Source organism: Cervus canadensis, chromosome 6 (genome assembly GCF_019320065.1).
Source record: "Cervus canadensis isolate Bull #8, Minnesota chromosome 6, ASM1932006v1, whole genome shotgun sequence".
Lineage (NCBI taxonomy): Eukaryota > Metazoa > Chordata > Mammalia > Artiodactyla > Cervidae > Cervus > Cervus canadensis.
Window position 1 is genome coordinate 94,242,318 of NC_057391.1, and position 144,179 is coordinate 94,386,496.

A 144,179-nucleotide genomic window follows, 5' to 3' on the forward strand; every position below is an offset into this window, starting at 1 on the left:
CAAAGTTGTATTAGAAAAAAAGCTCCATTTTCTTAAAGGTAAGTGAACATTTTGATAGTTCGTACAATTAAGTTACCTTTGAAATGCATAAAGATCTTTAAACTGTGTTTGTTTTGGCTGTGCTGGGTCTGCCTTGCTGCGTGGGGACTACTCTCTGCTGCTGTGTGTGGGCTCCCCGTTGTGGTGGCTTTTCTTGCTGCGAAGCACAGGCTCTGGGGCACGTGGGCTTCGGCACTTGGCAGCATGCGGGCCCCGTACCTGTTCCATGCAGACCTAGGGCGTGCGGCTTCGGCACTTGGCAGCATGCGGGCCCAGTACCTGTCCTATGCAGACCTAGGGCGTGCGGCTTCGGCACTTGCAGCATGCGGGCCCAGTGCCTGTCCTATGCAGACCCTAGGGCACGTGGGCTTCGGCACTTGCAGCATGCGGGCCCAGTGCCTGTCCTATGCAGACCCTAGGGCACGTGGGCTTCGGCACTTGGCAGCATGTGGGCCCCGTACCTGTCCTATGCAGACCCTAGGGCACGTGGGCTTCGGCACTTGGCAGCATGCGGGCCCCGTACCTGTCCTATGCAGACCTAGGGCGTGCGGCTTCGGCACTTGCAGCATGCGGGCCCAGTGCCTGTCCTATGCAGACCTAGGGTGTGCGGCTTCGGCACTTGCAGCATTCAGGCCCAGCACTGGTTCTGTGCTGGCTCTGGGGTGTGCGGGCTTCAGTAGCTGTGGTGTTCCGGCTGAGTTGCTCCGTAGCATGTGGTATCTCTCCGAACCAGCCATCGAACCCGCGTCTCCTGAATTGGCAAGCGGATTCCCATCCACTGTATCCCTTGAGAAGTCCTAAACTGATCATTTTCAAAAATAAAGACCAAAAACCAACTTGTCTTATTTTTATCCCCTTCAAGAGAAAAATAACATTCAAATTGCTTTAGAAAAACTATACTTATGTAGACTAATCTTCAAAGACTTTGGTATTTTAATGAAAAAAGTTATATAGCACTAAGTTTTGAAATGGTTAAAATGAGCTCCCTAAACATTTAAATAGATGCCAAAGTGCATATTGAAGCATTAAATTATTTATTTCAAAATGTAACTGTTAGATTTGCATTGAGTGAGAAAAGCATAGCATCTATTGAACTTAGCTAGTCATTCAACAAACATCTTTGAGGTGCCCATTACTATGTACCATGTCCTGGCATTTTGTAAGGTTGAATAATGTGTAAGTCTATTAGGGACACAGAAACATCACAGTGTAGCACAATAGGTTTTATAGGAAGAGTCCTTAGAATATTTGCAGACAGGTCTTCAGAGAATTGGAGTTCAAATAAAGTTTACATTTGGCTTGGATCTATACCAGCCAGACAGCAGGCATGGGGGAAGGATGTAAAGACATCACAGGTACAGACCAGCAAGTGCATAGGCACCAAATCCTGGAAGTACAGAGTGAGTACAGACAGTGCTGTGTGCTGGAGTATCTTCTGCTTTCAAAGGTACAAGTTGCACATTTGGTTGAGGTTGTAGGATCTGGGGGCCTTCCTGGTGGCTCAGCTGGTAAAGAATCTGCCTGCAATGCAGGAGACCCGGGTTCAATGACTCGAGTTCACATTTGATTCTGCCACGTACGAGCTGAGCAAACCACAAAGTCTAATTCTCAGTTCTTTCCCCTGTAAGATGGAGATAATAATAATACCAAGCTTGCAGGGTTAGTTAGAAGATTTAAGAGCAGATATAGAACCTAATTCACCTAGAGTAAGACTCAGTAAATGTTAGTCATCATTATATTGGTATATAGATAAATGTCAGTGACTTCTTATTAAAGTAATACCAAGTGATGATTTGCTTAAAGATTGCTGAGAATTATTTATATCGTGGCTTTTGTTTTAGCTTAAAAAGCAGAGTAAGTTCTATGCTAGTGCTAATAATGAGCCACCTTTTCCATATAGAGTCCAAGGGTATCACAGTATCACTTCTTCCTGAACAACAAGAAAAAAAACTGTAAACATGTTACCTCAGATAATATCCATGTTACAAAAAGATTTCTACCCCAGAATCAGTGGTTTATGCAACTGCAAGTAATAGAACTCTATAGCTTTAAAATTCTAAAAGAACATCTTTTGTTGTTCGGTTGCTAAATCACATCTGACTTCCTGTGACTCCATGGACTGCAGCACACTAGGCTTCCCTGTCCTTCAGTCTCCTGGAGCTTGTTCAAACTCATGTCCATCGAGTCAGTGATGCCATCCAACCATCTCATCCTCTGCCGTCCCCTTCTCCTCCTGCCCTCACTCTTTCCCAGCATCAGGGTCTTTTCCAATGAGTCAGCTCTTTGCATCAGGTGGCCAAAACATTGGAGTTTCAGCTTCAGCATCAGTCCTTCCAATGAATATTCAGGACTGATTTCCTTTAGGATGGACTGGTTGGATCTCCTTGCAGTCCAAGGGGCTCTCAAGAATCTTCTCCATACCACAGTTCGAAGGCATCAATTCTTTGGCGCTCAGCCTTCTTTATGGCCCGACTCTCACATCTGTACATGACCACTGGAAAACCATAGCATTAACTAAATGGACCTTTGTTGGCAAAGTGGTGTCTCTGCTTTACTATATGCTATGTAGGTTTGTCATAGCTTTTCTTTCAGGGAGCAAGCATCTTTTAATTTCATGGCTATCTATGATATGGTGAATAGCCATAAAGTATAACACGTCTATGAATTCATGCATGTGCGTGTGGATTTACAAGTATTTTAAAATGATGTGCACGACTGTCCCTTGAAAGTGTAAATTGTATTTATGTGTCTATTTCTTTAGGTCTGTGTTTTGCTTGACTTTCTGGGACAGCCAGGTAGAGATGTTCTGCTGATAACCGGAGACAGCTACATGTCAGAAACCATAGAAAGAGATCAAGGAAAGATAAAATTTGAGACTCATCTCATCATATATCTGCTCATTGAAGGCAGTGGATGAGATATCCCATGGACAGTTTGTGGAATGAGAGGAGGAGAGCCAAAGAAAGACCCCTGCAGGCCCCCAATATCCAGGGGCAAGGAATTAAAAGATGAAAGAGGAAACACATCACGGAGAAACAGAGATGCAAGAAAGCAGATGTTGATTAAAACAATATCTCACTTTACACTTTGCTTTTGTTTGGGGTTACGTTTAAATGGCCTGAGTGATTTCAATTTAACATTTAAGAACATTTAATCTTTCACATTTAAAGTTACACTGACTTCGGTATCTGATTAAACTGAATTAACCTAAAGAGATATCCAGTTGCTAGAGAGCAAAAAATAAGGATCCCTGAACTGAGATCTAGCTCTTATTGTGAAATTGACCTTTCAAAAGAGATTAAGTTTTTTCTCCAGATTTATGTCCAGGAATGGGGTCGCAGGATCATATGGGAGCTCTATTTTTAGTTTTTAAAGGAACCTCCACCTGGGTTCTATCCCCGGGTTGGGAAGATCCCCTGGAGAAGGGAAAGGATGCCCACTCCAGTATTCTGGTCTGGAGAACTCCATGGACTATACAGTCCATGGGGTTGCAAAGAGTCGGACACGACTGAGTGACTTTCACTTTTACACTGTTCTCCATAATGACTGTGCCAATTTACATTCCTGCCAACAGAATAGGAGGGGGGTCCCTTCTTCCACACCCTTTCCAGCATTTGTTGTGGATTTTTGATGTCTAAAATAGTCAGTCAAAATGACTGGTGTGAGGTGATATCTCATTGTGGTTTTGACTTGCAGTTGTCTAATAATTAGCAATGTTGAACATCTTTTCATGTGCCTCTTGGCCATCGGTATGGTTTTCTTGGAGAAATGTCTATTTAGGTCCTCTGGCCATTTTTTGATTGGGTTGTTTTGTTTTGATGATACTAAGCTGCACGAGCTATTTGTTAATTTTGGAGACTAATCCCTTGTCAGTGAAATTATTTGCAAATATTTTCTCCCATTCTGTGGGTTGTCTTTTCATTTTGTTTACGGTTTCTTTGCTGTGCAAAAGCTTTTGAGTTTAATTAGGTTCCATTTGTTTTTATTTCCCCTTCTCTGGGAGCCTGATGGAGAAAGATATTGCTGTGATTTATGTCAGAGAGAGTTCTGCCAAAGTTCCCCTCTGAGAATTTTATAGTGTCCAGCCTCACATTTAGGTCTCTTTAACCTGTTTGAGTTTATTTTTGTGTGGTCCAAAAGGATACATGTACCTCAATGTTCAGTGCAGCACTTATTACAATAGCCAAGACATGGAAGCAACCCAAACGTCCATAGACAGAGGAATGGATAAAGGAGATGTGGTACATACATACAATGGAATATTACCCAGCCATTAAAAAGAATGAAATAATGCCATTTACATCAATATGGATGGACCTAAAATGAGAGTAAGAGGATGAGATGGTTGGATGGCATCATTGACTCAACAGACATGAGTTTGAGCAAACTCCAGCAGATAGTGAAGGACAAGGAAGTCTGGTGTGCTGCAGTCCATGGGGTTGCAAAGAGTCTGATGTGACTGAGTAATTGAACAACAACTGAAATCTGAATAAATTGTGGAATTAATAGTAATATTACAATGTAGGTTCCTTCTTTGTGTCACATGAGCCATCGATTCAGTTTAGTTGCTCAATTGTGACTGACTCTTTGTGACCCCATGGACTGCAGCACGCCAGGCTTCCCTGTCCTTCAGTCTCCTGGAGCTTTCTCAAACTCATGTCCACTGAGTCAGTGATGCCATCCAACCATCTCATCCTCTGTCGTCCCCTTTTCCTCCTGCCTTCAATCTTTCCCAGCATCAGGGTCTTTTCCAATGAGTCAGTTCTTCAAATCAGGTGGCCAAAGTATTGGAGTTTCAGCTTCAGCGTCAGTCCTTCCAGTGAATATTCAGGACTGATTTCTTTTAGGATTGACTGGTTTGATCTTGCAATCCAAGGGATCTAGTTTCCCCACCAGCTATTGAACCAGGGTGCCCTGCATTAGGAGTACAGAGTCTTAGCCACTGGACTGCCAAGGAAGTTCCCATATGAGGCGTAGTAACGTCGTTAACAGCAGGGGAAACTGAGTGAAGAGGATACAGGAACTCTCTGTATTACCTTTGTAACTTTTCCCTGAATCTGAATATATCCTAAGGAAAGACTGAAGGCGGGAAGAGAAGGAGATGACACCATGAGATGGTTGGATGGCATCATTGACTCAAAGGACATGAGTTTGAGTAAACTCCGGGAGTTGGTGATGGACAGGAAGGCCTGGTGTGCAGCAGTCCATGGGGTTGCAAAGAATCAGACACGACTGAGTGACTGAACTGAACTGAGTGTTTAGAAAATCTGTCTAATATGGAACAGGGGTTGAGAATCAGTTATATAGATAACACTTACATTGCACCAGAAAAAAAAAAAAAGTGCCCCGTGAAATATTGAGTCCAACTGCCAATTCCAGCATGCACAGTCCTAAAAACCTGAACCCTAGAAGCAACGGGCTGCTGCTTTGGAACAGGTTACATTTCTAGAGGCACTTCCAGGGGAACAAAAATGGACTAATTGCAATAAACATAACTGGAATAATCACAGTTCTGATAATTGCCTCTAGGATACAGAAATTCAAGAAAGACTGTTTAGTAAAGGAGAAAAAACTACTCACAACCCATTTCTGAGTTTAGAAAGGTATCATTTTGATATATATGAAAGGTATATATATCTGGATTCAGTTTAATGTCATTGTGGTACCCTCGTGATATGAGAAAACTATGATTTATCTTTGCTAAAAGCTGCTGTCAGTTTGCTTTTGATCTCTAAAGGAGATTTAGACCTGATCAGAAAGTTCTTCAATATTGAGTTACCATTTCTTCTTCTGCCTCACCCACTGTGGCAGGAAGAAGGCAAGGAAAAAACATCCCCTGGCCCTCCATAATGAAGTTAACCTGAGTTTAGCTTGGTCCCACGTCTTTTGCTAATCATTAAACATATTTATCATCTGTGTAAATCTCTAGAGGCAAGTTAGAAGTGTATAATGAAATCACTGTGCACAAGTAAACATTTGACAAAAAAGTGCTTGGAGATGGCGTTTCTAAAACCTCCTTTAAAAATTTTTTTTGCATAATTATTTTGTTTAGTAAAAATATCCCTGATTTATAAATCCAGAACCCGAAGGCATTGTCAAATTAACAAATGGTATTAGCAGTTTGTGATGATCCAGATAACAATCCAGCTCCTTAACTCCATGTGACACCACGTTAATAATTCCTCTGAGCCCATTTCAGTTTCTCATCTGTAAAATGAACGATTTGAGAATACACTGAGAATAATTTGATAATACATTGAGAAAACGCAATTCTCAATGTACGTTTTCATTGGGACACAGAGACTCGGCGAGAAGGACTTAGAGAAACAGACTGGAGTGTTTGCGGATTTAGGGCTTGGAGTTCTGGTGGGCGGGATGGTGCTGAAGAAAGGTCCCCTGTGTTTCTGAAGTCGGAGGGGTAAGGGACAGGGGTATAGGAATGTCTGAAGTGGAAGAGCAGGACGGCTACAGCTGGAGGATCAAGCTCCCGGGACTTTTCTGGCCTGGGCGGAGGACGCGCGTTCAGTTGCTAGGCAGCAGGGGGTCCTCAGGGAGGGTGGAGGACCCCAGTAGAGGTGTCTCAGTCAGTGCCTGCCCGTTTGGGCGCGGTACCGGCCTCGAAACTAACGAAGTAGCTCGCCTTTTCAAAGGTGCAAAGTTTCTGGAGCCAAGGCTCGGCGAGACCCAGAGCCGAGCTCCGCCCGCGGCGCGTATCCCTTTCCCCGTCCTCGGGCGCGAGGCGGGGCGCCGCTCGGGCGAGGCCCCCGCCGCCGAGCGTTGCTGGGCGGGACCGGACGCCGCCGCCCGCGCCCCCAGCCCCCCTGTCCCGCCCCCGCGCCCGCCGGCCCGAGCCCTGCGCCCCCCGGCTGCTAACCCCGTGCCCCGCACCCGCCCTGGCCCCTGGCTCCGGCCCCGCGCCCCAGCCCGCGGGCGCGCCGGGCTCGGACATGGAGCCGCTGTTCCTGGCCTGGAGCTACTTCAGGCGCAGGAGGTTCCAGCTCTGCGCCGATCTGTGCACGCAGATACTGGAGAAGTCCCCTTGTGACCAGGTACCGGCCGGACCCCGCCGGGCCTGCGGGTCTTGGCAAGAGGGCCCCGCGCCCCCCCCCCCCCCCGGAGGGGGCTGCAGGGAGGAGGGCGCAGGGCGAGGGTGACCCTGCGGTCAGCACGGACGCGTGGAGCCCAGACCCTCTGGCACCGCGGCCGCTGGGTCCTGACTGTGTGGTCACCGCCCCCTCCGCTAACTTCAGCCGCTGGAAGATGCTGAAAGACAGCAGCTAGGAGACCACCCTCAGGTGTCGCGGAAAAGATGATGAACTCTGTTAGGTCCTGTATTCTTGCGTATCAGTTCAGTCCAGTCGCTCAGTCGTGTCCGACTCTTTGCGACCCCATGGACTGCAGCACGGCAGGCCTCCCTGTCCATCACTAACTCCGGGAGTTTACCCAAACTCATGTCCATCGAGTCGGTGATGCGTATATTCTTGCGTAGAGGTGGGCTCTTAAGCTCGCTGCCTGTTACCTTATTAATTTCCAAAACATTTGTGTATAAACTTAAAGACCTGTAACTTCCCATCCCCCCACCCCCCATTGAAATAGCTGCCGCCCCCTTTTTTTTTTCTTTTCTTTTGGATCAAACGTATAATCCTTCCAGTTCATTTTAAGACGGTTGTCCAAAAGTGGGGAGCTTTGGATTCTGGGCCTTGAGTGGAGCTTGAGGCAAACAATTCAAGTTAGAGGAATGAGAACCTAGGAAGGGAAAGATACATTTATTATTAGGAGGGAGGGGTGAGAAAAATAATCCCCCTAAAAGAAGGAAATGATGGCATTGATTGTAGTAGTTTACTAAAGCTCTCTTAAATAGCGTACAGTGTTAAATAAGTGAGTGAAAACGGTTATGCGCTTCTTGTGAGAGGGGCACCACCGCGGTGCCTAGGTAGTTCTGGAGGAGACAAAAAACGGAGAAAGGTGCCTCTAGTAAATGCAAAATGTACTCCTGGAGTTCGAGTTCCCCAGCTTTTCCTCTGGTGGTGTTGCCTTGGGGATGTTAGAGAAAAAGGAAAACTGATGAGAGTTACATTCAGGGAGGTGTGGCAGTTGTTCCTCCGCTCTGCCTTAGCTCCCAGGAAGTGGATAGAGGATAGAGAGCCTGTCAGGGAGAATAGTGTGGCCTTCAGATAGATCGCACATCTCCCTTAGAACAGTCTGCGTTAGTGGGAATGCTGAACTAGGTTCTGTTTGGGTTAGTTCCTATTGGTTAATTAGACTCTTATTTCCATAGGCAAGCATTTTTCCAAGTGTGTTTCTTAGTACAGTCGTCCCACAAATGCTGCTTAAAAAAAAAAGAGAAAGATTTCACCCTCAGATTTGTTTGGGAACCATGACAAAATATGGACCCCTTTATGTTTGTACAACCAGAGTTTGTTACACACTAGTGATGTACCAGACATTGTTTTTCCGTTGAGTCAGGGTAGTTTCCATTCCACAGAACAACAGTCCCCGGAGGAAGAAAATTTCCTCATTAAATGTGTTTGGGAAATGTATTCCCTACTTAGACATTCATACTAAAGGCTCTGAGAATTTCTGCAGAAAAAAACTTAACTTTGCCTGATTTTGATGAATACAATAGTTACGAAACTTTAATTGACCACCGATTCCTTTTGTGGCTTTGGGGAGGGTCAGATCACCCTAGAGAGATGTCACATTGGGAAATGTATTGTAGGCAAAGCAGCAGTGTTTTCTATTAATAGTTAAGACATTGTAATCTTTATAAAAACCATTTTTGTGTTAGTTTCAGGTGTTACAGCGAAGTGATTCAGTTATACACATATATATATTTTTCAGCTTCTTTCCTATTATATAGGTTGTTACAAGATATTGAATATAGTTCCCTGTGCTATATAGAAGGTCTCTGTTGGTTATTTATATATAGCAGTGGTATATGTTACTCCCCAAGTCCTAGCTTATCCATCCCCCAGCACACTTTCCCCTTTGGTAAACCACAGTTTGTTTTCTGTGTCTGTCGTCTTAATGACACAGTCTCGGTGACATTCGTTATTGCAGTGCACGTTTAGTTTGTGCTGGGCCCTGTGATTAGGTCTTCACAGTGTTCAGTGACCTTTTTATAGAGTGCTTACTACTTGCCGGGGATAAATTCTATAAATTATGTGTATTTCTTTGCTGAGAATAGCCTTGCAAAGTAGGTAACAAATCGCTAACATTTATTGAGTGTTTACTCTGTCAGGCTTGATTCAGAGGGTTTTCTGTTATCTCATTTAATCCTCAGCTAGTTTAGGAAATTGGCGCTGTTTCCACCACTTTGCAGGTTGAGCCCAGTGAAGCACCAGGTGAAACAATTGTCCAAGGTTACAGAGCCGGTAAGCCCGCTCCCTTTGTCTATACGATGTGGCTTCTTGGGCGCCTGTGGAGCCTCATTTTTCAAAAATCTGTCTCCAAACTTTTCCTAGTACATTTTCTCATCTACTGTTCCTTTTTCAAGATTTCGGCTAGATGGTAAGGAAATGACATACCTGTGTGCTTGGGTTAAAGGCTCTGAGAAGTCTGGAAGGAAGGTAAGCTGCCCAGTTTTGAGTAAGGCAGCATTTGAAAACTTACTTGACTGTCACCTGGTTTATAGTTTGGGGGATAGGGACAAATTCTTCCCAGGGAGGAGGTGTCACTTCGGGAATGCATAGGCAAAATATTGGCGTGGCTGCTACTGGTTAAGACTGGGCTGTAGAGGAGACTGCGCCTCCTTTCCTTGTACCTGGGGAGAACAGGATGAGCAAATTAAGAACTTCATTTAAAATCTCCTGAATTAAGAGCTAAACCAGGTAATAACTTGAATCTCTTTACTTGGTCTCTTACGTGGGTCCCTTTAGGCCTTGCTGGCCCTCTTGGAAAATATAAGACTCGTTACGAGGAATGTTTCCTGGTTCTAATTTTGATAATGGCAATGAAGAACAGAAGACACAGCCTCATCCTGGGACATATGGTGGTGTCGTCGGTTAACCATCTGACGTGGTTTACATCATTATGGCAGGAGGTCTTGTTACTTCTTGCCACTGTTCTGTTTGTTGTAGATTTGAAATAATGCTTTGAAATGTGATGTAAGTGGAAGCGTTAGTCACTCAGTCGTGTCCGACTCTTTGGGACCCATGGCCTGTAGCCCCCCAGTCTCCTCTCCCATGGGATTTCCCAGGCAAGAATACTGGAGTGGGTTGCCATGCCCTTCTCCAGGGGATCATCCCAACAAACCAGATCTCCTGCATTGCTGGCAGATTGTTTACCATCTGAGCCACCGAGAGAGCTTGGTGATACTTAATTTTAATATCCTAGAAATGTTTTTTTTTTTTTTAATGTGATTCTTTGCTCCTGTTTTTTTTTTTTTTTTTTTTTGTTATGAGCAGGGGTTGATATGTTCAGCTCCTATGAGTGTCAGAGGTGGCCTGGGAGAATCAGTACCAGATTTAGAAGAAATTGAGGACAAGCTTTTCCTCTCGAATCCTTTGGTTATTGCCGAGGTGGTTTATTTATTTATTTATATTTATTTATGTGGTCAGAACGGTGAGCAGCTCTTTGCCGGGCACAGAAGCTTTAAGATGGTGTTACCTTCCCAAGCCGGCCTTCGGGTGCCCGGCTTGGGCTCCCTCCTGCTGGTTACCCTCTGACCCAGCCTTTCAATGCTGCGCTTTTTCTCTGCGTGCTTTCCTTAGCCCCAATTTGCGCATGTTGTATCCAGTTGTCATTTCTTTTTGGAAATATCTTCCAGTATGATTTTCCCCACGCTTAAAGAAATCGTGCTTTTTCCCCTTAATTAATTAAAAAGAATTTAAATGTTTATGTCAGAGTGCTGATGGAATTAATGAAGAGCTACTGGAAGCTTAAGGAGGTTTGCCTAGGATTAAAAGCCCCCAAATTCTTTCTTCCTCTTTGCATATGAGTCCAGGATGGCAGGTCTGTGTGGAATGGCAAGGAATCTGGCACCCGGGTGCCCTCATTACGTATTAACACTTGCTGAATGAGTGCAGCGGTCATGTTCATACGTGCACTTGGAGGGTGTTATTGATGTGTGCCAGCTTCCGCTGTTTACCAAGATCAGCCTCGTTGCCTGATGGCCTCTGCCTCTCCCTGCCCCCCATCTTAATTCTCAGCACCATAGGTTCTTTATTATTTTTTTTCTTAATACTTATTTTTACTTATTTAATTATTTGGCTGCACCGAGTCTCAGTTGCGGCATGTGGGATCCAGTTCCCCGACCAGGGATCGAACTGAGGCCCCCTCCATCGGGAGCTTGGAGCCTTAGCCACTGGACCACCAGGGAAGTCCCACTGTAGTTTCTTAAATGGATTCACCTTTTCAAATAAATGTGATCGCATTAGGGACATCATTACTTCATTTCTTGTTTCAAGGATGAATTGTTTTTTTTAAACCAGTTGAGCAGTTTCTTCCTGGATCCTTCCAGGAGAGTATTTCTGATAGTACTTATCATCACGGGTATTTCTTAGGACGCTCTTGTTGTTCCACTGGAGGAAGTTCAGAGACTGGCAGTCAGAGAGAGCCAACAGAAATATATGATCGGAACAGAAGCATGTGTCCTCAGCCCGCAGTTAGCTGGTTTATCTTCACATGTCCCTCTAGCCTCACAAGTTTTTTTTTGTTTGTTTGTTTTTTGAGGCTTCTATCTTTTAGAGTATTTTTCCTCTGCAGCTCCTTGAAGTACTATTTCTATGCCACCCATCTGATTTTAGTACAAACGAGTGACTCTGAAGCAGTGCCTGGACCCATGGAAGAGAAAGGAAATTACAATATTTCTCCTGAGTGCCAAATGGATTCATTTTTGCTCTTGCTTTTTTTTCTTCTCCCAGAACAAAAATAGCTTTTGTTTTTTATGTTAATTTTCACTTTTTAGCTTTACTTACTTTTCTCCCAGATGAGGAAAACCTCTCTAAAGTGATTTGCTCTTTGTTAATCTTTTTATAAGCTGGTCCAGGGAGCTTCACGAAGATAACATTTCAGTTGTGATACATTATTAAGCTTTGGAGATGAAGCCCACCTTTAAGACTATTTCTTCTACTTTTCGTTCTCCTTTAAGAGATAACATTTTGGTGTCATATCAAAAATAATGAGTACTTTATACTTTTTATTAGGGCTTTCCACTTTATACTTTTTATTAGGGCTTTCCAGGGACTCATTGGTAAAGATTCCACCTGCCGATGCAGGAGACGTGGGTTCCATCCCTGCTTCAGGAAGGTCCCCTGGAGGAGGAAATGGCAACACACTCCAGTATCCTTGCCTGGGAAATCCCATGGACAGAGGAGCCTGGAGGGCTACAGTCCATGGGGTCACAATGAGTTGGACATAGCTGAGCGGCTGAGTACGCACACTTGGATGTGTGGATTTTATTTAGTTTTGATTCTTGCTAATGTCAGAGTAGTCAGGTTGGCTGAAGAGGTATGACCAGTTAAGAATAAAGAAAGATAACCGATGAATTCATCAGAGTTTTCCCATTTGACAAAAGACAGTAAGAACAATCAGTTCATAGAGAAGTGTTGTCTTTTTTCAGAGTTTTCTCTGTTTTCTGTAGGATATTTTAGTATCCTAGCTGGGAAGGTGGTTAAAAGTTATAAGATATAGAAAAGAGAAATGCAAAACGGCCTTCCATGCAGCAATATGACCTAGAGGGAATGCTTGCTTTTACAGTTCATGTCGGTCATCCTGATTAGTTGCTTAATCTGATTACTGTTCTTTGTGTTCCATATGTCAGATTCATGGCTTTAAAAAAAAGCAGCCCTGATTTTAGCTCCAGTGTGATTCAACAGTTCATGAAACATAGAGGTTTTTCAGGTAGTGTTTTTTTTTTTTTTTTAAAAGATAATATACTTTTCTTAATGAGGTAGATTTCCCATAAATTTTTAAAGCATTAGAATCAGTGATTCTGGGAGTGGGAGGGTTAGCTGTGTATCAGAATGGGGGTAATTCACATTTTCTTCCCCCACCACCAATCTCTACTCATAACGAGAGATGTTGCAGCAGAGAGTTATGACTGTAAATGGTCTGAACGTGGAGAAAAGGCCGAAAGCCGCTGGCTTAGATGAACGGTAGGGAAGCAGGGGTCCCCAGTGAGACGTATGTTAGTAGTTGGTTGAGACAAGGATCTGGTGCTCCAAGCCAAGTAAACATCTTTCTCTGTGATTACCTAATTTATTTCCTCACTGGGGCCATGGAGACTTACAGCCAGACAGTCTTTTGATTCTAGACACTGCAAGGCAGTTCACTTTGGTGAATTTTACAGATTACATTCCCACTTGGCTCCTTGGTCACTAAATCTCGCTAAACCTTCTGAAATCCGTTCATTTCTCTCTTACATTCTTTCCCTTCCTTTTATTGCTACATTCTGAATGGTGACCCCGTAGTTCCTGAGCAGAGCTGGTTAGACTCATTAGCCAGAGTAAGTATTGATGGCAATTAGGAAGCCACATTCAGAATTAGCTGGAGATTTTAATTCCCTAAAGTAATAGCAACAGCCTAGGGAAAGCTGTGCCCTTGGGAGGAAGGCAGGAAGCCTGCTGCTGTGAACTGAGGTTTATGCCCAGGAGTTTGTGCTGGTTCTAGGCAGGGCCCCTCTGTTCTCTGTCTTCTTACTCACTCACTTTGAAGGAGATTCAAGGGGAGGTTTAATTTGATGTGCCATGAACTGGGAGTCGGTTCTGAGTTCTGAAGAAGGAAGTAATAGAGAGCTGGGTGCATTCCTGCTCATTAGATACATGTTTTTATAAAGAAATTCTGTGTGGCTGAAACTTGTTGAAAGTGCTACCACCTTATACCTCATGAACTAAGATAGTACATGTAAAAGAACTCTGAAAACTATGAAATGGTCTTTAAGATGCCAGGTTTTATTTTTAAAGCTCTCCTATAAAGTGGGCACTAGGGCTCTTGAGTTGAGAGGGGGACAGGGTCATGGAGGTTGCCTGGCTTGTTCAAGGTCACGCAGCTGAGCGGCTCCCTGGGGATCAAGCCCGGGTCTTCTGACGCTGCTGCTGCAGCTTTCTACTCATCTGCACTGATGCTCCTGGAAATCATCTGTTAGACCAAGTGAGCCTAACGTGTGGTTCCTTATGTGGGTGGGTTAATTTAAATCATAAAACTATAATTGAGAGAGACCCAAAGGTCAAGGTCTCAGTGATTTAAAAAGAGTTTTGCCCTATCTCTAAATTAAAGTATCCTGACTCTTTTCCTGCATTGTTCTGCCATTCCTGATGGATCTCCAGACCAGCCTTGGTCTTCCACACCCTACAGTAGTCTGCTTTCCAGCCTTGCTATGATCTCAATACAAAGCTAAGTGCATGCTCTTGACTGAGAGTGTCTAGGCTCAAATATTGCCTGTACACTTTGACCTCTGAGTTTTCTCATTCATCAAATGGCCATGTTAATATGCCTGTCTCAAAGGACTGTTGGGTGGGCTAAGTTCATCAACGCGTGTGAGTGAGCTCTTATTGTCTCCATATAGCTGGAGATAGGGAGAAGGAAATGGCAACCCACTCCAGTATTCTTGCCTAGAGACTTCCGTGGACAGAGGAGCCTGGTGGGCTGCAGTCCATGGGGTCGCAAAGAGTTGGACGCGACTGAGCGACTTCACTTTCACTGTTCACTTTCATGCATTGGAGAAGGAAATGGCAACCCACTCCAGTGTTCTTGCCTGGAGAATCCCAGGGATGGGGGAGCCTGGTGGGCTGCTGCCTGTGGGGTCTCACGGAGTCGGACACGACTGAAGCGACTTAGCAGCAGCAGCAGCAGCAGCAGCTAGAGATATTTGCAGGGAGGATTCTGCCATTTGTATTTTTCTTAAAGGATTGTTGGTAATCTGGAAAACATCTGTAAGGAAAGTGTTGAGTGAAATGGTGATAAAATGATGAATATAGTTCATAGATCATTGGCGCTCAGTAAACTTGCAGAATCATCTCTCTCTCCTCTGATCTCCTTGTCTGCTTTTCTCTCATCCCTCTAAGTCATCAATAATTGGTTCAGGCTTTAGTATAGCATTTAACACATTTGTACTGTAATCTATTTAATTATGTGCCTTCCCCCATAGGAAGTTTTCTGTGCCTGTCCAGGGAAGCCAGGAGAATGTGGTGGAGTTAACGCTTTCTCTGCCTCCCTTGTGGTTAAACCTCGCCTCCATCTTCAGCCACATCACCTGGATCAGCTCTGCGCCTTTCCAACTTCTAGGCCTCTGAGTTTCTTCTCCTTTTGTGTTGTTTCCCTAGTGCCCCTTACTCGCATAGGAAATCGTCCTTGTGATCCCCAGAGACAGAGAGAGCGTGGAGGCCTTCATCAGCGAGCAGAGCGCTCAGGCTGGGCTGCTGGCGTCTGTTTGGGCCACTGGAGGAGTCTTCGTGCCCTTGGCCGAATAGCAGGCATCCCGCATCAACTTACTCTCCGTGGCCCTTTTTCCTTTGACTTTTCTTTTCCTGGTCAGACGTTGTCTGCAATCACCTCTAGTGAACATTTTTACCCCCTTCTATATGGAACTTATCTCGTGCGTCTCCTTCACTTTACCTTTCAATCCTGCCTTGTTATATCCAGCTCATTTTTTATCTCCAAGGCGGACTGGCAAGAATGAGCTCTGGCTTCTTTGTGAGACCTTGAGCAAATTACACGACATCTCTGAATTTGTTTCCTTATCTGTAAAATGGATAATGACGCTTACCTGCCTCTCTGAGATGGTTGTTGTGGGACTCAAATGAGATAATGGGTCATTTAGACATGTACACCAATAAATAAAAGGAAGAATAGAGGGGTTATTTCTTCTGTCATCTCATTGCCTGTATTGGTATCTTTCTCTAAATATGACTGTGAGATCTAGGAAATTTGTTCTTTCTCCAGCTCTTTCTTATGCACACTGGCCTTCAGTTCATCGCTCAGTCGTGTCTGACTCTTTGCGACCCCGTGGATGCAGCACGCCAGGCTTCCCTGTCCTTCACTGTCTCCCGGTGTCTGCTCAAACTCATGTCCATCGAGTCGGTGATGCCATCCAACCACCTCATCCTCTGTCGTCCCCTCGCCTCCTGCCTTCAGTCTTCCGCAGTGTCAGGGTCTTTTCCAGTGAGTCAGTTCTTCGCATCAGGTGGCCAAAGTGTTGGAGTGTGAAACAGCATGAAAGGCACTGGCACTGAAAAACTGCAGTTGCTGTGTCTTAGTTGCTGTTTTGTGTTTGGCTCAGCTCATTGCCAGTGTCAGTCGCTCAGTCGTGCCCGACTCTGCGACCCCATGGACTGTAGCCCACCAGGCTCCTTTGTCCTTGGAATTCTCCAGGCAAGAATACTGGAGTCGGTTGTCATTTCCTTCTCCAGGGGATCTTCCCTACCCAGGGATCGAACCCAGGTCTCCTTCGTTGCAAGTAAACTCTTTACCGTCTGAACCACCAGGGCCGCACTGGACTCTCCATTTCTGGCCTAGCTTAGCCTTGTCCTCTCACGTTGCTATGGCGTGTCATGCTAAAGAAATTGCTTATCCTTGCCTGGTGACCAGATGGTTTACACACTGCTTCCACACATATTCTTAAACAAATATTTTAGGGTATTCTTTTTGGATTTTAGAACTGTAGAAAGCAAGGATCTTTTTTTTTTTTTCTTTCTTTCCTTTTTCTGTTTCTTAGTAACTTTCCTAGTAAAGCATGCTGCAGATTGAGTGTTCAGAGGTTGCTGACTATAAACATGTGAGTGTAGATCTTTTATAAATAAATTGGTTATGAATCTTTTTTTTTTTTAAACCAGTGGACTTCTATTTAATTTGGGATAGAAAAAAACCCGTTTTTCAGCACCCGGCACCAATATGTATTACATAGTCTATTTACAAACATTTCTCAGAGGACATTACAGTCAGAATTAATTTCTTACCTTCAGCCACTAATCCCATTATGTTTATGCAGAGCAGAAGGGTTTATAGTGTGTGGATTTTCCTCCTCCCCAGGTGATTAAAGTCTGAATGTTTTAACCACCATGAACTTATTTTTGAATATAAAATATTTCCTTGGTTTAGTTGTAAAATTATTTTGAATTCCTGAGATACTGTGACTTCATTAAATACATTGATATCTTCTCTGTGCTCTAAGTGAGGTTAGAGTAATTAGAATTTTCTAATAATAGAAAATTTAGCACCCTTCCCTGGATATTAGTTTTACAGAACTCCTGAGTGCACTTTGGGGGCAAGATTAGAGTTAATGTTTGGGTTTTTATTGAATGATTTTTAGTCTACCTACAAATACTCGGTTAATCATTAAAGCTTTTTATTTTAGAAACTGTATTATCCTAAAGATGTTTACTACCTTCTTAATGCTTTCCAGGAACCAGATCCTGCATTGCCAGTGTCTCAGGTAAAGGTTTAGCTGCAATCTTTAGTTTAGAGACTAGTTTAGTTACTACTACTTAGTTGTTGCTATAGATTAGTATGTTTGCTGTGTATCTACTGTGCTGTTATAAAATTAGCTGAATCTACCAGGCATTCTGTACCTATGTACGTAAATATAAACTATTATATTTCCAATACTTTGAGTCTACAGGTGTAACACTAGGGCACTCTACTCATGAAGACTTGGAGCTTAAATAGAAATGACCAGTACTGACCCAGAGGATGAGATACAAAAGAGGAGGCAAGGGGATCCGGGGGCTTAGAAAGGGAGCCAGAACATCCGCAGAGCCAGGAGTGTCCGGAAAGACTGTGATGGATGGGATGGTCGGTCCTGAGCAAGGAGAAAGGTCTTGTCTTTAGAGAGAGGTGCCTGCCACCATGAGGAGGAAAGGAAGATGTGGCCAGACAGCCACATCTCCCGAATCAGCTTTGTTAGAAATGGAGAGGCAGCCAGAAAGAGCTGCCGACTGGGTGAGACGGTGGATGAATCAGAAGGGAACCCAGGAGGAGGAGGTCTGGGTCGGGGGGCTCCTGACCAGTGAAGTTTTTAGCCCAGGAGGGTTTCTAGTAAGTCTGGGAAGAAGGAGAGGGGATGAGAGAGCTGTAAATCAGAGAACTTAAATCTTACCAGGTGTTTGCCCTGCCAAGCGAGAGAAAACTGTCTTTTAGGTAAATAAACAGTTTGAATCTCATGGGGTTCAAATGTGTAGTCATCAGACCTTTTAGAAGAAAGCGGTATACAAAATACTCTGAAGGAGGCCTGTGTGGTATCAAACAAAGATGCTGAATAGGTTAAAATGTACTACTCTCTTCTTTAAAAGGGTGACATTTGTCGTTAGAATATTCATTGTAGTTCCTGTATTGATAGATGTGCAGAACTATTTTTTTTTGCATGATATATGTACAAGTCATAAGGAGGACCTGAAGTATAAGCAGAGTAAGTAACATGCCTTTTGTTTTCAGTAATTTTGCAAGATTTTGATTAAAATTAAGATTGAATTAAAACATCAACCACTTGCATTGTTGTTCTGGTTTTAAAACTACATGGGATTTGAAAGTTTCAAAACCAGCGCAAGGACTTCGTGAAGGACCTGCATTTGGTATCTGCTGTCCTGCTACTGCTGACTTAACTGGACTGTGATCTAGAAGAATCGGAAGGGAGCAGGGCTGACTGGATCCTTCTGAGCTCACTGTTTCCATCTTGTGCCTTTGTGCTGTCTCGGGTTTTTAACCACTTCAAAGTCAATGAGGCTTTACAATAACAACTCAACATCTTGTGCCTGAGTTTTCATTCTCATGGAGTAGGCAGAGTGTCAGATGTTACTGATTCTCATGATGTCTAAGTGAGGTTAGACAGACCATTCTTTTGGTGGCTTTATTCTAAGAATAACTTAGGAGAATTGTTTCTTGCCAGCCTTAGGCCTTACATGGCTTTGCGTTCTGTGTTAAGAGGAACAGAACAATTTAAACATGTTTTACTCAGTAGAGTTTTAACCTTTTCATTTGTCTATTTTTATCACTAAAATTGGGTTAACCTCCCAGAAGGTAGTACAAGTAAGTCAATATTTCCCTGATGTTAGCAGGCAGATATATGCCTCTAATGTCCTATAGAGTAACGCAGTAGGTGAATGAGTTGGAATTATGTTTCACAGATAAAAAAGGAAATAATTGATGTGATAATGACTCATTTATCAAGGAGAATCTCTGTTTTTCTATGAAAAAACTCCTAAGCATCTATTATTTTTTATCAATTTCACAGTACTTCCAGTTCATTGGTATTCAAATTTATTTGGATAAACCACACGACCCTGTCATTTATTAACAAGTTAAGTGTATCTGATAGAAACAATTTGCAATTTTATTTAGATTCTAGCGGCAGTGTAGAATTACCAGTTTGCTTTGTTATGCATTTTATTTCACCAGTTAGTTTTGAAGTTAAAAATTTAAATAGGCAGAAGAATTTAGGGTTGTAAAACGTACGTGGCTTTCCTCCAAAATAAGATGTTTTCATTAAAATTCCAAGAATTGTTCCTGTTGCCCAGAGCAGTTCCTTGAATACAATCTGATGTTTAATCAAGCAGTGATATATATCATTTTCAAGGGCATTTTTTGTTGGGATAGAAGGAAAGTTAGGAATATTAATATTGTCAAATACTGATAAAATTTAAAATTAAATAATGGTGTAGATTTTATCGCAGATATTTAAATATCAGGAATTCACATGATTATCTCTACTTCTTAAGAGTGAGATTTTAGAAATTGGAACAAATATACTTTTTTGACAAAAGGAATTCTTATGGAATAAAATTTTAAGAAATAAATCTTCCTATTTGGCTTCTGAAGCATATATTCATTTGGTGAGGGAACAGTGGATTTACTTTCCTATCCTGATATAAAAAAAGCTGCCCTTCGTTAACATTTGAGACTTTACTAGGAGGCTGGAAGTCAAGAAGCCTGATGGATTGGACTCTGAGGTGACAGTATGGGTATGAAAATGGTCTGACAAAGTATGTGCACTGATAATGAATTAATATCCAAGTGTCTAAATGAAACCATACTAATAAAAACGTGACTTCTAGAGAGCTCATTTAACGAGGGCTCCCAATCATATGCAAGTCCCCTACACGCGAGCCTCCAGCTTCTGCACCCGCAGAGATGCCGTCGGGCGTGCGCGTGTCGGGTGGCGTCCGCGTGAGGGACGCCGCGCCGCCCCGGCTCCCGCCGCCGACGGCCTTCAGCCCCGCCGTCTCCCACCTGTCTGCCTCCTCCGGGCGGTGACTCTGCTGGCGTGTCCACTGGATGCCGGCCCCTGAGTGCCAGCTGCTGTCCTACCGCCCTTTTCAAGGTCCTGAGAAGGCGATGGCACCCACTCCAGTGCTCTTGCCTGGAGAATCCCATGGACGGAGGAGCCTGGTGGGCTGCGGTCCATGGGGTCGCGAAGAGTCAGACACGACTGAGTGACTTCACTCTCACTTTCCACTTTCATGCACTGGAGAAGGAAATGGCAACCCACTCCAGTGTTCTTGCCTGGAGAACCCCAGGGACGGGGGAGCCTGGTGGGCTGCCGTCTCTGGGGTCGCACAGAGTCGGAGACGGCTGAAGCGACTTAGCAGCAGCAGCACTGTAAGATTAAAACCGTTTTGTTGTGTGTGTGTGTGTGTGTGTGTTTACGTGTTTGTGTGAAAAGCATCACAAACCGACGTCACAGTACAGTACTCTGTAGCCGGTTGTGTCACCTGGGTCCCTAGGCTAACTTTGTTGGACGTAGGAACAAGTTGGACCTCTGTGCTCTTGAGACTGAACTCGTTCGTGTGCAGGGGACTTCTTGTCCTGAAAGTTTACTAGCTACTCCTCCTCAGGGGGGGAGGCCACATCCCTCTCTGGGGCAGACAGGGTCCCGCGTTTGCCCCCGACTTCTCCTCCAGCTTCTTCCCAAGCCCCTTCTCCTCAGCCAAGCCCCGCCCTTTAGTTTCTCCAAATCGGCTCAGAAGCGGGGCTGCCTCCTCCTACTCGCGTCATCTGGCAATCGCTCTCCCGTCTTGGCCGCAGGCGGAACTCTTCTTCTTCACCTTTCCCTCCACCCCAAGGTCCCATCACTTCATGGCAAATAGATGGGGAAACAGTGGAAACAGTGACAGACTATTTTTTAGGCTCCAAAATCTCTGCAGATGGTGATTGCAGCCATGAAATTAAAAGACACTTGCTCCTTGGAAGAAAAGCCATGACCAACCTAGACAGCTTATTAAAAAGCAGAGACATTACTTTGGCAACAAAGGTCCATCTAGTCAAAGCTATGGTTTTTCCAGTAGTCATGTATGGATGTGAGAGTTAGACTATAAAGAAAGCTGAGCACTAAAGAATTAATGCTTTTGAACTGTGGTGTTGGAGAAGACTCTTGAGAGTCCCTTGGACTGCAAGGAGACCCAACCAGTCCATCCTAAAGGAGATCACTCCTGAGTATTCATTGGAAGGACTGATGCTGAAGCTGAAACTCCAATATTTTGGCCACCTGATGTGAAGAATTGACTCACTGGAAAAGACCCTGATGTTGGGGAAGATTGAAGGCAGGAGGAGAAGGGGACAACAGAGGATGAGATGGTTGGATGGCATCACCGACTCAATGGACCTGAGTTTGAGTAAACTCCGGGAGCTGGTGATGGACAGGGAGGCCTGACATGCTTCAGTCCATGGGGTCGCAAAGAGTAGGACATGACTGAGCGACTGAACTGAACTGACAAGGCAGTTGGCTGCCTTTCTCTGCCATGTTCCGGATTTTTGTTTTTATTCTTTCCCTGTAACACTGAAATTCTTACGAGCTAGATCCTGGGCTGTGGCTTACGCAGCCCTGTTCTCAGGACCTGGGATGCAGTGTGTGCCCCCTGGGAATGTGAGGAGGAAGCAGTGAGGCCCGTGTCTCACTTTCCTGTGTGAACAGAAAGTGCCACAGTCCTTCCTGTCCGCCAGGGTGTGCTGAGCAAAGAATACCCTTTTGAAAAATGAAAGCCTTCTGATACTTGCAGGGCAGCATAAACTGTGAAGACTTAGAGATAAATCAGGATTACTTACATTCATCCTCAAAGTTAAACTATAAGTCCAAGCCATTGACAACTTCTGTGACCCCTGAGGACTGTTGTATAGATCTGGCAGCTTTCCTAATCTTTTTTGTGAGTGAAAATCTCAGAAGGTTTCTACATGTTGGTGGCTCTCACAGTTAGATGCAGTTCTACCTGAAGTTGACTTTTTTGTTTTTTAACAAACAAATCAGTTCTTTGGGCCCATATTCTGCCCATTCAATTGTGCTGAATTTACACATAACATTTGAAATATTTTATTCTAAGTTTTCTGATAAGAATCCAGTAAACTTCAGCCAGAAAAGTACAAGCCCCAAATCCAGTAATCTAGTCAAGTGTAATTTCACTCGAGGACCCTAAATATGTTGTGAAGTCATCCTTCTTTGTTCCCATTGAAACGAAAGCCTGAGGACTTTCTTTTATTCTTTTCTTTAATAATTTTTTAAAAACAGACATTCCAGTTACTTCAGCCCACAAGAGGAGCTCTCCTTTCTAATTCTGGTCAAGCTGTTGTCCTTGTCGCTCATTCGTCATGTGTCATGCACTCCTTGGCCCTGCCGTTTAATCCAGCAGGTGATGACGTTCAGGGAAATTAGGATCCACATTTTCTTCTCAGAACCTGTCGTGCGATGCTATGTAACGAGGTGCTCCGTCAGCACACGCTGATGACTGAGCACATCTCGAGACCTTGATGAGGGCCCTTTGGACCTCTTGTCACCTCCGTCGGTTCCTCTCTCTGTCCCTTTGTCCGCCTGCAGCTTGCTTCACAGCCCAGCTCCTAGGGCGATGAGGCCTAACCACTGTCCTTGCTGCTTGCTCCTCTCCACTTCAGAGTCGGTCGGGTACTGCAGCTTCAAGGGTGCCCTCCTCCCACAGCTGCCACAGGGCACCAACCTCTCCTGCTCTCTGCTTCTACTGAGGCAGAAAGGCAGACTTTTCTGTTGAAGCAGTTTTAAATGTTTAATAAATGTTTGGGCCTCCCTGGTGGCTCAGACGGTGAAGAATCTACTCGTAATGCAGGAGACCCGGGCTTGATCCCTGGGTCGGGAAGATCCCCTGGAGGAGGGCATGGCAGCTCACTCCAGTGTTCTTGCCTGGAGAATCCCATGGACAGAGGAGCCTGGTGGGCTACAGTCCATGCGGGTCCCAAAGAGCTGGACACGACTGAGCGACTTTCACTTTTCTATTGAGGCAGAAAGGTAGACTTTTCTGTTCAAGCAGTTTTAAATTTTTAATAAGGTATTCAGTTGTGCACAGCTTTACATCTGATTTCTCAAGGTAAAGCAAAGCTGGTAAGATACTTTCTAGACTCTTTAATTATCTTTTCCATTTTTTTTTCTTCCACTTTTCTACCAGGGTTTCTACTGACTAGATCATAAAACACCTGAGATTGTGTTGATTAGTTACTAAAAAGTGGCAAAAATTGATCTTAGTTCGAGTCAACAGTTTTGAAATACCTATTGTGTACAAAAACCATAGGTGTTATGGAAAATTCAAAGTGAACAAGGTAAAAAAGCTTGTGTTCTGGGGGATGGGAGGGAATTACAGTGTTTGTCAAATATGGTACATACATAATAATACAGGTATGAAGAGACTGCTTTATGAGAAAGATAAGAGGGAAGTAGGTTTAGAGTTCAACCATCAGGAAAGTTTTCATGAAGGACTTGGCTCTGAAGGAGGAAGACAGAACACTGTGGTTGCAGCTTTATTCCTTTGTTTTCAAATTACTAGTAAAATTTTCTATAAAGATCTTCTTTCACGTATAAAAAGATGTGTCAGAAGAGTGCTAGGTAATGACCACACTGTTGTTTGCTAGGTGATTGATACATAGAGGTTGTTTCTTGGTTAATAATGACACTGTCTTCTTGCATTAGTTTCTAGACATAGCCCTTTAAATCAGTATTACGCATTGTGTGGTAAATATGCTTGATAAAGATTAGATAATAATAAAGGATGGTTAGCTTCTGCAGGCTTTGCACTACTTCCAGTGCGAGTTAAGACATGCTTTATCTTATCCATGCTTTTTAGGCGGCCTGGATTTTGAAAGCGCGAGCGCTGACTGAAATGGTGTACGTAGATGAAATTGACGTAGATCAGAATGGAATCGCAGAAATGATGCTGGATGAGAATGCTATTGCTCAAGTTCCCCGTAAGTATTGATTATTTTCAGTTAAGTAAATGAAATGCCATTAGGAGGCGGAATATGCTCTCTATATACTTTTTTTTTTGTTGTAATAAAAATAAGACATTATATACATGAAAGATGTCTATATGTGAAAAAATATTACGTCAAGTAAATGGCCTCTATTCTGCCTAAATAGTACAAAAACACAATTCAATTATATTATCTCAAAGTATGAGATTGATGTGTAACTATTTTTCAATAGAAATTATATTACAAGTTTTAAAATGTTTCATAAAAATGCATTCAGTCTGATCTGGTACAACAAAAGATTGTTTATCCAAGAGTCTGTAAACACAGGGAGCATCCGAACAACAGAAATGTTCTAAAAGGGTTTTTGAAAAACTGACCATTTGAAAGCATCACTCCCTTGAAGTAACTGAAGATGCTTTGCTGTGATGCGTGATGTGAGGTGGGGGAGCGAGTGCTTGGCTTGGCAGAGAATGCCCATCACGACGGTCACAGCGGCCCAGTCCCGGCTTGCAGCTGTGCTGCTGTGAATGGCGCTGGATGATTACCATGACATGCGGTGGTCTTGCTGGTAATTTCTTAGTTGCGACAGTGGTCAGTCATTTATATGTGTTTGGAAGGTAATAGCTGTTTTAAAGTGTCTCTTTTCTCTGTCATTTGGTCTTTTGGAGTTAAAATATCTAAACTCTAGATATTGGGGGTAAATGATCTTTTCTTGGGAGAAGAAGTTTGTATGAAAAATAAACTATGAGTATGCTGCTGCTAAGTCGCTTCAGTCGTGTTCGGCTCCGCACGACCCTGTGGACTGCAGCCCGCTAGGCTTCTCTATCCACGGGTTTCTCCAGGCAAGAATACTGGAGTGGGTTGCTGTTTCCTTCTCCAGGGGATCTTCCTAACCCAGGGATCGAAGCTGGGTCTCTTACGTCTTACCTGCATTGGCAGGTGGGATCTTTACCACGAGCACTGCCTGGGAGTATAGAACTCTCGTTTTGATGAGTCAGAGCTTTGGAGCCTGTCTTGTTTTGAGTGTGAATGCTGGCAGGTTGACCTGTTTACCTAAGTCTCTAAGCCTTGGCTAAATGGGTTAGTACTACCTACCTTATAGAATTAGTGTGAAGATTAAATGTGATAACAAAAGTAACATTGGTACTCAATAAATACTAATCAAACACACGTTACTAGGTGCAGTTCTTGTTATTAAGGTCTTTTTCATCAGGCCAGCACACTTGTGAAAATTGCGTTAGTGGACAGTTTTTACAGATTAATAAATAATATATGAATTGAACTTGTCATCTGATCTCCTAGGTCCTGGAACATCTCTGAAACTCCCTGGAACTAATCAGACAGGAGGGCCTAGCCCCACGGTCAGGTATGTTCACTACACTCCTGTTTCATCCCGCTAAATACCGACCAGACTGTATGAGAACCTTCCTTTCTCGATCTTCGTGGTATTTTAACGATTTACGATCCTCACAGGCCGATCACTCAGGCTGGAAGACCCATTACAGGTTGTCTGAGGTCCGGCACGCAGAGCGGAAGGCCAGGCACTTTGGAGCAGGCCATCAGGATGCCGAGGACCGCCTACACTGCCCGCCCCATTGCCAGCTCATCTGGGAGGTTTGTCAGGCTGGGAACGGTAAGTTCTGGTGGCTGCACCTTAGCCTTGGATGACCAAAGTAATTTATGTAATGTGACATCATTATTCTCCACTCTTTTTATAGTAGGGAATTATATGGAAGATTTTTGAAGGTGATTCTTTTTTACCTGTGTTGGCTTTATAATTTTATGCACGTTAAATTCAATTTTTGTTTCAAGAGAAAGTTTCAGTTTTTCTTGTTCTGTTACTTCTCCCCACAGGCTTCCATGCTTACAAGTCCTGATGGACCTTTTATAAATTTATCTAGACTGAATTTAACAAAATATGCCCAGAAACCTAAATTGGCAAAGGTATGTTCTTAAAGTTATTTTATGTTATGAAGTGATGCTCAAAGTGAAAGTGAAAGTCGCTTCACTCAGTTGTGTCCGACTCTTTGCGACCCCATGGACTATACAGTCCATGGAGTTTTCCAGGCCAGAATACTGGAGTGGGTAACCCTTCCCTTCTCCAGGGGATCTTCCCAACCCAGAGTTTGAGCCCAAGTCCCCTGCATTGCAGGCGGATTCTTTACCAGCAGAGCCACAAGGGAAGCCCAAGAGTGGGTATAGCCTATTCCTTCTCCAGCGGATCTTCCTGGCCCAGGAATCGAACCAGGGTCTCCTGCATTGCACGTGGATTCTTTACCAACTGAGCTATGAGGGACTTATAATAGCATTGCAGGAAATGGATAAAAATTTGTGAAGAAAAAAGACTTTACCTTGATTGAAATGGAAATGTTTAATTAATAAACTCAATCAGAAATAAAGCATATATACTATCATAATAAGAAGTTTGTTTTCTCCTAATAAAGAATAGCAATTCATAACAAAGAAAGCAGATACACAGCACTGTCTTTGGGTAATGACGTTTAGGGGGTCATCTGTGTGTGTGTGTATTTTTCTTTTTTAGCTTGGACTATTCTCAGAAAAATAATTTTCTATCCTCATAGGAATTTAGAACTATCAAAAAGAAGATAGAAAAATGTTTTCTTTCTAATTAGTAATTAATCCAGTATCTCAATGAAGATTACTTAAGCCAGACAATGGCAAGCCAACTACATTAGTAATTCTAACTATTAAATTCTTTTCTAAATTAAAGAGAAAGAATGATAGAGAGAGAGAAGGGAGAGGGGGAGGAATAGGAAGAAGGATGTTCATGACCTTTCCAGTAGAAAAAAATTTGAAGGTGAGCATAGAATAATTCAGAGCCAGGAGCAGTTAGCTTCCAGAAACTGGTATAAGCCTAGCTCAGGTTTTTAGCTGTAATCTCCGTGAATTCTGTGCATGAGTGCTGATTTCACTCCTATTATCAGTTCTTCTGGCGTTTAACATATTTACTAAATGTTAAACATTTTAGGGACTTTCCTTGTGGCTCAGCCGGTAAAGAATCCGCCTGCAAAGCAGGAGACCTGGGTTTGATCCCTGGGTTGGGAAGATCCCCTGGAGAAGGGAAAGGCTCCCCACTCCAGTATTCTGGCCTAGAGAATCCCATGGACTGTATAGTCCATGGAGTCAAAAACAGTCGGACACGACTGAGCGACAAACATTCTAGGGAAGGCGAAAAAGAACTCTAGCCATACAGATTGAAACTTAAGTCAGAAAAAGGAATGCTAGCTGGTAAAAAGGAAATCAGACTGTCACAATGCCAATGATACTTTTCTTTGTTCCTTATTTGATAGTGGTCTAAACAACTTGATTTAGCAGAGTCATAAAGTTTTACTTATTTCTCTTACCTTTATGAGGAATATCTGATTGCTTATCTTTTCAGGCCATTTATTAGAGGTGACTCATTGGCTACTTGATACCATTGCTGTTTACTAACCAGGGATTGTAGTCAGTGGAGGCATTTCCCCTCAGTTAAGTTAGGATACTTCCAGGACAGACCTGGTTTATGTTATGAAATTCAAACCAAACTAGATTTTGCACTTACTTAATGTGTTGTGGAAATAATGCCAAGTTTCTCTATCTTTGGTCTCCAGCTTGCCTTGACTTAACTTATCAGGACACGAGCTGTACTCATAACTTTTTAAAAAATGACTGAACAAATGGAGAATTAGGAATAGATTTTTCAAAGAGGGCCTTATCTTGATTTATTTTTTCTTGTTTTTGGTTACTTCTAAGTCATCTCTGTTAATAACCTTGATATATTCCAGGGGTAGAAGTGTACACTTTGCAAGTATAAAATAATGGTATTTATGGATAAGTATAGTATCACCAAGAGGTAGTCCGGTAGATGCTTATTTATCCAGATGAATTGGGGGCAATATTAGAATAATGGTTCTCAGCCTTGCTGCACATAGAGACATCTGCATATTAGGAAAAACATCTTACTTTGCAGTTAAACTCCACTTTGTTTCAGAAAGAGCTTCCAGATTTTCCCATGTCTGAGGTGTCATTATTAACATCACAATCACTGTATAATACCTGCAGTTTTATGACAGTCCTAAGATTGGTCTTTTCATTTGTCTCTTTCTGATAAAATAGAATGTGTAATATGAAAAAAACTGTTGAGCTTTCCAGTTCGTATTCTTGAACTTTCCAGTTCATATTTTTAAAAACAGGCATCAGTTATAAGTAGCCTTGTTTTTAAATGAGTGATTGTAACAAATGTATGGATATACCCTTTACTTATAAATTCCAGGCACTTTAGAAGACTTTGTTATTTTGGTTCAATCCAGCTGCTATCGAAATAGCCTTTGGGTTTTGCTATAACAATACAGGACCTTCATTAAAATAAAATATAATGTATTTTTTGTATTTTTTCTTCACAGGCTCTGTTTGAGTATATCTTTCATCATGAAAATGATGTTAAGACTGTAAGTTTTGAATTTGTACTATTTTTTAAATGTAATTTTTCTGATTTGGGGGATTTAGATTTGGAAATGTCCTATTTATTACCTTATTTTTTTTTAAATTTATTACCTTATAAACAGCTGGAATTATTAAAGATTGAAGAATTACTCATACTTTCAAATCCACTGTTAGTTTTAGTAGGAAAATTTGTATAACTATGGAAGTAGTATGGAGAAGGAGATGGCAACCCATTCCAGTACTCTTGCCTGGAGAATCCCATGGACCAGAGCAGCCTGGTGGGCTACAGTCCACGGGGTCGCAAAGAGTCAGACACGACTGAGCGACCCACACACACACAGAAGTAGTAAGACTTGTGCCTGGTCCGTAGGGTCACAGATCTCCATTAAAGGGCAAGGTGTGGGTAACTGGGAATGCTGCATGATATGTTTTCATTAAACTTTATTTTTTATACTAATAGCATGGTGGGTCAATTTTCTTCTTTGGTTTATATAGTGATTATAGGTTTACTGACACCTGTATTGGACTTCCCTGGTGGCGTAGTGGTAAAGAATCTGCCCATTAATGCTGTATTTCTTTTTTTTTTGGTAATGTTCCTATCTCTCCCCTTCAACATTTTGTGATAGAAAATTTCAAACATGTGCAGGTAGACTATATAACGAGAGTGTAATGAACCTGCGTCAATCATCACCCAAATTCAGCAGTAATCAATAATCAAGCATTTTGGTAGCCTTTTAACAGAGAATTTTAAGGTTATATGCATATGACTTCTCCATTTGTGGTAATTTTCACATGCTAGTATGCAAATGAGCAGTACCTTCACAAATTTTGTCAGATCAAATGTAGTTAATTCTACAGTGTCTAATGACAGTATTTTCTGTCATTCTTTTATTCACAGAAACAGCTTTATACCTATGTATTAAGTATGCAGGGAGACAAAAGCATTTTTCTCAGTTGTGTTTTCTATGTGTCAACCATTATGCTATTTAAAAATACATTTTTTCCTGCCTCTGTAAGCCATGTAATCTAGCTGAGGAAATAAAATTGACATGATGAAACAGTTAGAAAGGTAATTGCCAGGTTGTGATGTTATTACCAGATATCAAGGGGAAAAATCAGGGGATGATATTAGTAAAAATCCAGTAAGATTTTTTTGGAAAGGGAGGGAGAAAATGTAAAAGAAGGGTAAAAACATGACGAGAGTATGGAATGAGAAAGAAATAAGCCACATCCTCAATAGTGGGAGCGTTCTGAGGCATTGTCAGAAAGAAGTGACAGAATGTGATGCTGGATTTGGTGTGGTGGACAAAGGAGAGCGCTGGGTCACAACTGCCTCCTGAAGATGCTGTGAGCGATTGTTTTACTGACAGACATGGGGTTCTTAGGGAAGGAGGTTAGACTGTAAAGAGCTGAATAACTCACCGGAAGGCATCTTCAGTCTGAACTTGTGAAAGCCGATCCAGGTGGAGATGCCACTGCACGTATCAGAAGCTGTGCCCCTAAAATGTAGGTGAGAGCCCGGGCCAGATGCGCTGAGTATGGTAGTTAATCCTAAGAAAGTGGTGGTGGATGTGGTCACATAGAGAGAAGAGAAACTAAGGTTGGAGCGACTGAGAAACCAGGCACATTGCTGTGGATAAAAGTAAGTACGGTCCACGCCATTTTCCCTTCATATAAAGCTGGTCAGAGCATTATAGGGTGATATATGAAACCATATAGTTATATTGTCATTAAAAAGAAACATTCAGATACCATCCCCTTTTAGAAATGAGTAAATGTTTGTAATTACTAGATGATAGATTTCTTGACTTGTTGAAGATTGATTCATTTATTGCAGAGATGTTTATTCTTTCTTCCTACACATTCTGACCCGCTGCAGTGTGCCAGGTACGGTCCCAGGCCCTGAAACTACAGGGTGAAGCAAACAGACAAAATCTCTGCTCTTTTGGAGAGTACGTTCTGGTTGGGCAAGGAATGGAGACAGTTAGCAAATTTAAAAAAATATATAGAATGTCATGGGATAAGTAGTATAAAAATAAAGCAGGGAAACCAGGGAAGGGAATAGATAATGGCAGGGAGGATGATACTATTTTAGATGAGGTAGAAGGTGGTTGCTTTCCTGGTGGTTCAGATGGTAAAGAATCTGCCTGCAATGCAGGAGACCCGGGTTCGATCCCTGGGTTGGGAAGATCCCCTGGAGAAGGAAATGGCAGTCCACTCCAGTATTCTTGCCTGGAGAATCCCATGGGCGGAGGAGCCTGGTGGGCTACACTTCTTCGGGTCGCAAGGAGTCGGACACGACTGAGTGACTTTACTTGCACTTAGAAGGCTGTTGGTAAAGTTCACTCCAAAAAGACATTTAAACAGAGGCCTGAAGGAAGGAAGATGAACCAGATGGTTCGGTGGAGGAAGGGCATGTGAGTCGGAAAGACTGACTGCAGAGGCCTGGGTGTTATCATTCTTGGATTGTTTAAGGAACGACGAGGAGGCCGGTGTGGCTGGAGTGAAGTCTGAGAATGGGAAGAGTTGTAGGCGATGGGTTCAGAAAGCTGATAGATCAAACACCGACTAAGGGTCATGGTGATGATGTTCTTATTAATAGCTTCATCTTGAAGATGTTCTACATCTTGGCATTCACATAATGTTAGTGAGGAATAGGAACTACATTGAAAAAGAGAATTTGTTTTATGGAAAACTGTTTCTGCTTTTGGGTTCTTAATAACGCTCTTCCTTTGTGGGGCAGTGTTGGCAATGTCGACAAAACTGAGGTGGCATGTGGATTGGTGATTCTGGGGTCTTTATTTCCACATGCTCTTTAATTTCATAATGCTGACGTTGTCACAGCTCTCACAATAGCGAATGAAAGACTTTTTTTAAACTTTGGTACTTGGGAGCACTGTTTCCAACTATTACTTAGGAGAGTCCCTGGAACACCTAGCTGGATGTATTCACAAGCGTTTTGTTGTAGAGATCTGCCAAGGCTCCCTGTTCCTAGGGACTTTTATAAACTTATGCCTTTTATTTATAACCTTGTAGGTCTTTATTAATAGCTAGATATTAGATTGATTAGATTATTCAAAGATCCTGAAATAGAAGTATATAGTCATTTATTTTAAAAAGCTGGCAAAGACTTTAAAGAAATATAGCTCTTCTATCACCTCCTTAAAATTAAAAAATGTTAATAGCTTTTAATTATGCATCTTATTACTATGACAGTTTTGTTTGATTCCTGAGCTATTTTCAGCATAAATCAGAGGTAAAGAATAAAATTAATGCTTGAGGGTCTCAACAGCACGTCACCATTCAAGAACAACAAAGATGTGTAAGAAGTGGGTGCCTGTTCTCAGGGAACGTAGGGTCCATTTGAAATCATAATGGTGGTTTTGTGTAGTGTAGCCTCAGTCATCAAATGAAGAGTGATCATTAATATGTAATTTTTACCATTTTTATTCTATGTCTGTAATTCATGATAATTTCCCTGATTGGCTTAGACAAATATGTGGGCATGTGAGTCCTATATGGGAACTATATCTGAAAGCAAAATCAGCAGCCTGTAGTCAGCACTAAATCTAATCTTGGAAAATTAGAATATGTAAAAAAACTCAGAATGACATATTTTTATGAAAAATAGAATGTTATATTAAATCTGAAAGTGAATCTGATTTGTTTGCTGTAACAGGTCTAAAAGATTAAGTTAAAATGAATATTATTCAGATATTTACAATGCACTCCTGAACTGAGCTGATTGAAATATGGTTTTCTGGTATTTCTAGAGATAATGATAATTGAAATAATGCCTTTTTCTCCCCTCATTTTTCACTTCCACTTTTATCTCTAGCTTCTTTTTAATTTCCATAGCTTTCAAGTAGAGATGTTGGTTTTTCAAGTCCATTAGAACCTCAGCATGTGACACCATTCCTTTATAAATAGTTTTCATATTTAGAAGTCTCCCCTGGAGTGAGGGAAGATGGGGAACACAAGGAAAGTTATTAATTTTGCAGCCGAAGCTTCAAGGAACTCTTTTGGCGTTCATTTCAGATAAGAGTTAATATGAAGAAATGAACAATAATATGGGATACATTCTGAGATTATGGGCTTCCCTGGTGGCTCAGATGGTAAAGTATCTGCCTGCCATGTGGGAAACCTGGGTTCAGTCCCTGAGTTGGGATGATCCCCTGGAGAAGGGAACAGCTACCCACTCCAGTATTCTGGCCTGGAGAATTCCATGGACAGAGGAGCCTGGCAGGCTATAGTCCATGGTGTCACACAGAGTCGGATATGACTGAGGGACTTTCATTTCACTTCTGAGATTATAGAACTGAAAATCTAAGAGTTACTTTAACTGAGCTATTGGATATTGTGAAGATGTTAACACTGACTAAAGAATAAAAGGTTTTCAACCTTAATAGAAAGGATAGTAAGTATTATATAAAAAATCAGAATTCTTTTTAAACTAATTACCAAATCTTTACATGAGCTTCAGATTCCTGTGAACTTTACATTTGTATAAAGATTGATTTGCTTCCTCTTTGTCCAAATGGTTTCTGCTTTTTGGGTATAGAATCCTAATTCTTAATTAGGTATTTTTGTCTGATCTTGAATAATCACGAGAAGGGACAAACTAGAAGACATTAGAGAGAAAGGCATAAGCACACATAGAATGCAAAAGCAGTTAGCTCTTTTTCAGTCCATCACAAGCAAAGTCTGACCTTCAGGATTACTTGACATCTGTCTTTAAAGTGGGTCCTGCGCTTGGGCCTACCTTACACAGTAACGGCTTGATGGCCGCTAAGTTTGAAAGTGTTTTGGTGGGGATAAAAACGTACAGATTTTTTAATACCAGTTTTGTACCTTGTAAGTTAAAGCTGTATTCAGATAGACTGTACATCTGCTTCCCTTTGATCAGTGTTTCCTTCTCATCTGCTGTCAGCCCTCTGGTCTGGAACTGATTATTTAGGGAAAATTGGTGGGGCCATCTGGAGACATGAGCAACTCGAGTTTCTGTCTGATGCTAATGCATGTTTTGATTGATGCTAATTATATGGTTTATTTCATTATTTATTGTTTCTGCTTATTGTCAGAAGAGAAAATCCTAATTGAAAATGAATTGTTTTTCAAAGGCTTTGGATTTGGCTGCCCTTTCCACGGAGCATTCTCAGTACAAGGACTGGTGGTGGAAAGTGCAGCTTGGAAAATGTTACCACAGGTAAAATTCAGATTCTTTGTAAAAGGCTGAAGCAGCAACATATTTTGGAGTCTCAAACCCAGTAACCTTTTCTCGGGGATGGATTTCCTCATGAAGAAGTGAGCAAGGTGTCTCTGGCTTCCTTGAGAGAGCATTTGCTTAGCAATCACGTGATGGCTTCCAGCGAGTGGTAAAGAATCCGCCTGCCAGTATAGGAGACTCAAGAGACACGTGTTCAATCCCTGGGTTGGGAAGATGCCCTGGAGTAGGAAATGGCAGCTCATTCCAGTATTCTTGCCTGGAAAATTCCACAGACAGAGGAGCCTTGTGTGCTGCAGTCCATGGGGCCTCAGAGAGTTGGGCACGACTGAGTGACTGACCACACACATACATGATGGCACTAAGAACTGACACCTTTAGAAGAGTGAAATTTTAGATCTGGGAAGGGGGCGCTTTGAGACCCTCACACCCTTTTCAGATGAAGAAGCTGAGGCCAGAGAAACTGATTTGTATCAGGAACCAGTTAGTAACAGACCTGGGATTAGAATCGAGTCTTGGTTCTCTACTCCTCTTGACTCTCACATCTTCATTTCTTCTTCTGCCTCACATCTGTAAAGTGCTTTACGGTTGAGAGAGAACTGGTCCACACATCACCTTGTCTCACTCAAATCTTATGGCATTTTGGAGGTAGCTGCTGTTAGTAGCCCTTTGTCCAGATGAGAAGACGTGAGCCTCAGAAGGATAAAGTGACTTTCCCAGCTTCATGCAGCCTGTCAGCAGCAGAACTAGAATTTGAGCTCAGCTTTCTGATGCCAGTTCTTTTACTGTTTGCACAGTCTCATGGTGTTTCTCTAGGATCTGAACATTCTCACACTACTTCACTTAACCTTTAAACACATTTTTAAGCCAATTGAGAAATCAAAAAAAGTTATAATGACTATTATGAATATTATACAGGAACTGGTAAATAGGATCTGAAATCATTGCTTAATACCAAAATAAATACACTTGGAGCATTTGAAAAATCAAATGAATAGTTATATTTTACAAAGATAAATGTATTTTATTATTCAAAAACAAGGTAGACTAGTCACTGTGAGCATCATTCTTTAGTTACTAACTTAAGTTATTAAACACTGAGAAAAAGGAAATATATAAATAGAATAAAAAGGATGCTTATTTTTCTAGTTGAAATTAAGACTGTTTTCCATTTAGATATTTCACATAGAACTCTAAAGTATTTTTTCCTGCTGTTAGATTGAGGAAGCATTTTCTGCTAAAAGGTAATTTTGGATCATTATAACATTAAGCTTTTATGAATATAATTTCTGAAGAAAGCTTGAAATCTTGAGCTTCTAAGCAAAACTCTCAGAAATCTATAATAATGAAAGAAAAACATAACTTGTTTCCTTTCCTCCATGTAAGATGGTATTTAAATGAGTGTATTTTGTCATATTAATTATTATTCTCCTCTGTTTCCTTGAACACTTCTCATCTTTCTGTATTGAGCACTCATTCATTTGTTTGTTCACTCACAGTAAAATGTTTAATGAGAAGCTCCTTTAAACGGTTTACAACTGAATGGAGGAGAGAGAACAGGAATCAGTTGCAAACGTGGTTCGCGTTCTGATAGAAGCAAGTGCAGGGTGCAGGGGGAGCCCAGACGAAGGGCCCCTTCCTCTCAGTGGCGAGGTCAGGGGTGGGTACCAGAGGGCGCACCTAGGGCGGCTTCCCTCTCTCTGCTCATGACCCCTGAGTCCTCCTGGTTCTTCCTGGGCAATGGCTTTTGCAGTTGCTCCCTTACTAGCCAGTCCCACTCCAGTGCCCTGATCCTGGCTTTTAGTGTCATTTGTGTGAATTGCTACATTAGTTTCTTATCTAGGTTTTCTTCCTCCATTTTCTTGTCCACTCAAGGCTTCCTATGTACTGTCAGTGACTGTTGCAAATATTCTTTGATTGATCTCCATTACCTCTGAAATGAAATCTGTATTTTACGTGTGGCATCTGTGAGTTTGTCCAAGTCTATAGCTTTGCCCATGTTTCTCACTTCTCCCATTCTGTCTTGTGTTTTCCTTTTTGGTTAAACCTAATAACTCAGCATTCCCCTAACATGATGTGGACGTTCCTTCCTGTGGGCTTGTGCCGAGAGTTTGCGTCCATCAGAGATGTCCCCTCACCCCCACCCCACCCTACCTTGCTGTCGAAATCTTGCCCATTCGTTCCTTGCTGAAACTTGGTTTGTTCTTCCTTTGTGCTCTCAAAGTACTTTTTGTTTTCTCATTGGCCTTAATACAATTAGATTTATTTTAAAATATGTTTTGTTTCGATCTTAATTGGTGCCTTCAGTACAAGGTTGTTATCGTCATTTTTGCAGTTCCTTAACATCATTAAATGTGCATGCAGTTGGTCCTTGACAATGTTTATTGAATTAAAGTGGAGAGAAAAACTTGGCAGTTGGTGGAGAATATCTCTGGACTCTGACTCTTTGATATTGTTCATTGTTTATGAACTTGACTGATGTTTTCATTATTCCTAGATGTTCTCTATACATGGCGTCCACTCCATTTCCTTTGCACAAGAACCCATGTGGTGAATTCCTTTTTGATAGAATTAGAGGAAATGATCTCGCAAGGGTATAGTAATAAAGCACTATGATTCATCCTTCTTTCCTTTCTCTGGTTTCCAGGCACTTCAGTAGCTCTGATTGCGTGTTTGTTTTCTAATTTCTTTATTCTTCATTGTTTTTTCTAAAATCTAGTTTGTTTTCATATTCTTTTTTATATGTATCTTTTTATTGTAATCCCTGTAAAATTAATTTTTGCAAGAGACAACTTATTAGTTAAAAATATGCAAACTAAATAGGTGTTCATGGAATTCAGTGATTCAACTTCAGCCATATGTTTAAAACTTAAATGTTCAGTTGAAACTCTGGGTATAAATATGCTGTTCTTCAGAACTTCAGAGTTCTCTGATAACATTTTATGAACACTCCTTGTAAAAGTTGCAGAGCTTTTGAAGCAGTAGGAGCTTCCACCACATCATACATCTGCTAACTTTAGGCCAGATTTTCGGATCACTTTAACCTCTTTGTCCCACATTGTCCAACATCTCTTTGGGTATAGTTATATCAGTGCTTGAGGTTTAGATTAGGAAAAAAGAACACAGCTATTCTTTCAAGCCTTTAAATGAAGTAACATAATGGACCATATTGTATACTGTTTTGTCTTTATTTCATAAATAAAAGCATTATCATAAAGTGCCTAAGTAGCTCTCAGATGCCTGGGATGAGTAGTTATGAGAAAGCCCAACAGATCTATTAACGACAGGCTGAAGTGTGCTTTAGCGATTGATTTCATGGTAATATAATGTTCCCTGGGCAGAAGTGGGTGTTGACATCAGGACAGCTGTATTTAAGCAAGGAACAAATCTCAGATTCATAGACTAGGACAATCAGTATCAGATACAAGAAAAGGGGAAAGAAAATGTTGTGGAATAATAAAATGGTATAGCTATATTACTCAAGTGGCAGTTAACTATTTACCTCAAAATTGTTTAGAGTTTAAAAATGGGCTTATGCAGAGTCAAAAAAGGTAACTTGAGACAGGTGAAAATTGGAATTACAACACATCAAAACTTACGGAATGCATCAAAAGCTGCACCTTAAGAGAGAAGTTCTGAGCAATAAATGCCTACCCAAGAAAATTCTCAAATAAACAACCTAACTTTACACCTCAAGTAACTAGAAAGGGAAGAACAAATGAAGCTCAAAGTTAGTAGAAGGAAGGAAATAACAAAGATCAGGATAGAAATAAATGAAATAGGAGCATGAAAAGGATCATAGCTATGAGTAAGTGGGATTTATTCCAGGTATGTAAGGATGGTTCAGTATATGCAAATCATTGTAATATATCGCATTAACAAAATGAAGTATAAAAATCATTTGAGTATCTCAATAGATGCAGAGAGAGCATTTGACGAAGTCCAACATCCATTTATGATAAAAACTTCTAACAAAGTGGGTATAGAAGGAATGTACCTCAACATAGTAAAGGCCGTGAATCACAAGCCCGCAGCTGAAGTCACACTCACTGCTGTTGAAAGCTTTTGCTCCCTAAATGAAGGGTGAGATAAGGATGCCTGCTGGCACTGTTGTTACTCAACATACTGTTGGAAGTCCTAGCCAGAGAATTTAGGCAACAAGAAGAAATAAAAGGCATCCACATCAGAAAAGAAGAAGTAGAACTGTCTCTGTTTATAGCAGATGTGATACTATATATAGAATATCCTAAAGACTCCACCAGAAAGCTGTTGGAAATAATAAGTGAATTCAGTAAACTTGCAGGATTCAAAATCTGTTGCTTTCTATACATTAATAACAAAGAAATTAAGAAAACAGGCCCATTTACAATTCCATCAAATAATAAAACACCTAGGAATAAATTTAACCAAAGAGACGAAAATACCTGTACACCAAGAACCGTAAGATATTAGTGAAAGAAACTGATGAAGGCACAAGTAAATTGAAAGATATTTCACATTCTTGGATTAGAAGAATTATTATTATTAAAATGTCCATAGTGCATGAAGCAATCTACAGATTCAGTGCAATCACTATCAAAATTATAGTGGCATTTTCCACAGAAGTAGAGCAAGCAGTTCTAAAACTTGTATTGGAACCACAGCAGACCCCGAAGAGCCAAAACAATCTTGATAAAGAAAAAGAGAGCTGGAGGCATTACATTCCCTGATTTCAAACCAAATTACCAGAGCTATAGGGACCAAAGCATCACTACGAACAAAGTTAGTGGAGGTGACGGAATTCCAGTTGAGCTGTTTCAGATCCTAAAAGATGATGCTGTGAAAGTGCTTCACTCAATATACCACCAAATTTGGAAAACTCAGCAGTGGCCACAGGACTGGAAAATGTCCGTTTTCATTCCAATCCCTAAGAAGTGCTGTAAGTGTTAGTTGCCCAGTCGTGCCTGACTCTTTGTGACCCCATGGACTGCAGCCCACCAGGCTCCTCTGTCCACGAGATTTTCCAGGTGAGGATACTGGAGTGGGTTGCCATTTCCTTCTCCAATCTCAAAGAAAGGCAATGCCAAAGAATGTTCAAACTACTGCAAAATTGCACTCATCTCACACGCTAGCAAAGTAATGCTCAGAATTCTCCAAGACAGACTTCAACAGTACATGAACCGTGAACTTCCAGATGTTCAAGCTGGATTTAGAAAAGGCAGAGGAACCAGAGATCAAATTGCCAACATCTGTTGGATCATTGAAAAAGCAAGAAAGTTCCAGAAAAGCACCTATTTCTGCCTTATTGACTGTGCCAAAGCCTTTGACTGTGTGGATCACAATAAACCTTGGAAAATTCTTCAAGAGATGGGAATACCAGACCACCTGACCTGCCTCTTGAGAAACCTGTATGCAGGTCAGGAAGCAACAGTTAGAACTGGACGTGGAACAACAGACTGGTTGGTTCCAAATAGGAAAAGGAGTACGTCAAGGCTGCATATTGTCACCCTGCTTATTTAACTTATATGCAGAGTACATCATGAGAAACGCTGTGCTGGATGAAGCACAAGCGGGAATCAAGATTGCCGGGAGAAATATCAATAACCTCAGATATGCAGGTGACAGCACCCTTATGGAAGAAAGTGAAGAACTAAAGAGCCTCTTGATAAAAGTGAAAGAGGAGAGTAAAAAAGTTGGCTTAAAGCTCAGCATTCAGAAAACTAAGATCATGGCATCTGGTCCCATCACTTCATGGCAAATAGATGGGGAAACAGTGGAAACTGTGTCAGACTTTATTTTTCTGGGCTCCAAAATCACTGCAGATGGTGATTGCAGCCATGAAATTAAAAGACGCTTACTCCTTGGAAGGAAAGTTATGACCAACCTAGACAGCATATTAAAAAGCAGAGACATTACTTTGCCAACAAAGGTCTGTCTAGTCAAGGCTATGGTTTATCCAGTGGTCATATATGGATGTGAGAGTTGGACTGTAAAGAAAGCTGAGTGCGAAAGACTTGATGCTTTTGAACTGTGGTGTTGGAGAAGACTCCTGAGAGTCCCTTGGACTGCAAGGAGATCCAACCAGTCCATCCTAAAGGAGATCAGTCCTGGGTGTTCATTGGAAGGACTGATGCTGAAGCTGAAACTCCAATACTTTGGCCACCTGATGCGAAGAGCCAGCTCATTTGAAAAAACTCCATGGCTGATTCATGTCAATGTATGACAAAACCCACTACAATATTGTAAAGTAATTAGCCTCCAACTAATAAAAATAAATGAAAAAATAAATAAATAAAATAAATAAATAAAAGAAAAGAAAAGACCCTGATGCTGGGAAAGCTTGAAGGCAGGAGGAGAAGGGGACGACAGAGGATGAGATGGTTGGATGGCATCACCGACTCGATGGACATGGGTTTGGGTAAACTCTGGGAGTTGGTGATGGACAGGGAGGCCTGGCGTGCTGCAGTCCATGGGGTCGCAAAGAGTTGGACACAACTGAGCGACTGAGCTGAACTGAACAGTTATATGAGGAATCTAAAAAAAAAAAAACAAGTTCGTAGATAGAACAGATTGCTAGTTGCCTGAGGCTGAGAGTAGAGGAGGGCAGGTTGTTATAGGGAGTCACAAGGCACAGATATCAGTTATAAAATAAGTGAGTTGTGGGAATGTCACACACAGCATGTCAGCGATAGTTAATAATGCTGTATTGTGTGTTTGAAATTTTCTGGCAAAGTGAAACTTATAAGTTCTTATCACAAGAAAAAAATTCTGTAACTGTGTGTGGTGATGGATGTTAATTAGACTTACTGTGGTGAACATCTTGCAAGGTATACAAATATCAGATTATTATGTTATATGCCTGAAATTAACATACTGTTGTATGGCAATTATATTGAGTTGGCCAAAAAGTTCCTTCTGTTTTTTTAAATTAAAAATGAAAGACACATTTTTCATTTTCACCAAGAACTTTATTGAACAGTGTATTCACCATTCTGTTCCACTACCTCCTGCCAGTTTTTAGGCAACTTCATAATTCCATCTTCCTAAAACTTTGTTTTTTTGAGCAAAGAACTGTTTCAGGTGTCTTTTACAGTCTCCCAGGGAATTGAAATCTTTTTCCATTAAGAGAACTTTGTAAAACCCAAAATAAATGGAAATCCAAAGGTGGAATGTCCGGTGAATATGGTGGAGGAATCAGAACTACTCAGCCACGCTGTAACAGTTTTTGCCTGGTCATCAAACAAAGAAGTGCATCAGAAATCCAGTCAAGAAGATTTTTTTCTGCTCAACTTATGTGGAACCCAGACATCAAAATGATTAACATACCACACTGATATAACTGATTTTCAGCACTTGGTTTAGATAGTTTGAGCATGTCGGCTATCTCCTGCATGGGATAACATAGATTGTTCTCAATGGATGTGTCAGTTTGATTGCTGTCAACTTCAACAGGTGTACGTGACCACGGAACACCGTCCAGTGAGAAATCTCCAGGATGGAACTTCACAAACCAGCTTTGACTCATTTGAACAGTCACAGCACCTTCTCCATATGCTGCTTTTTTATTTTTTATTTTTTTGCATTTCAGTTGCATTTTTTTATCTTTCTTGAAATAATAAAGCATAATAATCTGAAAATGTTGGTTTTTTCTTCTATCTTCAGTATTAAAATGACTACACAAAAATTCACCAGTTTTGATGTTTTTGTTTTTTTTTTTAAACTCACACTGACATGACAGCTGTCAACAATACAGCCTAACAAAATTATTTTGAATGAAGTTAAAGACAATTATGCACTACTAGAGCCATCTTACGAAAAAGACTGAATGAACCTTTTGGCCAACCCAGTACCTCAGTTTTTAAAAATGGGCTTTTATCTCAGAAGATGTTTTCAAAGAAATGTCATCTTCAGTTCTTCCAATAAAATGGAGGCTCTGAGCATTTCCTGAGGTCACGTGACATGTCAGCTGACACAGGCAATCTGGGTGTTGACTCACCAGCATCCTGCTGTGATTAGGCTTCAGACAGACTCTGCAGCCTGTTTAAGCGTCCAGACAGTGAATATGGGAATGCCGGCATCTCTTTTTCTAACCTGTGTAAACATGCGTGTGTGCATGTAACATCACCTTCTTGGTACATGCTCACTCTTAACAGATGTAATTTGTCTCTAATTTGTATCGTCAGGGTATGAATGGATGCTGGTCCTATTTGTTTTAAATCGAATGTCTAATTTTTTAAAATGGTTGTTCTTAGGTTAAGATTGTATCGTGAAGCAGAGAAACAATTTAAATCAGCCCTGAAGGAGCAGGAAATGGTAGATACATTTCTCTACTTGGCAAAAGTAAGTACTCTGAAATTGAGTGGAATTTGTCTTCTCTGGATAAATGTTTAAATTCTGACCAGCGTATGGGGAGAGTTGCCAGTTTCTTTAAGGACAGTTGACAAGTTAATGTGTTCAGACTTAACTTTTTTCTTTTAATGGTAAGGGGAAAGGTGAGCACATACGGAGGTTAACCATCTCAGGAAAAATCAGTTGCCATGAAAAGTAAGACAGCCCCTTTGAAGTATTGCCCATTAGATCAGAAGAATGCTACAGGCTTATTATCCCCAGGGGTCACAAGCCCCAGAGAGGTGTTTTTCTACAACACATTTATTTCCCATGTCAGCAGACTATAGAGAACAGGATTGTTTTTATGTAGGTTTTATGTTTTCACTTTTTGGCTCTGCCATTATAATAAAAACAGTATTTCCCCTTTATTGAGCACCTACTCGGTGTAAGGTATTTTATCAAGTCTGTTTCACATGGAATTTAATTAAACTTTCTTAGCAACACCGCAGAGTGGATTTCCTTTGTACTGTTAAGGAAAAGGATACTTAGGAGGATACGTGAAGATTTGCAGTCTCACTTGCCTTTTGAGAGCCAGCATTCAAACCCAGGGGGCTTCACTGGTGGCTCCGCAGCAAAGAGTCTGCCTGTCGTTGCCGGAGACTCAGGAGACGGGGGTTCAATCCCTGAGTCAGGAAGATCCCCTCCAGATGGAAATGGCAACCCACTCCAGCATTCTTGCCAGGAAAGTCCCATGGACAGAGGAGCCCAGCGGGCTACAGTCCCTGGAGTCAGAGAAGAGTCTGACACAGCTGAGCGACTAAACCCCAGCAGTTGACACCCAGGGCCTTCTGACTCTAGAGCGCCTGAGCGCCCCCCACCGCCACAGCGGAGGTGGAGGGCCACCTGCAATTTCCACTGCTGGAATCCGTGACTTCTCTGCCCTCACCAAGGCTACTTTCAAAGAAGCGTTTGATGAAGTGGTGCTTAGGACGTCACCTTTACTAATATATCTTTAAGAATTTCTTAAACTTAAAAAGGGTTGTCAAGGAGGTTGAAAAGAAGATGAGACAGAGAAGGAAATGCGTCTGCTGCTGCTGCTACTGCTAAGTCGCATCAGTCGTGTCTGACTCTGTGCGACCCCATAGACGGCAGCCCACCAGGCTCCCCCGTCCCTGGGATTCTCCAGGCAAGATCACTGGAGTGGGTTGCCAGTGCCTTCTCCAGAAGGAAGTGCTGCTACCTTCTAAATAGGTATTAATGTTAGCATACTAACAGAATCAAATGGAAGTTCTGCCATATAAACTTACTGTGCTAACTCAGTATGTTTATAGTGGTTTTTTAAAAAAATGTCTGAAACTCTAAGTGTCTTTATACATTATATGTTAAGTTCTAAAAAGGTTTCTATACATCACAGTAAAGTTTTCTGACAGCTTGAAATTATAATTCAGGTTACAGTATATGACTATTATCTTCTTAATTGATAATTACTTGCCATGTGGTTAAAAATGTACTTTTTAACTATTGTTAAATACATTGTTTCATTATTTTTTCATCAGTTGATTTGCTTAACTCTTTTGTTGCCTATGTGACTATATAGGGTTACAATTTATTTGTTTTTTTTAATATGTGAAGGAATTATTGCTAAGTAATAGAGACCAAGCAGATTTTAGGAACGTTATTTCTTATGATTTAAGCTTGTTAATTTAAGAATTATTAAATATTTTATATTCATATATGGAATTACATTATTTATTATATTTTAAAAAGCAATTCAGAATCATGTAAGGTAAAAATTGAAAAGTTTTTATCCATGCCCTTTCCTCTAGTCTCATTCTTTATCAATAAACACTCTAGGCAGTTTTGTGTGTCTCCATTTGGGCTTCTTCAAAGCACAGTCTAAACATTTAGAAGGAAACGGAGGATCCAAGAACATGAAGAAAAAAAAGTGTCATAATCTTATGTTTCTATAGGTAAAGCTATAATTCTCATTTTAGAAACTCCTAGTAAGTTATGGTTTATCCACGCTGAATTTTCTAATTTCTAATTCAGTGGTGGAAACTGTTAAATGGGAGTATCGAGTGCTAACCCTCCCAACTCCCTGACCCTCTGCCCTACACATGTGTTTCCTGTCTACTTCTCAGGGTTCTTCTCCCAAACCACCCTCTCCAGAGGCTTCCCCGGCTGCTCCTTCTTAGACTTTCCCACAGGGCATGCCCTCTTTCTCCAGCGTCTTCACAGTCAGCCTCACAATTAGTCCTTCATGCCCGCCTATAGACACACTTACGTCTGTTCCATCCTCAAAAAGATTTTCCCTTGATCCTCTCTTTTTTTTAAATTAATTTATCTTAATTGGAGGATAATTGCTTTACAGTATGTGAGAGTTTTTGCCGTACATCTGCATCCTTTTCTGGTTACTGTCTAGTCTGTGTGACAGTAGTAAGACCACAACAAGTGTTTGCTGGAGGAATAAATGAGGGAATGTGTCACATACAGCATGAGGAGATAAAACTGTAACGTCATTGTTGGAAATTGATCCTACACATTTCTGAAAAATGTTTACTGTAGTATCTAGGAGATAATTTGTTACTAATCTATAATTTTAAATTTGTCATAATGAATACTGTTATTTTAAGAAGCAGTACTTCTGTTGAAGTGTATCTTGGTTTTAGGTTTACATCTCATTGGATCAACCCGTGACTGCTATAAATCTTTTCAAACAAGGCTTAAACAAGTTTCCAGGAGAGGTAACCTTACTTTACGGAATTGCCAGGATCTATGAGGTAAGGTTCCTATCTTTCAAAAAGTTGATATAAAATTGAGGTTATATGCTACTTAAGTAAGTTCATAGTCCCTTGGGGTCTTGTAAAGTGTAACAGGTTGTATAATTATGATTGTTGGCCAGTGATTTACCAACAGAATAAGAGATTTTAGTGTACGCATTAAACAAACTTAAGTTTTTAAGATGAAGTATTTCAGACATACAGAAGGGTATAGAGAATGGTGTGAGAGAGGAATTTAAATTATCTCTTCCCTATGTATTGTCTCTATGTATTGTTCCTTATGGTTGTCCCAGCATTAACTGAACCTTCTCTCCGGACTGTAATGTCAAGCATCGGGTTTTTTTCTATGTATATGGTAGATATATTCTGGGGTTTTCTCTTCTGTTCTATTGGTCTGCTTGTCTATCCTTGTACCGATATTATATCATGTTAACTCCTGTAGCTTTATTATACATACTCTTTGGTAGGGCGCTTTGTTCATCTTCATTAGGAATGTCTTGGCTATTTTGGACTTTTGCTTATTCTAATAAATTTTAGAGCCATTTTTGGCAAATTTCATGAAAAGCTCCATTGAGTTCTTCTCCCTGCTGCCTAATTAAGATAGCTTCATAATAATTCTTGATATCAGGTTGGGAAAATTCTGCCACCTGTTCTTCACAATTGGTTATTCTTGGCCCTTTGCTCTTCCATAGTAAGAAACCCTGTTGGCATGTGGATTGGAATTGCATTGAATATGAGAATGAGGGGGGTGCCTTTCTTCCCACTGGGGTTCATGATATAACTGTCCATTTACTTAGGTCTTTTTCTTTTTTGTCCTTCAATGAATATTTTGTAATTAACTTCATAAATGTTTTGTTGAGAGTCCCCAAAACACTGTGAGGTTCAGTGATTTATTAGGTCTCAGGACTCAGCACACAGTTGTGCTCATAGCCATGATTTTTTGTAGCAAAAGGGTACAAGGCAAAATCAGTAAAGGGAAAAGGCATGTGGGGCAAAGTTCAGAGGAAACCAGACACTGGCTTTCAAGAGTTCCCCTCCGCCGACTCCTGACCCCTGGTGGAGCCACAGAGGACACATTGGATTCTTCCTGCAAGTTGTGGGAACATGTATGAAGCACTGTCTGCCAGGAAAGTTCACTAGAGACCTGGTGTCCATCACATAAAGAAGGCTGAGCCCTGAAGAACTGATGCTTTCAAGCTGCGGTGCTGGAGAAGACTTGAGAGTCCCTTGGACCGCAAGGAGATCAAACCAGTCAATCTTAAAGGAGATCAGCCCTGGATATTCACTGGAAGGGCTGATGCTGAAGCTCCACCTGATGCGAGGACCCGACTCATTGGAAAAGACCCCGACGCTGGGGAAGATTGAAGGCAGGAGGAGAAGGGGACGACAGAGGATGAGAAGGTTGGATGGCATCGCCACCTCAGTGGACATGAGTTTGAGCAAACTCCGGGAGACAGTGAAGAACAGGGAAGCCTAGTGTGCTGCAGTTCTTGGGGTTTCAAAGAGTTGGACGTGACTTAGCAATGGAACAACAGTCTGTTACCAGGGCTGTCCATAGAGGCACCATCTGCCTGTCAGGTACCAGGACCCCAGGCTCCCAGAAGGGAAGCAGGCGTTCATGCACCACATGCCCTGCACTTTGCACAGTTCAGGTGTACAGAGCCACGCTGTCATTTGGGGAAAGTTTTGTATCAGCACAGGACACTAGCTGGGCTTCCCAGTGGCTCCAGAGGTAAAGAACCCGTGTGCCAATGCCGGAGATGTAAGAGACGTGGGTTCGATCCCTGGGTCGGGAAGATCCCGTGGAGGAGGGCATGATGACCCAGTCCAGCGTTCTTGCCTGGAGGACCCCATGGACTGAGGAGCCTGGTGGGCTGTAGTCCGTAGGGTCACAGAGAGTCAGACGCGATTGAAGCGACTTAGCCCACACGCACGCACACACACAGGGCCCTAGCCAAGGTCTAAGTCACTCACCAAGGGCCAGCTCTCAAGCAGGCCTTTCTAAGAGGAGCAGTCCTGGCCTACTGTGTTAACTCTTTTCTGCATAGATGCATTTGTAGGTAAAATTGTGAATGAACTGCTTTTTTTTTTCCTCTTGTGTTTTCTATGGTCATTTCTGGTGAATGGGAATGTATTAATTTAAGTTGATTTGACACTAAAACTTGGCTAAATAGTCTTTTTAATAACTTATCATAGATTGTCTTAGATTTTCTAAGTAAAACAACCATCATGTGTGAATGTGGACAGTTTTATCTCTTAATTTCAATTATTTTACTTAAAAAAAAACCTGACTGTTTAGGACCTTCCACTACAGTATTGAACAGAAGCATCTTTGTTCTCTTGTAAATTCCTTGAAATGCTGGGTATGATCTTTTAAAATTATTTTGTTAGAAAAAAGAACGGAAAGTGTTAGTAGTCGCCATACCTGGGTAGTAGTGTGTGAACGGTTTGTGTTTTATTTTCCAGATTTTCTGTAATCAACATGTGTTACTTGTAACATGAAAACAACAGATATTATCCTTAAATTGTTTAGAAATAGCTCCTCCTTGTGAAATGTAATTTTGATAAGCATGTAAATAGAAACCTTTGACCGTTCTATAAAAAAGCATTATCAGTATCTCTGTATCTTTAGTTGTGTGACCAAGAAGCTTAGGAAGGAAATAGAATCAGTTTGAAAGCTGTGGAGTTCATAGTGCTGACTGTCTCGATGAGGTTGGAATTGTTTGTGCCTCTTGTTCCTTCTGCCCTTCTCAGGTGGGAGCTGCTGTTAGAAGGAACTGGCGGGAAGGATTCTTTCTAGGCTCCCATCACAGTGATCGTTGCTATGGCTGGGACAGGGAGCGGGTCTGGAGTGGATTCTTTCATCAGCCTCCTCCTTCCTTCCCCTGCTCTGGGTCTGGCCAGGACTTGGAGGAGCACATTCTTTTGTCAGGGTGACAGGGGAAGGCTTTGTGAGAAAAAGTAGAATCTGAATTTTTACTCAAAGAAAGAAATGAAGAGAGAGCACCCTAGTTTTGAGGATGACATCATGTACAAATAGGGTGTTCAAGGGCTGAGCACAGACTTGGAACAGCGGGATGCAGCATTTCCGCTTGAATTTACATGGTTAATTTCACTTATGGCAAAGTTTCCCTTACAAAGATTTCCATTGTGTTCCTTTTCTCTTTATGTGACAGTGGATTGAGGGTTAATTAGTAGAGTTTGGTTCTTAGCCTTGGAGCTTACACAGCTTATGCCTTTAGGGATTTTTGTATATATATCATACTTTTTTCTGGAGGGATTCTTTTCCTTTATGTTCTTTTTTTTTTTTTTTATCACTTTCATTTTGATCTTGTTTCTTTTAAATGAACATGTTGTGCTGCCTATTATTTGTTGCTTGTTCTATACAGAAGGTTGTTTAAAATGATTTATCCTTGCTAAATTTATTTGGTTGTGGTTTTACTTTTTCTTGGAGCCTTTTGTTTATTCATTTGAAAGGCAGGCCTTTATTTGAACTATTCTGTGGTAAAAGGTTCAAATAAAGGCCTTTCTTGCTTCCGTGGTGGCTCAGATGGTAAAGAATCTGCCTGCAATGCGGGAGACCTGGGTTCGATCCTGGGTTGGGAAGATCCCCTGGAGAAGGGAAAGCTACCCACTCCAGTATTCTGGCCTGGAGAATTTAATGGACAGAGGAGCCTGCCGGGTTACAGTTCAAGGAGTTGCAAAGAGTTGGACACGACTGAGTGGCTAAGCACTGCACGCTGCAAATGTTAAAAGGTGTTTGAAACTGAATAATTACCCTAGGAACTATTGCTCTCATGAACAATATTGTGTTCAATATTGAACATTACTGTGTATAGAAATGACTTTGGGAGTGTTTGAGAGTGAGGCCCGTCTTCCTCCTCCTGACTCACATGTCCTGGAAAGTGGGATACAGGCTTTTTGTCTGCTGAGCAAGCTCACTAGGTGATTCTGATGTATAACAGAGTTTGAGAATCATAGCAAAATTCACTTCCCTAAGTTATTTACAGTTTTGTTTTAAATAACTAAAACTCTAATCTGTGTTAAATTAATTCTGTGGATTAGTTAAAAAAATAACCACTAATAACTACTATAAAAATCACTTAAATGATATCAGGGTTGTTTATATACTTGAAGTGACATTTGTATGTTTGAAGATATTATTTTAAATCTACATTAATAAAATTTATTCTCGAGCTACTATAAACAATTCTGATGCTGGAATAGATCAAAGAAAGGACAGAATTAGAATCTGTGTGTATTCATACATATGAAAATTTATGTGATAAAGACTGTCTATTAAACCAGCTGGTTTACTGGATTGTTTAATAGCTTCAAAATAGAGCTGGCTAGTAATGATTCCTTATACTGAAAGAACACATTGCTGGGACTTGCCTGGTGGTCCAGTGGCTAAGACTCCACGCTCCCAATGCAAGGGGCCTGTGTTTGATCCCTGGTCAGGGAACTAGATCCCACATGCCTCAACTAAAGAGTTCAGATGCTGCAACTAAAGGTTCTGCATGCTACAATGAAGATCTATGGCAGCCTAATAAATAAATGCTAAAAAAATAGAAAAGGAACCTATTGCTACCAGGTGACTCAAAGATTTAAAATCGTGAATGTTCCAGAAGAAAATACAGATGAATTATTTATATAAACCCATTGCTACCAGGTGACTCGAAGATTTAAAACCGTGAGTGTCCCAGAAGAAAAAAGAGATGAATTATTTATGTAAACTTGGGCTGGGGAAGACCTTTCTAAACATGATACTAATTCAGAAAGTCATAATAGAAAAAACTGATCAGTATGAGAACATAAAGGTTAAATTTTCTATACTGAAAAATGAAAATACAAATAAAAGCAAACCCTAACAAAACAGGTAAAAATACCAAACAGGGAACATATTTGCCATACCTGGGACAGGGGAAAAAGGCTGCTTTTACTGTCTTCACTTTATATGTTGCTCAGCAATTGCTGGGTTTCAGACGGGTTACAGATTGATGGGAGAATTACACACTGACACATAAATGTGCACATCCACGCTTATAACTCCTCATTTTGGTCAAGAACATAAACATGGAAACTGCGACAGGTATTTCCTCAGAGCACTGGTGGGGGTAAAAGCAAGGAATGGCCCTTGTCCTTGCAGCCTACACGGTGACCTGTGGCCTCTCTCCACGCAAGTCGCCAGTGCAGAGCTGAGACAGCAGCCAGACTCGAGCGGCAGTCCGGCGACACCTGCCCTTTTGTCCTGCTGCTGCTTAACACACATCTGGAAGGACTCAAGCTAACCACCTGTGCTTTCCCTCTGCAGGGAATGTTCACAAACACGTGGCCCTCCTGGGTTGTGAGCGGAAGTCCGCGTCAGCGCGCGTTCTTTGTGTTGGAGAGGAGAGAGCAGGCAGCGCCCAGCGACCCTGCAGCCACAGCTGTGTCTCCAACTCTCCTCAGCCCAGAGGGTGGGTTCCCACCCAAGCCCCTCACACACACAAACCAAGGATAAGAGAACAAGAGATGGGATAGCAACACTGACAAAAGGCACGGATCTGCAGTTTGTGGAAAAAGAAATGTGCAGTGTGTTGAGTGTCTAACCTCAGTGATAATTAAGGAAATGAAAATTAAAACAACAGTGTCACTTTTTACTTAATCAGGTTAACAAAGATGAGTAAGTTTCATGGCATTTAAGATTGTCAAGGGTGTAGAGGAACAATGGTCAAGTGAACATCATTGCTGGGAGTGTACACTGGTACAACCCATTTGGAGGCTGTTTATAGCTACTTATGAGATTTTTAAATGTACATTTAAGTTTATTTAATATCAACACATATTTTATAATAACAATTTAGAAATACTTCATATAAGGTTGTCAAAGACACATTGTGTGTGTATTTCATCGCTAAATCATGCCTAGCACTTTTGCGACCCCATCTAATGTAGCCCACCAGGCTCCTCTGTCCGTGGGATTCTCCAGGCAAGAGTACTGGAGTGGGTTGCCATGTCCTTCTCTAGGAGATCTTCCTGACCCAGGGATCAAACCCTCATCCCCTGCATTGGCAGGCAGATATTCTTCACCACTGAACCGGTGGGGAAGCCCCCTAAAACATGTTAGTTTCAGCCTAAAATTCCTAGAGATTACATAAATTAAGTCCATGACCATCAATCAAGTATGCAAAGATTCTAAGGCATGTTAAAAAATTGAAGTATAATTGTTTACAATACTGTCTTAATTTCAGGTATGTAAAGTGGAAACAGACTTACAGACATAGACAAACTTAGTGGTTACAAAAGGGAAGGGGGAGTGTTGTGGGGGACAAGCTAGGAGTATGAGGTTAACAGATGCAAACTTCTAAGGCAATTTTATAGAGCCAAAAGCCTTGAAACAACTGACCGCTCGGGCTGGAGTCTTTGAATTGGGTATTAGCACCGTGGCAGACTGAATTTTCTGCCTCCCCACCCCGGCCCATTCTTACCTTGAAGCCCCAACCCCCTGTGTGAGGGTGTCTAGAAACGGCCTTGGGGAGATAATTAGAGTTAGATGAGCTCATGCGGGTGGGCTCTCGTGATGGGATTGAAAGTGGAAGTGAAAGTGAAGTCGCTCAGTCCTGTCCGACCCCACAGACTGTAGCCTACCAAGTTCCTCTGTCCATGGGATTCTCCAGGCAAGAATACTGGAGTGGGTTGCCATTTCCTTCTCCAGGGGAATCTTCCTGACCCAGGGATTGAACCCAGGTCTCGTGCATTGGGGGCAGACGCTTTAACCTCTGAGCCACCAGGGAAGACAGGTGCCTCTATAAGGCAAGACACCATTCCTTCCCTGCAGGCAGGATCATGAGTACCATTTTTCTGGATTCCATATGTATGCATTAATACATGAGATTTGTTTTTCTCTTTCTGACTTACTTCACTCTGTATAACAGGCTCTAGGTTTATCTGCCTCACTAGAAGTGACTCAAACTTGTTCTTTTTTATGCCAAGTAATACTCCATTGTGTGTATATATATACACACACACACACCACAGATGTAGGGGATGGACTTGTGGGCACAGTGGGGAGGGAGAGAGTGGGATTTACACCCTGCCACGTGTGAGATGGGTAGCTGGTGAGAGCTTGTGTATGACTCGGGAAGCCCAGCCTGAGGCTCTGTGCCGACCCAGAGGGCTGGAGTGAGGGGAGCGGCAGAAGGTTCGGGAGGGAGGGGATAGATTTTTTATAATTATGGCTGATTTGTGTGGTTGTATGGCAGAAACCAACACAACACTGTAAAAATACTTTTAAAAAGACACTGGAAAGCACTTGAGCACTTTGACGCTGGCTGTCCTCTCTCTCTCTCTCTCATGCAAGGACGCAGTGAGAAGGTGACCCTCTCTAGCCAGGAGGAAGGTCCTCACTGAAACTCTGTGATGTCAGCTCTGTGACTTTGCGTGTCTGGCCTCTGGAACTGTGAGAACATAAGTTTCTGTTGGTCAAGCCACTCAGTCTATGGTATTTTGTCACGGCAGCCCGAGTAGATGAATACGCCACGTTTGGCACCTGTAGCGCTGAGTGAAGCCTCGCACTCTGGAGTGCTGGCGCTGTCTGAGTGTCCTCTTTGGAAAGACACCTACTCGGGCCTTCTCTCCATTTTTTAATTGGGCTACTTAGTTTTTGATATTGCATTGTATGAACTGTTTGTATATTTTGGATATGAGCCACTTATCAGTCATAATTTGCATACATTTTCACCCATTCATTAAGTGGTTTTCATTCTGTCAATGGTTTTCTTTGCCGGGCAAAAGTTTTTAAGACTATTTAGGTCCCATTTGGTTATTTTTGTTTTTTTTCCTTTGCTCTAGGAGACAGATCCAGAAAAAAGTAGCACTGTGCTGTGTGTCAGAGAGTGTCCTGCCTGTGCTTTCTTGTGGGAGTTTTATGGTTTCTGCTCTTCCATCTTGGTCTTTAGTCCGTTTTGAGCTGCAGCCAGCAGGGGCTGCCTGTCATCACCATGCACAGGCTTCTCTTGTTGTGGGGCACAGGCTCCAGCATGTGGGCTCGGTAGCCGTGGCACACAGGCTTAGTTGCCCTGAAGCATATGAAATCTTCCCAGACCAGGGATCGAACCCCTGTCCTCTGTATAAGTTGGCAGATTCTTAACTGCTGGACCACCAGTGGTTAAGTCCTTGACTTTATTTTTGAATATATGTGTGTGTAAGAAAATTTTCCAACTTCATTCTTTTACATGTAGTGCACCAGTTATTGAAGACACTGTCTTTTCTCCATTGTATATTCTTGCCTCCTTTGTGGTAGCTTAATTGACCATAATAAGTATGTGGTTTTTATTTCTGGGCTCTCTGTTCCATTGATTTATTGTTATATGTCTCTTTTTGTGCCAGCACCACACTGTTTTGATTGTTGTAGCTTTGTAGTGCAGTATCAAGTCAGTAAGCATGATTCCTCCAGCTCCTTATTCTTTCTTCAGATTGTTTTGACTATGCAGGATCTTTCTTGTCTCCATACGAATTTTAAAATTATTTGTTCCAGTCCTGTGAAAAATGCCATTGCTATTTTGATAGAGATGAAATTGAATCTGTAGATTGCCTTGGGTGGTATAGTCATTTTAACTGTATTGATTCTTCGAGTCTAAGAACACGCTGTATCTTTCCATCTGTTTGTGTTGTCTTCAATTTCTTTCATTAGTGTCGTAAAGTTTTCCAAGTATAGGTCTTTTACCTCCTTAGGTAAGTTTATTCCTAGTATTTTGTTGTTTTTTATGCAATGCTAAATGGGATGTTTCCTTAATTTCTCTTTCTGATAGTTTGTTGTTAGTGCATAGAAATGCAACAGATTTCTATATATACTTTTGTATACTGAAGTGTTACCAACTTCATTGGTGAGCTCCAGTAATTTTCTCGTGGTCTCTTTAGGAATTTCTATGTATATCATGTCATCTATAAACAGTGATCGTTTACTTCATCCTTTCCAATTTGGATTCCTTTCATTTCTTTTCCTTGTCTGGTTGCTGTGGCTAGGACTTCCAATACTAAGTTGAATAAAAGTGGTGAGAGTGGGCCTCCTTGCCTTATTCCTGATCTTACAGAAAATGCAAAAATCCTCAACAAAATAGTAACTAACTGAATCCAACAATACATTAAGAGGATCATATACCATCATCAAGCGGGATTTACCTCAGGGATGCAAGGATTTTTCAGTATTTGCAAATCAATCAATGTGATATCCGCATTTACAAATTGAAGAATAAAAACCATATCTCAATAGATGCCGGAAAAGGCTTTTGAGAAAATCCAACATCCACTTATGATAAGAATTCTCCAGAAAGAGGTCATAGAGGGAACCTACCTGAACATAATAAAGTCCATGTATGACAGACCCACAGCTAACATCAGACTTAATGATGAAAAGCTGAAAGGCCTTCCTCTAAGATAGGAAGTGTTCAGGTACTTGTCTTCCTACCAGATGTAACCTCCTCAAGGATAGTGTAGCTGTCTTTCTGTGTCCAAGGTGGACTGGTCCCAGGATACCCTTGGGTTGTCAAGATCTGTGGCTGCTGAAGTCCCTTATATAATGTGGCAGAACATTTGCATATAACCTGCCCACATCTATCTTATACTTTATTTATTTAAAAATTTTTATCTGTCTGTGTTGGGTGTTAGTTGCTCCATGTGAGATCTTTCATTGTGGTGCGTGGGTTCTTAGTTGCTTCATGTGAGATCTTTCATTGTGGTGCGTGGGTTCTCTTGTTGCAGCACGTGGGCGTTGTTGCTCCACAGCCTGTGGGGTCTTAGTTCCCCAATCAGGAATTGAACCTGCACTCCCTGAGTTGCAAGGAGGATTGGTAACCCCTGGACCTTTGGGAAGTCCCCATGTTTATACTTTAAATCACCTCTAGATGGCTTATAATGCCTAATGCAATACAAATGCTATGTAAATAGCTGGAGATACAAAGTAAATGGTATATAAATAATTTTCAGTGCAGCAAACTCAAGTTTTGCTTTTTTGGAACTTTCTGGAATTTTTTTCTAAGTATTTTTGATCTGTGGCTCACCGAACTCATGAGTATGAAACTACAGATGGAAGGTGGTGACTGTAATTTTATCTTTTTGTTCACATTGTGTCCCCAGGGCCCAGAACAGAGTCTGGCTGAGCTAGGCTCTTAATAAATAATTGAATTGGAAAAAATACTGAGTTGAATAAAACAATGTAAACCAGTCATCATCATAACAATTTCTTGTTGAGTATTAATACAGTATTGCTCTTCCCTTTTGATGGAGAATAGAAGATGAACAACACGTCGTCAGCCGCTGAATACTACAAAGAGGTTTTGAAACAAGACAACACCCACGTGGGAGCCATTGTGTTCATTGGGATTGACCACTTCTACGCTGAGCAGCCAGAAGTAGCGCTCCGGTTTTTCAGGTGCACTTTACCTTCAGTTTGTAGAACTGCTTTCCTGTGAAATGTGATTCGAAAAGTGATAAAGACAGAGCGAAGATGTAGGGAATTAATGTGTGGGCCATGTCTATATGAGACTTAAAATTCAAGCACCCAGATGTTTTATGACTATTCAAGCTATTTTTAAATAACTTGGAAATGCAGAAGTATTTAGCATCTTGCAGAAACACACCTGGATACATGCCTATTTTTAACACCATGTCAGTGTATATGAATCGGCTGTTTTGTCATCAATAACAGCTTAACAGTTACTAGAAGCTTCCACATCACTGCCTCCATTAATACCACTGTACATAGTGTCAAGACCTGAAAGGTAAAATAATAATGTGATTTGTAAAGAGCAGTGGACCCTAGGCTCTAAAGTTCTGATGAGGACCTTAAAACAGAATCCCAGCTTTGTGAAGTATTGTTAACTCTCGTTCAAATATGTTTGCAAAATCTAAATAAGTTATTTTCACTGGTTCTTTGAGCACATACCTTCTTTATCCTATAGATGGTTTCTGAGATTAATTTTTAAATTATGATTTCCTCTTTAGCCCTTGGGTAATATACAGGGAGATAACTGGCAGCTGACAGGAGTCCTTTCTAAGTATATGTGGGAGCGCGAAAGATAATAATGTGAATGCCAGCCTGTGCACACACAACTGTCTCTACTCCCCTACCCCCAGAGCGGATCATGGCTTCCTCAGGGTGGCTGGGGTGATTTTCACATGCCTGTCTGAAGTCTCTCATCCTTTGGGATTAATGATGCATAGAAGCAAAATAGGGTTCTTGAGCTGCAGTGTGAAAGCTAAATGGGGAACATCGGGATCCCCCGACAGTCTTGTCTTCCCAAGGAGAAGCTCACTGGCGGTCACTGGATGCGGCTGAACCACACAAAACAAGTAACCAAAACCAGAATCCAACTCAGCCGAAAACTCGGGAGGCTAAACAAAGGCCTCGAACTTGGTCAGAAGGTCTTAGAAATTTCCCTTCCGAGCCCCAAAGTTGCATGAGGCCAAAGTGTATAGGGGTTTTACTTTATGTGACTATTTACTTATTATTCTGATACTCTAGCAAAGCTTTTCAGGGTTGGGGGGGGGCAGGGAAATAGTTACACAAGTTATTTCTGACTTTGCCTCTGGATACATTTCTCATGACTGGTACCATTACAAAAGACATGCTTTTGAATTCTCTTTTTCACTTACTATGATACTTTCTGTTCTTTAGAGGTTATTAAAAATGGATAAAATGAATTCATTTCTAACTTTGTAAACAATGTGTCAATGTCTGTAAAGTTGATCTGACACCAGAGTGTGTGTGTTCTTTTCAAAAAGGCGAGTCCTCCAGATGGGTGTTTACAACTGCCCGCTTTTTAACAACCTGGGGCTGTGTTGCTTCTACGCCCAGCAGTACGATATGACTCTGACCTCGTTTGAACGTGCCCTTTCTCTGGCTGAAGATGAAGAGGAGGTCGCTGCCGTCTGGTACAACTTGGGACATATTGCCGTGGTACGTTGTTTCCCTGATACCGTTTCTGTTCTAGGAAAGTAGCCACATGTTAGTGAAGAAGTTTTCACGTACTGGAAATCCAGGTTTGGTTCCAGTCCTTGTAGCAATGTAGAGATTGCTGGGAGTCACCCAAACTTGTTTTACATCCCCAGGTTAATCCCCTTACATAGAGGTCACACCCGACTCCTTGGGGGGCGTGTCGTTTTCTCTGCAGGAGAGGTGTGTGTGGGGCGAGGAGGTCGGAGGCGGCAGGAGGAAGTGGCCGGATTTGTGTGTGCAGTTTGTGCTCTTCTCTCACAGGGGGTAGGGGACATGAACCTGGCCCACCAGTGCTTCCGGCTGGCTCTCGTGAGCGACAACAGCTTCGCGGAGGCCTACAACAACCTGGCCGTGCTGGAGATGCGGAGGGGCCACGTGGAGCAGGTCTGCCAGCCCTGCGGGCCACGGACAGCCTGCTCGCTTCCCAGAGCAGCTGCTGTGTGCAGCCGTTTTCACACGTGACAGTTTCAAAGCGAGCTCTGGGGTCTGACTGCTGGGGTTTGAGTCCCAGTATTGGCAGCGTGACCTTGGACAAGTCACTTAACCTTTCAGTGTCCAAAACAGAACGCTCGAGTTTATTAGGGCAAAACTGCACCTCCCCAGTCTATCCTATCATGGTGAATCATTCCACCGTTCACAGCCCTCCCCCCCGTCTGCCACCCTGCTGCTCAGGCCTGCATCCTAGGACCACCCGCCCTACACATCCTAGGACCCCCTCCCACCCCCCCGCCGAGACTTCTTTTTTCCAAGTGCCCCTTCCCCGCCACCCCGTGCCTCTAGTGAACCCCCTCAGTGCCACGCACACATCCTCAGCTCTCTCCCCCTCGCCCGCTCCTCCAGGCCGCTGTCGTCTCCCGCCTGGATGAGTACAAGAGTCTCCTGGGTATGGTCTTTGTCTCCACTCCCATCAGCAAGGAAGTGCACCCTGTAATGTATTTTCCTCAGCTCAGCCTTAAGGGTATGCTTTAAACAACAAGGTTATTTCTTCACTGCTTTGCTTAGCATCCTCCAAAGGCTCCTCCCTGCCCTCGGAATATGTGAATAGTTCGAACTTCAAACCTTAGCCTTCCGGGCCCCACATTGTCTGGCCTCTGGGACCCCTTGAGACCACGCTCTGCCACCAGGCTGCTGGCTGCTGGGCGGGCCCGTTCCTACTGTGGGGCCTTCGGGATAGACTCCTTTCAGATCCCACAGGGACCCTTTTCTTTTTACCATTCAGGTCTTCGCTTAATTACCACCTCTTCAGAAAGACCTGCTTGACCGTCAGTCTAAAGGAGCCCTCGGTATCATCCCCTAGTACTTTCTCCTTCACTACTTGTCATTTTATCAGATGTTTCCAGTCTCTGCGTGTGGGATGCAGAATGCTGGCTGTGTGAAAGCAGGGACCTTCTCTGTCTTCTAACTGCTGTATTTTCAACATCAGAACCTCTGCTTGGCACTAGGGAGGTGCTTAGTGTGGGTAGAATGAGCAGATGATAAATAAAATAGTCATCACAGCAGCTGACCTGAAGGGGTTCTGGGGAAGGTGAGCCTCTTGTGCATGTAAAGCGCTTGGAATAGTAAAGTCACACGACAGATGCTTAATAAGTTATATTTTGTTATCATTTACCTAATGGGAAGTTTAAAATGCTAAATACACTCATACCGTGTTAATGGCGTTCAAGATAAACAGCTGCTCCTTCCCTGTGTCAGAGATGATGAAACAGGCTAGAGAGGGTGAGTAACTGACCGAGGTCACAGGCCCGGCGCGCAGCACGCCGGGATGGTGACCTCCAGCCTGGTCTCCGAAGCGTGTTGCTAAGCCTGAGAAAACAGGCAGAGAGACCTCAGTGGACGCTGCCGTCCTTGCACAAACCTTTCCCAAAGTAAATAGAATGGCTGTGTATTCTGTAAACAAAAGCTGACTGCTCTCAAGTGGGAACTTGTTCTCTCGTGGGACTTTGTATCCATCTGAAGCAAGTGCTTTTTATGATCTTCTCTGTTTCCTTGTTGGTGATTTTCTTTCCCTCCTACTTATTGTAGTTTCTATGGTATGCAATTGATTTGAAATGTTTCGGTGAAAGGTTTCACTATTATTAAAAATTATACTTTAGTTCCTCTGGAGAAAGAAGGACATGGCAACCCACTCCAGTATTCTTGCCTGGAAAATTCCATGGACAGAGGAGCCTGGTCGGCTGTGGTCCATGGTGTCTCAAAGAGTCGGACACGATTGAGCACATACACACATACTTCAATTAAAAGAAACTAGCAAATCATAAAATTAATATCTGCCATCTTATATAAACTATTATTTTCCTTTAAAAAAAAAAGATTGAAGGATTTGTCCTCAGGGTCATGCATAGAAGTTTAGCTACAAGTCAGAAGGCTGTTTTGGCAGCTTAGGAACGCCGGGTTTGTGGTCCTAACAGCGAGCGTACAGGCTCCTCACGTCGCTCAGTGGTCTCTACAATGAGGGAGCCTTTGAGCCTGTAGGTGACAAAACATGCTGTGAGTTTTGTCTTTTGAGTGCTTTAGAGTACGGAAGGCTTGTCATTTTCAGTTGCCTTCAGCTGTCATTTTCAGGTCAGCAGTATAATAAATGCTTGCTCATTGTCATCCAGCACAGAACGTGGCAATCTGAATTTGCAGTGGTTTCTTAACAGCTTTGGTTGTTGCATTAGAGGAGGTAATTGAAAGCCTACTAAATCAGTCAACAGCAACAAAAGCTAGATTGACAAAGACTTTTTTTTTTAGCATTGAGAGGACCATATTTTTGAGTTGTACATCATATTGAAATGTAAATTATAAGAACAGTGGTTCTCACATAACTTGTCAATTCTATTCTTTTCTCCATATTTTGAAGCATTTTATTTGTAACATAACTTTGACAAGATATAAGGAGTTAACTGTATATCTGTAAATTGTATTTCACAGAAATTCATCCATATTTATCACAGAATCATGTTTTTTAAAGTCCTTTCCTGGGTAAAGTTTTCTTCTACCGAAAAAAAATCACCAATATAGTGCTAATATATGCTCATATGCCTTTGGTCTCTCTTTCCTTTTTTTCTTTTCTAAACAGGCAAAAGCACTGTTACAAACTGCATCATCTTTAATACCCAATTTGTACGAGCCACATTTTAACTTTGCAACAATTTCTGATCAGGTATTCTCTTTATCAATTTATCATCTGACCTATTTGTTTTCTTCTTTTGTGTGTGTGTTTGTTTTCTTCCTTGGTTTTAAAAATTGTACAGATAAATAAGGACATTCTAACCGTAACTTCCTAAGAGAAATGATTTTCTAAACACTTGATTATTATGTACACATATGTCTTCATTTTAAGGGAATGTTTAATACACTTTAAGTATATTTATCACTGAATATTAGTTAAGCTTAATACCACTATGGATTGCAGAAGAATTATTTTATATTTTAAAAGATGACATTTAATCATTGAAAAACTGCTCATTAACTCCTGGTTTGGGGAGGATTTAGTAATTAGTGTTTATTACAGGGAAATCCTGTGTACCATTTGTAGGTCATATAGTCACCAAGTCTAGCATGGTGCTATAAAATTAGGGATATTAGTGAAAGCTCTTTCAGCAACGAACAATATAGGAGAGAAGCAACTGCTGATACTGTTATAAGTCAGTTAACATCTAAGAGCTAAAAGAAACCATGTGTCCTTTTACGATAAGAAGAAAGAAAGAAAAGTCATCTAATAACTTTTATTTGTAAGCCTTCCTTTAACATGGAAGATGAATTTTGAGGATAAGGAAATGGCTAAAAATGCTTGCTGATGTGAAGACTCTTTATAGACCCAAAAAGTTATAAAAATCATTTTTCATCACATGATGTGAGCTCATTCACTCTGTTTTCTGTTTTGAAGATAAAATATGCTGTTTTTCATAAACTGTCATTTTTGACTGCTTGTTAAGTGCCGGTCACTGTTCCAGGTACTCTCCACACCTCTAATTCTCTCAACAACCCTGCAATGTAGGTAACCCTTGCCTTCCCTACGCATTCTTTCATACCACTGATGTTCCATTTGTTGAACTTGTATGAACAACTGCTACATACCAGGTGCTGTTGTAGGCACAGAAGATAGCAGTGAATAAATCAGGCAGAAACTTCCGCGTCATGCAGCTTACATTCTAATGGAAGCCAAGGCTTTGGAACTTAAAAAAAGACTTCTCTGGAGCTCCATGGCAGGGGCAGACTCAGGATTCACACCCAGCTCCCACATGTTTCCCAATGCACTGTGCTTCCACTTGGGCTTCTGTGGTGGCTCAGACGGCACAGAATCAGCCTGCGATGCAGGAGACCCGGGTTCAGTCCCTGGGTTGGGAAGATCCCCTGGAGGAGGGAATGGCTACCCACTCCAGTATTCTTGCCTGGAGAATCCCATGGACAGAGGAGCCTGGCAGGCTACAGTCCATGGGGCCGCAAAGAGTCAGACACGACTGAGCAGCTAAGCATGCACACACATGCTGCCCGTTAGTTAAACCACAAAGAAGCCGTGATTACTTTCAGGAGTGTTATTAAATTTTAATGATATTTAATGCAAATGGAATATTTCTGTCAGCAAAAGTCTACACTTCCATAAGAGAACCTACTATGTTAAAAAGAAATGCTATGATTTAAAAAAGAAAAGATAACTTTTTAGTTCATATGTGTGTTACCAAAAAACTAGCAGAAGTGAATGATCTGTATCTTTTTTGTTTGTGTGTGCACACACTGCAAAGCTCTCTCTTTATAGAAGTGTATACATGAATCAAGACGCATCCAGATGGACTCAGATACAGTATGTGTTTTTCTTTGGGACTGGATTTTACCAAAAAGTTTATTGAAAATCAGAGATACCCTTTATGAATTTTAAAAACTGGATATCTTCCCAACATTACTATGCTGCTGCTGCTGCTGCTAAGTCGCTTCAGTCGTGTCCAACTCTGTGCAACCCCATAGACAGCAGCCCACCAGGCTCCCCCGTCCCTGGGATTCTCCAGGCAAGAACACTGGAGTGGGTTGCCATTTCCTTCTCCAATGCATGGAAGTGAAAAGTGAAAGTAAAGTCGCTCAGTCATGTCCGACTCCTAGCGACCCCATGGACTGCAGCCCACCAGGCTCCTCTGTCCTGGGGATTTTCCAGGCAAGAGTACTGGAGTGGGTGCCATTGCCTTCTGCCATTATGCTAGCAACCTTTTAAAAGCTCTCAGAGCATGTTATTATATCTTAAATACAATAGTTTTTACTCAAGTTTTCTGTCTTAAGAGAGATTAATCTAACCAAAACATATTGTCTGTGGTAAATTTGGCTGTTTTAGCATGCAGATGTCAATTTATTTTTATGAGACTATCAGTGACAGGAAAAGAAAACAGGTTTATGAGTTCATAACTAGACTGTAATGGAGCAGAAATTATTTACATGATTGGTTATTTTTTTCATACTTTTTCAAGGCTGAATTGTAATCTAGGTGAAAAAATTTTTATATCAAAGTAATGCAATCAAGCAATTTACCTTGGGTTTTTATATTTTGCAGATACTATGTTTTTTTTTTTTTTTTTTAATTCATTTCTTGTTTTTTCTGGTTCTCATTCTGTGGTCTTATTCTGATCTTCTATTCCTTACAGATTGGAGATCTACAGAGGAGTTATGTTGCTGCTCAGAAGTCTGCGGCAGCATTTCCAGCTCACATGGACACGCAACGCTTAATTGAGCAGTTAAAGCAGCATTTTGCTACGCTCTGATTTTTCCTCAGCTAAATATATTCGTATATATGTATTTAGGGAAAAAGTAGTATATTTGTAATACAAACCTGTGCTTGATATTAGTGAAGGTGACGTAAGGGGATTTAAACCAGAATGTTTAAAACTGTACAATAATAACTTAATAAGATAACGTCATTTTTAAAAGACAAGATTTAATTGTTTGTAAGCAGATCGTGACCTCCTACAGTATATGGTACATGTTTGTTTACAATATTTACAAAACATTTTCATGAATTTCTTCAAATTGTTAAAAATACACATTGTTAATGTCCTTCAGTTGGCCATTAGCTAGCATGTAGCTTAAGAGGTGTGAAATCTGCCTTTAAAGTTGCACTTTTATGGCTAAAAATTATATACTTACCCTTGGTACAGACTTTAGAAATTAAAGGTTGTATTTAAAGCTGTTTTTTATGAAATGCTTTGTGAGACATTCAACATTTTCTTATATATTATGCTTTAAATAAATGTATATAAAACACCATCCTTCTGTTACTTTTTATGAGTTTTTGTTTCAGTCATCTCAGATGAAACACGTTTTCCAGAAGTCCAGAAATGAAGTCTTAGAAATCAAGTCATTATCCTAATTTTATTTTAAATAATGTATCGTCAATTTTGCTTTTTCCTGAGAAGCAATTTATGGGATATCATGTTGTCAGTCTAAGAATATCAGGACTAGGAGCGGAGTCATAAGCCACAAGTCCCGCGTGGTCAGCCCCGAGAAGGTTAGGGGGGATCCAGTACCGTGAGTGGTAACACCCTAGGAAGACTCTGCTCTCCACTGTTGGTGGAACTCTCACTGACGGCCTCTCACAAGGAAGTGCGTTCAAGGGGTGGGGCCGCTCACGGTCCTGCTTTGGCCTGTGGGATCTGTCCATGGTACTTCTCATTTTTAAACTTTGTGAAAACCATTTCACGGGTATTTGTTTCTGATGATATAAATTGTACTGCTTAGCTGATGGAACACAGAGGTGTGAATGCAGAGCATAAGATTGTTAGAGGCTGGAAGTAACTTCAGAGAATATGTTGATGAATCTCACCTTGGGGAGGAGGCCAGGCCCCGAGTCACACCTGCCCCGGCCCTGCAGGCTGGAACCTCTGTCGGTTGTGTCCATGAGAGGCTACCGCTTGTTTGGCTTGCAAGAAATTCCTCAAGCACTGTCAAATTTCCTAACTCAATTCAGTATTTAAGTTCGAATTTTATATTATGAATTGTTTTCTTAGTTAATTTAAAATAAGAACTAGTAACAGTGGCTAGCATTTACCGAGGATGTTGTGTGTACCGAGCACTGCTCAAGCCCTGGGTAAGGAGTGACATTTCATCCCCATTGCAGTCCTGTGAAACGCTGTTATTCCCATTTTTCTTGTGAGAAAAATGAAGCGCAGAGCAATCAAATAGCTTTGCCCAAGTTGTCAGGCTCAGTAAGTGGCAGAACTGGGATTCCAATGCACGTTTACTCTAGTGGTTAAGAACACATATGTGGGAGCCAGGTGCACATTATTTATAAAGAAATGGTATAAGGTAGACCGCAGACTTCTGTGTGCACTCTGATTCTGTGTTTTTAACTACTGTGTCAAATCTCTTAGTGTCTCTTCTGTAAATAAAGCTATCATTTAAAATGACTGTTATATGCATTAGTAAAACTGAATAATAAGGGGATATTAACCACTGTGATGAACAGTATTTCATAGGAACCTGGAATGTTAGGTCCATGAGTCAAGGTAAATTGGAAGTCATCAAGCAGGAGATGGTGAGAATAAGCATTGACATCTTAGGAATCAGTGAACTAAAATGGACAGGAATGGGCGAATTTAACTCAGATGACCACTATACCTACTACTGTGGGCAGGAATCCCAGAGAAGAGATGGAGTAGCCCTCATAATCAGCAGAAGAGTCTGAAATGCAGTAGTTGGGGGCAACCTCAAGGATGACAGAATGATCTCAGTTCGTTTCCAAGGCAAGTCATTCAGCATCACAGTAACCCAAGTCTATGTCCCTACCACCGATGCCGAAGAAACTAGAGTTGATGAGTTCTGTGAAGACCTGGAAGACCTCCTGGAACTAACACCAAAAATAGATGTTCTATTCATCATTGGGGACTGGAATGCAAAAGTAGGAAGTCAAGAGATACCTGGAGTAACAAGCAAGTTTGGCCTTGAGAGGAAAATGAAGCAGAGCAAAGGCTAGCTGAATCTGCCAAGAGAATGCATTGGTCATAGAAAATACCCTTTTTAAACAACACAAGAGAAGACTTTACACACGGACATCACCAAATGGCCAATACTGAAATCAATTTGTTTACATTCTTCATAGCCAAAGATGGAGAGGTTGTTTACAGTCAGCAGAAACAAGATCTGGAACTGACTATGACTAAGATCATCAGCCTCTCATAGCAAAACTAAGGCTTAAACTAAAGGAAGTGGGGGAAACCACTATGCCAGCCAGGTACAGTTTAAATCTATGACTATGCAGTGAAGGTAATGAATAGATTCAAGGAATTAGAACTTGTAAACAGTGTGCCTGAAGATCTATGGAGGGAGGTCTGTAGTATTGTACAGGAGGCAGCGAACAAAACCATCCCAAAGAAAAAAGAAAAGCAAGAAGGTAATGTGTTATCTGAGGAGGCCTTACAAACAGCCAAAGAAAGAAGAGAACCAAAAAGCAAGGGAGAAAGGGAAAGATATATCCAACCAAACGCAGATTTCCAAAGGACAGCAGGGAGATACAAGAAGGCCTTCTTCAATGACCAGCGTGTAAATCTAGAAGAAGAAAACAGAGGGGGAAATACTAGAGCTCTCTGCAGGAAAACTGGAGACACCAAGGCCACATTTTGCCTGAAGATGGGCACAATGGAGGACATAAAAGGTAGAGACCTAGTAGACACTGATGAGATCAAGAAGAGATGGAAAGAATACATGTAAGAACTGTATGAAAACATCCAGATGAACCGATGACTATGAGGATGTGGTCAGCCACCCAGAGCCAGACATTCTGGAGAGTGACGTTAAGTGGGCCTTAGGAAGCCCTACTGTTAGTAAAGCTAGTGGATGCAGTGGAATTCCAGTAGAACTATTCAGAATCTTAAAGGATGATGCCATCAAGGTGTTGCATTCAATATGTGAGCAAATTTGGAAGATCCAGTAGTGGCCTCAGGACTGGAAAAGGTTAATCCTCATCCCGGTTCCCAAGAATGGTGGTACTAAAGAATGTACTAACCATTGGACAGTTGCACTCATCTCCTATGCTAGTAAGGTCACATTTAAAATCTTGCATGCTAGACTTTAGCGTTATGTGAACTGAGAACTTCCAGATGTCCAAGCTGGAGTTAGAAAAGGAAGAGGAACCAGAGATCAAATTGCCAACATTCACTGGATCATAGAGAAAGCTAGGGAATTCCAGAAAAGCATCTACTTCTGTTTCATCGACTACGTCAAGGCCTTTGAGTGTGTGGATCATAATAAACTGTGGAAAGCTGTTAAAGAGATGGGAATACCAGACCATCTACATGTCTCTTGAGAAACCACATGCAGGTCAAGAAGCAACAGTTAGAACCCTGTATAGAACAACTGATTGGTTCAAGATTGAGAAAGGAGTCCGACAGGGCTGTCTGCTGTCACCCTGTTTGTTTAACCTATACACAGAGCACGTCATGAGAAGTGCCGGGCTGGATGAGTTACAAGTTGGAATCAAGACTGCTGGGAGAAACATCAACAATCTCAGATATGCGGATGATACCACTCTAATGGCAGAGAGTGAAGAGGAACTAAAGAGTCTCTTGATGAGGGTGAAGGAGAAGCGTGAAAGAGTGGGCTTAAAACTAAATATTAAAAAACCTAAGATCATGGCATCCAGCACCATTACTGCATGGCAAACAGAGGGGGGAAATGCGGAAGTAGTGACAGATTTCCTCTTCTCGAGCTCCAAAATCACTGCAGATGCTGACTACAGCCCTGAAATCGAAGACGACTGCTTCTTGGCAGGAAAGCTATGGCAAGCCTAGACAATGTGTTGAAAAGCAGACATTACTCCAGTGGCAAACGTCTGTATAGTCAAGGCATGGTCTTCCCAGTGGTCACGTACAGTTGTGAGAGCTGGACCGTAAAGAAGGCAGAGCACCAAAGAATTGATGCCTTTGAACTGTGGTGCTGGAGAAGACTCCTGAGAATCCCTTGGACTGCAAGGAGATCCAACCAGTCAATCTTAAGGGAAATCAACCCTGAATACTCATTGGAAGGACTGGTGCTGAAGCTGAAACTCCAGTATTTTGGTTTTTGGATGCAAACAGCTGACTCATTGGAAAAGTCCCTGATGCTGGGAAAAACTGAGGATAGAAGGAGAAGGCGTCAGAGGATGAGATGGCTGGATGGCATCACCGATGCAATGGACATGAACTTGGGCAAACTTTGGGAGACAGTGACGGACAGAGAGGCCTGGTGTGCTGCAGTCCATGGGGTCACAAAGAGACACTCCTGGGTGACTGAACAACAAATTAACACAGCAAAAAAAATGAGTGTGTCGGTATTCCTGAAGTGATAGAGAGATTTTTTTGTCTTGAATTTATGTTAATTCAATGTGAACACCAGTGCAAAGAATGACTCCGGATGGCTAAGGGCAGAATGATGACATAACGCTGCATCAGGGGTTACATACATCTTTGTAACAAGATTACCTCTGGGCTGCATAACTTCTGGCTTCTGTGCCAACACTGCTATATCAGGAAGGTTAACAACTGTCCTCTACCATGATGAAAAACGTGTCCAATCCATATACAAACTGTTCAGCCAAAATTAACATTATTGAGCTTCCAGCTGATGAAAATGAGATATGGCAAGAAGACTGCCTGTCCTGCATGACTGCTGAAGTTAAACGTCCTTCCTTCCCAAGGGGGTCACATCTGAGCCAGTCCCTGCGGTACTGCTGTTCTGTTATATTTCTAAATGGTGTTCTGCAGGATCAGAGCACCCATCAGGATATAATTTATGGCCCAGAGATAGGAAGATTAATAAAGATCACACATTACTTTTGATGTACCACCAACTCTTTATTAAAATGAGGGATTTCTATTAAGAGCATTCAACTGGGATTGATTTTAAGCATTCAGAAAAACAGCAAAGATTTTAGAACTAGTGCAAGAGGACTCAACCTTGGAAAAAAATGAATGCAGAAATTAGGGAAAATGCCACTATTGGATAGTTTCAAATTCTAGGGAACAGGTGAATTGAAATGGTCCATGGAGATGTTCCAGAGTTCCAGAATGGTTGCCTAGGCTCAGATATTAGGGGAAAAGTTTATCAATTTGAAAATAACTGCAGTTTTCATCCTTCCATGTTGACAGCATTAATCCTATTTTTGGCTGACTAAAAATTTAATGTTTTTGAGAGATGCTGCCGTTTCCCTTCCTTGATATTAAAGCCCAACTCTTGAGATTAAAGAATAAGGACTAAAGATGAAATTATAATCCTTAAGGACTCAGTTGATAATCTGCCTGCAATGCAGGAGACCATGGTTCAATTCCTGGGTAGGGAAGATCCACTGGAAAGGGATAGGCTACCCACTCCAGTATTCTTGGGTTTCCCTGGTGACTTATCTGGACTCTATTTCTTACAGTGTGGACTATATTTCTTACAATGTGATAAAATGTGAATAAAGGACTATATTTCTTATAACGTGATCCTTTCCCTTACCTGAGTCCTGACTGATAAGCAGGAATTGATTGGTATAATGTAAACAGCACTATTGACAAAGAACCTGCCCGCCAGTGCAGGAGAAAGAAGAGACTCGGGTTTGATGCCCAAGTCAGAAAGATCCCCTGGAGGAGGGCATGGCAACCCACTCCAGTATTCTCGCCTGGAGAACCCCATGGACAGAGGCGCCTGGTGGGCTACAGTCCAGGGGGTCATAAACAGCTGGACACGACTGAGTGACTTAGTACAGCACACAGCACAGATGACAGGAACGACCGTGTTATCTTAGTGAAGAAAAGTCACGCTTAGATATTGGGAAGAACGATCTTTCCTGTTTTAAATCAGAGAAGATAGACCCTCTTCTAGTGTTTGAAACTCAAGTTTCAAATGATGCTGGGCACCAGCATTTTCTTTCTGCTGAAATATTTCTCTCATTCCCTGTTAAAAAAAAAAACAAACCCAGTGCCTTTAAACCCGTCTCTTTACAGTACTACCTTCCTTCCTTTGTCAGAACATCTTCAAAGGGCAGAGGATGCTTGTTGCCTGCTTCCTCCTCGTCCCTGTGTTTCCTGACCCTCTTCAGTCTGGCTTCAACTCCCACCCCTACTAAGCAGCTCTCACTGAGGTCACTAATGACTCTGATTAGCAAATCCAGAGTTGTTTTTTTTTTTTTTTTTACAGTTATTTATTTTTTATTAGAATGTAATTGCTTTACAATGTCCTGTCCATTTCTGCTCTGCAACATGAATCAGCTGCATGGATACATATATCCCCTTCCTCCTGCATCTCCCTCCCACCTCACCACCTCCATCCCCCCCACCTAAGTCATCACAGAGTAACTAGCTGAGCTCCCCACTAGCTTTGTATCTTATACAGTGTTGCTGCTGTTGCTTAGTCACTTAAGTCGTGTCTGAATCTCTGAGACCCCATGGACTGCAGCACGCCAGGCTTCCTTGTCCTTCACTATCTCCCTGAGTTTACTCAAATTGATGTCCATTCAGTCGGTGATGCTAACCATCTCATCCTCTGTCACCCTCATCTCTCTTTGCCTTCAATCTTTCCCAGCATCAGGGTCTTTTCCAATGAGTCAGCTCTTCGCATCAGGCGGCCAAAGTATTGGTACTTCAGCTTCCGCAACAGTCCTTCCAATGGATATTTTGGGTTGATTTACTTTAGGATGGACTGGTTGGATCTCCTTGGGGATTCTTGTGGCTTGTATAGTTGCTCAGTCATCTCCGACTCTTTGTAACCCATGGACTGTAGCCCCACCAGGCTCCTCCATCCATGGAATTTTCCAGGCAAGAGTACTGGAGTGGGTTGCCATTTCCTTCTCCGGAGGATCTTCCCGACCCAGGGATCGAACCTGGGTGTCCCGCATTGCAGGCAGACGCTTTACCGTCTGAGCCACCGGGGAAGCTTCGGGGACTCTGACGTCCCCTAAATTTTGACTGGCTTCATCTCATTTTACACGTGGGGGTGTATGTATGTCAGTCCTAGACAAGGACTGAGAGCGTATGGAAGAAATCCCTGCATGAAGGGTCAGTAGGACTTTAAGGCTGTGGTGAGGCATCCCAGGCAGGGCCTTGGGGGCCGTGAGAACGTGAGCTTGGCTGGATGGGGGTTGGGCAGTAGCAGCAGGAGTAGGCTGGTCATGGGAGCTGGGTTTGGAGGCTCGGGAAGGACCGGCATGCAGAAGGCTTTGAATCGCAGGTTAAGGAGTTGAAGTTTCACCTGAGGGCTGCCAAGTAAGCAGATATTTTATAGGGACTGATCTGGAGACAATGTTGAGGATCAATTGGAGAATATAGAGTTGGATGTAGATTTTATTTATTTATTTTGGATATAGATTTAAAATCAAGTCTTCTAGGAAGAGTGTGAAAATGAATATATTTACACTAGATGATAGATACAACTTTCTCAGCTGCACCACATACGCAACCGATCAGACCGTTCACGCCACACTTCTGCTTGGTCTCACCCTTTTCTCTTTCCCATCTGTGCCCCAAAGCAGAAAAAAGGGCCTTGTCACAGCTCGTGAAAAGAATGCTGAATGCCACAGATGGTGCTTCATTAATTACACATTTCAACAAATAGTTTTCTTAACAAGATTTCTGTCTTTTCACCAAAGTGGGTCTATGAGTTAAGTGACATTTTTATATTTCATGAAATAGGAATTTGGAGGAAAGAAAAATGTTAATACCGAGTACAATTTTCCCCACTATAATCTTTGTTTCTACTAGTGTCTGTGGCCAGGCTGTGGGGATTCTGATGTCCCCTAAATTTTGAGAACCACGTTGCTACATGGTTTATAACAGTATTTGCACCACTAAATTCCTCAAAAGATGCAAACTGTGGAAGAGCCCTCAAGAGGAAATGTGTGTGTCACTCACTCAGTCATACCTGATCTTTGTGACCCTATAAACGGTAGCCCGCCAGGCTCCTCTGTCCATGGGGTTCTCCAAGCCAGAATACTGGAGTGGGTTGCCATGCCCTCCTTGAGATCTTCCCAAACCAGGGATCGAACCCACATGTCTCTTGCATTGCAGGCAGATTCTTTACCACTGAGCCACTATGGAAGCCCTCAAGATGAAATAGATAACCTGAATAGCCCTATATCTGTGAAAGAATCTACCTGTTAATACAACTTGAATACAGTGCCAAAGGGAGGTGTCCCAGATTCCTTGAGAGAGGGCTTTAAATGGAAGGATTTAGGCCGTCTTTTGAGACCCTCATGAAATACTTGTGAACGGAGGTGGAAAGAAAGGACATCCAAATAATAAGTAATTATTTTATTATTATTACATCTTAAGTGCCTGGTGCTTGCAATCTCTGCAGGTCTGCACTATTATGATTCCCATTTTCCTGGTGATAACCTCAGAAAGGTTACATCACTGCCCAAGGTTACTAGATAGTAAAAAGCATAGCTGGGAATCACAGTGTCTGGACATGCTATTTTCCTTCAACCAGCTAAGAGTAGGCAAGCTAGCAAAAGTAGAAGATGAAGTGGTAGCTCTTGACGAGTTTGAGAAATTAGATGCGATGGGAACACACGGGTCACAAATAATGAGGTATCGCCTATCAGAATGGGTCCTGACATTCCCACAGGTTCTATGGGTCATGATCTTCTCTGATCCTTTCAGCAACCCTATGGGGCTAGTGACCCAGCAGTTTGTATCCCCATCCTCTAAATGAGAAAAACAAAATTCCGAGAGAGAAACTGACCCATCTACAGTCACACAGCCGGTAAGAGACACATTAGGGACTTAACAACAGGTCTTCTAATCCATTCTACAGCATATATTTCCACTTTCCCAAACATGAAGCCTTTGAATAGCAGAGAGATGAACTGAAAGGCAAAATTGCATGCATTAAACTCTCCAGGCAAAGGAGAACTGTGTTTAGAAACAGTTAGCTTAAATAGTTCTGAGCACATCTTTAGATATGTTACACTGAGTAAGCATGGATGATGTCCACCACTTCCGAAAGAAGCAGCAGAAGATTCCAGACGGCTCTGACAGAAGTGGGTTGTGTTCCAAGCCCCGCATTCAGACCTGTGCAAGCTTACAGCAGGCTTACTGTGGTTTTATACTCCCTGCTAGGGTTTTGATCAGAAAAAAATGTCTGAAGAGCTTCGATTGAAAAGCACCTGTGTTGTTAGCACTCTGATCCTGATTTCCCATCACAAGGCTTCTTGGTTTCCTCTCCGTGAAGCTCAGCGGCAAGCAGCTTTTCCAGGTACTATAGTTCTCTCAGTTAGGAGGGGCGGTGACCGAGCTGAGAAAATCTGAGTCCAGGTCATCGTCCAGGAGGCCCACCGCAAGCAGGACATTTGCAACTGGGGCCTCCCTTTGAAACAGTGGACGAGGAGATGATCATCCTAAGTGAAGTTAATCAGACAAAGACAGATACTGTATGACATCACTTATACGTGGAATCTAAAATGAAGATACAGATGACCTTCTTTACAAAACAGAAACGGACTCACAAAGGCAGAAGACAAATGCAGTTCCCGAAGGAAAAGTGGAAGGGAAGAGATGAGTTAGGAGTCTGGGATGAGTAGATACACACTACCACACACAAAATAGACAAACGGTCTGAGATGCCAGCAGCGAGGCTGTCTGTGGAACCCAGCAGGTGATTCCAGGGAACGTGGCCCAGCACGTATTATATACTGCAAATGATCACGTCTGTGCCCTGGGAACCATTTTTCAAGGGTGGGGACCGGAGTTTGAATGGTGTCTGTTGGAAGACACTCCCCAACTTACCATCAACAAGTGTCATATCCTCAGCGCTTCCCACCTTCAGGTTTGGATTGTTGCGCTGTGTATAAAAGGGAAAGGATGCTGAGGATGAGGGAGGCAGCGCGCATGCGGGTCAGGAGGAATAAGCGAAGTCTCTGTACCACCTTTCTCTCAATTTGCTGCAAACATAAAACTGCTTTAAAAAACCAAGTCGTGAAAAAATAAACAGGGACCTCCTGCATATTCAGTATCTTGTCATAACCTATAATGTAAAAGGAGTTGAAGAAATAGATATTTATAGATACAGGTGTAGCTTATATCTGGGCTTCCCTGGTGGCTCAGACGGTAAAGAATCCGCCTGCAATGCGGGACACCTAGGTTCGATCCCTAGGTTGGGAAGATCCCCTGGAGGAGGGCGTGGCAACCCACTCCAGTATTCTTGCCTGGAGAATCCCCATGGACAGAGGAACCCGACAGGCTACAGTCATGGGGTCACAAACAGCCGGACACGACCGGGTGACTAAATACAGCACAGCACAGCTTATATCTATACATCCACACTTGCGTATATAGGTAAATAACTGAACCACTTTGCTATACACCTGAGACATTGTAAATCAACCATATTTCAATAAAAAAAAATAGTCACCTGGATTTTGCCATTAACCCTATAGCAAATCTGTATTTGTTTTAAGATAAAAATAATACATTCCTTACTTCTTCACATAAAGCAGCTGTTCCAGGGCCAAGGTCTATAATTTAGCCCGCATTCTCCCCAGCAGTTGCTGTTGTTACTTTATCCTTCTATTTCTAGGTCTGTGTAGAACGACCAAGCGCGTGAAGTCTTCCTTGTTTAACACCTTCCCCACCTTGCCCTCTGGCTCGCCCAGCCTCCTCCCCCCATTCTCAGGGCTCAGGGTTCTGTCCTGTCCTGCTCAGCAGTGTCTCCTGTTCTGGACCGTTATGTCCCTTCACCCAAATTTGCCCAGTTCTATGTTGCCAACAAAGCTCTGTCTAGTCAAGGCTATGGTTTTTCCAGTGGTCATGTATGGATGTGAGAGCTGGACCATAAGCAAAGCTGAGTGCCAAAGAATTGATGCTTTTGAACTGTGGTGTTGGAGAAGACTCTTGAGAGTCCCTTGGACTGCAAAGAGATCCAACCAGTCCATCCTAAAGGAAATCAGTCCTGAATATTTATTGGAAGGACTGATGTTGAAGCTGAAACTCCAACACTTTGGCCACCTGATGGGAAGAGCTGACTCATTTGAAAAGACCCTGATGCTGGGAAAGATTGAAGGCAGGAGGAGAAGGGGACAACAAAGGATGAGATGGTTGGATGGCATCACTGACTCAATGGACGTGGGTTTGAGCAAACTTCAGGAGTTGGTGATGGACAGGGAGGCCTGGAGTGCTGCGATCCATGGGGTCACAAAGAGTCGGACATGACTGAGCGACTGAACTGAACTGAACTGATGTTGCTGTCTAACTTGGACACGTCTATGTATTTCTCCCTTCTAAGGAAAATACTGTGGTTTCCCATGGGATTTCAGGCATGATGGCCAAGAAGAACTCCATGGCATCCCTCAGCTCACATGCGGAAAGTAGCTGTAATAGTGAAGAGCAAATCTGACTCCATATTGGATGGTTCTTTTACTTTAACCTTTGTATTCTGTTGCTTTTGCTACAAGTTCATCACTAAAAGGATGTTGCCTGTAGCTTAAGGTACTTGCAATGGCCCAACTCTGGGAACGCTGCCTCCCACGCCTGAGAGTTAAGCTAAAATATCTTTGTTTAGCTCACTAGAAAATCCTGACCAGGGTGTTTGAATGGCTGTGAAGAGCTGCAGAAAGGAAGTAACTAACACATCCCCTCTGGAGTCCAGCCAGAACCAGGAAGTATTTGCAATAGCTTTCATCTGTTTTAGTTACCTCCTCACCTTGCCTTCTTTGCTCTAGAACAGAAGCTAGCATCCCAACCTGGGCAAGATGTTTCTTTGGGACACTAGCCCACCATCTTCTCCATCTGCTTGCTATTCCTTGCCCCAGCAACTCGTCTCCCATTCGGCGAGCAGAGCAGGCCTGGATAACTCAGCACAGCCCACTCTGCGGGACACTGCTCTTCTAAATCCCAAAGCCGTGAGAAGCTGGTGAAGTTAGAGCAGAAAGCCAGAAAGCATTAGAGCCTAGGCATTTACATAGACTTCTGGGGTTTCGCCACGGTATTGCTTAGAGCTATCCTCCGTGGGGTTTAATTTTCAAATCCGACGGAGGGGTATGACAACAGGGACAGCAGGAGTCAGAGGACCAGCCCGCACCACGCTGGTGTCCAGCGTCCCAGGAAAACAGGAAGCGGTGTCTGCACTCGGTCTATCCTTCTGGTAAACCGCGGCTCACTGAGGCCGGAACCTGTTTCTAGCATGTCCTGTTGAAATGCTCAGGACCTACTCTCCCTTGAGTAAAAGTGTTAATTACAGTTTCAAAGCTGTAAACGCAGTGCAGTGTTTTTGGAAAGCAGTGGGAGGGTGACTCAGTGTTTGGAGACACTTTCTGGGCCGGCTTCACTCACACATCCATTTCTGCCCACGTGGTGCCACACAGATTATACCTTTGGGGCGGTGTGGGGTGGTTCCTCTGTGCATTCATGTGCGTGCGTGCGTGCATGTGTGTGTGTGTGTGTGTGTGTGTGTGTGTGTGTGTAGGTGTATATAGTGGAGGACATCATATTCTTTTTTTTCTTATTGCAAGTTAATCTCATCCTGTGAGTTATGCTGTAGGTGCCATTTGGGAAATCAGAATTTTCTGTTTGCTTTCAATACAGAGACAATCTTTGCAGTCATGGGGCCTCACATTAGTGGCATCAGTCAGCCACACGAAAGAGGCACGTCTGTTCTGTATCCAAAGACACTATTTAAACAGCATGACCTTGTCCCCACCCCCCACTGCTTCAACAAGAGGGACCAGGAGTAGCACATTCGCTGGCTGGCTCTCTCCAACGGTGGTGTGAACTGAAAAGGCAAAGAAGAGTTAGGGCTGCCCTTGAGGAGAGTCAGAGAATATTCCCTTTAGCTTCTCTCTGCTGGTCTGGAAGTCTCAGAATCTCTTTCTGGGTCTTTAGTCGTTATTCTTAATATTGAGACATACTCAAGTTAAGTCTATTTTAAACTTAATATTTCCACCCTTCCCATGCATGATTCAAAATCCTTTAATCGTACATGGCAACATATTACTAGTATTGGTTTGGTCAACAAGCTCACTGGGATTTCCCGAAGCTGTAATGGAAAAACCCGAGTGAACTTTTTGGCCACACACACCCTCCACCCCCAAATTTGAATCTCACTTTGTATCTCTATCTCTTAAAAGAGTCATTTGTTCCTACTGTTGTTAATGCTTGTCCAGATATACCTATGTGATGATCAGTTTCTTTGTTCACAGTTCTTGTGATTTGTGGCATATAAATTTTCAGGGAGACTTACCTTATAGGTGGTATATGTTCCATGAACAGAAAAACATCAGTTCTCTAGATAAGAGATAATCAGATTTTTTCTCTTTCTCTAATATACAAATCACTTTTTCTATTAAACATTCATCTTATTTTATTATTCAATGTATCTGTGTTCTCACTGACTTTTTTATCTATTAAATTTGTCAGACTGTTTTTAAAAAAATTATCTTAATTGGAAGATAATTACTTTACAATGCTATGATGGTCTTTGCCATCCACCAACATGAATCCGGGTGTACATGTGTCCCCCCATCCTGAACCCCTCTGCCCTGCCCCTCCCCGCCCCATCCCTCTGGGTTGTCCCAGAGCACTGGCTTTGGGTGCCCTGCCTCATGCATCAAGCTTGCACTGGTCATCTGTTCTACCTGTGGTAATGTGCATGCTTCAATGCTAGTCTCTCAAATCATCCCACCCTCGCCTTCTCCCACTCAGCCCAAAAGTCTGCTTTTCTCTGACTTCACTCTGTATAATAGGCTCCAGTTTCATTTACCTCATTAGAACTGAATCAAATATGCTCCTTTTTATAGCTGAATAATATTCCATGTGTACATGTACCATAATTTCTGTATCCATTCATCTGCCAATGGACATCTAGGTTGCTTCCATGTCCTAGCTATTGTAAATAGTGTTGCAATGAACATTGAGGTACATGTGTCTCTTTCAGTTCTGGTTTCCTTGGGGTGTTTGCCCAGCAGTAGGTTTCCCTGGTGGCTCAGATGATAAAGCGTCTGCCTGCAATGCAGGAGACCCGAGTTTGATCCCTGAGTTGGGAAGATCCCCTTGGGGGGGAAATGGCAACCCACTCCAGTATTCTTGCCTGGAGAATCCCCATGGACAGAGGAGTCTGGTAGGCTATGGCCCATGGGGTTGCAAAGAGTCAGACACAACTGAGCGACTTCCCTTTTCTATGCCCAGCAGTGGGATTGCCGGGTCATATGGCAGTTCTATCCCCAGATTTTTAAGGAATCTCCACACTATTCTCCACAGTGGCGGTACTAGTTTGCATTCCCACCAACAGTCTAAGAGGGTTCCCTATTCTCCACACCCTCTCCAGCATTTATTGTTTGTAGACTTTTTGATGATGGCCATTCTGACCGGTGTGAGATGATACCTCCTTGTGGTTTTTATTTGCATTTCTCTCATAATGAGTGATGTTGAGCATCTTTCCATGTGTTTATTATTTGTCAGATTCTTGAAAGCATAGTATCTGATAGGCTATCTCACAGGGTTTAGATCTGGGTCTTCAATAAGGTTATTTACATCCCAGGTATCTAGCTCAGTGCTTGCTCTTGAGCCAGTGTGGGCCTGATCTCTTTCCTTCTCTTTCTTCTCCTTTCACAGTGATCTAAGATTCTAATGGCCTATGGTATCATGTGCAAGATGCAGAACAATATTGTCTCACCTTAATATAATTTTATTTGGGGAATCCCACAGCGCTGGAGGTGAGAAATCCAAAATCAAGTTCTCAGCAGGACAATGCTCTCTCTGATGGCCTCTTCCTGGGTTGTTAGCTGTTCTTGGCATTCCTTGGCTCGTGCCTGCATCATCCTAGTCTTGCCTTTATCATCACACAGCCTCCTTCCCTGGGTGTCTATATGTGCTCTCTCCTCTTACAAGGACATCTATTATTGGATTTAGGGCCTACACTAATACAATATGACCTTATCTTAACTTATTTCACCTGTAAAGACTCTATTTCCAAATTTCTGAGGTTCTGGATGGACATAAATATTTGGAGGACCCTGTTTAACCCATCAGAAGGAAGGTCTTCTGAACCTCAAGAACTGTGAGAAATAAATGTCTGCTCTTTATGTCACCCAGTGTATGGTATTTTATTACAGCAGAACAAGATGACTAAGACAGGCTTGTAAGCTTAATCGCTTAATCATGTCCAACCCTTTGCAACCCCATGGACTGTAGTCTGCCAGGCTCCTCTGTCCATGAGATTCTCCAGGCAAGAATACTGGAATGGGTAGCTGTTCCCATCCAGGGGATCTTCCCAACCCAGGGGTCGAGCCCAGGTCTCCCACATTGCAGGCAGATTCTTTACCATCTGAACCACCAGGGAAGCCTAAGACAGCCTTCTTATCCCTTAAAAAAATATATATATATATATATATATATTTTATTTTTTCGGCCAGACTTTTGTTATAAGCTTGTTTTTCTATTGTTTCAAACAACTTTCTTCATTTCACTCCATTCTCTAAGGCAAAACAAAAGGAAAAAAAAAATGGAATTTGAAAAATAAAAGTCAAGTCCAAATACCAAAAAGCAAAGAAATGACCAACAAATAAAATCTGAATGACAAAGATATTTGAACCCTAGGGAACCTGTTTCATTATAATTGGCATAGTAAAGCGCTGATAAGTTTAAGGTGGGTGGTTCTGAACATCTGTGGATGTATACAACAGGAACAGATGCTCTCTTAGATCTTTTCAACCGCAAGTTTCATGATTTTTAAATTAATTTTGGGATGACAATCGCTTACAGTGCCGTCTTGGTCTCTGCTGGGCAGCAGCACGTGTCAGCCGTAAGTGTAGACATATCCCCTCACGTTTGAGCCTTCTTCCCGCCCCGTCCCATCCCCCTGGGTCATCGCAGAGCCCCAAGCTGAGCTCTCGGCGCTATATACAACTCTACATTAGCTATTAATTTCACACATGGAAATGCGTGTATGTCTATGCTCGTGGACCCAACCCTGCTCTTCCCCCCCGCCACGTCCACCTGTCTGTTCCCTACACCTGCATCTCTATTCCTGCCCGGCAAATAGCTTCATCAGTACCATTAAAATTCCACAATTCTTTTTTTTTTTTTTTTTTTGCTGTTTGAAATCCTTAATTTTATCTATAAGTTACAACTGACCCATAAGGTTATTCTCTTTCAAGGGATAATTAGCCACAGATTTAGTTCCATTCCAACAATTAATTCAACTCCATCCATTTCTCTGTAGCCCAATATAACCATACATGTAAAGATTTTACATCTTCCACAGAAAAATGTATAGGCGTATCCCCTTAAGGCAAAGCAGCAAAAGTTTTCATAAAATCTATATTACTTCTTATTACAGCTGCCCTGGAGACTTGGAGATATAAAAACCCATTTCTTATGCAATCTCAACATCAAGTCAGGAGATTGAACTTTCAAATGAGAATGCATGTCTTTGCCCAAAAATCATTATTGCAAGGTTTCTGAAAAAATAATGTCTATTTTCACATGAACCAGACTAGAATTAACTTTTTTTTTTGCCTGCTTGTGCATATGTTTGATATTCAGGGGTTAGTGGTTTGGTATTAGTTATTTGTATTCTAACCATCCCTGCATAAAGAAAGTATACATGAGGAAACTGAGGTTCTGTAACTAATCCAAGGGCACATCCTTAAATAGCAGACCCGACTGCAGCCACGGGCTTCCCTGGTGGCTCAGGGGTAAAGAATCTGCCTGCCAAGCAGGAGATGTGAGTTCTATCCCTGGGTGGGGAAGATCCCTTGGAGAAGGGAATGGCAACCCACTCCAGTGTTCTTGCCTGGAGAATCCCATGGACAGAGGAGACTGTCAGGCTACAGTCCACGAAGTCACAAAGAGCTGGACACGAGTTAGTGACGAACATCAATGACTGTTGCAGGCACCTCTTCTACCCTCAGATCAGCTGGCACTCACCGGCATGTCACCTGTACTGACGGAGGCTAACCCTCCTCAAAGGGGCAGCTTTGGAAGTACTGTGCCTCTCCCAGAGTGCCGCGAAGACCACAGGAAAGAAAACCTGTTTGGGGAGAGGGTGCTTTTTAAAAATGCAAATTCCTAGGCCCGATATCCACCTTTCCTGAATCAGATTCTGGGGAATAAACAGTCCCAGGAATAAACACTTTAGACATGCTCTGTAGCTGATGCTTAGACTGACGAAGTGGTAGGACTGTTTTTAGAAGGGACATTGACTCACAGCTGAGTTATCACCGTTAGTTATCACCATAGCAACCGAAGAACCCATCACCTGAACCATACTCCACACGCTTTCGTGTTTACTGTCTTCTACTCTAAATGATAGATCAGAGAGAAAGGAAGGCACCAAGATCTGGTCAGCAAGTCATCATTTATTCATTAACACAACTCCAAGTCCAGAAAGCTGCCTGACATGACAACTTCTCTCTCTTGGTTATGGTCCCCTCCAGACAGCAGAGTGACAGGGTCATGGATCCCCTTCAACAGAGTGAGATGTGCTCGCCCCAGGGCGCCCCCTTCAGAGACACCCCGTCACTCTGCCAGTCTTGCCAACGTGTGACATGGGCGGTCACCCCCAAGGAAACTGCTTTGCGCTAATTCTATCCCAATCCCTCACCTCACAAGCACCCGTGAATCAGACGGCACGTCAGAGAGAGAAATCAAAGGCACTCAGAATAGTTTAGGAGGAGAAGGGATGGGCCACTTTTAGAACTCCAGAACCAAACATGAGAAGGGAGGCGAAGAGAAAGAGAGAGAATATGAATTTTCCATCTTGCATTTTCTGAGGTTGTCTGCAGCTCACTCCTGAGAAAGCAGCCTGGAATAGAGCTCAGGTGCTGGGCCTCTGGTTGCCATGGCAATTCCTCAGCTGCGTGCAGCGCCTGATGCGTGGCTGACTTCCCTGCAGAAGCGCACACGAGGTCAGCAGAGGACGACGCGGAGTGCCCGCCCCAGACTCCTGGGGACAGAGTTGGTCTCTGCCTGTCACGTGATCCCAATGTCTTTAAAATTCACTCCCTGCCTTAAAATATTAGTGCTTGCTTTGACGTGAAGTAAAACGAGGCAGTCTGGAGCTTTGGCATGTAGAAATAGAGTTTTATTTTGACATAACTCAACTTAGTTATGATTATCCTTTATCCCAGTGGGGTGGTGGGAAAATTTAATGTCTTCTGGGACCTCGTCACTTTCTTAGGGTTGTATGGAGGTTAGGGGTGGGGGGCTTGGTTCCCTGTTGTCAAGTGTGGGGAGGGGGAGTCTGGGCACGCAGGTGGTCACTGAGACCGGGTCCCTTCCTGTCCACGTGGCCATCTTTGGTCCTGTGCCTCTCTCTGCTGACTCTTGAGTGGCTGACTCTCTGCGAGGCTGTTCGTGGTCCTTTCTGCATGGATGCAGCACCCGGGCATCCCGCTCAGGGGCCCATAAAAGCCAAGACACAGACTTCACTCTCCGGAGCTGACCGGACTCTTCGCTCTCACCACTTTCAGTCCCCGTAAATATTTTTCTAGTTCGTGGGCAGGAGATCGCCTTCTCCCTTTCAAGTCTTTTCCAGACATTTTGTTTACACCCTACCCTTTCTATTGCCAAAGGCTTAGAGGAAATTCAGGAAGACTTTCTCTACTTTTTGCCCATCTGTGTTTCTCCCTTGAGACATTTATTCATTTGTTGAGCATCTCTTGTGCTCCTGCTTGGTTGTTAATTTGTGTCCAACTCTGTGTGACCCCACGGGTTGTAGCCCGCCAGGCTCCTCTGTCCATGGGCTTCTCCAGGCAAGGATACTGCAGTGGGTTGCCGTTTCCTCCTCCAGGGGATCTTCCCGACCCAGGGGTGGAACCCTCGTCTCCTGCATTGGCAGGCAGATTCTCTACCACTGAGCCACCTAAGAGCATCCACTACTCTACATGAAATACTGTTCTAGGCTATGAGGATATAGTAGTGGGAAAAATATGCAAAATACTTGTGAGTGGGGGCCTTACTCTATTCAAGAAGGGGAGACAGACAATAATAAATAAATGTGGACTTCCCTGGTGGTCCAGTGGTAGAGAATCTGCCTGCCAACACAGAGGACACCAGTTCCATCCCTGGTCCGGGAAGGTCCCATATGCCTCGGGGCGACTAAGCCCGTGCCCCAGAGCTGCTGAGCCTGCGCAGTCTAGAGCCGGTGCTCGGCAGCAGGAGAAGTCGGCGCTCCGCAACTGGAGAGGAGTCCCCGCTCACTGCACCTAGGGCATGCCCCCGTGCAGCCGTGAAGACCCCAACACAGCCAAAACCGAGTTAAAAAAAGACAAATGACCTGCCTTAGGTTTAAAAAGAATCTTTCTGGCTGCTGTGAGGAGAAGAGACCATAGAGGATAAGACTGCAAACAAGGGGGTGTTAGAAAACCGTTACAGGACCCACGGTGTGAGATGGACCAGGTCACGAGAAATGGTCAGAAATGGGCTCTGACCTCTCACCTCCACCTTCACCTGCTCTTTTGTCGTGTCCACTAAATTCCTGCTTTCCCCCCACTGCTAGAGGCAGCCGTCAAACCCGTGTTTTATGTACAACATGTGATGGGTTTTCCGGGAGCTCCTCCTCCCGACAAGCAGCACCCCCTTCAGGGATAGCGCGGGCCAGCGTCTGTGCCACCGCCCCTCCTGGGAACGTGAGTCGTCGTGAAAAACACCATCTGGGAACTTGATGTGGCACCTGGCCTCACACCTTGCTTCACATAAAGTTTTTTAAATCCTGAAAGAATGTTTACCAAGTAAGTCCCCTCAACCTGCCAAAAAAAAAAAAAAGGAATTCAATCTCTATGTTCTGTAGCAATTCATGTCTTCTAACAGCTATGTGACAGCCCAGCTTTTAATCTCTGGGGGCCTTCTATGACTTTAAAAACAATTTTATTCTATTTATTACTTCTGGCTGCCCTGGGTCTTCGCTGCTTGCGCGGGTTCCCCCTGCTTACAGCCGGCGGGGCTGTCCTCTAGCTGCAGGCTCCTTGCGCCGGTGGCGGCTCTCGCTGTGGAGCATGCGCTCTTGAACACGGGCGCAGTAGTTACGATGGGCAGGCTCAGTTGTCCCCCGGCATGTGGGATCTTGCCAGACCGTGGATTGATCATTGTCCCCTGAGTTGGCAGGCAGATTCTTAACCACTGGGTCACCCGGAAGTCCCGCCTACGACCTCTGAGTTACATCTCAGCTATTTCTTGTGTGTCTATCAGTATCTCTTGCTCACAACTATTAATACTGGGATATTATTGCTCTGGTTTAACCTATAGGAATACAGGCAGTATTGGAGCAGGATGGGCTGGCATCTGACTACCAGTTCAGGGGCTGCTTTTTGTTAACATTCATTCTGAATATAGGAACACCTGTTCAGGAGCCTTTTAAAGCATAGTTGCAAATCATATATCCTTGGAAGAAAGCTTACCTGCTTACTGTCACTGCTTCGAGTTCTTCAGGTAACAGTCAAATATCTTGGGTTTAGTTTTGTTTGTTTTTTTGTCTCATTTTGTGGATCTCTTTATTAGGTGCTAGAACAGTCAGGATTCCTGGCTGCGTGTAATTGAAATGGTGGTTTGGTCGCTAAGTCATGTCCAACTCTTTGTGACCCTGTGGACTGTGGCCTACCAGGCTCCTCTGTCCATGGGATTCTCCTGGGAATATAATTGAAATAATGCAGGTTAACTTGAGTGGACAGCGAATGGATCAGAAGGAGGTGAGGTAGATCACAGAAATGGAGAGCTGGCTGGAGAACCAGGCTCCAAGGGCAGGCGGGAGCCTGGCGGGAAAGGGGAGGGTGAAGGCCAGTGCAACGGACGGAAAGTTTGTATCCTCCCCCGGATTCATACACTGAACTCTGATCCCAGTGTGGTGGTATTTGGAGGTGGGGTCTTTGGGGGTAATTCATTCACGAGAATGGAGCCCTCCTGGATCTGATTAGCTCTCCTGTGAAAGAGGCCCCAGAGAGCTCTTCAGCCCGTTCTGCCATGGAAGGTTGCAACCAGCAGTCAGCGGTCTGCAGTCTGGAAGAAGGTCTCACCAGAATCCAACCATTTTTTAAAAATTCCAACAGCCAGTCTGTCACCAAATCCTTTGTTGTTGTTTAGTCGCTCAGCCCTGTCTGACTCTTTGCAACCCCATGGACCGCAGCACGCCAGGCTTCCCTGTCCATCACCATCTCCAGGAGTTTACTCAAACTCATGTCCACTGAGTTGATGATGCCGTCCAACCATCTCATCCTCTGTTGCCCACTTCTCCTCCTGCCCTCAATCTTTCCCAGCATCAGGGTCTTTTCGAATGAGTCGGCTCTTCACATCAGGTAGCCAGCATATTGGAGTTTCAGCTTCAGCACCAGTCCTTCCAATGAATATTTAGTGTTGATTTCCTTTAGGATGGACTGGTTCGATCTCCTTGCAGTCCAGGGGGCTCTCAAGAGTCTTCTCAGCACCACAGTTTAAAATCATCAATTATTTGGTGCTCAGTCTTCTTTATGGTCTAACTGTCACATCTGTACATGATTACTGGAAAAACCATAGCTTTGACTATACACACCTTTGTTGGCAAAGTGATGTCTCTGCTTTTTAATATGCTGTCTAGGTTTTAAGATGTCTCTTGGAATATATTGATGCATATATGTGGAATCTAGAAAAATGGTATAGATGAACCTATTTGCAGGGCAGGAATAGAGATACAGACGTAAAGGACATGTGGCCACAAGGTTGAGGCGGGCTACAGTCCATGGGGCTACATGACTGGAGTGACCGAGCGCACACACACAGGCACAGCAGAAGCTAGCAAAACATTTTAAGGCAACTATGACACTCCAGTTAAAAAAAAAAAAGATTAACATGGTAAAAAAAATCTCTCCATTCCTTATTTCTCCTCCTGAATGACACTGTCTTGGTTTAGACCCTAAGGATATATTGTCTGGGATTTGTTCGGCTCCTAATTCATCTCCTTGACTCTAGCTTCTCCTGCTCAAACTCATATAGTGACACAGCTTTTTAAGAGTGCTTCTGACACATCTAGTCCAAGGTCTCCAATCCGATGGCAAGTCCCCTCTGCTTCTATTGTCTTTATCTCCGTGGGTTAGTCCCGTTTCAGGAGGCCGCCTTCTCCTTCAGTCAGAACCCAGCGATCGCGCCTCGCTCCCGGCAGGACTCAGCTCCCGCTCCTGCGCACGGCCCGCGGACCCCCTCGACCTCTGCCCGCCTGCATTCGGCCTCTCGCGCAGTGTCAAACTGTTTCATTCCTCAGTGCTCGTCACGTTCGCCCTTCTAGTCTCTTAAGCTAGAATACCTGTCCCTGGTTTCCTTCTTTGAAAACTTTTACTGACCTTTAAGATTGAACTCATTCATTCAGCCCATAACTATTAAGCACCTAAGGTGTGCACCCGGTGTCCTGGGAGCTGGTCAGACAAGATTCCTGCTGGTGTTCCAGAGGCAGAAGACCAACAGTTACTTGGAAACAAACATGTGAATCACTGCCAATAACAGCAAGTACTCTCAAAGAAATGGAGCAGAGGGAGGGGGTGGCCCTTTACCCTGGGGTGCAGAGCAGGCTCTCTTGGAGGAAGTGCCTTGTGATCTGAGATCTAAAGAGAGAGAAGAAACTAGCCATGCAGAGGTCTGGGGAGAAGGTCACTGCGGGCAGGGGGAATAGCAAGTGCCAAGGCCCTGAGGCAGGGAAAGTCAGTGCGTTAGTGGAGCAGAGAGATGCTGGGAGGGGCGGGAGGAAGGTCAATGAAGCGGAGAAGCCTGGATCATACTATTTCTTACAAACTGTAGAAAGGAGTTTAGGTTTTTTTGCTTCCCATATTGAAACCTCCCTGGCTTTCTGTCACTACTTTTTTTTTTTTAATGTTTTCTTACTTATTACTTGGCTGCATTGGGCCTTTGCTGTCTCATGCAGGAGCTTTTGTTGCAACACACAGACTCTTTAGTTGTGGTGTGGGGCTGTCGCTAGTTGCAGAATGTGGACTTGGCTGTTCTGCGGCTTGTGTGATCTTCGTTCCCCGACCAGGGATCGAACCCACGTCCCCTGCGTGGCACGGCAGATGCTTGACCACTGGACCGCCGGGGAAGTCCCCACTGAGTCTTTCAGCACTGCGACTTGGTCTCCAGTGACTGTAACGCTGAGTGGCTCAGCTTGTCACCGGGCGCTGTCGTCTCAGCGTCTTTGTGGCCCTTTGGTCATTGTTTCCTGTATTCTTAGAAAATGAAACAAACCCGGTTTCTTTGCTTAAAATGGCAGCAGATTAAGGTGAAAATATAAATGAAAAGTCAGTGAGGAGCTGCCCAGGAAACCTGTGGTTCTCACTGAACACAGTATTCATATTTCCAAATATGGGAAGGTCAAAGATCTGCAGATACTGTCTTCCCAACTGTCCAAGGCCTGCTCTGCTGTGACTTACCATCCTTAGTGTCATCGATTGGCTATTTTTTCAGCTAAGTAATTAGCTCCTTTGGGCTTCCCAGGAGGCTCAGTGGTAAAGAATCCACCTGCCAATGCAGGAGCCCCAGGAGATGGGGGTTTGATCCTTGGGTCGGGAAGATCCCCTGGAGGAGTAAATGGTAACCCACTCCAGTGTTCTTGCTGGGATAATCCCCTGGACACAGGAACCTGGCGTGCTGCAGTCCATGGGGTCGCCAAGAGTCAGACACGACTGAATGGCCGAGCATGCCTGCAGGGCTATTAGGTCCTTCAGAGGTAAATTCTGTGTATGAAACTGATTTTCTACACAAATAAACTTCCACACAGTACCAAACACATTTTTGGTTTCATGAAATGGTGGGTGCTTGTGAGGTCTCTAGTTAAGTCTGCTTTGAAGGCTTTTGTTTACACTGACAGAGGGATTGTGTAAAGAAGGTGTGTAATAGCCAATTACCAGGGTTTATGACCATCCACAGGCTTCCCTGGTGGCTCAGACAGTAAAGAATCCACCTGCGGTGCAGAAGACCCAGGTTCGATCCCTGGGTCAGGAAGATCCCCTGGAGGAGGTCATGGTAACCCACTCCAGTATTCTTGCCTGGAGAATCCCACGGACAGAGGAGCCAGGTGGGCTACAGTCCACGGGGTCACAAAGAGTCGGACATGACTGAGTTACTAACACACACACACACACACACACTTGACCATCCACATTGTGGGAGGAATATCTCATGATATAAATCCCTCCCCACCAATTTACATGGAAGCCAGCCTGTCTTTCTCAGCCTCCCTTGAATCTTGGGTACAGCCTGTGGTCCTGACTTCTACAATCATTCACCCACATAACACTTGAAATCGGAAGAAAGCAATGTGAGTAATCAGTTGCTTCCCAGAATCCAGTTTTCAGAGAACAAGGGAGTGAGGTGTCCACCTATTTAAAGCAGAGGGAGACGGACGTCCCTGGTGGTCCAGTGGTTAAGACGCAACGCTTTCACTACAGGGGTTTGATCTCTAGTCAGGAAATAAGATCCTGCATGCTATGGGGTATGGCCATAAAATAAAATTAAAAACGAAAAGCAAAACAGCCAGAGGCAGAGGGTTGGCACCCAGAACCTGGGCTCAGCGGAGGACCGCGGATCTGTATCCACTGACCATCTTTGCCAGAGCTGCCCTCCAGGGCGACTCACACGTTCGTGAACTTTCGGTCTGAGTCTGGCCCTCCAGGAACTTCTGTAAGTGACCTCCTATCCTTTAATGCATTCCTTTTTCTATGTAAACTGATAGAATGCCTTCTGTTTTTCTCAACTGAGAACTTTGACTGATGCAGGCAGGGTAGAGGAAGCAGGGACATGTTCAATGACGTGTTAGGGTTGCAAATGAATCAGGAATTAAAAAACAAAACCTCTGTAAGTTATGATTTAAGTCAATGGGGGGATGACGGCTGATTTATCAAAATCCAATTTGCTCACACACTCTTGGAGAGCAGAGCTATCGAAATAAATTGCGGTGAAGCAGAAAGCAGGTATTTGGCAACTGGAAGCTTGTAAAGACATTCGGGCTGTAAAATACGCCAGTAGGATGCTGCGAATGCATGTAAATAAAGCTCTTAATGCTTTTCACTTACACGGATAGTGGCACACTGCTTGATGGTATTCTATTCTGTCCCAGTATTAGCTGTTTCCTTTTCACCTTCAGACCCCAAGCGTGTGTAAGGCCACGGGAGTGTTTCTGCATGGAGTTCCTGGCAACGGAAGGGGAGGTTTTGAAACACTTGGCAGAAATGGTATTCTTGTACAGTAGATCTCCTACATATGAGTGAGTTCTGTTCTGAGAGTGTGTTCATAAGTCCTAAAACACACAAACTTCACCATTCTTTGGAAAACAGCAAAATCTAGACACAACAACGTCACATGCACAAAGCTTAGCATCCAATTAAAATTAGTCAATGATATCATAGGACATCACTTATATGTGGAATCTAAAAAGAAACGATACAAATGAACTTACTTACAAAACAGAGTCACCCACTTAGAAAATGAAGTAAAGGTTGCCGAGGGGTGGGATAGTTCGGGAGTCTGGGAAGGTCATGTACACACTGCTGTATTCAAAATGGGTAACCAACAAGGGCCTACTGTGTAGCACGTGGAACTCTGCTCAATGTTATGTGCCGGCCTGGATGGGAGGGGGGTTTGGAGGAGAACGGGTACCTGTATGTGTATGGCTGAGTCCCTTCGCTATTCACTGAAACTATCACAATATTGAGAATCAGCTATACCCTAATACAAAATTAAAAGGTTAAAGTTAAAAAAAAAAAAAGCTGGTCAACACATTAACAACAAGGAAAAGGTGAGCCATACCCAGGAGAAAAATCAATCAGGTGGAACAGACCCAGATGTGACAAAGGTAATAGAATTAGCAGATAATCACTTTACAAAAGAGCAATTATCAATACAGCAAGTCCCCTACATATAAATGAGTTCCGTTCTGAGCTCATTTGTAAGTCCGATTTTGTTTGTGAAATCCAACAAAGTGAGCCAACACAATCGGCTATAGAGTACTGGACTATAATGGGTTAATAATACTTTTCACCTTTTAAAAAGTTTAACATGCTTTTATGTTGTTTCACATAAAAAGACAAGCTCAAAAATAAACACTTTAAACCTTGCAGTAGAGAACCGTGAAAAGTCCAGTAGCTCAGTAAAGCAGCTGGCACACGGGGGCTGGCATCGAGTGAACAGGAAGGAGGAGTCCCTGATTGACAGAGTGGGGAGGAGACGGCAGGGCTGAAGGGTGGTCCGTGGGCGACGCAGGTACTGGCTCCTTGCTGGATTCAGTTCTGTCTATCCTCTTGAAAAAGATGATCCGGTGATGTCTGTCTGGGTAGTGACCCTGTTTTGCTTGTCATAGATGACATGGCAGGACTCAGTCGCATTCTAAGCTGCTGCTACAGTCTTCGTTACCATTCTACCTTTGGGTTCTGGGCCTCAAAGGCTCTCATTGGCTCCTCAAACAAAGAAAATCCCCTTGGAAACAGTTTCAGAAGGCTAGGTGTTAGCGCTTCTCCAAATGTTTCATAGAATTCACCTTTGAAGCCAACTGAGCTGGGCTTTTGTTTGCTGGGAGTTTTTAAACCTCAGTTTCCAGTTTAGTACTTGCGATGGGTCTGTTCATATTTTCTATTTCTTCCTGGTTCAGAGTTGGGAGAATGTACCTTTCTAAGAATTTGTCCATCTCTTTCAGGTTGTCTGTTTTATTGGCATAGAGTTGCTTGTAGCAGTCTTTTATGATCCTTTGTATTTCTGTGGTGTCAGTTGTAACTTCTCCTTTTTCATTTCTAATTTTATTGATTTAAGCCCTCTCCCTTTCTTTCTTGATGATTCTGGCTAAAGGGCTATCAATTTTGTTTATCTTTTCAGAGAACCAGCTTTTAGTTTCATTGATTTTTCTGTTGCTTCTTTAGACTCTGTTCCATTTATTTCTGCTCTGATCTTTGTGATTTCTTTCCTTCTATCAACTTCTGGCTTTGCCTTTTCTTCTTTCCCTAGTTGTGTTAGGTGTGAGGTTATGTTGTTTATTTCAGATTTTTCTTGTTTGTAAGATTGTCACAATGATCCCTGCCTTGTCAACCTTATTGAACTGTAATAGGATTTAAACAAGATAATTAAAAGATTTTAAAAACCAAAAACCATTAAAGAAATGGATGACACATTTTTTAACACTGTGTAGTTTTATTTTTAAAACTTTAACTTATTTTGATTGGAGGATAATTACTTTACAATATAGTGATCGTTTTCACCATACATCGACCTGAATCAGCCACGGGTGCACATGTGTCCTACCATCCTGGAATGGATGATACATATTTTTACCAGTCAGGGTTATCAGTCAGAAGATAGAAACCCCTCTAGGTCTTTAGATGGAGAGAAATTTTACATAGGAATTAGGTCACAGGTGTTTGGGAGGGCTAGGGGAGCAGAAAGCAGTAAGCAAGATGCTCTCTTGAGTCCAAAAAATGCAGAAATCTGCTGCTGCTCCGGAAGGGGTCCCCGTATTCCTGGCGTTTCCGCTGGGTAACCACTAGCAGGACCGCCAAAGGAATGGCGGCTACCTCCCCCTCTCCTCCTCACCTTGGTGAGTCCTTCTTGCCAGTGGAAACGAAAGGAATTTTTCCTCTTTGCTGAGGAGCGCTTACAAAGGTGGTTAAGGACCACAGATGGTGCGTTTTTGCTTTAAATTGATTTTTATTGGAGTGTCGTTGCTTTACGATGTCGCGCTAGCTTCTGCTGTACCGCAGAGGGGATCAGCAGCGAGCATGCGTCTACCCCCGTTCGTGGATTTCCTTCCGCGTTAGGTCACCGCAGAGCCCTGAGCAGGGTTCTGTGAGCTACACGGTAGGATCTCGTTAGTTACCTGTCTCATACATCGTAGCGCATATGCCAATCCCAGTCTCCCAGTTCATCCCACCCCCGCCGTTTCCCTCTTGATGTCCATGCCTTTGTTCTCTGCGTTGCCCACAGTTGATGTTTAATCCAAGTTTCCTCCTCTGTACCAGGGCCCCATTACAGAAACAGTGTCTCTCTGGCTCCTGCTCCTTCCATAGTTACGGGTCTTCTACTCGCTCTGAAGTATCTTCCTGGGTCTTCTGGAGTATTTCCGAGTGTGGCTAAATATCATCTTTTCAGCCCCGGGGGGGGGGGGGAGGCGGTCTTCTCTGCGGCTCTGCTTCGCAGTATCTGCCCTGGGGGGCTCTGAGGCTGGTTCTCCCGTGGCCATCCTCTTGGCTCTGCTGCTGAAGGGTCCTGGCACCCTTGAAAGCTCACGGGCCGCCGTGCAAGGCTGAGCCTGCCGCTCAGGCTGCTGGCGCCATCCACCGCAGGAGCTCCGGGTTCCACCGGGATGGCCAGCTGCAGGGGACAGCATCAGCTGTGGAAGCTCCGCCCTAGCAAGGTGCCACCGCCACCGTCTGCCGAAGATGGTGCCACATCACCACCCGACGCTGCCGGCCACCGGTTCCATCGTCCACACACGCTGTGGACGTCCCGGAAGCAACCTCCGACCCACACCACACTCGGCTTCTTTATTCTGCAGGTAGCTGTGTTTGTTGCCCCCAACTTACTGCCACATGTGGCCCTGTTCCCATATGACACAGAATTTTTTGTTCGAATAAAGCACTCCTTTAGTATTCTGGGTTTTTCAAATTAAATACAGTCTCTCTTTTTATCAAAGTAGTACATGAATACAGGTCTATTTATTTATTCATTTTATTTCCTGGTTGAGCAGCAGGGCATGTGGGACCTTAGTTCCCCAACAAGGGATCAAATTCACACCCCCTCCAGTGGAGGGGCAGAGTCTTAACCACTGAACAGCCAGGGAAGTCCCGTATTCTTTGTTTTTGAAGTTCACTACTCACCTTTCCCTAAGGACTAGACCACGGCACAGAACATGATGCCCATTCACTCGCTCATTCCTTTGGACAGCAAATATTTATTGAGGCCTGACATTGCCAGCCCCATTCTAGGCTCTAGAGATAAAACCACAAGCAAGACAAACAATTTTGGCCCTTGTGGAACTTATAGTCAGGTTGGAGGTTGACAATAAAGGCAGACCTCAAACAATAACTTAGTAATGTTATCAGGGGTGATGATTGTCATATCAGAATAGGGAAGATAATGATCTCTACATGTGTGAGTGTGTGTGTGTGTGTGTGTGTGATATTTCAGCAGTTGTTAGGGAAGACCTCCACATGAGATGACTTTTGAGCTCTGCCTTTGCTATGGACTGACTATCTGTGCCCCCTACCCCCACCCAATTCATATGTTGAAGCCCTATGCCCCAGTGAGATGGTATTTGGAGGTGGGACTTTTGGGAAGTGGTTAGATCATGAGGATGGAGCCCTCATGAGTGGGATTAGTGCTCCTATAAAGGCGATACCAGAGAAATACTCTCTCTCTTTCAGGCATATATTGTCGTCCAGTCGCTGTCATGTCTGACTCTTTGTGACCCCATGGACTGCAGCATGCCAGTTTTCCCTGTCCTTCACTGTCTCCTGGAGTTTGCTCAAACTCATTTCCATTGAGTCGGTGATGCCATCCAACCATCTTATCCTCTGTCATCCCCTTCTCCTACTGCCCTTAATCTTTCCCAGCATCAGGGTCTTTTCCAATGAGTCAGCTCTTCAAATCAGGTGGCCAAAATACTGGAGCTTCAGCTTCAGCATCAGTCCTTCCAATGAATATTCAGTGTTGATTTCCTTTGGGATGGACTGCTTGGATCTCCTTGCAGTCAAAGGGACTCTCAGGAATCTTCTCCAACATCACAGTTCAAAAGCAGCAATTCTTTGGTGCTCAGCTTTCTTTATGGTTCAACTCTCACATCTGCACGTGACTACTGGAAAAGCCACAGCTTTGACTAGATGGACCTTTGTTGGCAAAGTAATGACTCTGCTTTTTAATACATCCTCAACACAGCAAAAATGGCAGTCATCCACAAACCAGGAAGGGCTTACATCAGACACTGAATCTTGATCTTGGACTTCACAGACTCTGGAATTGTGAGAAATGAATGTTAGCTATTTAAGCCACCCAGTCCATGGTAGTTTTATCACAGCTGCCTGAGCTGCCTGAGACAGCTGTCAACTGACTGTTGCCATCAATGCTGTTTCTGTCCACATGGAATCATCTCAGTGACCCTCCGGCAGCCAGTCCTTGGGATGCTGCAGACACAGTACCCCGTTGGTCAAACAGAATATTAGGCATCACAACCACCACAACCACAGCTCCAATAATTAGCATACTCTGATCATCTCCTATGTGCCAGACACTGTTCTCTGCTTTGTACACATGATCTAATTCAATCCTTATCTTAGTTCTCTGTGGAAAGTACTATTATTTCTCTTTCATGATAGGAAAATGGAGACAGAGACGGAGTTCCTAGTTGACATGCTATGTCTGGATCAACTTTAAGTGGGCCACCTTATAAAGACGTTTTCCCCTCTGTAGCACTAATACCTCCTTACAAGCACGCTGATTCACCTGAGTTGGCTGTCTTAGTTAATTAGGCTATTAGAAGCCAAACTGCACTGTGAAAAAGTGCAGCCTCCATTTAGGTGCCAACTCATTGAAAAATTGGCCCTTCTAGACTGTAATCACGAGAGAAAGAGCCCACAATTGATCCAAACGGAATAAAGAAGCAGAAGAAGGAGTTGAGGGCCAAGGGGCCCGGGAGGTGTCATCCATGGATCAGACCCTTTTCAGAGGGGCTTCTTATTTTTTAGTTCTCTTGTACCCTTTTAATTTGCTTATTTATTTTTTTCTGTGCTGGGTTTCTGTTCCTGTGAACGGGCTTTCTCTAGTTGCGGCAAGCTGGGGGTACTCTTTGCTGTGGTGCACAGGCTTTTCAGAGGTGGTTTATTCCCTTATCTCCTAACATCTCAGCCAGGGGTGGTCTCCAGTCGTCAGGACCAGCCTTGTGGTCCCTTCACTGAAGCCCTGGAGTCAGGGGGTTAGGGGAGAACTCACATCCGGCGCTGGTGTGAGTGGGTGAGCCTGGGGCCCTGCTGAAACTGTAGGATGAACCACAGTGGGCGTTTCCCCATTCTCCATCTCCGCATCCAGGACTTTGAGCCAAAGCAGAGGAGGCTGCCCTGAATGTCAAGGTCAGCCTTCAGAGGAAACAGCGAAGTGTAGAACAACAGGAGCGGAAGCAGCAGTCTTTTACGAGGCGTTGCCCTCTGCAATCCTGTGGAGCTGGCTCTAAGCTCAGTCCCCGATGTACTTCTCTCTAAAAGAAAGGAAATATAGCCGAAGCGAAGCTGGCCAGGTGCTGCGGCACCCAGAGCTTCTGTCGAGGCCCCCAAATGACTTTCACACTGCGCTCAATTCCCCACCCCACCCCCAGTTCCGAGCAGAGGTGCCTGTCACCTAGTTCTTGGTGCTCCCCTCTTCCAGCGTGTTCCGTGATGGTTATGGCCCACTGAGGACAGCTGTAAGACCCAAAAAGGAAGCCCAGCTTTCCTTTGTCATCTCTGCCCATTTTTGGTTTTCAGTTTAAGATTCAAAGAAGAAAGGAATTCACCCGGCTTGATCATCAGACACAAAGAACACTTGCAGGCAGATGAGTGTCCAGTACCCCCTCTCTGTAGGCGTGGGGTGCGTGGGGGCGATGGGTCATGCCTCACTGTCTCCCTGGTGTCCTTCCAGACTGGGACCACTCTGTCTTACACCAGGAAACGGTGTCTTTGAACCTGTTGGTGTCATCTGAACCAAGCCGTCTTTGGCTGCTTCTCCTATATGTTGTCAGGGGAGGGGCTCCCTCAGAGATGTGAGGCCAGCTTCCCAGGTCAGATTCCACAGCAGGAAACAGAGAGAAGCATCTGGGGCTTCAAAATAAGTCTTCCAAAAAGTTCTAAATTATATTGGGAACCAGGCGATCTCCCCACAATGTCCACACCCAGCCGTGAGCCAGGACATGTTTAACAACTGGCTCTCTTGGGGCAGGGAGCCCTGATTTATTGCCTGTGCCAACTGCTGTGATGGAGATAGTCCACTGCAGGCAGATGCAAGCTTTCCAATGTAAGGTCACTGAGTGCAAAGTTAAGAAGAGATGGTTGTTATCGGCTCCTGTGAGTCACTGTGACCTCAGCACATCATCAGTGTTCCATTGTCAACGACGGGAGGGCAGGCGGATTTCAACTCTCAACTCTAATCAAAGCCGTGGTGAGACCCAGCTGGTCTCTGGGTATAGTGGTACAAGTGGTTTAGGGACACACACCTTGAGGAGCTGGGCAGAGATCAGTTTCTCTGCATGGGAAAAAAAAACCAAGAAAAGAAATATTGGGAAAGGTCTCTGTAGTAGGTGGCTAGGAAGAGAAAAGACTTGAGAAGAAGTATATGGGATATTTGGGCAGTGTTAGGGGTGGGAGGCAGATAAAATCCTATTTGCCATTTATGACTTGAATAATTGAAAAGTGAAAAAGAAAATTAATATTAAAAGTGCTCTTTGCTGTGTAACATAAGCATCCCTTTACCATCCTTTAAGAAACCTTCAGTAAAATCTTCAGATTAACTCTTCACTTATGGTTATCCGAGTGGTCGTGCTTTTGTGAAGACAGAATGAAGTGCTGGGCTCCTCTGTGATGCCGCCATAGAACAGATTGCCTATTTATGGGACAATAGCCGTGTCTACGTCCATCTGATAAGGATCTCTTAACATTTTTTTCAAATCAGTAATCACTGGATGGTAAGTTCCATAAGAGCAAGAATTCGGTCAGTTTTGCTCCCCTGGGCATCACTGTCTGGCCCGTGGAGCGTGCTCACTGTATGCGGAGTGTCGTGAACAGCTCTCTGGCATCTCTGTGATGCCCTAACACAGCAAAATGCGTTAGGGCTCTCGGCAGTGACGGAAATGTCCTCTGTGCTGTTCAATATGGGAGCCACCAGCCACGGATGGCTACTGAACATTTGAAATATTGCTACTGCAATTAACTGGATTTGAAATTAATTTAAATTTAAGTCTAAATGGCCACACATGGCCAGTGGCTATCATAATGGGCCGCAGAGCAAACAGCCTGTGACTCAAGTTGCAGTCTAAGGACCAGCAGCTTTGGCGTGACCGGGGAGCTTGTGGGAAATTCAGAATCTCAGGCTCCGCCCCTGAACTACAGAATCAGAATCTGTTTTCCATTCCCATGGATGTGTGCGTGCGTGCTAAGTCGTTTCAATCGTGTCCGACTCTGTGTGACCCTATGGCCTGTAGCCCTCCAGGCTCCTCTGTCCATGGGATTCTCCAGGCAAGAATACTGGAGTGGGTAGCCATGCCCTCCTCCAGGGGATCTTCCCAACCCAGGGACCCAACTTGCGTCTCTTAGGTCTCCTGCACTGGCAGGCAGGTTCTTTACCACTAGCACCAGCCGAGAAGCCCTGTCTGTGTACATGCATCCATGTCTGAGAAAGTGAAAGTCACTCAGTCACGTCTGACTCTTTGAGATCCCATGGACCATACAGTCCATGGAATTCTCTAGGCCAGAATACGGAAGTGAGTAGCCTTTCCTTTCTCCACGAAGCTCTGCTCTCAATATGAGCATTTTCACAAGACTTGACTTCATTTGATTCTCACAGAAAGTCTGGATTGTGGTTACCACTCGCCGTGTTTTATAGATGACACATTCAAGCCTCTGAAAGCTTATGTGATTTGCTCAAAACCACAAAATGGAAAGGAGCGACTGGGTTCCAAGCCCAGCATTTCTTCCCTTTTGTTCTCTGTACTGCTGGGATGGAAGCAGCAAGTGAGTTCCAGGCAATCTCAGGACCGCTGTTTCTTCCAGTACCATTCCTAAGTGGCCTGTGATTGCAGCGCTTTACTGCGGGAACATGAGCTCAAGAGTAGGTGATAGTGGAGAGGGGCTGCGGGATGACATGGACTCGGAGGGGAGGGGAGGGAATTAGCTATCAGCTTCTGGTCTCCTCCTCAAGCCGGCTGAGTGAGGAGGAGCTAAGACATGGTGAGGAGCAATGCCAGGCTGGCTTTTAACCAGAAAAAGTAGTCCTTCTGTTGTTCAGGATTTATTTCTATACACAAAGTCAGCTGCAACTGTTTTTCTTTTGTTTGTTATTTCATCATGTTGAAATAGGTTGGAGAGATTTTTTTTTTTAACAATGTGCAGATTAAGTTTTGATTGGTTTGTTTAAATTTCCCAAAGGAAATCTTTAAGAAGGGCAAGGGGACTCCCTCCAGGATGGCTGAAGGTGAGATAAAAAGATGGAGAGAAATTAGCAGTGGTTTCAAATACGAACCCCGAATCAAAAGAAGTTCACAAGGAGTGAGATCCTAAATAATGACTTGTTTCGTTGCCTAGCAGGCGCTCATGGAAGCTTCAGGTTCATATTAAATAAAATGAACATCTCATGTTATTAGAGGTGGTACCTGAGTGTCTGCAGTGAAGTTAAGAAGTCTGGTCTGCAGTCTGTCTGTGCCGGCCAGTCACTCAATTGTTGGTGTGGTCACTTTCCTCTTCAGATCAACTCAGTCCCCATCCTACACTATTTCATTGGCCTTATCTCTGTAGACCTCACCGCCTCAAGTGAAGGGCCATGTTACAAAAAGTGGCTAAAATTAGATGTATGTATTCCTGGCTGGCAAGCCAGTAGTGAGAGAGAATAGGAAAAGGAACAAATAAGTAAACAAATGAACAAAAGTGAAATAATAATGATTGAGGTTTGGCAACCATGCCTTGCAATGACAAGCACCACCTCCTCCCGGCCCACCCTCCCCATGACCTGATTCGTCTCTGTTTCCTGGGTTGGAGAATGGTTACTCCTTCACACAGACTCCTGAGTCAGGAGCCCTGCCATCACTGTGGATTTCTCTCTGAAGGCATTCTTGACTCATCTCTCTCTCTCACCCTTCACATGCAACTGATCATCAGTTCTCATGAACTCTAGCTTTTAAGTAACTCCATGATATCATTTCTATTCTGAGTCACGGTTCACATCTTATGTTACCTGGAATTCTGCCTCCTAACCACCCTGTCCCAACTCTGCCTTTAGAATGGCTACCCACTCCAGTATTCTTGCCTGGTGAATTCCATGGCCAGAGGAGCCTGGTGGGCTACAGACCACGGGGTTGCAAGGAGTCAGACACCATTGAGTGACTAGCACTTTCACTCATCAATCTACTATTTCTGCAGAAAGAGAAAGCGCATTCCCAAGGATAATTCAACAATAATCTCTATTTCCACCATCCAGAACTGTCAAATGTGCATCAAGTCTTTTCTAAAATTATGTCGCGGTTCCAGATAACATTCCCTTTATTCACTAACTCCTTTTTGCATTCTTCCTTTCTGCTCGTCCAGAGGCAGTCACCCTAGTAAGTTTGGTGTATATAGTAGATTGTATTATTTTTTCCATAATAATTTGCTGCCGCCTCATCTTGTGTTCCTTTTGGAGGTAGGACACAACCTGTCACAGGCCCGCAGAGCCTGGCGGAGCTGAGCAGAGCCGTGGCCAACCTGCCGCCCTCGTGTAATGTGAGTGAAGGCAAACACTCATTATTGTAACCCACTGAGATACTGGGGTTATTCGTTATGCAGCAAAAATATGACTAATTCAAAATACTTATGCCCGTGAAAGCTTACCTATCTTGCTATACATACATATGTATCCACAAGCCGTAGAAAGCTCTGTTTCGTATGTGTTCCAAGTTTACACAGATGGTTGCATTCTAGATATATTTTTCTATATCTTGTTTTTTACACTCAAGATCTGTTTTGGATAGTTCTCCATGTGGGCGCGTGCTGATCGAGGTTATTCGCTTTAACAACTGTCAGAGAAATGTTTCTAAACCACAGATATGGTGCTGCCACGTCTTCGCCTTGAAGGGCGGACGGCTGACATAGTCACCATAGCACGGGGAGCAGGTGGACTGCAAACCCTCACCAAAGGCAGCCAGGTGATGCATCGCAGCGACTGCCCCGTGCAGCGGGGTCTGCACGTCAGCGCCTTCTGAAGCTCAGGGGGCCTCTTTTCAGACAGAAGCTTAGAGAGGAAAGTGAGGAAGGCAAGCCAGAGCCCCTGCTCTTGCATCTGGTCTTAGAGCCACGACTGGCATTCATCATCTGTCTGCCATCCACTCCAGCTTCCTCTTGCCCTCAGAGAGTGCCTCTGCTGCTCTGACGGTTTGTCTAGCGCTTTGACTCAGACTTGCATCCCCGAGGGTCTGTGTCCCTGGTCGCCTGGCCCTTTGTAGGTTGGGCTTGTTGCATTCATGCCTTTACTGTCCAAACGGTAGAGGTGGCTAGGGCTGCTCCAGTGGGTCACCTTGGCCCCAAACCCTTTCCTCCTGGTCCCCGTGGCATGGCAGCAACCAAGCTGGTTTTGCACTGAAAAAGGAAGTGAAACCCGGGAGGCTAATTCTAAACCATTTCCTGACCCCACCCTCAGATGACTAGCCCATTAATTTGATTTCCTTTCTGTTGATCAAACTAGGCTTATTTAAAAATTCTGATTATGATCCCATTATAAGTGTATAAAAATATATGTGTTTACATGCATATGTGTATGTGCATCTATACATATCAGGGGCTATAGAAAAAAAGAATACCACAAAAATCACCCAGAAAACCACCATCCAGAGGGAAATACTGCTATCTTTTGATATCTTTCTTTGTAGTTTCTTTTTCTATATATTTCTGTGATGTTTCTAAAATGAAAACTACATGTATGTATATATAAATTATTATCCTGCCTCTTTAAAAAATCTAATAGTATATCGTGACTACTTCCCAACCCTTCTGTCTTTACATTGTATTCAAAAAAGGTCAAAAGAATCAGACTGATTGTGATTACTTCTCAATAGCATTCTCAAAGTAATTTTTATGATAAGAACTGGCTGACTTTGAAGAATTAGAACAAAACATTTTCTCTTTAGAAGGCTAAAAACAGCATGCATAGTATACAGCATATATAAATAGTGACTACCAAGATAATAAATGTATTATATTAGTTAACTCAACAGTCATATTATGACTCAGTATATATTTTTAAGGATTTTTTTTTTAATGTGGACCGTTTTTTAAGTCATTGAATTTGTTACACGGTTGTTCCTGTTTTCTGTTTTGGGGGCTTGGTCCCGAGACCTGTGGGATCTCAGCTCCCTGACCAGGCATCAGACCCGAGCCCCCTGCTTTGGGGGGCAAAGTCTTAACCCCCGGACCACCGGGGAAGTCCTTGAGTTCAGTGCGTATCAGGTCACACACCTAGAACCCGAACCAAAGTTCAAATCTAGACATCCTGCCCTCAAACCCCACACTTACATCTATGAAAAGCGGTTCAGACAAGTTTGTGGGGGAAACAGAAGCCCAGTAGACAGGAGGAAGTCCAGCCGAGCAGGGGAATCGTGGAGACGGGGTCGGGCCAGAGCGTCCGTCGGACTGGGCGGCTGCCTCCAGAGGGCTCCCCTGAGGTCCCGGGACCTCTGACCTGCAGGTGAGTGGGAGAGGATGTGCAGCACCTCAGCCTGGGACCCGAATCCCCAGGGAAACTCAGGGAGGCAGCCCCGGCTAGGGGGGCAGAGAGCCCCAGGTACAGGAGACCGGGAGGAAGGAGGTGGCTGGGGAAGGAGAGAGGCGGGGCTAGAAGTCAGGCAGTGGGGACCCCTTTCCTTCTCCCCCGCCTGCCTCCCACTCTGGGTTACCCTGCCTCGTTGTAACAAGGGGCAGGAGGCTTGTTTAAAAAAAAAAAAAGAGGAGATTAAACAGCCGTACACAACAGGAGCGATTAAACACGCTCACCAGAAGACATGTGCCAGAAAGTTCCTAGCAGTCCTGTTCAAACAACGCCAAACCGGAAACTATAAATGTCCATGCAGCAGGAAGCGTGAATAAACTGTGGTCTAATCACGTTGTGGAATACGACACAGCAGTGAGAATGAGCAAACCAGACTGCACACAGCAATCAGGCGGCCGAACCTGCAAACCCGATGTCGAGGGAAAAAAGACACAGGACCATACATTCCGTAAGATTCCAATCATGCAAATTATCAAAGCAGTCCAAGCTCTTCTGTGCCCCCAGAAGTAAGGGGGGGGGTAGTGACTAGCAGAGTCACGACAGGGCTTCTCATCTGTATATTTTAAATTTGGGGTGTACGTTGTGATTGTGCATTCTAATTATTTCATCTAAAACTCAAACATGGGCTTATTAGATTTAAAAAATAAGAAAAGAAGTAGGAGGAAAAAATGACCAAGAGCAGCAATGGCAATAGGCTAACCCAAATCATTATGATGAAAACATTTAATTTCACACAACTTCCATCTATAGGTAGAAATAGTACACTTTTGGCATGTGTTTCTATACAGTTACCCCCCCACCCCACCCCCACCCCCAAAGCCTCCTAGCCCAGTGATCATAAGAGAATCAGCAAAGAAGTTTCAGGCTCTCAAATAATTCATGATTGTTCCAACCCACTTTGGAAGATTCACAGCTCTGGGCTGCAGGGCATGGTTCCAACGAGCTTTGAAGTCCTATTGCATTATTTCTATGTAATGCAAATTGACAAGGTCTCTAAATTAGGCAACTAACTAGAAAATGAGGTCTGAAAGCCTGCTTTATTAGCAGCCAGGGACCTGGTCTGAAAGATTTATCTGTTTGCTGTCAGGGCAGGGGTGGAGAGGACGTTTTCTACACAGGGACTCAGGGCGACCGGAGGAGTGGGGGGGAGCAAATGGAGAAGCCAGGGAATAGATCTGGAGGTTGCCTATTTTTCTGGGCTCTATTTGGCAAATATTTATAGAGCCCTTTCTTTGCGCCAAGCACTCAGTACGCACTCTGTGAACAAAGACTCGTTTCAACCTCACAACAAGCGTGTGAGGTGGGTGCCCTCGGCACCATCCTGGTTTTTAAGTTGAGGACGCCGAGGAACAGGGAGGTTAAATGGTAATGGGAAGAGCACACAGCTGCCCGGTGGCAGAGCCAGAGTCCAGATCCAGTTAGTTGGGGTCCCCTGTCCGGGCTCTCATCAGGCAGCCAAGCTGCTTGTTCCAACAGTGGCGGCACGGCTTGAGGGTGACGAGTTTGCTTTTCCTCGCCGGCGTCCCCGTTGGCAGACCTGCTGCTGGACCTGCTGCCTGCGTGCTGTGCTTCCAAGATTGCTCAGAAGGCACACCCTCTCTTCACCCCCCACTCCAGCGCGCCTTTCAGGTGCTGTTCTGTCGATGCCTGACGTCCACTGTTGGCATTTATCCTTCTGGGTACGTGCTCTGTAAGCTGGGCTTCCCTGGTGGCTCAGATGGTAAGAAATCTGCCTGCAGTGCAGGAGACCCGGGTTCAATCCCTGGGTCCGGAAGATCCCCTGGAGAAGGGGATGGCAACCCACTCCAGTATCCTTACCTTGGATTTCAAGGACAGTGGAGCCTGGCGGGCTACAGACCACAGGGTCTCAGAGAGTCGGACACGACAGAGCAACGTTCACTTTCTGTTTCCCCCGCGCTCCTTACAAAACTGCAGATGCCCCTGCGAGGTGTCTGTGAACCAGGACCTGACTGCAGCTGCCCCCAGTTTTCTGAGAAGGGCGAGCTGAGAACACGGAGGGAGAGCGGGGTGCGGAGATTCCCAAACCAGGCGGGCTCTGAGCGCCAGACTCACTGCCCTCACTGCTCCGTCTCAGCACAGCCGGTCTGCGGCTGTCCAGGGCACATCTCTTTACCCATCCATTCATTTCCCACGCTTGATCCTTAATAGACACGAACCTCGTTCTAAGGGGCGTGCGGGGTATAACGGCTTTATAATTCTCAGTATCCCTGTAGGTGTTATTCATGTTTTAACTCACAAAACTCTTCTCAACTGACCCTCTAGGGTCCACTATTATTATCCCCAAGTACCATTGAAGAAAGCTGGGTTCAGGAAGTTTCCGTGAGCTTCCCAGAGTCATTGGGTTTATGTTTAGCAGGAATCAGGACCAGACCTTCAATTCACCCCAGTGGAGTAGCTGAGGAAAAAAAGGGGGACTTACTCAACAAGTGCTTTTTTTGTTTATTTATTTGTTTTTATTGTGATAAAGTATGTATAACATACCCAACAACTGGTATCTCAGGTGGTAAAGAATCCGCCTGCAGTGCAGAAGACCTGGGTTCAGTCTCTGGGTTGGGAAGATCCCCTGGAGGAGGGAATGGCAACCGACTCCAGGATTCTGGCCTGTGAATTCCACGGACAGAGGAGCCTGGTGGGCTACAGTCCATGGGGTCACAGAGTTGGACACAACTGAGAGACTAACACACACACACATATAAAATTTACCATCTTAATAATTTCTTAAAAACACATACTGTTTATTCTCTGTTTTATATTTTATTTTATGTATTTATTTTTTGGCCACACCTCATAGCACGTGGAACTTTCTCGACCAGGGATTGAACTTGTACCACCCCCCGCCCTTATCCCCCTGTCTCCTGCAGTGGAAGCTGGAGTCTTAACCACTGGACTGCCAGGGAAGTGCCTTAGTCGTTTCTGAGTGTCCAGTTCAGTACTGTTAGGCACCTTGACACTGTTGTGCAACCCAACTCCAGGTTCTTCATAGCATGAAAAATGGAAATTCTGTCTCCACTAAGCAGCAACGCCCCATTCTCTTCCTCCCCATCCCCTGAAAGCCCCACGCCACTTTCTGTATCTGGATTTGGTGCCTCTAGGACTTCATGTAAGTGGATTGATACAGAGTTTGTGTCTCCATCGCTGCTTTCTTTCACTCAGCGCAAAATCCGTCCTCAGGGTTCATCCGTGCTGTAGCGTGGGGCAGGATGTCTTTCCTTTTTAAGGCTGAATGGTGCTCTGTTGTATGTATGGGTCATATTTTGCTTCTCCTTCTGTTTGTTGGTGAGCACTTGGGTTGCTTTACCTGCTGACAATTTCAAGTAGCATTGCTATGAACATGGGTGTAGAAATATCTGAGTGCCTGCTCTCTATTCTTTTGGATCAACAAGTGTTTTTAAAATCAAGTAGGGACATGAAGATTATTAAGTCTGCCATGAGACCTTAGAGAAAGTGTTGTGAAAGCTGAGGTCTGGTGATAAGAGTGTGAGCGAGCATTTGGGGATCAGGCTATGAGACCCAGGGGGGTGTGGTCAGAGCAAGGCTCCTTCCTTCTGTCTGTGCTGGTGACCCCCCCTCCCCCAACAGGGCTAGCAGGGGGACGTTCTCCTCCAGGACTGGCCAGTGCCTCTCTCACAGTTCAGAGCCCTCTGCTACGAGCGACTCGTCCATCTGAAGATCGGCTCAGGACCCCAGATGCCGCCCCGGACATCTTGGCTGCGGTCTAGTCCAGAGACCAATCCTCGATCATCTGTTTTGAGTCCCAATTGGCTCATCCATCGCCTCCAGCCTGGCCCCAGCCATGGTCCACTGTTGGGAGTGACGTTTACTGAGGTGGCAGTCCCTCAAAGCTCAGGGTCCAGATTAGTGGTACCCAAGGGTCACCATCCAAGCGAGCATTGTGGTAGGACAGAACGTTGGAACGTCCTAGCCCTTAAATGGCAAGAGGAAGAGAAAGAAAATAATGCTTTCACCTGAGCCTGTATTACCTGTAACGGGCATGCTTTAAGACTCCCGTTAGGCCCATCTGATCTCAAACACAAACTGTCTCATGGTGTAAACGAGCCAGCATCACATTTCCCATTTCTCTCTTGGCCACTTAGCCTGGCAGGGAGAACTTCGCCTTATTCCCCATCACAGACTTAATAGAGAGGCATGGAGTCAAGGAGTAGGCTGGCGCGGTGGGGAGGGAGAGGACTGAGCGTGGACGGCTCCCCAGCATGTGCAGAAAACCCCAAGTGGCCATCCTCCCAAGGGCCAGGGATGCTGGGACTTCATAAACCCTCTACTCATTCGCCTGGACACACGAATGTGGTCTCATTTGGGTGTGGGCTTGTCAAAGGCAGGAATCACAGCCACTTGTCCTTTTCATCTTGGGCAGACTTTTTCATCTTGTCTCATGAAAAGACCCAAGCTTTGTGGCATCTCTGTAGCATCTCAGCCTGGCAAATAGCCCCAGAAAGGATGGTCTCTAGGGGGTGTCTCTTTTGGTTCAGAAGTCCCAAGCGGTCAGTTTTGGTGGTGTTTTGATCAAGGGCTGGTCTTTGATGTACAAGGGCTGCAGAATTGAGGCTGACGTTCGACACTTCCTTCCCCACCAGCTCTCCTAACGCCTCAAAAGTGAATCATCAAGACCTCCCCTCTGCAAGCAAAGCAGAGCCTGTGTGGAGGACAGGAACCCAGGAGGGAGAATTGTCTGGTTACAGATCAAAGGAGTGAAGGTCCAAGGCTCCATCCGTCATCAGAGGATCGGGCTTTGGGTCCTCAGCCCATCTCTTTGTCTGACTGTTCTTTTATGTAGTGGAAATACAGTTCTCTGGAAGCCGCAGATGTAATAACAGGCTGGAGAAATGCTGCTCCAAGTGGAATCTGTGCCATGGGAACGTGACCGTGACCGCCCCTCCATGAAACCACTGGGGTTGTTTTACAGGTTCCCCCCGCCCCACCCCAGTGCCTGTAAGTCTCATTAGTCTTCAGATGTTAAGACTTGGAGATGGTTGATTTGTCATGTCCCGAATGCGTGTTTATCACCATCTCTTCTTGAGCAAAACAAAGAATAACACTCAGGTCAAAGGGAGACAGAACCTCTGCAGAAAGTGAGATTTAAATAAAAATCGGAAATAGATACTTTGAGAAAGGGCACTTTATTTTTAGGAAAGAAAAGGAATTAGGAGAAGATAATGGTTGCCATGGCGATGGCAGAGCACTGCATATATTCTATAGGCCTGGCTTTAGACATGATGTGGGGAACAAAACGGATTTTCCCTGGTGACTTTCTGAGAAAAATACGGACAGAAATAAAAAGGCTGCCCAGAAACAGTGTCTTACATTAGTTCAACTGCCATTGCACTGCAATTTAATAGGCTCTTTACTCCAAAGCCCTGTATTAACGTCAAAACCCATTTTTAATGTTTGGCACAAAATCCATGTTAAAGGAGAGTCTTCATTTCATTTTCCTTCCCCATTTCTAATTGTGCCGTAAAAATTGAGCTGAGAGGAGCAGACCCAGGAGCATGGCTTGGAAACCCAGGATTCTTAATTTAAACAAGGAGGTGATGTTGGCAGCACTTGCAAGCCTTGGCACTCAACCTGGAAGGACAAAGCAAATTGATTGCTAATGTTTCACGTCTGGAGGATGCACATAAAAATTAAATGTTCTGTCTTCTCTTACAAACTTCAACAAACTGACCCTCCTGGATCTTCTTTTTCACATGGTAAAAACCACCCACGGTTCTCTAGTGTCTCCACCATGTTCCCTTCCCCCAATACCTTTTCTATTACTGCCTTGTCTCCCTGGACTTTGGGTGTGGAATCCCCACCTAGTCACAGCCAAAGTCTTTCCTCTACATCAGTGCTTCTCAAGCTGTAATGCACTCAGAATTGCCTGGAGGACTTGCTGAAATGCAAGCTGCTGGATCCTAGCCCCAGAGTTTCTGCTTCCAAGGGTTTGAAGTGGGCCAAGAATCTGCATTTCTGATAAGTTCCCAGGTGATGGTCTTGCTCCCAGTCTAGGGACCACAGTTTGAGAACCACTGCCCTAGACGAACAGTTCCTACATTTTTGTTAACCAAAACCCCTTTTCTTTTCTTTCTTTTTATTTAAAAATTGAAGTGTAGTTCATTTACAATGTTGTATTAGTTTCAGGTGTATAGCGAAGTGACTCAATTTTGTATACACATATAAATGTATTCTTTTCCATTATAGGTTATCACGTGACATTGAATATAGTGCTCTGCGCTATATAGGAGGTAATTTTTGTTTATTTACTTTATATATAGTACTGTGTATCTGTTAATCCTGAACTAATTTATCCCTCCCCCCCATTCCCCTTTGGTAATCACAAGATTGTTTTCTATGTTTATAAGTCTATTTCTATTTTGTAAATGTTACATTGCTTTAGATTCCACAAATAAAGGATATCATATGTTTGTCTGACTTACTTCACTAGGTATGACAGTTCTAGGGCCGCACTTGTTGCTACAAATGGCATTATTTCATTCTTTTTATGGCTGGGTAATAGTCCACTGTATATAAGTACCATATCTTCTTTTTTAAAAAATGTTTTTTTCTGTCTTTATTATTTTTTTAATTGGGGTATAGGGCTTCTTTGGTGGCTCAGACGGCAAAGAATCTGCCTGCAGTGCAGGAGACCCAGGTTCAGTCCCCGGCTTGAGAAGATCCCCTGAAGAAGAAAACAGTAACCCACTCCAGTGTTCTTGACTGGAGAATCCCCATGGAGAGAAGAGCCTGGCGGGCTACAGTCCGTGGGGTCACAAAGAGTCGGACACGACTGAGCGGCTCACACGTCCACGTTCTTTCTTAGGTTACCAGGTTGGGTTGGTTTCTGCTGAATGTGACGTGAGCCAGCTATGTGTGTACGCGTATCCCCTCTGTTTTGGATTTCCTTCCCATTTAGGTCCCCACAGAGCTCTAAGCAGAGTTCCTTGTGCCGTGAAGCAGGTTCTCATTAGTAATCTATTTTATAAATATTCAGCTCAGTTCAGTTCAGTCGCTCAGTCGTGTCTGACTCTCTGTGACCCCATGGACTGCAGCATGCCAGGCCTCCCTGTCCGTCACCAACTCCCGGAGGTTACGCAAACTCATGTCCATTGAGTCAGTGATGCCATCCAACCATCTCACCCTCCATCATCCCCTTCTCCTCCCACCTTCAATCTTTCCCAGCATCAGGGTCTTTTCAAATGAGTCATCTCTTCACATCAGGTGGCCAAAGTATTGGAGTTTCAGCTTCAGCATTAGTCCTTTGCAATGAATATTGATCTCCTTTAGGATGGACTGGTTGGATCTCCTTGCAGTCCAAAGGGCTCTCAGGAGTCTTCTCCAACACCATAGTTCAAAAGCATCAATTCTTCTGCGCTCAGCTTTCTTTATAGTACAACTCTCACATCCATACATGACTACTGGGAAAACCATAGCTTTGACTAGATGAACCTTTGTTGGTAAAGTAATGTCTCTGCTTTTTGATATGCTGTCTAGGTTGGGCATAGCTTTTCTTCAAAGAAACAAGTGTCTTTTAATGTCATGGCTGCAGTCACCATCTGCAGTGATTTTGGAGCCCCCCAAAAATAAAGTCTGTCACTGTTTTCACTGTTTCCCCATCTATTTCCCATGAAGTAATGGGACCAGATACCATGATCTTAGTTTTCTGAATGTTGAGCTTTAAGCCAACTTTTTTACTCTTCTCTTTCACTTTCATCAAGTGGCTCTTTAGTTCTTCTTCACATTCTGCCATAAGGGTGGTGTCATCCACCCTTATATTTGGGGGAAGAAAGAAACAGTGCTCTGACTACAAAGGACGTGGCTAGACTTCTTGGCTGAGACCAGGTGAAGAATGAGAAAGGAATGAAGCAAAGAGGGAGACAGAAAAGAGCAGGGACTTTGGTGTGAAGTCAGTAGGAGGCGGGGTCCCTGCCCATGACACCCATCCCTGTGATCCCCAAACCTTAGTGAAGTCAACTGAGCCCACAATATGCATGGTGTGAGTGGACAGGGTGTGTGTGGGTATGTGTGTATGTAAATGGCAACACAGCCTCAGAATGCAGTGGAGTTAAAGAGGAGGCAGTGTGGGAAACAGAGGGTGTGGTCACCATGGAAATCAAAGCCCCAGAGGTCTGCAGATACCTCAGCAAAGGCTTTGGACTTTCTCACACTGTGGACTTGGGAGACCTGAGCTGGGTTTCCCCTAATCTCGGAGGAGGAGGGAGGCCCCAGCTGACCTCTGGCTGTCATAAATGTGAAAAATGTTACCTGTGCCGTGGCCGGAATGTTTGTATACCCCCAAAATGCTTATGCTGAAATCCTATCCCCTAAGGTGATGATTCAAAATTGAGAAAGGAGTATGTCAAGGCTCTATATTGTCACCCTGCTTATTTAACTTACATGCAGAGTACATCATGAGAAACGCTGGGCTGGAAGAAGCACAAGCTGGAATCAAGATTGCCGGAGAAATATTAATAACCTCAGATATGCAGATGACACCACCTTATGGCAGAAAGTGAAGAAGAACTAAAGAGCCTCTTGATGAAAGTGAAAGAGGAGAGTGAAAAAGCTGGCTTGAAACTCAACATTCAAAAAACTAAGATCATGGCATCATGATCACTTCATGGCAAATAGATGGGGAAACAATGGAAACAGTGAGAGGCTTTAGTTTTCTGGGCTTCAAAATCACTTCAGATAGTGACTGCATTCATGAAATTAAAAGACGCTAGCTCTTTGGAAGAAAAGTTATGACCAACCTAGACAGCATATTAAAAAGCAGAGACATTACTTTGCTGACAGAGTTGTGTCTAGTCAAAGCTCTGATTTTCCCAGTAGTCATGTATGGATATGAGAGTTGTACTATAAAGAAAGCTGAGCACAGAAGAATTGATGCTTTTGAACTGTGGTGTTGAAGAAGACTCTTGAGAGTCCCTTGGACTACAAGGAGATCAAACCAGTAACTCCTAAAGGAAATCAGTCTTGAATATTCATTGGAAGGACTGATGCTGAAGCTGGAGCTCCAATACTTTGGCCACCTGATGCAAAGAACCGATTCATTGGAAAAGACCCTGTTGCTGGGAAAGATTGAAGGCAGGAGGAGAAGGGGACAACAGGATGAGATGGTTGGATGGCATCACCGACTCGGTGGATATGAGTTTAAGCAAACTCTGGGAGTTGGTGATGGACAGGGAACTCTGGTGTGCTGCGGTCCATGTGTCTGCAGTCCATGCTGGGGTCGCGAAGAGTCAGACATGAATTAGTGACTGAACAACAGCAATGTGATGGTTTGAGAAGACGGGGCCTTTGGGAGGTGATGAGGTCATGAAGGCAGAGCCCTCCTGAATGGAATTAACACTCTCACAAAAGAGCCCCAGGGAGATTGCTTGGCTGTTCATGTGAAATTACAGGGAAAATGATAGCTGTCTAGGGAGCAGGCTCTCACCAGATGCAGACATCTGTCCACACTGTGATCTTAGACGTCCCAGCCTTCAGAACTTGAGACATACCAAGCCACCCAGTCTATGTTATGGCACCTGAACGTACAAAGACACTCTGAGTAAAAATGTATAATTCATTTTGCCTATTTTTAAAAATTTATTTATTTTTAATTGGAGGATAATTGCTTACAATATAGTGTTGATTTCTGCCGTGCATTGACATGAATCAGCCACAGGTACAGGTGTCCCCTCCCTCTCCGACCTCCCTCCCGCCCCCCACCCCACCCCATCCCTCCAGGTTGTTACAGAGCCCGGCTTGAGTCCCCTGAGCCTTAGAGCAAATTCCCGTTCATTTTCCCTATTTTTAATCCTCAAAGACATGAATGTGTCTGGCAAAGAATCTGAGGTCCTGTTCAGCATGAGTTAACACCTAGGCTGACTTAATTCCAGACAAAAGCAACAGCTCTTGACCTTTTCGATCGTCTGTGCAGGTTTTTACAGGGCCAACTCATTGTTGGTCTTTTTTTGAAATACCAACGATAGCTCCTGGGACCTCATTATTTCCTTTGAAGGCCTTTGGAGATCTGGGGACTCCTGCAAATGCCTCTGGGCTGGTGTGAGGTCTTACACGGAAGGGGGCACTGTGACGATGGGTCCTGGGAGCCCCGGGTCGGAGACCTGGTGGAGGAACAGTCAAAATGACCATTTTACTCAATGGTTCTAGTAAGTTTTGTTGTTATTGAGTGCACACAATTACACATATGAAAGCATTATGCGAGATGGTAAAATGTTCTTTAAATATCTTTTCAATGGGCACTTACTAATGTGTCCATGCTTATGGGCACTTTTTAGTTGAGTATTTTCAGCAACTCTGAAAGATAAGCATTTTATCCCTATTTTACAGAAAGACACCAGGCTCAGAAAGATTTAATACATTTCCAAAGATCATTCAGTTGATAAATGGTAGAGCTAGGATTTGAAACCGGATTGGTCATACTTCAAATTCCCTGTTGTTTTCTTATAATACAAAAGTTAATTAATTAATTAGGCTGCATTGGGTCCCATGGCAGGGTGTAGACTCTTGTGGACTGCAGAGCGTGCAGGCTTAGTTGCTTGGATCTTACTTACCCACCAGGGACCGAATCCCCACCCCGCACCTTGGAAGGTGGATTGCTAACCACTGGACTTCCAAGGAAGTCCCCTGCCGTTTTCTTATAACCAACCCCCTGCTTCCTGCTTCTCAGACAAATGGGGATGTCTTTCTTATTTCTACACCATCTGAATGTGACAAGCAATATTCTAATCCACTTATATTGTTCAGTGTTTGAAACCTGCTTCTCACCACCAGCCCCCCAAAGAATCACAGAGAAAGAATTTGTGCTACAACTCCTTTAATGGTACACAACATTCCCGAGCTTAACCTCTAAAAGAGGTCTTCTCTGAAATGCTGGTATTTGAAAATGGCTCTTTGCCCCAGGCCTCTGTAATTTTTTTCGGCAATCAGTTCCAACATCACTTTGAAAGTAAGAAAGCTCCACTTGGCTCCCGGTGAATTTAATCTCTCCATTTCCCTCCGGTTGTTTGGACACGCTAGAATGAAATTCGGATGAGATGCTAGGATAGTACCCTCCTTCCGCGTGCCTTGCTCACAGCTGGGCTTCATTTATGTGCCCATAAACCAGCTCCTCTTGGGCCCATGGAAGTGACTAGGAATTGGGAAACCAAGCTAAACCAAAAATAGCAGCCAAACCCTCCCGGTTCTGCTGGGCTCTGCTCCGGTTTCTCTGATGCTAGGAAAGCTTGAAGGCAAAAGGAGAAATGGGCGGCAGGGGACAAGATGGTTAGAGAGCATCACCAACTCCATGCACAAGAATATAAGGAAATTCCAGGAGACAGTGGAGGACAGAGGAGCCTTTGGCCAGGGGGTCATAAAGAGTCAGACATGACAAAGTGGCTGAAAACAACAACTAGTGTATAGATGCTTAGACCTTGATCATGAGGAATATTTGGAAATATTCCAATGAGCACTCACCTGGCTCCTTGCCAACAGCCTCTCCCCACCCCACTCTCCACTTCAAGGTCGTGCTCCACGGTCGCCAAAGGGATCTTTCTAGAATACGCATCTGAGTGAGTCACGATGACAGCTTTAAGGACCATATCCCTGCTGATTTTCCCATTTTGGCACCAACAGGTCTTCCTGCCTCCACATGTTTCAGAGAGGCTGCATTGGGTCCTGTCTCCCCCCTGCTTAGATTCTGCACCCCTGTGCATGCAGGCAGAAATCCCAGCTCCTCACGTTGGTTGGTCCTGGAGAGTCTCTGTGACTTGCCCATTGCTGTTGTCAAATGTCATCCCTCTCTCTTCTCTCTGTCCCTCAGTCGACCAGCCAGCCTGGCTTCTGCGCTGCTCCAAGCCCACCTCAGGGCCTTTGCACTTCCTGTTCCCTGGACCTGGAGTACTCTTTGCCCGGATATCTACCTGGCTCCTTCCTTCAGCCCTTCAGGCGATGGGCCCAATGTCAGAAAGGCCTTCCCAGACCTCGATTCAGAAAATAACAATTTTGGCACTCTTACCTTTAAAATCCCATGGACGGAGGAGCCTGGTAGGCTACAGTGCATGGAGTGGCAAAGAGTCAGATACGACCGAGTGACTTCACTTTCACACCTTTTTACTTGATTTTGTGATTTTTTTTCATTACACCTGAAATCATACATATTTGTTGCTTCTTTTTTCTCATCGCTGTCTCCTGCACAAAAATGCAGAGTCCTTGAGGGCAGAATCCCTTGGTTGTAGACCGCTAGTGCCCCAGAGTAGGCACCACGCCTACCAAGTGTAAAACGAACCAATCTCTCCCATACTGCCCTCAGCATCATGCATTCTAGCAAGTCCAGAGCACTTATGACCCCTTAATTTGTCAGGAGATTTCACACCACTGGACTTAAAAATGCTTTTTAGGGCATTCCCTGGTGGTCCCGTGGTTAGGACTCAGTACTGTCACTACCAACTCGTCTAGTTGCTAAGTTGTGTCCGACTCTGCAACCCCCTGGGCTGTAGCCCACCAGGCTCCTCTGGCCATGGAATTTCCCAGGCAAGAAAGAGTACTGGAGTGGGTTGCCATTTCCTTCTCCAGCAGAGCTTTCCAACCCAGGGGTCGAACCTGATTCTCTTGCGTCTCCTGCATTGGCAGGCGGATTCTTTACCACTATAGCCACCTGGGAAGCCTTGTCTTTCTCTATCTGACTTATTTCCTTTAGCCTAGTGCCCTCAAGGTCCGTCTGTTGCTGAAAATGTTTCTATTTATAGCTGAATAATGTTTCATTGTGTATATATATATATATGCACACACACACACACATATATGCAACGTTTTCTTTATCCATTGATGCGTACTTAAGTTTTTTCCATATTGTGGCTGTTGTAAATAATGCTGCAGTGAACACGAGGGTGTAGATATCTCTTCCATGTAGTGACTTAGTATCCTTTGGATATAGACTATTCGTTAGCTCTTCCTTCTATCAGAGTCATCCTTATCCTTAACAGCTCCGAGTCACTGGATAGAACTTGGTAATTTATTCCTTTGGTGTCATTCTGCATCTAAGTTGACTGGTTGCTAAATATCTAACCACCCCAGCCTTTAATCACTTTTTTCTCGGCCTTAATATCATTAGAACACATCTCTAAGGGTTTTAACTAAATTATACGGTGGCTGACCTCTGAAATAAAAATATTTCCCTAGTGGTAAACTGGTCATTGTTTCTACTAAATTAGATGGTGTTTTATCCTGGAAGAAAATTGTTTTCTTTTCAAGGCTAGGCCATCAAGGTAGTAACAGCAATTGCTGTGGAAGTTCTCATCTGCCCCCTGGGGCACCGTGAAGGAAGACGCTGCAAATGAAGGGAGCTTTAATGCAATTTTGTTTAGCACTTGCCTACACCCAGCATTTTCAGAAGTATGGGACTCTGCCTTCCCTCTCATTTTCTTGAATAACCTTATCACATCTCTGAAGAACACATATAAATCAATTACTTTCCAAGTGTCCCACTTCTGCAGAGATGGGTCATATTTATGAAAACAGTTTTCATAGATAAAAGGCTTTCTCTATGCTGTGCCCGGAAATAATGCCACAATACATTGCCAGGAGAGGCTTCCAGAAGCCAACAGCACCTGAGTCCCATTAAAAGTCTTTGAGTCCAAGAATGAGGTTGGCACTTACACTTGGCCACTGTTTAAAGCCCATGTTCTGTATTATTGCTCAACAGGAATTATTTTGGTAATCTGAAACTCCTCAAAGCATCCTGCTTTAGCAAGATTCTCCAGTTGCTTTGGAAGTATGTAAAGTTTGCAAAAACCCAAATTTCATTAGCATTGAGACTTTGCATTGAGAACTTCCCCTATAAATTCCACAATCCCATAAAAATTCCGTTGAGTGCTACAGTCTGTATGTAACCCAGAGTCCAGCATTACATGAAGGCTTTAAGAAGAATAGACAGTCCAGAGAAGCAGCTCACGAAGACGGTGAGTAAATGGCGGTAGACAGCCTCTCCAAGAGCCATAGCCCTCCTTCCCCCTGCCTTGTGGTTTAGGCCCCTCCATACAGGCAGAGGGTGGGCCTTGGTTCGATGAGGCCTGTCATATAATTCCATCCTCTCCACCAGTATTTGGCTTAGGGACAAACATGTCACTACTCAGTTGCAGCCACTAAAATATGAGAAGGTTTCTCTTGACACTAAAAAAGGAAGAGGCATTCTCCCTCATCCCTGGATATTGTTGTGTGAGGAGCAGCTTGGAGCTGCTGTGGATGCTCTGTGGCCACGAAGAGACAAAGATGAAGATTAAAAATCATTATGCTGAGGATGCCCTCCTTGGCAGAACAGAAAGACAGAATGTATCCAGCTCCTTAAAAAAAATTTTTTTTTAAATTTATTTATTTGTCTGCACTGGGTCTTTGTTGAAGCACATGAGATTTTGTGAAATTGGTTAATTAATGATTTACTTTGGGGGACACTAGGTCTCTGCTGCTGTGCACAGGTTTTCCGTAATTACGGCGTGTGGGGGCCGACTCTCTCATTGTGGTCCATGGGCTTCTCATTGTGGTGGCTGCTCTCACTGTTGAAGCCACAGGCTCTAGGCTCTTGGGTTTCAGTAGCTGAAGGTGTGCAGACTCTGTAGTTGTGGCTCATGGGCTCTAGAACACGGGCTCAGTAGCTGGGAAACACCAGGTTAGTTGCTCTGTGGCATGTGGAATCTTCCCAGACCAGGGATCAAACCTGTGTCTCCTGCATTGGCAGATGGATTATTATCCACCGCTCCACCAGGGAAATCCAGCACCTGGGTTTTTTGACCTTTGTCACAGCATACAAGATCTTTAGTTACAGCAAGCAAATTCTCAGTTGCAGTATGTGGGATCTAGTTCTCTGATCAGGGATTGAATCCAGGCCCCCTCCATTGGGAGCATCGAGTCTTAGCCACTGGATCACCAGGGAAGTCCCTATATTGTTTCTTGATGAGCTTTGTTAACTCGATTCCTCGTATTGTCTTTCCTCTAGACCTCTGATTATGTGAGCTAATAAATCCGTTGGAAGGAAAGTTATGACCGACCTAGACAGCATATTAAAAAGCAGAGACATAACTTTGTCAACAAAGGTCTGTCTAGTCAAGGGTATGGTTTTTCCAGATGCTTTTGAACTGTGGTGTTGGAGAAGATTCTTGAGAGTTCCTTGGACTGCAAGGAGATCCAACCAGTCCATTCTAAAGGACATCAATATTCATTGGAAGGACTGATGCTGAAGCTGAAACTCCAAACCTTGGCCACCTGATGTGAAGAGATGACTCATTTGAAAAGACCCTGATACTGGGAAAGATTGAAGGCAGGAGGAGAAGGGGATGACAGAGGATGAGATGGTTGAATGGCATCACCAACTCACTGGACATGGGCTTGGGTAGACTCCGGCAGTTGGTGATGGACAGGGAGGCCTGGCGTGCTGTGGTTCATGGGCTCGCACAGAGTTGGACACGACTGAATGACTGAATTGAACTGAACTGAATCTACGTTACTCATTGTCTATTGACTTAAATGTTAATTTATCTAAAAGAAAAATCTTCACAGAAACTTTTAGAGTAATGTCTGACTAAGTATCTGGCCCCAGCATAGTTGACACATAAAACTAACCTTCACACTTCCCTCTCTTTTCATCACCTGGAGTCACCTGCATTGAGGTCTGACTGATCTCCCAGACCACCTGCTGGATCCCTTCCCATTCTCCCTGATCGGATTCATTAGGATAAGTGTTCTAATGAATTTCTTACACAGCTGACCCTGTTTTCGCATCTACTTCTCAAAACACGTTCATTACTCTATCCCCAGTGCCTGGCCTATAGTACATGCTCAATAAATGTTTGCTAAATGAATGAATGAATCCCACGAATGTGAGAGCAATTTGGCTGGGACATATGACACTCCATGACCACTGAGGTTGACTCATCTGATAAGGGCCGGAGGAGCCTGTCCCCTTCCTCCCTCTCATTTCTGTCACGTCTCTTTCAAAGTCTTAAGAAGAAAGAAAATGATCTACCTAGATGGAAGAGACCCATACTTCAGTCAAGAATATAGGAATGACTATGCTTTTTACCCCTAAGTTCTCTAAGCTTTCAAAGACTCTTTTTTTCCTTTGAAATCCCAGTATAAGAATATGAACCAGGTGATTTATCGGTTGACCACCTGGCCATGGCCTGAGTCTGCTTGCATCCTTGACTCCTGGGCAGAGAGAGGGGATGTTTAACACCCAGTTAGAAACTGTCCGTGCCTCCCAGGGCAGCACCATGTCCAGGGAACCATCAGGCCATGGCTAGGTGATCAACTGACGAAGCACCCAGTTCATATTCTTACACTTGTATTTCAAAGAAAAAAAGAGTCTTTGAAAGTTTAGTTGTTGTTCAGTCACTAAGTTGTGTCCAACTGTTTGTGACCTCATGGGCTGCAGCACGCCAGGCTTCCCTGTCCATCACTATCAATCGGAGTTTGCTAAACTCATGTCCATTGTGTCAATGACACCATCCAACCATCTCATCCTCTGTTGCCCCCTTCTCTTCCTGCCCTCAATCTTTCCCAGCATCAGGGTCTGGAAAAGAGTCAGCTCTTCTCATCAGGTGGCCAAAGTATTGGAATTTCAGCTTCAGCATCAGTCCTTTCCAGTGAATTTTCAGGGTTGATTTCCTTTAGGATGGACTGGTTTGATCTCCTTGCAGTCAAGGAGTCTTCTCCAGCACCACAATCTGAAAGCATCAGTCATTTGGTGTTCGATCTTCTCTGAAAGCTTAGAGATCTACGCAAAAAAAAGCATAGTCATTCTGTGAATGTGTGGCTGTGTCCCTCTCATCCAAGACCTCAGCAATGGCCTAATTCATAGAGAAAGCTGATGAGATAGTAGAATCCTAGAAAATGTTACATATACACTTTACACATTTTAGTTCAGACAAAAACAAAGATGTGTATTCATTCACCAGTCTTTTGTATTGAGCCCAGGGTTTCTCTTTGAGACTGTGCTGGCTAGCTCAACATAAATCACGCCCATGATGTGTCATCTACATCTCTAGTTTCTGTGTCTTTAAAGTGAGGTGAGAACTTAAAAGACACAGCCAAGCAATCCTGGTGCAAAATGCTCATAATTTTTCCACTCATGTATAGTGCTCTCACCCACATCTCATTCCACAACCATTGTTTAGGAACTATGATTTATGAAGTGTTTCCTAGGCTTTAAAGGTAGTGTTACTGAAACTCAGGTCTGGCTGCTCACTGCTTGAAAGCCAACACTTGGGAGTCAGGTTGGTGGAAAGGAAAGTGTGCTTTATTCTGGAGGCTAGCGGCCAGGGGAGAGGGTGAACTCTTGTTCAAATGCCAACTCCCCCCTGCCAATTAGTGACCAAGAGCTTTGAAAGGGTAATTTCAGGGATGTATGGGGGAGGGAGTGGGCTGTATGCAGAACAGCACTGTGAGCTCTGACAGTCATTTTGAAATCGGTCTTGTGGTGGTCTGATAGCATAGCTTGATTGATTTAAGTACAGTTAATCTGTGGTTCCAGAGTCAGTTTGTTACTCATTTCTTTGAGGCCAGTTCTTGGAATTACCACAACCTGTGCATGGCTACAGTCTGGTCAGTTCAGTTCAGTCGCTCAGTCGTGTCTGACTCTTTGCGACCCCGTGGACTGCAGCATGTCAGGCCTCCCTGTCCATCTCCATCTCCCAGAGTTTACTCAGACTCATGTCTATTGAGTCAATGATGCCATCCAACCACCTCATCCTCTGTTGTCCCTTCTCCTCCTGCCCTCATTCTTTCCCAGCATCAGGGTCTTTTCAAATGAGTCAGCTCTTTGCATCAGGTGGGCAAAGTATTGGAGTTTCAGCTTCAGCATCAGTCCTTCCAATGAATATTGATGTCCTTTAGGATGGACTGGTTGGATCTCCTTGCAGTCCAAGGGACTCTCAAGAATCTTCTCCAACACCACAGTTCAAAAGCATCATTTCTTCAGTGCTCAGCTTTCTTTGTATACAGTCTGGTCATCCTATAGTTAGCTTCTTCCCCCTCTTGGAGGTTTCAGTATCTATAAAACTGCTTAGAGATGAATATTATTTGAGGAGGAACTAAATGTTCTTGACTTTATTTAATGACTAAACTATTATTATTTGATCTTGTTTGACTGTTTTTCTTTGCTTTTTCATTGTCTCACTTCTCTAATTAAATTTATTCTTTGACTAATGTTTTTCTACAGACAAAAGGCAGGCAAAAAACATGGAGTTGGGGGAAAGGCTGCTGTCCTGGGAAGGCACCATGGGGTCAGGCTCTGTTTAACTAGTTTTGATAGAAATGAAGTTTTCCCCTTTACACTTATATTGGATCAGTTTGCATAATATTTGAGTATATTTTGGAATGAAAATAGCACGTACCACTGCCATAACCCACTCTGGACAATCCCAGAGGCTCCCTCACCTGTGGGCGTGGGGATTGAATGCACTCATCTGCAGAATCCACTGGCCCTCCAGAGGGACCACAGCCTTAGAGAGCAGGGGTTTTTAAAAACACTTCTACTCATTTGTTTATCTTATGTTTGGCTGCACTGAAGCTTTGTGGCTCTGTTCAGGCTTTCTGCAGTTGCGACAAGCAGAGGCTCCTCTCCAGTTGTGGCATGCGGTCCATTCATCACAGTGGCTTCTCCAGGTGTGGGGCGGGGGCTCAGGAGTTGTGGTCCATGGGCTTAGCTGCTCTGCTGCATGTGGAAACTTCCCGGACCAGGGGTTGAACCCAGGTCCCGTGCATTGAGAAGCAGATTCTTAATCACTGGACCATCAGGGGAGTCCTAGTCAGTGGGTTTTATGGAGGAAGACGGTCAATTCAGTTAGGTCGGTTAAGAGAGTTTTCACCTTCCCAAGACTGATCCAGTCCTGTGACTGGTCAGTGTGGTAGCTTCCTACTGTATTTTTCTATTACAAACCACAGTCCAAGGAACATTCCTGTTCCTAACTCTTTGATTTAGTATCTAGTACAGATGGACTATTGAAGGTAAAGGTGTAGAAGTAGAGGTACCAGGTCCAACAGTCTGCGGGGTTTAAAGCTGGTGATAGGATTTGCTGAACTGTCCCATGCATTAAGACCACCAGCTGTAGATGTGAGTGTTTTCCTGCCCCCTTCTGGGTAGCATGGGAGAGTTACATCATATGCATATTTAACTTTGGGGAATTCAGCTGTGTGTGCTCAGCCAACCCTCCCCAAATTAAAAAAGAAACAAGGAAGCAAACAATCCTATTTAGTACCAGCCAGTACTTCAGCTGAAACTCCTGCTCCGTTGGAAGGCAATCTCTGCAGCTTTACTGGGAGGAGCTACGGTGACCCATCTGTGCAGGCTGTCACCAAGGTGCCCCTGTTGCTGTGCACAGAGGTGTTTTGGGTCTGGGGTTCTCCCACTACGTTGGGGGCACGGTCAGGCGCCTGTCCAGACTTAGGAGTCAGGTGTCTCCTCTCTGGGGTCTTCTGTCTCCGGCAGGAAGCGGGCTGCAGTGGCCCCTGTTTAGGAGTCTACCGGCCCCTGGACCCTTGTCTCTCCGCCTCCATTTCCCCTCCACCACAGTCTATGAACACTTGCTTAGTCTTCAGAGGAAACCTTCTTTCTGCCAAAATTTGGCTGAGTCCTTGTCTGTATTGTCTCAAGCTGCTACAACAAAAATACCATAGACCGGGTGGCTTACAAGCAACATAAATTTATTTCTCATAGTTCTGGAGGTTGGAAGTCCAAGGTCAGGTGCCATGATGGTTGGGTCCTGGTGACGATCCTCTCCTGAGTTGCAGGCTGCAGACTTCCATTGTCTCTGCGTCAGCCAAAGAGCAGAGGGGAGAGGCAAGCTGTCTCCCAACTCTTATAAGGGCACTAATCCCACCATGAGGGCCCCACCCTCATGACCTCATCTAACCCTGTTTACCTCCCAAAGGTCCTCCCTCTGCCTGCCGTCACACTGGGGCACGTGGTTTCAATACATGTGAATTTGGGAGTGTGCGGGATGGAAGGACATAAACTTTCAGTTCATGACGGTTCTCTTCAACCATCCCCGAGCTAGCGCCTCAGGCTTTTGGAAACCAAAGCCGGGAGGAGGCTCCTGGGTGGTTTTTCACAACCCTCTTGGGATCTTGGGATGAGAAGGGCAGTGAAAGAAAATATCAGCATCAAGAGAGTCATTATTAAAACAAAATTACCCTGCCCCACATCTCTGGACTCACAGCAAGCTGTAAATTCACTGTGCTCCTTTAGGGCACTCAGCCTTTTCATGGGAGTTCATAGTGTTAACTCTGTTATCACTTGGAAGCTATTATTTGAGCGACCTAAAACAAATTTAGGATATTAAGCAAAGCAATCTTTCATTCAGATAATAATTATACCAAGTTATAGCATCTACAGGCTTTACTGCTTTGAGCTTGTGATGAAATTGACAGAATTTGAATTCTTACTGGTTTTCAGCATTGAAAAGGGATAGTGAATAGGGCTCAGTTTTTTTTTTTTTTTGAACATCAACTTATTTGTTGATTTTAATTTTAAAATATCCAATTTTATTTAAATTAAATTTGATTTAAAATGTTTAAGCATGAAGACTCAGTGTTAGAGAAAGTGTATTGTGTTAATTGTGTGTTTATACACTTTGCTTTTTTTTCTCCCTGTTTTATTGAGATATAATTGACAAACAGAACTGTTTAAAGTGTATAACATAATGATTTGACTTACATATATCACAAAAGGTTTACCACAATAAGTTTAATGAACAACCATCATCTCATACAGATACAAAATAAAAGTAAAAGAAAAAAATTTTTTCCTTTGTGATGAGAACTTTTAGGATTTACTCTCAAGAACTTTCATATACAAAATAGAGCAGTGTTAATTATATTGATCGTGTTTTACATAATATGCTTAGTACTTGTTTCTCTTGTACCTGGAAGCTTGTGCATTTTGACCACCTTTATTCAATTCCCCCTCCTTCCACTCCCCACCTCTGGTAACCACAAATCTGATTGCTTTTTCTGTGAGTTTATTTGTTTTTGAAGCATCATTGACCTACAATGCTATGTCAGTTTCTGGTGCACAGTATACTGATTCAGTATTTCTATGCAGTACACAATGAACACCACGGTGTCTAGTTACCATCTGTCGGCATACAAAGATATTACGTTATTATTGACTATTTCTCCCACACTGTACATTTCATTCCTGTGACTCATTTATTTTATGACTGGAAGTTTGTCCCTCTTCATCCTCCTCATCTGTTTCACTCATCCCTATGCCCACCTCTGGTCTAGCAATGACGTGTTTGTTTCCGGTATCTCAGATTCAGTTTCATTGTGTTTATTTATTCACTTTGGCTTTTAGTTTATACATGCAAATGAAATTATATGATTTCTTCCTCCATCTGACTTGTTTCACTTAGCAATACCCTTAGGCCCGTCCATTTCGTCAACAAAGGCAAGATTTCATTCTTTTTTATGACTAATATTTATGACTAATATTGTATACATATACAATAGAATATTGTATATATATATTTATATATATTATTGTTGTTGTTCACTCGCCCAGTCATGTCCAACTCTTTGCGACCCCATGGACTGCAGCACACCAGGCCTCCTTGACCCTCACCATCTCCCAAAGTTTGCCCAAGTTCATGTCCATTGCATTGGTGATGCCGGGACATATATGTATCTCACATCTTCTTACCCATTCATCTAACATGTAGGCTGCTGCCACACCTTGGCTATTGTGAATAATGCTATAATGAACAAAGGAGTACACATATATCTTTCCAAACTAGTGATTTTGTTTTCCTTAGAAAAATACATAGAAATGGAGTTGCTCGATGGTATGGTAGTTCTATACCATAGAACTTTTTGAGGAATCTCAAACTTCATCCTAAAGAGTATGCAAATTTATCTTACTAATTATATTAATTAATTTAGAGAAGTTTCAACTACTAAATGGTAAAAGATTAAGTTTTTTTTTTTAGAGAAAATATGTAATTAAAATACTTTTTAAAGGAAAATAAACAGGGTATGACCATCTGGTTGTCTGCTTCTCCCAATCTGGGAGACAGCAAACCAGAACCCAAGGACATCTGAAAAAGAAAACGAGAATAATATTTAGCTATTTCTTCTTCCATCTTCAGCATCCAGTTGAGACAGGTGATATTTCAGAGACGGAGACCCAGACCAATGCTGCAACCACCCCTCAAGGCAGTCTGAGTTCTAATTTGAACCAGCTCAGACCATCTGGGGTGCATACTTTCATCTCATTAATTTTGCCCTTGCACAAATGTCTTCCTGGAGTGGCTATGAGAAATATTCTCACAGTCAGACAAGGCTGGGGCTCCCATTCCAACTGCTTTGCCTACTGGTGTATAATTTTGGGTAAAGAACAGAGTACACCTCTGTGAAAAAAAATCATGCGTCCTGCCTCTGCTGGAAATGACTCATTCCCGCCTCTGTGATCTCTGTGATACAAACGTCTATTGGTGCAGGTTTTGTATCTTACCAGGCAGGGGTATTTGATCACCGGCTTGTCCTCTCCCAGCACGCTGGCAGCCAGAAGTATACCCGAATCGTGCCTGCATCCCTAAGACGCGGCACAGAGCCTGGCACATGACGGCGATGTTCGGAGGCACACCTGCACCTAATGTTCTGCAGAAGCTGCCACGTCTGTTGGGCAGCACTCTCAGTTACCCACCTGACTCGGCGACACGGCCTCTGATAGTATCACCGCTGTTGTAGAATCAAAATAACAGGAGCTAATGAAGCAGATGAGATGAGATGGTTGGACAGCACCACCGGCTCAATGGGCATGAACTTGAGCAAACTCCAGGAGACAGTGAAGGACAGGGAAGCCTGGTGTGCTGCAGTCCTTGGGGTCACAAAGAGCTGGACACAACTGAGCGACTGAACAACAACAGCAGAGCTAAATTCTAGCCTCAATCCCACTACTCCGAGAGCTGCTTTCTACATCCCTTTCTTTAGCTTAAACTGTGTGATGTGATTCTCAGCACTGGGCCCTACTCAGTCTCTCCAGGGAGGAGGCAGTGCTGGTGAGGAGTCTATCCGGGTACCAAAGTGTTGTGATAAACAACAAATGCTTTTTAAATTGCCCTCTCCTATATCTTCTCAGTGGAAGAATGCTGAAGTTTGGAGACAGGGGCTCTGGGCAGTTGGGTTTGTGTAAGGCTGAGTATGATCTACTGTTAAGATTCATAGGATCTAGCCTCATATTCTAAAAAGTAGGTGCTGCCCTTCACACCCACCTCCACACGCAGTCTGTCTGGCCCCAACCCATTCTTTAAGTACTCTGGATCACAACGAAACATCAATGTAGTGGATTGATTGGTGACCTCCTCAAAAGATACGTTTGTGTCCTGACCTCCAAGATCTGTGGGTCTGATGTTATTTGGAAATTGAGTTTTTAGCTGTAATTAACTTAAGGATCAGGAGATGAGATCATCTTAGATGACCTGGATAGACTCTAAAACCAATGACAAGTTTCCTCAGAAGAAAGAAGACACAGAGGAGAAGATGACGTGAAGACAGAGGCAGGGATTGGAATGACATAGTCACCCCAAAAGCTGGAAGAGACAAGGAAAATATATTCTTCTCTAGAACATTTAGTTGAAGCCCAGCCAACACCTTCATTTTGGCCTCCAGAACCATGAGAGATTACATTTCTGTTGTTTTAAGCCACCTCGTTTGTGGTAATTTGTCATTATAGCCTTAGGAAACGAATTCACTTCGGAAGTTTCAGTTTCCTAAATTGTAAGATGGAATAATAATATTTTCCACCAGATTTATTGCATAGATTTAAATAGAAGCTGTTAAGTAATACTCTGTAATGACCTATATGGGAATAGAATCTAAAAAAGAGTGGAATATGTATCTCTATAACTGATTCACTTTGCTACACAGTGAAAACTAGCATAACACTATAAATTGACTACTCCAATAAAAATTAATTAAAAAAAAATAGAAAGCCACACACACAGAAAAAAGAAACTGCAAGTAAAACTGCCTGTATCAGTGGTCGACATAATAAGCTCTCAACATATGCTCAGTTGTGTCTGGCTCTTTGCGACCCTATGGACTGTAGCCCACCGGGCTCCTCCGTCCATGGAATTTCCCAGGCAAGAATACTGGAGTGGGTTGACATTCCCTTCTTCACGGGATCTTCCCGACCCAGGAATCAAACATGCATCTCTTTTGTCTCCTGCATTGGCAGGCAGATTCTTTACCACCCTTGAAATATGGTAGCCACTAAACTTTTATTCTTTGCTCTTGACATTTGTGGAAGGTCATTTGAAGACCTGTACTGGGGATGTTAGTTCAGTGCCTTACAGGAATCTGGATAGCCCTCTCAGAGTTAATCTTGGAAGGAAACACAGCAAAGAAGTCAAAGGTCACCCCCAAAAGACAAAAATCTTCTCAGTTAAGAAAGAGATGAGCTATATTAAGTAACTGATAGTAACTTCATTAAAGAATGTGATGACTGAAAGGGAGTTTGAGCAGCCACAGGGGCTTAAAACAGAAGAGCAAAGTGACAAATGTTGATCAGGCATATTCAGACTCTGTCTAGGGGAGAGGGCTTTTGGCCAAAAGATTTCTATGACTGCCAATCTCTAGGGAAAATGGTCATTTCTATGCGCAGGCCTTGATGCCATTAAGCGTTTTGTCTCTCACTTAACGTCCCCTAATGCCTTGTTTTCCAAGCAATCTTTGGATTTCCATGTGGATCTGCCCATGGTGGGGGGCAGAGGGCGGGGGGGATGAACTAATTGCAGGCATTTTGAGCATATCAGATCCCTGAGATAGAGGTTTCTCATGACATATTCAAAGTGTGACTTTGAAGGGGGAGGAAGGTGGGAGAGGGTTTTATTGGGAGTTTGGGATTAGTAGATGCAAACTGGTACACATAAAGTGGATCAACAGCATGGTCCTACCGTATAATAGCACAGGAAACACTATGTTCAATATCCTGGGATAAACCACCATGGAAATGAACGTGAAAAACGATGTATGTGTGTGTGTGTGTGTGTGGGTAGAAATGAGTCACTTTACTGTAGAGCAACAATTTACACAACATTGTAACTCAACTCTACTTCAATAGAGAGTAAATTTTTAAAAAATTGTGGCTCAGACACAGATTTGGCTTCCCAAACGTCTTAACTAAGAATGCAGAGAGGATGCCAGTGAACGCACTCTCAGTCTCGGGAACAATCCTTCCACTTGTTGTTGGTCCCCGTCTCCATCTCACACGTGTGTCAGTGAGGCTAAGTCAGGCTTCTAGAACTTGATCATGACGGAAATGACACTGCTCTGATATTTCTAGTTCACTCTTTCTACCGATTCCCACAGAATCCCTTTTCACGTTCTCTGCAAAACTTACCAAGACTATTCAGTTACGTCTTTCACTGGTTCCCATGGTTCGATACCCATGGTGACCATGTTTTTCTAAAACAGAAATTGGACTTACCTGGGTGATTATCTGCATGGAAAACTATGCAATAGTATAGTTAATAAAGAGAATAATTTTATAAATGCAGAATCTGTGGTTACTATGGTTATATGTGGTACCAACGAGAGAAATATTATAGAATTCAGTTCTGGGATGTATTGCGCGTCTACGGAGTAACTGATACATTTGCTTCTTTAGTAAAAGTAATTCTTTCCTTATTTTTCTGGCTATCAAGAAGCTCAGTGTTAAAGCTGCTATGGAATTACAGTGACTGCATCAATTCTTTTACTTTTCTTGCTCCCCGTTTTCTAGTTCTCCACCTCTGATTATACCGCAGTTTAAGCTGCTTAGAAGGATGTCTGGATATCTATTCATAGCCAAGACTGGTTGGTTCAACTCCATATCTGTTCTCTTGCTTTTCTTTTATTAACACAAGTTCCCTACTGGAGAGGTGTGGCCATGTGACCAAGTTTTGCCAATGAGGTGTAACGGTAAGTTTTGTGCGGGAATTGTAGGAAGGCTGCTTAAGGATGCTGGCCCATTGCAGGGGGCTTCTCGTGCATTTCCTCCCGTCATCTGTTGACTGAGCAGTCTTCCTGGCACACCAGTATCTGCCTTGGATCGCTTATTGTTCAGTCGCTCAGTCGTGTCCGTCTCTTTGCGACCCCGTGGACTGCGGCACGCTAGACTACCCTGCCCTTCACCAGCTCCTTCACCACAGCCTGAGACCACGGAGCACCCCAAAGGATGAAAGACAGCGTGAGGATGATGGAGCAGAAAGACACCCCTGGATCCCTGCTGCCTGGAAAGCCACCCACCCGGGCAGCAGGGCTCACGAAGGTCGGCTCTGACTCACCTAGCTAGAGGTTTCCCTTATGTGAATTAGAAGTAAACTTACTTTATTAAAGCACTCTTCTTTAAGAAAAAATTACTATTATTTATTGAGTTATGGCTGCACTGGGTCTCCTTCGCTGCACAGGCTTTCCCCTAGTTGTGGCAAGCTGGGGTTGCTCTCTGGTTGCGGCGTGCAGGTTCTCATTGCAGTGGCTTCTCGTGTTGCAGAACGTGGCCTCTAGAACTTTGGGGCTTCAGTAGTTGTGGTTCATGGGCTTAGCTGCCCAGTGGCGTGTGGGATCTTAGTTCCCAGACCAGACATTGAACCCGTGTCCCCAGCATTGGCAGGCAGAATCTTAGCCCCTGGACCACCAGGGAAGTTCCTGTTGAAGCACTCTTATTTGGGGTTTTTAAAGAAAATCGCTACACGATATTTTTACAATGCTTCCCAGAACCCTTTAAAAATAAATTTCAGATTCACCTCATTTTAAGAAACAGATCCCCCTCAACTTAGCGAAAATTATCCTAAAACTTTTGTGTGATGTAGTGATCAGACAGAAATTTGATTTTGCCTATAGAGAGGTGTCCTCTATTGTGTGTGTGTGTGCGCTCAGTCATGTCCGACTCTGTCCACGGGACTTTTCAGACAAGAACACTGGAATGGGTTGCCATCTCCTACTCCAGGGTATCTTCCCAACCCAGGGATTGAACTAGCATTTCCTGAGTCTCTTGTCCTGGCAGGTGGATTCTTTATCACTGAATCACCCGAGAAGCCCCATCTTTTTTGTGGGCTGGTTCAAATTCTTGGATGGGGATAGAGTATAAATAAATAGGCAATTGGAGTAGTAAGCAAAGTGGAAAAGTACTGCCAAGTAGTAGCCTCCATCCATCTTCTTTAATGAAAACATGAAAAAACTTGAAATTAGCATATAGTACTTATATGTAAAAGAAAGTGTCTAATGAATATTCTATCAAGAATATAGAATATCCCCATAGGATCTATTGATATTATTCACCTGCAGAGAAAAATTACTTTTTCATAGATTAAACCAAGGAAAAATACTAGCCGACTCTCTGTCCAAAGTGTCATAAATTTTGTATTAGTGAACTAATGAGATTTAATAAAATCCAAATTAAGTCTTACAGTACTTGGAAAGAATTTTTCTTTCCTCTCAACCCTAGGTCTTTCTACTCATCTTCAAAGGAAGCATTAATGAGAAGCAATAAATCCCAGCATGATCGTGATTAAATTTCATGAATTATACAGAGGTACTTTTGCAAAATGGTAAATTCAATCAGTAGAACAGATATTTTTCTTTCTCAGCCAAATTAAGGGCCAAATGTGTCTCCAGATCTTGGCATAAATAAAGACATTTTAATTTTCCTACAACTGAGTATGTTTTAAAGTATGAATACCTTCAAAATAATTTTGCAAAATTATAATTAGTGTCTTTGAAAATAGGGCCTTCTGGAGATTTCCCTGGTGGTCCAGCGCTTGGGACTTCACTTTCCAATTCAGAGGGTGCAGTTTCGGTATCTGGTCAGGGATCCGGAATCCCACATGCCTCGTGGCCAAAAACCAAGGGGCAACACTCTAGCAAATTCAATAAAGGCTTTAAAAAACAGGCCACATCAAAAAAACCCTGCAAAAATTAAAAAAAAATAGGGGGCCTTTCTTCCCCTCCTTTTCTCTCTCCCCCTACTCCCATCCCCAATACACACAGGTACAAATTGGGAGGGGGGGTGTTTGGGCTATACTGAAAGATAATCACAGCACTGAGTATAAAATGCAGCTTAGAAATTCTGGATTCTCTGTTTTAAATGAGAAGCACCAGCTTGGAAATAATGTCTCCCAGTCACTGTAGGTTTTCCAGTGTGTTGGCAATAAGAAGCAGCAGCTTGCTGACAGCATTTTAGATGACCTACATTTGTGCGGAGAGCCATGTGGTCCAGCCCAGCAGGATTATCGAGGGGAGAAGGGGCTCTGGCGCTGGCTGCTTGTCAGGACAAGCCGACTCCGGCCTGGTTTCTCCGTCTCACCATCTGCGTGACTGCTGATTCATTAGGCAGGTGTCTCTCCTGCTGCTGGAAGGAACATTTGTTCCCTATAATTTGTCATTTTTCCAAATGGTTAAGGGAAATTGGACTCCCTCCTGGATACCAGAGGCAGACAAGACTGGGAATGAGGTGGGTGAGGTCCTGCCAGCATTTCCCTGTCTAAATGCCATTTGTGGGGTCAAGGCTCCAACGGCTAGTGGCTTTCTCCCTCACCTAGAGTGGAGCCACCAGCCTCCAGCATGACATTTTGGGAACAGACCTAGTTTAACGGTTGCGTCCTGTTGTCCCGTATTTATCAGATTGTGCATTTGAATTTTAGTTCGGAGAATACTGTCACTGTGTTCAAGGTTTAAACAGATTACTCAGAGCACGTGTCTTCTGTGCTTAGCCGCTCAGTCGTGTCCGACTCTTAGCGACCCCATGGACTGCAGCCCGCCAGGCTCCTCTGTCCGTGGGGACTCTCCCGGCAAGGGTACTGGAGTGGGTTGCCATGCCCTCCTGTGTCTTATAATTATAACCAAATCACTGTAACTCAGAAGCCAGGGAGTGGAAGGGGACAATGCCCACACATTTCCAAGGAGATCACTGGATGCAGAACACCTGACCTCCAACAGAGTCAGAGGCTCCTTGTGACATCTCAGTGTGGCCGATGTCCTCCTCTTTGCCTGTAGCTCTCTTTCTGTCCCAGTTCTGGTCCTGTTACTCCTCTCAACAGCCAGACACAAGGGCATGACTCAAGATGAGCCAATTATAGTACCTCAAAGCCCTGGACGCAGTGATTAGACTCAGAGGTGGCCAAATTGAGACGGAGCCCTTGCCCATGGCCTGAAGGAGCCATTCACTCTTTTATTCATTCACAATTTTTTTTTTAACACCAAGTCCTCCATTCAGAGAGAGGCACTATTTTGGATGCTAGGAAAGTGCAATGAGCAAGACAGATGTAATTCCTTTCTTTGTGGAGTTTCCGTGATTGCCGGGCGGGATAGGGAGGCAGGCAATAACCAAGTAAATGAGTCAGATGATTGGTGAGCATGTGAAGTTTTAGGAAGACTACAAACAATAATGAAGGTGAACAAAGCTAACACCCAGAGAGAAGTGGGAACTGGGGCGGCTTGTGGGGAAGGGGACCCTAGGGAGCCTTGAGTTGCTGGCTCTGGCTGTCCCATATAACCCCAGATCCACCCCTGCTTTTCCTGGGTTTTTGTATCATGAGCCAACACCTTCCCCTTGGGGACAAAGCCAGCTCAAAGTCTCCACTCATACCTTCCCTACCCACTCTGACACCACCGAGATCCCAGCTGAAGAGCAGCTGTTCAGTCGGCAAGGGCTGACGTGGCTCTGGGCTGGGTGCTGTGGTGGTTCAAAGACAAGCAGGTTATGTTCCCTCCCCTCAAGGGCCCTGAATTAGCTGGGGGCTGGGCACTGGGCCCAGAGGCATATGAACCTTCTCAGCGGTTGTGGCCACCACCAACCTGTTCCTTTCCAGGTTCCCTCTCAGTAAATAGTGCTACCACCCACCAGCTTCTCAGGTCAGAAATAACACTTGGATCTTCCACTGTTTTGGATAATTTGTGATGAGATTTTCATTAGCAGAGGTATGGGTAGGGGGGAGAATACTTGAAATGTTAGCCTTGGAAAACACTTTGAGGTCGCCCGGACCAACCACTTCATGGCACCAGCGGGGAAACCTAGGTACAAAGAGGTTAAATGCCTTGTTGGGAATCATCGTAATTAATTAATTCCATGTAATTCCTCATTCCAAATTGATTTAAGGTACCTTAACTGCAATCTGAAAGACTAATTGCAGAGTACTTCTTTAAGATATCTTTCATCAGTATTATTTACACAGACTAGGCTTTTGATATGAATCAGGCAGCAGGGAGTTGAAGGGTGTGTCTGATGAACCGTGGTGGATTACACTATGGGATGAATTAAACAGCAAGCCCTGTTCAACCTCATGGGGCAGATGTGGTGCCTTTGGTAAATGTGGAGCCCTTCCACCTCCTCACATCCCAGTGTAAGTGGGTGCCCTGGATATGGACGAGACTGCTTTGAAAACACCTTTGGTCCCTCCCGACTCTGGGAAAATGAATAACTGAAGGTCTCTGTTTTCTGCTACAGAAAACAGCTATGGTCATTTCAGCTTAAGAATGTTCAAATTCTTAAAAGGGGTTAAAAAGCCCTTTTCTTACAGAGCCCATAAAAGGGCTTCCCTGATAGCTAAGCTGGTAAAGAATCTGCCTGCAATGCAGGAGACCCTGGTTCAATTCCTAGGTCACGATGATCTGCTGGAGAAGGAATAGGCTGCCCACCCCAGTATTCTTGGGCTTCCCTTGTGGCTCAGCTGGTAAAGAATCTGTCTGCAATGAATTCAGGAGACCTGGGTTCGATCCCTGGGTTGGGAAGAGCCCCTGGAGAAGGGAAAGGCTACCCACTCCAGTATTCTGGCCTGGAGAGTTCCATGGGCTGTATAGTCCTCGGGGTCGCAAAGAGTCGGACACGACTGACGACTTGCACTGCACTTCACTTCAGCCATAAGAAGGCTCCCCCTGTGGCTCAGTGGTAAAAAGTCTGCCTGCAGGGCAGGCGCCCCAGGAGAGGCGAGTTCAATCCTTGCGTCGGGAAGATCTCCTGGAGGAAGCCGTGGCAGCCCACTCCAGGATTCTTGCCTGGAGAATCCCATGGACAGAGGAGCCTGGCGGGCTATAGCCCATGGGGTCACAAACAATGGGACATGACTGAAGCGACTTACCACGCCATGCAAACAAAGCACTCATTAAATACATAATATTAGGCAGTTAAATTCTGCAAGATAAACTAATTGCAAGATATATGAATATACAAACAAATTAACTGATCTTTTTCTTCTTTTTTTTGGCCACAGGGCATGGAACAGGGGATCTTAGTTTCCCTGACCAGGGATCAAACCCAAATCCCCTGCACTGGGAATGCAGAGTCTTAACCACTGGACTGCCAGAGAAGTCCTTGAGTTGACTTTCTATTTGGGTTGGAAAGCTATGAAGAAACTAAAGCTTGTGGGGATCTACTCAAAATCAGAATACTTATTTTAGAATGGCTATTTTATGTCATTATTTTCCACTTATTTGTCCATAGGACAAATAACTGACCTCTCTAAGCTTCAGTTTACCCTTCTGTACAATGGGTCAGTAATATTACCTATGTTACAGGGCTGCTGGGAAGCACAGATGAGCTAATTCATGTAAAGAGTTTACTATACTCTCAACAGTTATTAACATTGTATTATAGAAGGATTATTGTTGCTTAGTCGCTAAGTTGTGTCTGACTCTTTGCGACCTCATGGACGGCAGCACGCCAGGCTTCCCTGTCTATCGCCAACTCCCGGAACTTGCTCAGCCTCACGTCCATTGAATCGGTGATGCCATCCAACCATCTCATCCTCTGTTATCCTCTTTTCCTCTTGCCTTCAATCTTTCCCAGCATCAGGGTCTTTTCCAATGAGTCGGCTCTTTGCATCAGGTGGCCAAAATATCGGAGCTTTGCTTTAGCATCAGTCCTTTCAATGAATATTCAGGGTTGATTTCCTTTAGGATGGACTGGTTTGATCTCCTTGCAGTCTAAGGAAGCGGTTTATTAAACTCACTCTTTACTCATGGCAAAATCTGGTAATCAGAATACAGGGGTTTGGATTCTGGGATACAGGGATGGAAATGCATCTAACTCATTCTAAAAAAGTCTAGGCACTAAGCAAATTCTAGCTAAAGTCAAGAATAAAGCTAATTATCTGGATATTGCAGGATGTTGTTATCAATTCAGCAATAATGGGGTGACAAAGTTGAGTTGGATACCATCTCTGATTTGGTGTCCTCCCACGTAGAAGGAAGGTAATAGATTAGAAAACAGAGGTCTTTCCCTACAGAGAGAGTTTTCATAATTGAATTGGATATTGATCGGAAGGTCAGTGAATGAAGCCGCACATTTTGCATTACCCTGATTGCCGACAGGCTCGTCGATGGGCGTTAGTCCTTAACGAGCAGGGTGCCAGGAGCCAGGAACTCAGCGCTGGGACACCCAGCCGAGTGAGTGCTTCTTCCTTTGTACACCTGTTCATGCCTGGGTTCTTTGGTGTTAGGATTTTGATGCCAGCAAGGTTGCAAGATCAAGGCCAAAATGACTGAAGTTGGGGAGACTCATGGGTGTGTGGCTTATAAGGCAAGTGAGATGTTTGGACTCATTCTTGTCTTTCTTGAGCAAGCTATTCGATATTTTAGCTTGCCATTAGATAGTCTGAGAGCTGTGTGTGTTGTTCTGTACTAAGTTGTGTCCAACATGCTTCAGTCATGTCCAGTGCTTTGAAAGCCTGTGGACTTAGCCCGCCAGGCTCCTCTGTCCGTGGGATTCTCCAGGTGAGAATACTGGTGTGGGTTGCCGTGCCCTATTCCAGGGGATCTTCCCAACCCAGGGGTCAAATACTTATCTCTGACACTTCCTGCATTGGCAGGTGGGTTCTTTACCACTAGCGCCACCTGGGAAGCCCCTGATAGCTATAGATCTCTATATATACATATATATATATATACACACACACACATAAATGCCAGATATATATATATATATATATATATATATATATATATATACACACATGGGAAGTCCCTGATACAGTGCTGAGTTGTTCAGTCGTGTCTGACTCTTTGCAATCCCATGGACTATAGCCCTGCCAGGCTCTTCTGTCCATGGGGATTCTCCAGACAAGAATATTGCAGTGGGTAGCTATTTCCTTCTTCAGGGGATCTTCCCAACCCAGGGATTGAACCCAGGTCTCCTGCACTGCAGGCGGATTCTTTACCAGCTGAGCCACCGAAGAAGCCCAATAGCTATAAAGCACCTAAAGGAAATCAGTCCTGAATATTCATTGGAAGGACTGATGCTGAAGCTGAAACTCCAATACTTTGGCCACCTGATGTGAAGAACTGACCGACTCATTGGAAAAGAACCTGATCCTAGGAAAGATTGAAGGCGGGAGGAGAAGGGGACGATAGAGGATGAGATGGTTGGATGGCATCACCGGCTCAATGGACATGAGTTTCGGTAAACTCCGGGAGTTGGTGATGGACAGGGAGACCTGTCCATCCACGGCGTGCTGCAGTCCGTGGGGTCAAAAAGAGTCAGACACGACTGAGCGGCTGAAGTGAACTGAACCCTCCTGACTGAGAATCCTGCAGGAGAACTAACTTTGATATAGTGAGCCTCGAATATCCTAACCTTATTTCCTTTTATCTGTTATCCCATCAATGGGTTTTAAAATTCAGTTTTGATAAAATGAATTTTCTCAGGAACCCAATTATCTTTTTATGGCAAATCAGACTGTTGGAATACACAGTGCAGGAACTGCTGGAGCAGAGGAAGGCATAAAAGAGGACGGTAGCTCCAAAATCCTTCTGCCGCGGGGTGTGTGGGTGGTAGAAGAGGTGTCAAGAGAAGTGATGGAAAAGAGGTGACGTTTGCGTTGCAGACTCAGGAATAAGCATCCGTTTCCCAAGTGAAGGGAGTGGGGAGGGCGGCTCCTGACAAAAGGATAGGCTTGGATGTATAAAGCCCGGGGAGATGGAAACGAACGTCAGGGGCAGGGGCAGGTGACGGTCAGGCTAGTTAGCATTCGCTGGACAAATACAACCCAACAGATAACAGGTACTGTGCTCGGCTAGGGCAACTGGGTGCAAATGACAGAGGCAATGGCCGATGCCCGCTGTACTGCAGAAACGAGCGTGACCCTTCTAAAGCAATTATGCTCCAGTTTAAAGAAAGAAAGAGCAGGAAAGGCAGGCTGGAGCAGGGGAGAGCAGCAGGGCCCGTGCAGTGTTGCTTGACAGTCTGCGTTTTCTTCTGAAGACAGTGTGGCGTTCAGTGAGGCTTCTAAGCAGAGGAACAGCGTCATGAAGACCAAGTGCAGGGAAAATGCCAGCAGAAATGTCGAGGACAGGTCACAGAGAGGGGTCACCAAGGGGAGGTACAGTCCAGGCAGGAGGAGCTGGGGGCAGGACTGACGTGGGGTTTGGGGGGACTCCCTTGGTACATCTGACCCTCTTTCTTGGACCCATTTCCCCAGCTTCCTAACTCTTCTTGTTTTCACCTGCTCTGATTTGCAAGGAGTTAAAAAAAAAAAAAAAAACACCCACAACCTAGAAAGCTAAATTGTACTGACTCTATCTCTCTCAGAGCTGATATTACTTCAGCAAAGATAATGGCTTCTTTTAGTTTACGAGGTCTTTCTTGTCTTTTTCCTTCTAAAGATTAAAAATAGAAACAGATTAAAATCCTGAGTATGCATCCTAAAACGGATTTCTCCTCCCTTGCTGTGGGGTGATAAATTTAAAGGGCCATGGGACCTAGAAAGTGCCAAGGGTTGCTGTCTTCAGCTGGATGCCTTCTTTTTTTCGCTGAGCCCACTGGAAGAAGAGGCGACCACGTGTTCTTTCACAGGACTGGCCGCTGATTTGAGGCAGGCTCGCTCTGCTGCGTAGAGCAGACCTGTCCCTGATCACTTCTATTATTAGTTCAGGGTAGGTGGGGGTGGGGTGGGGAGGAAAAGGAGCCAAGTCTACTTTAGCCTTTGCTTCAGAAATTAACTTGGTTTCCAAGAAGATGTCTGCTCTATTAACTTCATCCCCTGGGGGCCCCCGCTGATGCAGCGTCTCCTCTCTGCCCCTTTCCAGCGCTCCTCTGCCCTAGAACAGCAACCCACTTTATGCGGCTGGCCGCTCCACTGGACTGCACCCCCAAAAGGCGCCCCCGGGACCACCACGTGGGAGCCCCTGGGCCGGGGACTCTAAGAGGACCTTGACTCTCACGTGGGGTTAGCCAACTAATCCGGCCTGCAAGTAATGAAACTCATCTGAAAATCTCTCGTAAGCCTTCTTAGCCCTGGACCTCGGGATATTAACTGCAGGGTGGGGGTGGGGGAGAGGGGCGTCAGAGGCTCTGGGCCATTGAGCCTTCGTAGGCAGGTCGATTACAGAGCCAGCTCCTTCGGACTCCCAAGCTGCCGGAGGGGATGTTCAGACCGTGTCGGCGGTTGGCAGCCCCGGCTCCTTGACACAGGAGGATGGCAGGATACACGTCAGCGCGCTTTAAGTCTCGTTTCTCATCCTTCCCAAAACGGCTGATAAAGCCACGAGTTATCATTATCTGTTATCGCAAGAAGGTGTTATTTTTTTAAAAAAGTTGCCATTGATCTTACTTCTAAAACTCCTTTGAGATGTTATTCTTCTTATTATCATTTTAGTTATGCTCCCCGATAGCTCACCCGATAAAGAATCCGCCTGCAAAGCGGGAGACCTGGGTTCGATCTGTGGGTTCAGAAAATCCCCTGGAGGAGGAACTGGCAACCCACTCCAGTATTCTGGCCTGGAGAATCCCCATGGACAGAGGAGCCTGATGGGCTACAGTCCGTGGGGTTACAAAGAGTAGGACACGGCTGAACAAATAAGCACAGCACATTTATACTCAGAGATAATTTAAAAAAAAAAAAATGTATGCCCTTAGGACCAAAGACTTTTAGAGCCAGAAATAGTGGATGAGGGATTGTAATAGCAGTGGGGATAATTGCAATGAGCAATTGTAAGAAACAAATTGGGTTTGTTTTCCTCTACCTGGCACCCCTTCCTCCTGAAGAGGAAAAGTTGAAATTTTACATAACCTCCTGCTCTTTCTGCCTCTGTAATTCAGCTTACTCCTCGCAAAGTCTGGATCACATAGGTCATGTAGTCTCAGAAAGCGGGGACTTGCAATACTAGGAACTGGAGCTTATCTTACTCACCGTGTCCTGCTCTTTGCAGTCGCCCGGCCCCTGCAAACCTGGTTAATCTTGCCTGGCCATGTGAAGGTCAGGCATCCCTCTGCCCGTCTTAACTGCTGTTCCCAAGAGCATGAAACCCCTTAGTTTAAACCAGCCTGTTAGCAGCTGGTGTTGCCCACCATAGCAGGTCTATAAAAACTCTGTAACCTCTTTGCTCGGGGCTCAGCGCTTGAGTGCTAACTCCTCTGGGCCCGCCGGAAGAGGAAACCTGAGTTCTCCAGCTCTCCGAGAGTGGTGCTTGGTTGCTTGAGTACTGGTTTCTGCAACACTCCCTTTTGTTGTAATCGATCCCTAACTTTCTTTCGAAAAACATTACCTTCCCTCATACCCCAGCTCTCAGTCCCCAAGGCAACTTTCAGGCCTTTCTTGCTCAAGAATCTCAGATCTGTCTGGGGAACAAAGGACAAAAGGGACTAGCTTTCACAACCTCCCTTCCAGCCAGAGGGGACCGTGAGACACGCTTCTGGCCAAAGAGATCTAAACGGAAGTTAGGAGGGCTTCTGGGAAGGCGTCTGCTTTTCATGACAGAAGGAGATGGATACACTGGAACTGCCCTTCCGCCTTCTTCCCTTGATGCAAGCGAGAGTTGCAGCACTCCATCTGTGGAGAAAGGCCAAGGAATCACAGTTCATTGACCCTTGATTTAATCCTAGTGACTGCTTGCCTCTAGAAGTATTACTGTGTGAGAAAAATAAGCACATGCTTGTTTAAGCCACTGTTAACCAGGCATTCTGTTACTTGCCGATGAATGCATTTCTTATCGATAGACTTACACCAACAGGAAACCAGCTACTAAAGAACCGCATTCCCAGCAGAGCAATTCACCCGAAGGTCCGTCTCTCCTATGTTTCTGGAAGGCATCAAGGAGATCAAAACCCAAGGCAGCCTGTAGTCAAGGAGTTCATCCCATTGGCAGAGCAGGAAGCTAACTTTTCTATCCCCCTCCAACAGGATATGGTAAATGCCCAGGGTTAATGACCATTGTTTTTTGTTTCCCTTTTTCAAATGAATGTTTTAGTAGCAGTTTTGGGGCTACTCCCATGGTTCAGTGGTAAAGAATCCATCTGTCAAGGCAGGAGATGTGGGCTCGATCCCTGGGTTGGGAAGATCCCCTGAAGGAGGAAATGGCAACACACTCCCGTATTCTTGCCTGGAGAATCCCATGGACAGAGGAGCCTGGCGGGCTCCAGTCCAAGATGACTGAGCACGCATCCTATTTTTATCCACTGGTGTCTGTTGGGTATGTTGGTAGATGGTTAACTATGTCATTTACTCAAAGGCTGCAGACCCTGAGGAGCCACGTGAGATCTAATGGAGAGGAATGCACATCACCAAGAAAGCCTAGGAGTGCCGTAGATACAGCAACTAGAAAAGACTTTGGTTGTCTCTCTGGAGAATGAGATGACTGGCTTTATTGTTGCACACGAGTTGTTGCACGCTGTAGGGCCGAGCACCTTTGAAGCTGGGTTTATAGGCGAGTTGGTGTATGAGAGATGCAGCCACGGGGTGGATTATGGTCAGTATTTAATAGTTTTGCATTTTCAGAATGCCTTGCCTTCCTCTGTTGGTGGTACCCAGATTTTCCTTTAGAGAACTAACCCTCCACTGCATTTTGGTGGGACTGGTATAAATAAAACCAACACAGAGGAAAAAGAGAGCAAGAGATAGAGGCTTATCATTGATGATCATCTGAGCGACTGGATCCAACTGCCCTTGAATCTAACCTCGAACTTTGCAGTCATATAATGCAACAAATTCCCTTTTTGGTATCAGATAATTTGAATAGCATTTTTGTCATCTGCAGCAGAAAGAACCCTAATTACCTAATTATCCAGTTTCACGGCCTGCTTTTAACTACCTTGACCATTAGCAGCAGAGTAAGTGATACTCTGCCAGTTTCCAGGCCTGAAGGGAGGTACCTTCCAATCTCTGCCTCTGAGAACACATGCTTTTGGAGTCCCGAGCTGTGATGTCAGATGTCTGCCTCCTCTGCCGGAGGGGACAAGCAAGAGGCCCTGAGACTGCAGTTACAGAAAGACGAATCCACCTGTGCTCACCCAGGCCCCAGACACGAGAGCGGACACTTCTTGGATCCCCCAGCGCCATACCAGCTGGAGCAGGATTGCCCAAGTACTTCTACAGATCATGAGCGCAGTAAAGTGATTGTTATTTTGAGTCCCTGTGTTTGGGGGTTTGAGACGAATCGGTAACAGTTGATAACCAGAACCGAGCACCGCCAGGCAGCAAAGGCTCTTGTGGAGAGAAGGGCAGAGAGGGGATCTTTGAGGAGTGAGGATGTCGACAACATTCCACTCCTCCTTGAAACAGTCACAGAACCAGAGACGGCAGGAAAGGTGTAATTAGACGCCGCTCCTGCTCCCACGCTCACTCGCTTGGGGAGGAGGCCCAGCAGCAGGTGTCCTGAGACGAGCAGAGTGAGCACGTGGGTTGTGGGGCTGCCCGAACCTCATCTGTCACCGTGAAGCCGGCCAGATGAACCCCAGCCCGAGGCTTCGGCCATCCTGGGAGCTGGGCTGGGGCAAGGCCTTTATTGGCCCCTCTGGAAAACAGGACGCATTTCCCCCTGGTGCCCTGCAACTTGTCGCAGCGGTGCTTAGCGGTTGGCAAGAGAGGGTGTGGGGTGGGACCAGACTCAGCTTGGGGTTCACAAGTAGGGACATCCCATGCTTCTAGGGGATGCAGATTTTGGAGTGCTTTGGAATTCAGGGCAAAGATGAGAAACAATATATTCTTTCTACAAGACTATCAAAATGGCAAATTATTCATTCCTTCCACAGATATGCAGTGAGCCAGCACAGGGATTTATTAGCTCCCAGACAATTATGGGTTTTGTTTTTTAAAGAATTCATAACACAGCTACAGATACAAGTTGAAATAAACTGAGAAATGATAGGATACCTGGGATTTGCTTCAAATAAACTTGGGGTAGGGCAATACAGAGGCTGTAAGAGGTGCCGTGAGTTGATTAGTTATTACAGCTAGGAGCTGCATGTGTGGGCCTTCAGTAGGTTCTATTTTTGGGTGTGTTTGCAATCTTCCATATTAAAGTTACCATGAAAGCTTCTGAGCAAGGTGTGTATGGTTTGTACGGGCTACCTGGAAGGGCCAGGGGGCTGGGGTGATGGCGGAAGTGGCTTCCATTCCCTCAGGCCTCCATAGGGCTCCCTATGTCCATTACGGCCGCTCCAACCCAGATTCCCCAGTGGAATCTTCAGGGGATCCGTCTGATTGCATCCCCACATTGCTTTAAGGAAAGGCCAAAGTCCACATCCTCTCCAAGCCAATGGAAGCCTGGCCTCCTTCCCCAGCCTCCTCGCTCATGTTCCGCTCCTGGCCCCTGCACGCCGGCTGCACTCACCTTTTTCAAAGTCCTCGACTCCCCACTCTCCCCCCAGCCTCAGGAGCCTTGTTCACACTGTTCCCTCTTCGGGGACACTCCCCTGCCCTCCTTCACTTACACACTCAGTGAATGCCCCCCTCCTCTGGCTTCACAGGGCACTTTCTCCACGTGGTAGGTAACATAATGCCCTTCACCCCTCCCACCAAAAATATCCAGGTCCTGACCTCCTGAGCCTGTGACTGTATGACCTGGCATGAAAAAAGGAACTGTGCAGATATGGTGGAATTAAGGATCTAGAGCTGGAAAGATTATCCTCGGTTATCTGCATGGGCCCAGCGCAGTCTCAAGGCTCCTTATGAGATCCGTCCAGTTGATCAACACGCTTGTGGTCTCCTGTGTCCCCAGACAGGGTTATTTCCCTCCGCAACTCGTTGGGCTTCCTTGTTGGTTTACAAGAGTGGATCCCAAGGTGATGCTGGCTTCAGGCATGGCGGGATCCAGGAATGCAAGTGATATGCTCAGTCTCTTCACTCTGTGCATTGATTCTGCTCTCTTTCCTTCTCTGCATTGGCCTCACCCTCTTCTACCTTGGGTAGGACCTCTTCCCAGAGAAGGAAAAGAAGCTTGCAGTTTGAGATCAAAACTACAAGGAAAGACCTTCAGTTTCAGATCCAAACGGATGAGATCGGGAAGTGTTGCGTGTGCAAGACCTCAGTGTGGCTGCAGAAGAAGAATCCGCGGAGACGAGACCAAGTGTGGAGTCAGAAAGGGGGTCTGAGGCCAAGGGCTGAAGGACCTGCAGACGTTTGGTCTTCAGTGAACCCTGGGTAATGGGAAGTTACTAAACGCTTTTTTCCCCGACGTGGGCTCCCCAGTGGAAGGGGAGAATACCAGGTCCAGGGGAAACTGAAGTCAGGTGGGCTCCCTCACCACTCCTTTAATAAGTTACTGCTAACTGGGGCTTAGGGCCAGTACGTGGGAAGGGCAGGTATGCACGCGGGGTAGAGGTGATCCAGGCCCTGGTCCAGAGGAGAGGCACAGAGAGCAAGAGAACAGCCATCTTGAGAAGCCTGACCATACACCTCAAATCCAGCACTTGGTCCTCTTATTTTGTTCTCTTTTTTTCCGAAGCACTAATCAATCTTGATGTTACATTAGTATAATACTATATAATATGAGGAGAAGGAAATGGCAACCCACTCCAGTACTCTTTCCTGGAAAATTCCATGGATAGAGGGGCCTAGTGGGCTACAGTCCACGGGGTCGCAAAGAGTTGGACACAACTGAGACACTTCACTTTCTTTCTATAGATCCTTTTGGAGAAGGAAATAGCAACCCACTCCAGTGTTCTTGCCTGGAGAATCCCATGGACAGAGGGGCCTGGTGGGCTACAGTCTATGGGGTTGCAAAGAGTCGGAGACAACTAAGCAACTAACTAACACATATATGATATGAAATACTACATTAATATCATTGAGTGTTGCATGTTATATATTATTAATGTTTAGTCGCTAAGTCATGTCCAGCTTTTCTGCGACCCCGTGAACTGTACCCCACCAAGCTCTTCTGTCCATGGGATTTCCCAGGCAAGAATACTGGAGTGAGTTGTCATTTCCTCCTCCAGGGGGTCTTCCAGGCCCAGAGATCAAACCTGCGTCTCCTGCATTTGCAGGCAGATTCTTTGTCACTGAAACCACCAGAGAATAGGTGAAGCCCATGTTATATATTAATATAATCAATATATTATATAGAATGCATGCATTAACATATGTTAGTAATTGCATCTTCTATTAATTTATTATGTCTCTCTCACTAGCTTATGAAGCTCATGAGAGCAAGGCCCTCCCGTCTCCTGCTGTATTTTCAGGACTGGAACAGAACCCAGTGCATGAAAGAAGCAATGAAATTTTTGACTCACACAAGAGAGAGAAGATTGACCGCCCAGAGAGGGCAGTCTCTAAGATGCCTTTCAATAGCTTTTTTATTTTGTCATGCCTCCCACAATGCTTTTACACTGAGGGGGTCTTCATATTTCTTGTAAAGTTGACTGAATGCTAAATTCTGGGTATTAAAAAATTTAAGTGAGATTTATGAGTTTGCTTTTGCTGCCTGCAAGGCTGCTGCTGTTTCTTTTTATTTCCAAATAGCACCTTTCCTCCTAACTCCGCAGGAAATACCTTAAGAATTTATTAGAAAGCCTGGTGGAGCTACCTTGCATTTCCTGCTCTGGGCTTGCGGCCCACGGGTGGTGGCTGAGGACGGGAGGGGTGGGGAAGGCCGGTGGACTTAGCAGGAGTGGCCGGCTGTCCGTCCCGGCCTCGAACAGCTGGAGCCTAGGGTCTGTCTTAACATTCATGCCTGTGTCAACACGGCGGCCAGCCTCCTCAGACGCTCATTACCATTTTCATTACCTTCCCCGCTTTACATGGACGCACGACCTTTTCTGACCTATCTCAATCCGTAAATCCACCTAAGTGTCTCAGACTGGCTTATCACTCCAGCTGCTGCCCAATTTTGTCAAACTTTAACAAGAGCTTGGCAGCAACCCCTAGTACAGCTTCCCTATTAAACAGACCTTTCTGGAGTAATGGCCCAAGAGATCACAACATGGACTTTGGAGGCAGCCAGACTTGACTCCTTGACTTTCTGTGTCACTTTGGCTGAAGGCAGTACCCTTCCCATTCCGGTTCCTGTCCAAACATAATAGGTAAAAACACGGTTCTCTTACAAGTATATAGTGAACTCAGGTAAGAGATTTATTTAACTCATTGTGATAGTTAATTTGATGTGTCAACTTGACTGAATCTCAGGATACCCAGATGTCTGGTTAAATCTTATTTCTGGGTGTGTCTGTGAGGGTGTTTCCAAAACAGGTTAGTAGCTGAGTCAGTGGACTGAGTAAAGCAGCTGGTCCTTCCCAAATTGGGCGGGTGGTCTTCACTGCATCCACCGAGGGCTTGAATGGAAAAAAGGTTGGAGGAAGAGAGGATTCTCCCTTTGTCTCTGTCTGCCTGAGTGGCTGAGATGGGACAGTGATCTTCTTTAGCCTGTGGCACTCGTGGTTCTCAGGGCTTCAGACTGGGACTGGAACCCACACCACCGACTCTCCAGCTCTTCGGCGTTCAAACTGCATCATCAGCTTTCTTGAGTCTCAAGCCTGAAGACGACCGAGTGTTGGGCTTCTCAACCTCCAAAATCGCATGAACCAATTCTTCATGACAAATCTCATTCTTTCTCTCTACCTATATATATTCCACGGGTTCTGTTTTTCAGGAGAACACTGATTAATATATTTATTAAGGAGGAAATCTACAGGATGGTAAAGCTGACTCAAAGAGTATTCAAAATCAGATACTTATTCAAGATAGGAACAGCTATCTTGCTCCTTGGAAGAAAAGCTGTGACAAACCTAAACAGCAGATTGAAAAGCAAAGACATCACTTTGCTGACAAAGGTCCATATGGTCAAAGTGATGGTTTCTCCAGTAGTCATATAAAGATGTGACAGTTGGACCATACAGAAGGCTGAGCACCAAAAAATTGATGCTTTAGAATTGTGGTGCTGGAGAAGACTCTTGAAAGCCCCTTGGGCTGCAAGGAGATCAAACCAGTCAATCCTAAAGGACATCAACCCTGAATATTCACTGGAAGGACTGATGCTGAAGCTGAAATTCCAATACTTTGGCCACCTGATGCAAAGAGGTGACCCATTGGGAAAGACCCTGATGCTGAGAATGATTGAGGGTGGGAGGAGCAGGGGATGACAGAGGATGAGATGGTTGGATGTTATCACCGGCTTAATGGACATGAGTTTGAACAAACTCTTGGAGGTAGTGAAGGACAGGGAAGCCTGGCATGCTGCAGTCCTTGGGGTCATAGAGTCAGATATGACTTAGCAACTGAACAACAACACTTGGTCCATCAGGAAATGAATGCTGAAATAAAACTGCTACATTAGATATAAAACTATTGAATGTTCTACAGGGCAGCAAATCTCTAATTTTGGGGGCTATTTTTTATAGGACAGTAATAACTTAAATCTCTACTGAACAAAATTATTTGCAGTTTATCAATCTTTCCTCAAGCTAACACAGTCTAGGCCTTGATTAATAGTGCACAGTCTAGGCCTTGATTAATAGTGCATGAAACAAAGATATGTTTTTCTAGGGAATTAGTAATCCTTGGGAGCATCTGTTGGACAATGTCCCGATATGATATTAAAAGATGTGCAGGATGGGGAATACGTGTAACTCTATGGCTGATTCATATCAATGTATGACAAAACCCACTGAAATGTTGTGAAATAATTAGCCTGCAACTAATAAAAAAAATAAATAAATAAAAATAAATAAAAGATGTGCA

The 144,179-nt window shown here is 44.0% G+C and overlaps 1 protein-coding gene across 1 annotated transcript; it reads left to right on the plus strand.

Annotated features, from left to right (window-relative positions):
* Positions 1-243: 243 nt before the first annotated feature.
* Positions 244-63,133, plus strand: TTC8 (tetratricopeptide repeat domain 8). The gene is made up of 16 exons (XM_043473040.1): positions 244-558; positions 6,690-7,088; positions 17,381-17,410; positions 24,045-24,165; positions 25,474-25,537; positions 25,645-25,804; positions 26,026-26,115; positions 28,575-28,619; positions 33,735-33,820; positions 42,070-42,157; positions 44,815-44,925; positions 55,197-55,336; positions 56,689-56,863; positions 57,164-57,286; positions 59,964-60,047; positions 62,515-63,133. The coding sequence occupies exons 1-16, from the start codon at positions 244-246 to the stop codon at positions 62,629-62,631; spliced, it is 2,148 nt and encodes a 715-aa protein (XP_043328975.1). The 3' UTR covers positions 62,632-63,133.
* The last annotated feature ends 81,046 nt before the right edge of the window (positions 63,134-144,179 follow it).

Excerpts from the sequence above, each read along its gene's own strand:
- TTC8 (XM_043473040.1), top strand. The coding sequence starts at position 244 with ATGCGGGCCCCGTACCTGTTCCATGCAGACCTAGGGCGTGCGGCTTCG. Across the intron at positions 25,805-26,025 it reads GGTTTGTCAGGCTGGGAACG|GCTTCCATGCTTACAAGTCC; the intron begins GTAAGTTCTGGT and ends TTCTCCCCACAG. Across the intron at positions 26,116-28,574 it reads AGAAACCTAAATTGGCAAAG|GCTCTGTTTGAGTATATCTT; the intron begins GTATGTTCTTAA and ends TTTTCTTCACAG.